The 144,179-nt window shown below is 42.9% G+C and overlaps 2 protein-coding genes across 2 annotated transcripts; both read left to right on the top strand.

Annotated features, from left to right (window-relative positions):
- Window positions 1-76,726: 76,726 nt before the first annotated feature.
- Window positions 76,727-130,424, top strand: LOC148162016 (BCL-6 corepressor-like). Its single transcript, XM_088020461.1, is given in 18 exon segments — window positions 76,727-76,772; window positions 76,775-77,952; window positions 77,954-78,350; window positions 78,353-78,529; window positions 78,532-78,754; window positions 78,756-78,896; window positions 78,898-78,968; window positions 78,971-79,497; window positions 80,512-80,698; window positions 88,141-88,380; window positions 88,860-89,087; window positions 89,718-90,016; window positions 90,339-90,596; window positions 91,928-92,094; window positions 111,222-111,367; window positions 127,563-127,640; window positions 127,842-127,998; window positions 130,133-130,424. Coding segments are annotated over 18 exon segments (4,770 nt in total). The 5' UTR covers window positions 76,727-76,768.
- Window positions 130,425-130,770: 346 nt separating this feature from the next.
- Window positions 130,771-140,962, top strand: LOC148162015 (ubiquitin-like modifier-activating enzyme 1). Its single transcript, XM_088020455.1, is given in 12 exon segments — window positions 130,771-130,818; window positions 135,517-135,581; window positions 135,806-136,001; window positions 136,715-136,789; window positions 136,904-137,093; window positions 139,173-139,261; window positions 139,468-139,560; window positions 139,683-139,874; window positions 140,372-140,473; window positions 140,582-140,682; window positions 140,834-140,850; window positions 140,853-140,962. Coding segments are annotated over 12 exon segments (1,278 nt in total).
- The last annotated feature ends 3,217 nt before the right edge of the window (window positions 140,963-144,179 follow it).

Genomic DNA, 144,179 nt, shown 5'->3' with positions numbered 1-144,179 from the left:
GAGTATTGTGGGCCAATGTGCAAAGCCCTGTCACCTTAGGTCTTCGTGCAACTGCTGCGTGACTAACTCCCTCCCACCTGACTCTGGCGTTCCCGACTTGTGCCTGCCGGTGGTGGGCATGAGGGTTTCCCGCAGACCTCTGAGAAGCCTTCACTTCATTGCTTTGGGGCTTTGCCTCTCCATCTCACCCCGCATGACCTCGTGGGATCTGTCTGCAGGTCCACAGGTGCCTTCAGATCTCCTCTTGACGTCCAGGGAGGAATGTTTCCTTTCAGGCTGTAGGCTTTGCAATGTACAGAATTCAGCCTCCCTCCCTGCCTCCGGCCGTCCTCGCTTCCTCCCTCTCTCCCCCCCTCCCTCCCTGTCCCCATGCCTCCCTCCTCCTCTGCCCTCCTCTCTCCCTCGCACGCCCTCCTCTCACTTCCTGTTCCTCTGCCTGGGCCCACCCTCTCTCCTCCTCTCCTTCTCCGCGCTGCTCTGCGTTGTTATTTGTGCAGGGTCCCCCGTTTGCGTCGACAAGTAGAGTTTGAAACTGTGACGCGCTACCGCCCAGAACCCTGCACTTCACCCCAAGGGGGCTCCTCCGGCCTCTTTCTGGTCAAATCCCCCCCTCCTGCCATGGGCGGCCCAACCCATTCGTCTTACAGACAGGAGGCCCTCCCACGATGCAACACCAACACCCTTGGCCTTACCATCACCCACTGGGCCTTCCTCCAACCTCATGCATCGTGCATCGTACACATTCCAGAATGCCTCCCTGCAGCGGACCGGCATGAGATGTGGGACTGTCATGAAGGACATGGTGAGTACCGGAGAAAGGGCAGGGTGTGCTGCCAGTACTCACTTTGCCATTTCCTCCCTGGGTGGCACTCCACTCAGTGAGAGACAGACCAAGGAAGAACTTGCAGCAGAGCTGGGGCAGCCAAGACAGCCACAGCTCCTCAGCAAGGCGGATTAAAGCAGGCTCTGTGGACCATTATGCTGGAGCTCGGACATCCCTGGCAGTTAGGGTGAGGCGGGAAGGCAGACACAGGGAAAGGGAGCGCAGAAGTCAGACAAGGAGGGAGAAAGCAAAGATGAAGGGCCCAGCAGAGGAAAGTATGATAGGAGCGAGAACTACCAGTGGCTTTAACGAAAGAACACACCCAGAGTTACTCTTTAGACTACGTGGGCGGTTCATTAGCATGCCACCGAGTCGCAATCGCGGACCTCACCGGGGCTGTGCCAGTGGTTGTGTAAGCACGGAGGTGGCCTCGGACCTTGGCTCCTTGTTAATTTCAGGCCAAATATCTGTGTGTGCTTCCTCTCTTTGTAGGAGAGGCGGGTCGTTGGGGCGGGGAGGTCCCTGCGGTCGGGATCCTGCTGGGCGGCCTCCTGACTCCCTCCCGCACCGGTCAGGGAAAGGAGGGAGAGCCATATGGACAGCCATGTGGCAGTGGTTGGAGCAGCAGCGGATGACTTCAGGGCTTCGCCCCGGCGTGACTAAGAAGGGGCCGGATGAGGTTTCCGGGCGGCGGGCAGTCACCCTATTGAGCCGCTGGGTTTGAATTCCCCGGTGCCAGTAGCGTGTTCCCAGGGGAACTGATGAGAAGGTGAACACGAGGTTTGTGATAGCAGGGACCTCCCGGGAATGGCCTGGGAGGTGTCAGTGAAGAAAATGGGCAGGGACCCGTCACCGACGCCAAACCTGAGCAGATGCACTTGCGCACCGGCTCGCACGGGGGCGAGGGGCGGGGCCAGGTGCTGCCACGCCCACCGCCGTGCATCTGGTGGGTTCCCTGGGCCGGTGAGCGTCCTGGGCGTGAGGCCGGGGTTCCTTCCCGCCAAGGCCATATGCGCCCCCCCGCCCCGCCACCCAGACGCCACCGGTCCCCAAGGCTTTGTGCGCATGCGTCCCCCAGGCCCGAGGCCTCTGCTAGGTACGGGCCTCCAGCCGTGGGCGCCAGAGCTCCACCTGCCGGCCGCTTGTGGGAGCCGCGTGCTCGCCCCTCCAGCTCCTTCCCTCCCTGGCTGCGGTGGTTCGGTCCATGGCCCCATGGGGAGCGAGGCGGGGTCCAAGGATGCCGGGGCTGCCCCGGAATCCCTGGACCAGCTTAGTCCGCTGCCGCTGAGGGGGTCGTGGGGAGGAGGGGGCCCGTGGGGAGGCAGGCGCCTGGAGTGAGGCGGGGGTGCCAGAGGCCCTGGGTGCGGGGGGCATGGCGGCAGAGGCTGTGCAGGAGGCTGAGAACCTGCAGCGCGGAGGCTAGGCCGGCCCGGGGGAGGATTTGGTGTTCGTGGGGAGGATATCATGGCGGCGGTGGAGGTCGTGGCGGTGGAAGACGAGGAGGTGGCACAAGCAGAGCAGGACTAGAAGCTGCAGGAGCTGCGGCAGGAAGGGCCAGGGCTGGGTCCCGATCCAGCCGGGGGCCCCACTGGCCGCGCTGGAGGTTGTTCAGTTAGCGCTCAGCTCTGTGGATGCCCAAGCTACCAGGGCCTACTTGCGGCCCAAGCGCAGGATGAATCAGAAGCAGAGTTCTCACCTGGCTCGCCGGAGGGCCATCATATCCAGTGCATCCCAGGCCGTATCCTTCCTCCGGCTGGTGGGGCTTGGCTGCTGTGGAGGATCACCGCGAGGAGGGCAGCAGCAGAGCCACGGCCACGGCCATGAGCGCTGGGGGGAAGGGCTCTCCGCCCCCTTGCCGGGTGGGAGTGGGCCCACGATCCCTACAATGCACAGCAGAGGAAGGCGGGGCGCGGCGGGGGTGAGAACGCTGGGGCTGCGACCTGTCCAGACCCTGTCTGTGCAGAAGCTGCGGGCGGAAGCTTTGGGGCTGCAGCACACTCCCAACAGCCTTGCGGGGTTCAGGGAACAGGGGTCAACACGCTTCGACAAGTAGTGTAGCACAAAGCCCGCTTGGCTCAGAGCAGATATTGGAAGGAAACGTTTGCTGGGTACATGGGGCACACGGAGAGGCTGCCCTCCCCCGTTCCCTGTCCTTCAGAGCCTGCGTGGTTTTCCAAATTTCCAAAGTTCAGGGCAGACCCACAATGTCGTCCGCTCTCGGGTTGCCAAGCCAGTCAGCGGGCCGCCTCGCTTCGGCAGACCGCGGGAACCCAGACACGGCGCTGCCGGGGTGCCGCAAACTCTATCTCCACAGGCCCCACACAGCCTGGCCGAGGCCCCAGGCCCAGGCGCCTACCCGCAACTTTCCTCCCTGCCTGTCTCTCCCCCTCTGTGTCCTCGCCGGCCCTCTCCCCCTGTCCTCTCTGCCCTCCCTCTGTGTCCCTTCCTCCCGGTGTGGGGTCTCTCTGTCCCTCTCTCTCTTTTGCTTTCCCCCTGCCTCCAGCTACCGCTTTCCCTCCCTCACTCGCTGACTCTGCCAGGACCACCCTTTGGGCCTTGGGTGCGCAGCCGTGCTCCAGGTGACCCGAGCGGCCCCCTCCTGGGCACAGGAGGCCCCTCAAAGTCACGGGGCTTCAGGCAAACACACAAGCAATCCCGGCCGTGACAGTGGGACGGAGCACATCCAGCCGTCCAAAGCAGTGACTGCCTGCAGGCCACACGCACAGGCCAGGGGGACGTGGGAACAGAGCGCTGTCAGGCCCTCGGCCTTGCCCTGTCGGGGGCAGGCAGCCTCAGAGGTGCTGGAAGCCAAGGAACTCCCCGGGGTGGAGCAGGTGGGAAGAAACGGCAGGAGCTGACGAGGTTGGGAGGGCGGCAGTGCTTGGCATTTCCGCACTTTTGCAACTTCGGTCGCTTGCTCTCAGCCGGGAAGGTCCGGGTGGCTCCTGCCTCTCTTTCCGTAGCACGTACCGGCGAGGCTCCTTGACCCAAGGCAGATCCTGAAACACCCCAAGATATCAGCCGTGACGGGTGACCAGGACAGACACGTGCTCAGCTACATGACCAATTTGGAGGTCAGTCCTGGGAGACAGAGGCTGGGGGAGGCCCGGTGGGCGTGGGGTTTGAGCAGGAGGGGGCCGAGCAAAGTGGTTCAGTGCCGCAGCCAGGCAAACAGCTCGGGGCACCTAGAAGACACGTTCCCCCTTCCCCTCCTCTTTCTTCGGCGGGGCAGGTGGAGGTACTGGGCCATCCCAAATACCGCTTCACGTTGATGTTTTCCTTTGGGTGCAACCCCTACTTCCAGAACAAAGTGATCGTTAAGGTGTATCGGCTTAGCATTGCCGGTGGGAGTGGGCTTGAGCTTCAAAGATGCTGGGGGTGGGCAGGGGGGCACTTGGGAGCGGGAGGGGAGGTGCACGGGGTCCCCAGCATGGGGCCCGACCAGGCCCAGGAGGGAGAGGGGCTGGGAAGTTGAGAGGGAGAGAAGGCGAGAGGGCGTGAGTCCTAGGCCGTGGAGAGCCTCTCCTAACATGTGTGTGTTTGTGTGTCTGTGGGTGTTTCCCAATGCACATGAACGTGTGTGCGCATGCGAGCAGAAATCTGCCTGGCTGTGCGTGTTATTCCATGGGTGCATTGCGTGTGTGTGTGTTTTCAGGTGCACCTGCGTGAGTGACTTTCTGTGGGGTATGTATGTAGGGACATGTGCCAGAGAACTTCCATGTGAGTGTTGAGAGTATGTGTGCTTGCATGCACAAGGGTGTCTGTTCTGTGTCTGTGTGTTTGCCGGCCTTTGCGTTACTGTGTGTGTGTGCGTGCGCGCACGCACCCACATGTGCATTCTGTAACCACCTGTCCATGCCTCTGTGTTGGAGATTGTTTGCGTGGTCGGTGTGTGTGTGTTGCCTTAGCATGTCTGTGTGTATTTGGGTGGTCATGTTAGCACACCTGTGTGCCGAAAAAACGTGTGGGTGTGTGTGCGCTGCATGTATGTGTGTTGGCATGAGCTCGTGTGGCGTGTGTGTATCTGTGGGTGTGGGACCAGCGGTGTATGCCTGTGTACTGAATACCATGTGTGTTCCTTGAGTGTTTGCGTGCTGTACGGGCTGTGTGTTTGTGTGTGTGTGTGAGTGTGTACCAGTGTGTGTGTGAATGTGTGTGTGTGTTGCTCCGGGGCCAATTGTGTATTCTTCTCTACTGGAGACCGTTTGTGTATGCTGTGTCTTTGGAATTACATGTGCAAAAGTGTGTGTTGGGAAGCACACCACACATGCCTGTGAGCCGGAGACGTTGTGTGGGTGCGTGTAAGTGGGTGTGTGCAGCCACATACATGCCTGAGGGGCACAGATTGTGTGTTTGTTGTCGTGTGTGCACGTGTGTGTGAGAGAGCGCGGTGCCTGTCTGCATGGGTTTGTGTCTGTGTGCGTGTGTACAGCCATCTTCATTCCACTGTGTCGAGCCTGGTTGTGTGGGTCTGTGTCGTGGGCATGTGTTTGCATGAGCTCGTGTGTGTGCTCATGTCTCTGTGTTTTGAGGGACGTGTGAATGTGAGTGTGCGGCCACTGGCATATGCGTGTGTGTCAAGACTGTATGCGTGTGTGTCATGTGTCCAAATGTTTGCATGTGCTTAAGTGTGTATACGTGCATGTGTAGGCCCCAGTCAGAAAAGGAGAGGGACTGCGGGATTTCCAGCTCTGCCGATTATGGAGAAAGGGGCAAGAGGCCGAGGGTAGCCATGTCCCTCTGGACACAGAGGCCTCGTGTGCATTCCATGGTTCTTCAGGAATCTGTCTACCCTCTCGATGCACAGACACACAGGAGCCAAGGCAAGGAGGGAGGGGTTGGAGTTGTCAGGCGGGTGTGAGGCACACCACCCATCTGTGCTGATTGCACAGATGGTTTCAGGTTTGGGAAATAGCTAGGGGTTTCAGTCTCCTTCCCGGGCCGCACACCTCTTGTTGTGTGGTCCCTCTCACCTTCCCGCCCTGGCAAGGGCAATGCCAGATATCTGTCATTGCACAAATGTCACCCGGGAGTGGGAGTGGACATGGACAGCATCCACATGAAGGGCGAACAGATAAAAGCCATTGTCCAAAGACCATGGTTGCGCATATGAAATCCACTCTGGTGGGAACGTGTGGAGACCCAGTCAGGCAATATACCTGTAGATATGTGCACGCTTCTCCTGCCTGAGACAGGGGGAGGAGGCTGTGTAAGAAGCCCCTTCTTGTCGGTGATGCCTGGAGACAGGCTTCCATTGGCACCAGACCAAAGGCCCCAAGCCTACTTTGCAGGCTCGAAACCACACTTGGGCATCTCTCACCACATTTGTGGGCGAGCTCTGTGGTTGTGATGGCCCGGCTTGATGTTCCGCTCACAGTCTCAGCCGGCTGGCCCAGAGCAGGGAAGGCTAGGGAGGATGCATTCTCCTCTGCAGACCAGATGAGCTGGGAACCCCTTCCCAGGGCATTCATGCAGTTGGCAGAATGCAACACAAGACAGTCCGTCTCTGGTGGTGCAGGCATTCGTGCTGCCTGTCGCCTGGGTGCCGTCCTCAGCTACTTGCCACCTGGCCTTCCAAAGAGTGGGCACTGAGGTCACTGATCCGGCGGACAGCATCCACCTGGTGGAGAGCATCCACCTTCTGCCCTCTCCACAGGGTTGGCACAGACTTCCTCTTCATAGAGGGGCATCTGGGTCCCCTTTGCGGTATGCTCTTGGCTCCAGGAAAGGCATGCATCCCTCTGTCCTCCATGCTAAACACACTGTGTGTCTGTGTGAGTGTGTGAGCGTGTGTTTGTGTGGGCACCCAGCCTGGCACCTTTTCGAGGGTCACCGGCCTGGCTGCCGGTCCCAGAGGGGGAGATGGCTTTGATTTCCTGGGAAAGGAGCTGCTCCGAGACACATCTGCATCTTCCTTCCTGAAGCCTTTAGGTTCCAGAGGCCGTGTGGCCAGAGGGGTCAGAGAAAGAGCGCCAGAAGCCAAAGTTAGAGAGGAGGACGGAGAAGAGAGCGTGAGGAAAGGACAGGCAGACCGGTGGACAGAGCGATCTTCGTCGCTCATCTCCTGACCGGCAAAGGGCATGCACTGTAGCTGCACATTTCCCCTGAGCAGGCAGATGGTTTTGGGGCCTGTGTTTCCTGGAATTACACTATGAATACTCCAGGCCCTGGGCTGACCATTTTCACACACATTGGACCAGGCAGTGCCTGGTGTTTCTGCACTTTTGCACTTCCGGGTAGCCTGCTCTCACCCGGGAAGGTCCGGTTGCATGACAGCGTGTGCAATTACCAGCCTGGCTTCCGGTAAGAAAAGAGGGAGAGGGCTTTGAACACACACAAGCACGTGCCCATGCAAACACACACACATGCACCCCGCACAAACTATCTGGCTCACAGGCATGTGCGGTGAGATTCCCAACACACACACACACTTTTGCACTTGTATTCCCACACCCACAATATACACAACCGTTCTCCAGGACAGAAGAATACAAAATTGACCCCCCCACACACACACACGGCACATACTGCACAGAAACAGTCAAGGAACACAAGGGTCCTCACTACACAGGCAGATGGCTACACACATGCAGACCCAAACCCATGCAGACAGGCACCACTAGCTCTCTCTCTCACACAGGTGTGTCCGTGCACCCACACCCACACACACACACAATCTGCGGCCCACAGGCAGGTATGTTGACTGCACACGTCTTCTCCCACGCACACCTGTGCATGCACACACACTCAGATCACATAACACACAAACTCACGCGTCCTGCACACAGGCATGCGCACTAGCCTGTGCAAACACACACAGCGGCGCTCGCAAACACACGCACAACACTCACACAAGCTCTACGGCACAGCCATACACGCTTGCGTCGGCACTAACACACACAACCCCCTCCAACCAAGAATTCACGCAGACACACGCCCAACAAATGCACACGGTCTTAGGCCCAATGCATACACAACTGGCCCTCACCCACACACAGGCACACACACCTGTCCTCAGGATACTCACAGGGAATGGAAACTCATGGTCTGCATCACACAGGAATGCAAACTGAGCCCCATGAACACACACGCACGTGCTCACGCAAAATGAGCCCCATGAACACACACATGCACGTGCTCACGCAAACATACACACACATACACCACACAATCTTTCTGGCTCACAGGCATGTGCTGTGGGATTCTCAACACACACACTTTTGCACGTGTAATCCCACACCCACAACATACCAAACAATTCTGCAGTACAGAAGAATACATAATTGGCTCGAAAACACACACACGCACAAAACACACACACATACAGCACCTACTGCACAGAAACACTCAAGGAACACACACGGACCTCACTACAAAGGCATTCACCGCTGATCCAGCAGCGAGAGACACGCACACACACACGAGCTCATGGAAACACACATACATGGAATGCACACAGAGCCACACTTGTTTTCGGCACACAGGTGTGCACACATGACCACCCAAATACACACACACATGCTACTGCAACACACACACCCCAAGCACACAAACTGTCTCCAACAGAGAGGCATAAGCAGGAGGCTACAGGCATGTGCACACAGCCCCCCCCACACACAATCACCGAAAGGCCTGCAAGCACATAGAAACACAACAGACATCCTTGCACATTTAAGCACACATACACTCAACCCTGACACGGAAGCTCTCTGACACACATCTATACATACATAGCCCCACAGAATGTCACACACCCAGGTGCACCTGAAAACACACACACACGCCATACACCCATGGACTAGCATACACAGCGAGGCAGATTTATGTTCTCAAGCACACACACAATCACGTGCCCTGGGAAACACACACACCACGCAACACACACATACACTCTCACCGCACACAGGCCCTCACACTTGGCCACATAACACAGACCACCATGCACAGGCAAAGACACACTCAGGAAACAAAACCCAACACATGATCTCCAGTGCACAGGCATGCACACTTGACAGAAACACACACTGATGTGCACAAGAAACACACACAAACACACACACACACAACCCTGGGAAGCACAGACTGTCACCGGCACACAGACATGCACACATGGCCACACAGAGACACACATATGCACGCAGGGAAACACGCACACACATGAAATAGAAATACACACGGTGCCAACACACAAGTATGTGCACTTGGCCGCACACGCACACACAAACACACCCATCCGTGTGCAAACACACAGGGAACACCCACCAACTCACAAGGTCTGTAGCACACAAGAATGCACACTTAGCCACATACCCCAAAACATATTGGGCATATAAACACGCAACACATAAACACGCAGGGTCCCCACACAGTGGCACACACATGGCCTCACAAACACACAGAGCTGTGCACCTACAAACACACACACCCGATACACACCCCAAGACACATGGTCTCCAATCCACAGGCACGCACTCTTGCCACACTCACACATGCACATGAAAACGCACACACACCGCACAAAAAACATGATCCCCAGCACAGAGGCCTGCTCAGGTGGCTGCATGTGGAAGCACAAACACATAAATTCACGCACGCATGCACAGACACAGCCAAACGCAGACCTCCCTCACATACAGCCCACTCACAAAGCTGCAGTGCCTTCCACCACTCACACCTGCCTTCCCTCACATGTCCTTGGAACTGTCCCCTGTGGGTGGATGTTGCGGCGTGGGACGGCGAGGGTCCACCGGGGCTGTGAGGGATGGCCTCCTTCTTCGTTCTCCTGGGACACATAGGTTTTGTGGTGCTCCTGACTGGACGCATGCATGGGGGCAATCACAGCAGTGCGGGGCCCTCTTCCAGGAGCAACGTACTGGGGCAAGCTCCATAAGTGGTGTCAACGCACCAGGACTGGGAGCCACCAGGCAACAAAGGCCCCACTCCCCAGGACCCGTCCCCTCCTGTGTGCCCTGCCCTGAAGAATAAGGCACCCATGAACAGAGGTCTGCCTTTTCTGCCCTCCTCTTGAGCCTGCCTCGGCTGTCCTCATGCCATGCCCTGCCCTGCCCTGCCCCCATGCTGAACATCATCGCCACACAGGCAATCCCACACACCAGAGGTTGGAGGGCCCCGCAGGCAGACTGCCTCCTCACCATGTCCTGGCTCCAAGGACAAACCCACACACAGAGGAAAAGCCCTTCTTAACTTGTTTATGTCTCCTTTCCCGTCCCTTCAGATAAGTGGTGGATATTCTACAGAGCTGCCAATGCTGATCCTCTCCCCCATTTTTGTCCTGTGCAGGCAAAGCACCACGTAGACTCGCCCACAAATCTCTCACAGCGGTGAACGCCTCCTCGACTTCTTGTGGTTGGTCAGGCTCTGATGCTGTCCAGGGTCCACATCCTACAGCTGCCGTACCCCGGGTGCCCACACTCACACACACTCACACACACACGCATACCCAACACTTTAGGGATTCGTGAAAATGCATAATGCCAAGGATAGCCAAGGTGGGTTAAGGGCATCCCCTGTCTTCGTGGGATACTGTTCCTCCTCACCTAGAGACTCAGGAGCCTCCGGCTCATGGCCCAGTGCCATTCCCAATATGGCCGTGTGGCTGTGGGAGGCCCCGGGGTGGTCGGAAACACAGAGGGAAGTGGGGGTTTCTTGGCACAGGAGCGGGATGGGACAAGAGAGCCCAGCGGTTTTGTAACCAGCACTGGCTCTTGCGGCGGCAGCTCCTGCTGCTTCTTGTCCTGCTCGGTTTGCGCCACCTCCTCCTCTTCCGCCGCCATGACCTCCACCACCGCCATGATATCCTCCACCACGATGACCAACTCCTCCCCCGGGCCGGACTCGCCTCTGCGCTGCCGGGCCTCACCCTACTGCACAGCCTGTGCCTCCATCCCCCGTAACCTAGGGTCTTTGGCACCCCGCCTAGACTCAGGCGCCTGCATCCCCATTGACCCCCACCTCTTCACGACCCTCTGCGCAGACTAAAGTCATCCAGGATCCAGGGGCAGCCCGGAGTTCCCCGGACCCCGCCTCACTCTCCATTTGGACATGGAGCAGAGCCTCGGCACCGAGCCGCGGCCTCGGCCTAGGGAATGAGGTGGAGGTGTGAGCACGCGGCTTCCACAAGCATCTGGCAGGTGCAGATTTAGTGCCCAGGCCTAGAGGCAGGCAGCTATCAGATGCCGCGCGGCTACTGGATTCTGGCACACACTGGTTTGGTGCCAGGTGGCTTCTGGGTCATGGGGGTGTCAGCTCCCGGGATGTGGCCTTTGCTGGATGGAACCCCGTGGTCAAGCTCAGGATGCTGACAGGACCCTGAGACCACCCAGTGGCAGGGCGGTGATCGAGGCCGTAGCCTGCCCAACCCCTCGCCCCAGCGGGAGCCAGACTGCCAGCCAGGGATCCCGACCGTGTGCCCCCTCTGGGGTGGCCTTGGCCTCCCAGCCACATTGAACACCCCTCGCACATCCACCCCACGTCGCAACCCCAACCCCACACACGTTGCCGGCTCGATCTGTTCCCGCGGCCCGATTGGGCACGCCGTTTGCAGGGTATTTGCCCCGCCAATGAGAAGCTGTCCCTCAACCTTTCCGAATAGATTCCTGTAAGACTCAGGACACTGTGTGCACCAAGTGGAAGCCTGGTCGAGTGTGCGTGGAAATGTTCAGTCCAGGCCCTGAAGTATGAATAGTGTGATTCCAGGAGACAGAGGCCCCGAAGCCGTCTGCCTGCTCAGGGGAAATGTGCGGCTACAGTTTGTCCCAGTGCATGCCCTTTGCTGGTCAGAAGCAGGGAGACGAAGAGTGCTCTGGCCATCGGTCTGCCTGTCCTTTCCTCACGCTCTCCTCTCCGTCCTCCTCTCTGACTTTGGCTTCCAGCGCTCTTTCTCTGACCCCTCTGGCCACACGGCTGCTGGAACCTAAAGGCTTCCAGAAGAAAGATGCAGATGCATCACTGAGCAGCTCCTTTCCCAGGAATTAAAAGCCCTCTCCCTCTTTGGGACTGGCAGCCAGGCCAGTGAGCCTCGAAAAGGTGCCAAGCTGGGTGCCCACACAAACCCACGCTCACACAGTCACACAGACACGCAGTGTGTTTGGCATGGAGGATAGAGGATCACCTCCCTTTCCCGGAGCCTAGAGCACATGCAATGTGGACCAAGATGCCCCACCCTGAAGAGGAAGACTGGGTGAATCCTGTGGAGAGGGCAGCAGGTGGATGCTGTCCGTCGGCTCGGTGACCTCAGTGCCCACTCTTTGGAAGGCCAGGCGGCAAGGAGCTGAGGACGGCACCCAGGCGACAGGCAGCACGAACGCCTTCACCAGCAGGATGGAGCGTCTTGTGTTGCATGCTGCCAAAGGCACGAATGCCCAAGAAGTGGTTCCTGGCTCATCTGACCTGGAGAGGAGAATGCATCCACTCTCAACTCCCCCACTCTGGGCCAGCCAGTTGAGACCATGAGTGGAACATCAATCTGGGCTATCAAGTCCCCAAAGCCGGCCCACAAATGTGGTGAGAGAATCCCCAAGTGTGGTTTCGAGTCAGCAAAGTAGGCTTGGTGCCGTTGGTCTGGCGCCAATGTCAGCCACTTTATCCAGGCATCACCAACAAACAGGTGATGTCTGCATGGGTTTGTGTCTGTGTGCTTGCATGTGGCTGGCCATCGTCTTTTCCTTGTGTCTAGCCTGGACGTCTGGGTGGGTGTCGTGTGTGTGTATGCCTAAGCTCGTGTGTTGTTGCGTGTCTCTGTGTGTTTCCAGTCACTGAGTGTTTCCGTCTCAGTCGGGGGAAGTGTGCACATATTACCTGGGATAGTTCCCGGCTGGGTCTCCACGCGTTTTCCCCAGAGTGGATTTCATATTCGCCCTGATGGTCTTGGACCATGTTTACCATCTTTTCGCCCTTCCTGTGGATGCTGTCCATGTCCACTCCCACGCCCGTGTGACATTCATGCAATGACAGACCTCTGGCTTTGTCCTTGCTGGGGATGGGAGCTGAGAGGGGCCACACGACAAGAGGAGTGTGGCCCTGGATGTAGCCTGAAAGCCGTAGCTCTTTCCCACATCTGGGACAATCTGTGTAAGCAGCACAGATGGGTCGTGCGCCTCACACCCCCCTGCCAACTCCCACCTGTCCCTCCTTGCCTTGGCCCCTGTGCGTCTGTGCTGCGACAGGGGAAACAGACCCCTGAAGATCCATGGAATTCATTCGAGACTTGTGTGTCCAGAGGGACGTGGCTGCACTTGGGCACTTGCCCCATTCTCTATAATCGGCAGAGCTGGAAATCACACTGTTCTCTCCTTTGCTACTCGGGGACTACACACACACTAATAGACACATGTGTGCACATGCAAACGCTTAGGCCCACGACACACGCATATGTTCTCCACACAGGGTCATGTGCCGGTGGCCACACCCTCTCCCAATAACACGTGAATGGAAACACATGGAGACACGAAACACACAGACAAGCTCATCCATACACACACCCACGACACACACCCACACACCCGGGCTCGACACACAGGAAAGTTGGCCACATGCACGCACGCAGACCCAAACACATGCAGACAGGCACCGCTCGCTCTCTAACTCACTCAGGTGTGTGCACACACATACACACGCACAATCTGCGGCCAACAGATATGCATGTCGGCTGCACACGTCCCCTCCCATGCACATCTGTGCATGCACACACACAGATCACATAACAAACAAACACATGCGTCCTGCACACAGGCATGTGCACTTGGCCATGCAAACACACACAGCTGAGCTCGCAAACACACCCATAACACTCACACAAGGTCTATGGCACAGCCACACACGCTTGCCCTGGCACTAACACAAACACCCCCCTCCACCCAAGAACTCACGCAGACACATGCGCAAAAAATACACACGGTCTTAGGCACACAGGCATACACAACTGTCCCTCACCCACACACACGCAAACTACCTGCCCTCTGGATACCCACAGGGAACAGAAAGACATGGTCTGCATCACACAGGAGCGCAAACTGAGCCACACGAACACACACACACATGTGCTCACGCAAACACGAACACACGCAGCCCACACAAACTCCCTGGCTTACAGGCATGTGTGGTGAGATTCCCAACACACACACACACTTTTGCATGTGTAATCCCACACCCGCGACATACAAAAACCTTCCCCAGTACAGAAGAATACATGAATGGCCCCCAAAACATACACACACACACACACACACACACACACACACACAACACACACATACTGCACAGGAACACTCAAGGAACTCACATGGACCTCACTACACAGGTATTCACCACGGGTCCTGCACTGACCGACATGCACATGCACACAAGCTCATGCAAAAACACATACATGCAATGCACACAGAGCCACACTTGTTTTCGGCACACAGGTGTGCACACATCACCACCCAAATACACACACACATGCTAATGCAACAAACACACACACCAAGCACGCACACTGCCTCCTAGAGAGAGGCATAAGCAGGTGGCTACAGAAGTGCACACACAGCCCCCTAACACACACAAAAAAAACACTGAAAGCCCTGCAAGCACACAAACACACAACAGACCCCCTTGTGCATGTATACACACATACACTCAAACCCGACACGGAATTTCTCTGACACATGTCCATACATACGTAGCCCCACATAAGTCACACACCCAGGTGTGCCTGAAAACACACACACAACATAGACCCATGGCCTAGCACACACAGCCAGGCAGATTTTTGTTCCCAGTGCACGCACATTCACGTGCACTGGGAAACACCCACACCGCGCAACAAACAGTGTCACCGCACACAGGCTCTCACACTTGGCTGCAAAACACAGACCACCGTGCATGGGCAAAGACACACTCAGGAAACACACACCCAACACATAGGATCTCCAGTGCACAGGCATGCACACTTGACAGGAACACACACCGACGTGCACAAGAAACACACACAAACACACACACAACACTTAGAAGCACACACTGTCAACAACAGACAGGCAGGCACACATGGCGACACACAGACACACAAATGCACACAGGCAAACATGCACACACATGAAATAGAAACACACACGGTGCCCTCACACAGGTATGTGTACTTGGCCGCACACGTGTGCACACACACAAACACACCCATCCATGTGCAAACACACACTCAGGGAAATCCCGCCAACTCACATGGTCTGTGGCACACAAGCATGCACACTTGGCCACACACGCCAACACATACATGGGCATGCAACCACGCAACACATAAACACCCAGGGTCCCCCACAATGGCACACACATGTAGCCTCACAAACACACACACCCGTGCACATCAAAAACATCCTCCCATTACACACAAGACACATGGTCTCAGGTCCACAGGCATGCACTCTTTCCACACTCACACGTGCACATGCAAACTCACACACACCACACAAACATGATCCCTGGCAGAGAGGCATGCTCAGGTGGCCGCGCGCACAAGCACACACACACACACACACGAACACACGTGCACACTAACACAGCCAAATGCAGAACTCCCTCACACAAAGTCCACTCCAAAGTGCCACAATGACTTCCACCTCTCACACCTGCCTTCCCTCACACGTCATTCGAACTGTCCCCAGTGGGCGGGTTTTGTGGCACAGGATGACGAGAGTCCGCAGGGACCATTTGGGATGGCCTCCTCCTTCGTCCACCTGGGATACGTGGGTTTTGCGGTACTCTTGACCGGACGCATGCATGAGACCACATCACAGTAGCGTGGGGCCCGCTTCCAGGAGCAAGGGTAATGGGCCAAGCTCCCTAAGTGGTGTCAACGCGCCTGAACCAGGAGCCACCTGACCACGAGGGCCCCACTCACCAGGACCCTACCACACCTGTGTGCCCTACGCTGAAGAATAAGGCACCAATGAACAGAGGTCTGCCTTTTCCGCCCACCTCCTAGAGCCTGCCTTGGGTGTCCTCATGCCATGCCCTACCCTGCCCTGCCCTCATGCTGAACATCACTGCCACACAGGCAATCCCACATGTCGGAGGTTGGAGGGTCCCACCAGGCAGACTGCCTCCTCGCCATGTCCTGGCTCCAAGGACAAACCCAAGCACAGTCACAAAGCCCTTCTTAACTTGTTTATGTCTCCTTTCCCGTCACTTCAAATATGTGCTGGATACTCCCAGAGCTGTCAGTGGTGATCCTTTCCCCCATTTCTGTCTTCTGCAGGCAAACACCAACATAGACTCGTCCACTCATCTCTCACTGTGGTGAACTCCTCCTCAACTTCTTGTGGTTGGTCAGACTCTGATGCTCTGCGGTTTCCATGTCCACACACCTGCCGTGCCCCAGACGCACACACACACACGCACACACACACACACACAAACAAACATGTTAGGAATTTGTGAAATTGCTTAATGCAAAGGACAGCTGAGGTGGGATGAGTGTGTCCTCTGTTGTCGGGGGATCCCTCTTCCTCAACAACCAGAGACTCAGGAGCCTCCAGCCCACGGCCCAGTACCGTTCCAAAGAATGGCCATGTGGCTGTGGGGAGACACGGGGTGGTCGGGATCACGTAGGGAAGTGGCCGATTCTCGGCACAGAGGCGGATTGGACAAGGGAGCCCGGCTGTCGCGGTTACCAGCACTGGCTCTTCCAGCGGCAGCTCCTGCAGCTTCTCGTACTGCTCGGTTCACGCCACCTCCTCATCTTCTGCCACCAAGACCTACACCACCACCATGATATCCTCCACCACGACGACCAACTCCTCCCCCAGAGTGGACTCGCTGCTGCGCTGCCGGGCCTCACCCTCCTGCACAGATTTGCCGCCATCCCCCCTAAAATAGGGCCTTTGGCTCGCGCGTCTCGCCTCAGGTGCCTGCCTCCCCATCGGCCCCCACCTCCTCACGACCCTCTCCGTGGACTAAAGTGGTCCAGGATTCTGGGGTGGCCCAGGGTTCCCCAGACCATGCCTCGCTCTCTATTTGGACGGGGACCCGAGCCTCGGCACCGAGCCGCGGTCTCTGCAGAGGGAATGAGCTGGAGGTGTGAGCACGCGGGTTCCGCAAGCAGCCGGCAGGTGGAAATTTGGCGCCCAGGCCTTGAGGCGGGCTCCTATCAGAGGCCGCCTGCCTGCGGGATGCATGTACACAATGGTTTGTCGCCAGGTCGCTTCTGGGTGACGGGGGCATGGGCTCCCGGGACGTGGCCTTGGCTGGATGGAACCCCATGGCCAAGCTCAGGATGCTGAGCGGACCCCGGGACCAATCAGTGGCAAGGAGGTGGTTGTGGCCATAACCGGCCCCACCCCTTGCCCAAGCGGGAGCCAGCCAGCCAGCCAGGGAGCCCGACCGTGCACCCCCTCTAGGTGGCCTCGGCCTTCCAGCCACACCGAACACCTCTCACACACCCACTCCCATGCCGCAACCCCACCCCCAACCACAACGCCGGCGCGAACTGTTCCCATGGCCCCGGTGGTTGCACCGTCTGCCTGGTATTTGTACCGCCAATGGGAAGCTGTCCCTCGCCCTTCTAGAATAGACTCCTGTAAGACTCAGGACACTGTGTGTACCACCGGGAAGGCTGGCTGGGTGTGCGTGGAAATGTTCAGCCCAGGCCCTGGAGTATGAATAGTGTGATTCCGGGAGACAGAGGCCCCGAAGCCGTCTTCCTCCTAGGGGAAAATGTGCGGCTACAGTTTGTCCCAGTGTGTGCCATTTTGGTGGTGAGGTGCTGAGTGACAAAGAGTGCTCGGGTCATTGGTCTTCCTGTCCTTTCCTCATGCTCTCCTCATCCTCCTACTCTAACCACAGGGAACAGAAACACACAGTCTGCTTCACACAGAAATGCACACTGCTCCGCACCAACACACACACACGCACTTGCTCACACAAATACTCACCCATGCACTCCACACAAAGTCACTGGCTCACTGGCATATGCGCTCACATTCCCAACGCACACACACACTTTTGCACGTATAGTCCAACACCCACAACATACACAAACCTTCTCCAGTACAGAAGAATACACAATTGGCCCCGGAAACACACACACACACACAAACACACACACACAAACACGGCCCCTACTGCACACAGACACTCAAGGAACACACACGGTTGTCAGTACACAGTCATACACCGCTGGACCCGCACCCACAGACACGCACACACACACAAGCTAATGCCAACACATATACATGCAATGCACACACACACGTGTTTTTGGACACAAGTTTGCACAAATAATCACCCAAATACACACGCACGTGCTAAGACAACAGACACCCACCAAGCATGCACACAGTCTACAAAATTGAGATATGAGCAGGTGGCGACAGATGTGTGCACACATCGCCCCCACTACACCCACACACACAATCACACAAAGGCCTGCAAACACAGACACACAACAGACACCCTTGCGCATGCAAGCACACCTACACTCAACACTCACACGAAAGTTATCTGGCACACGTCCATACATATGTAGCCCCGCAGAAAGTCACACACTGAGGTGCACTTGAAAACACACACACATGACATACACCCATGGACTAGCACACACAGCCATGCAGATTTCTGCTCACATGCACACACAGGTTCACGTGCACTGGGAAACACACACATCATGCAACATACACACGGTCCCCACACACAGGCGTGCACACTTGGCTGCAAAAACACAGACCACCATGCACAGGCAAAGACACACTCAGGAAATACAAACCCAACACAAATGATCTCCAGTGCACAAGCATGCACACTTTACATGGACAGACACTGACGAGCACAAGAAACACAAACACAAACACATACTCACACAACACTCGGAAGCACACACTGTCACCTGCACACAGGCACGCACACATGGCCACACACACACACACACACACACACACACACACACACACACGTAAAGACGCACACACATGAAATAGAAACACACATGGTGCCCACACACAGGTATGTGCAGTTGGCCGTGCACGCGCACACACACACACAAGCCCATCCATGTGCAAGCGCACACTCAGGTAACTCCTGCCAACTCACATGTGGCACCCAATCATGCACATTTGGCCACACACACCAACACATACGTGGGCATGCAAACACGCAACACATAAACACCCAGGGTCCCCACACAGTTGCACACACACGTGGCCTCGCAAACACAACACCCGTGCTCCTACAAACACACCCTCCCGATACACACATGGTCTTCGGTCCACAGGTGTGCACACTTGCCACACACACACGTGCACATGCAAACTCACACAAACCGCACAAATACACACGATCCCCTGGACAGAGGCATGCTCAGGTGGCCACACGTGGAAGCACACACACACGCACGCACACACACACACAGCTGAACACAGACCTCCTTCACACAGCCCGCTCAAAAAGCCGCAGTGCCATCCACCACTCACACGTGCCTACCCTCACACATCCATGGATCTCTCCCCTGTGGGCGGGTTTTGTGGCGTGGGATGTCTTGGGTCTGCAGGGACTGTGAGGGACGGCCTCCTCCTTAGTTATGCATGGACACATGGGTTTCACGATGCTCTTGACCAGGCGCATGCATGAGACCGCATCGCAGCAGTGCAGGGAATGCTTCCAGGAGCAAGGGTACAGGGCCAAGCTCCCTAAGCGGTGTCAATGCGACGGGACCAGGAGCCACAAAGCCATGAGGGTCCCACTTGCCAGGACGCTTCCCCACCTGTGTGCCCTGCCCTGAAGAATAAGGCACCCATGAACAGAGCTCTGCATTTTCCCGTGCTTCTCCTAGACTCAGACTAGGATGTCATCGCCATGCCCTGCCCTGGCCTGCGCCCAAGCTGAACATCACCGCCACTAATACAGTCCCACACTTCGCGAGTGGAGGGCCCATCAGGCAGACTGCCTCCTCGCCATGTCCTGGCTCTAAGGACAAAGCCACACACAGACGCAAAGCGCTTCTTAACTTATTCATGTCTCTCTCCCCATCCTTTCAGATACATGCTGGAACTCTCCAGAGCTGGAGAAAGGTGATCCTTTCCCCCATTTCTGTCCTGTGAAGGCAAAGCACCACGTAGCCTCGTCCGCACAGCTCTCACAGTGGTGAAAGCCTCCTTGACTACTTGTGGTTGGTCAGACTCTGATGCTCTGCACTGTCCTCGTCCGCACAGCTGCCATGCCTCTGGACCACACAACACACACACACCAACACACACACGTGGGTGGTCTGCATTCGGCTGTGTGCGTGTGCATGCGTGCATGTGTGTACGTGCACATGCGGCCACCCGAGCGTGCCTCTATACTGGGGATTGTGTGTGTTTGTGCAGTGTGTGTGAGTTTGCATGTGCACATGTGTGTGTGGCAAGAGTGCATGCCTGTGGACTGGAGACCATGTGTCTTTTGTGTGTATCGGGAGGGTGTGTTGGCAGGTGCACTGGTGTGTGTTTGTGAGGCCACGTGTGTCTGCCTCTGTGTCGGGGCCCTGGGTGTTTATGTGTTGCGTGTTTGCATGCTCACATATGTGTTGGTGTGTGTGGCCAAGTGTGCATGCTTGTGTGCCACAGACCTTGTGAGTTGGCGGGTGTTCCCTGAGTGTGTGTTTGCACATGGATGGGCATGTGTGTGTGCGCGCGTGTGCGGCCAATTGCACATAGCTGTGTCTGGGCACAGTGTTTGTTTATATTTAATGTGTGTGTGTGTTTGCATGTGTGCGTATGTGTGCATGTGTTTGGCCATGTTAGCGTACCTGTGTGCCGGTGATAGTGTGTGTTTCCCAGGGTTGTGTGAGTGTGTTTGTGTACGTTTCTTGTGTACGTTAGTGTGTGTTCCTGTTAAGGCCATGCCTGGGCACTGGAGATCATATGCGTTTGGTTTGTGTTTCCTGAGTGGTTCTTTGCCTGCGCACAGTGGACTGTGTTTATGGCCAAGTTGAATGCCTGTGTACGGGGACCGTGCGTGTGTTGCGTGGTCTGTAGGTTTCCCAGGGCATATGAATGTGTGCAGGCATGCTAGCAGAAATCTGCCTGGCTGTGTGTGCTAGTCCATATGGGTATGGAGTGTGTGTATTTTCAGGCGCACTGGGGTGTGAGACTTTCTACGGGACTTTGTATGTATGGACGTGTGCCAGGGACCTTCCATGTGAGAGTTGAGTGTGTGTGTGCTTGCATGCACAAGGGTGTCTGTTGTGTGTCTGTTTGCAGGCCTTTGGCTGATTGTGTGTGTGTGCGTGAGCACTTCTGTAGCCACCTGTTCATGCATCTGTGTTGGAGATTGTGTGTGTCGTTTGTGTGTGTGTGTGTGTGTTGCATTAGCATGTGTGTATTTGGGTGGTCATGTGTGCAGACCTGTGCACCGAAAACACGCGTGGCTGTGTGTGCGTTGCATATATGTGTGTTGGCATGAGTCATGGGTGTGTGCGTGTGTGTCTGTGGGTGCAGGACCAGTGGTGAATGTCTGTGTACTGAAGACCGTGTGCGTTCCTTGAGTATCTGTGTGTTGTTCGAGCCGTGTGTGTGTGTGTGTGTGTGTGTGTGTGTGTGTGTGTGTGTGTGTTTCTGGGGCCAATTGTATATTCTTCTGTACTGGAGAAGGTTTGTGTATGTTGTGTGTGTGGGATTGCATGTGCAAAAGTGTGTGTGTGTGTTGGGTAGCTCTGCACACATGCCTGTGAGCCAGAGACTTTGTGTGGGCTGCATGTGTGCATGTTTGCATTAGCACGTGCATGTCTGTGTGTTGGTGTGGCTCATTGTGCGTTCCTGTGTGATGCAGACCGTGTGTTTCTGTTCCCTAGGGGTATCCTGAGGCCAGGTGTGTGTGTGTGTGTGTGTGTGTGTGTCTGGGTGAGGGCCAGTTGTTTATGCATGTGTGCCTAAGACCGTGTGTATTTGTTGTGCCTGTGTCTGCGGGAGTTCTTGGGAGGAGGGGGTTGTGTGTGTTCGTGCCCAGCCAAGTGTGTATGGCTGTGCCAGAGACCTTGTGTGAGTGTTGTGCATGTGTTCGCGAGTGCAGCTGTGTGTGTTTGCATGGGCAAGTGCGCATGCATTTGTGCAGGACGTGCGTGTTTGTGTTATGTGATCTGAGTCTGTGTGCATGCACTGGTGTCCGTGTAAGTGGGTGTGTGCAGCCACATGCATGCCTGTGGGCCTCAGATTGTGTTTGTGTGTGTGTGCACATGCTTGTGTGTGAGAGAGAGAGAGCGGAGCCTGTCAGCATAGGTTTGTGTCTGCGTGCATGCGTGCGGCCATCTTCTTTCCCATGTGCTGAGCCCAGGTGTGTGGGTGTGTGTCATGTGTGTGTGTTTGCATGAGACCGTGTGTGTGTTGTGTGTCTCTGTGTGTTTCCAGCCATGTGTGTGAGTTTGTGTGTCCACCAGCTCATGCCTGTGTAGAACATATGTGTGTGTGTTGCGTGTCTAAGCATTTGCATGTGCACACGTGTGTAGGAGGGTGTGTGTAGGCCCCAGGCAGCAAAGGAGAGGGACTGCGGAATTTCCAGCTCAGCTGAAGATGGAGAAAGGGGCAAGAGGCCGAGGGCAGCCACGTCCCTCCGGATACACAGGCCTCGTGTGTATTCTGTGGTTATTCAGGGGTCTGTCTCCCCTCTCGATGCACAGATGCACAGAGGCGAAGGCACGGAGGATGCAGTGAGATTTGGCAGGCGGGTGTGAGGCACACCACCCATCTATGCTGCTTGCACAGATGGTCCCAGGTGTGGGAAATAGTTAGGGGTTTCAGTCTCCTTCCCGGGCTGCACACCTCTTGTCGTTGACCCTTCTCACCTTCCCTCCCCGGCAAGGACAATGCCAGTGTCTGTCGTTGTACAAATGTCACTCGGGAGTGCCAGTGGACTTGGACAGCATCCACATGAAGGGCGAACAGATGGAAACCACGGTCCAAGACCGTGGGGCGCATATGAAATCCACTCTGGGGGAAACGCGTGGAGACCTGGGAGGGGACTAAGCCTGGATATATGTGCATGCTTCCCCCGACTGAGACAGAAGGAGGGGGGCGTGCAAGGAGCCCCTGCTTGTCGGTGATGCCTGGATAGACTGGCTTTCCTTGGCGCCAGACCAACAGCCCCAAGCCTACTTTGCTGGCTTGAAACCACTCTTGGGCATTCTCTCACCACATTTGTGGGCCAGCTCTGGGGATGTGATGGCCCGGCTTGATGTTCCTCTCACAGTCTCACCTGACTGGCCCTAAGCAGGGAAGTCGATAGTGGATGCATTCTCCTCTGCAGGCCAGATGACCCGGGAACCTCTTCCTGGAGCATTTGTGCTGTTGGCAGAATATAACACAAGACATTCCGTCTCTGGTGGTGAAGGCGTTCGTGCTGCCTGTCACCTGGGTGCCGTGTTCAGCTCCTTGCTGCCTAGCCTTCCAAAGAGTGAGCACCGAGGTCACCGAGCCAGTGGATTGTAATCACCTGCCGCCCACTCCACAGTGTTTGCCCAGACTTCCTCTTCAGGGAGGGGCATCTGGGTACCATTTGCTGTATACCTCCAGGAAAAGCATATGTTTTCTGTCATCCATTTTGACTTAGTTGATTTATTTGTTCAAAAAAATGATTTTTCTTTGCAATGTCCCATCTTTACAGCTAACTGTATTTATGATTTCTTCATTTACTGCGACTCCTTTATTTTTTTAATTTTAATTTCAATTGCAGTTAATTTAATATATCATGCCATATTACTTGTCTGTGTCTATAATCATTTTTCAGTTTCAAACAAGTACTTTGTCTCTATATAGCTGCTTTATGCTTAATTCCTATTATATTTTTATTCCAAGCCACCATCTCATGTTGTTAAGACATTTTTAATTACCAGGATTCTATTTCTTGCTTGTGGTTTGCTTTTTTCCCCTTTGTTAACTGGTTAGTTACATGAGGAAAATCCAAAGGAAAACTCCTGCTTTCATGTTTATTTTTATATAATTAAGGGTTTTATGTACATTGTGTATTAATTTTTTATGTTTTACTAACTACTTCAAGCTTTATAATTGTCTTTATTCTCTTTAACAACTGAAATAGAATAAGTTTAGGCATATATGTTTTTGAAAGAACACATGAGCGCTCTGAAGTTTTATGAGGTGTGATTATGTATTTGTCAATTTTTCAATGTGATTTATTGTTTTATATTATCTTATTAACTATTATCACAAGTCATGGTGGAGGTTTTAAATTTTTGAAATTTTAATTGTTAAAATCTTTTTTTTTTTTTTACAATGTTAAAAGACTGTCATTTTAATGGATAGAATTGATGCTTTTCTAAGGAATAACTTCAGAGAAGTTAGGGTCTTAATTCAACTGTTTTGTTTTAATTGGAAGTTCTGATCTCTTATTTTTTTATCACAGTGTGACCAGATTGGTACTGGTCATTATAACCACTGGTTTACAATAGACTCTGCATTACAGGAATCATTAATGATGAAAGTGGTAGTGTTGTCTGTTTACGAAGACTAGATGACTTCTGGCTTTTCAACCCAAGGCATGAGTGCCTGGTTTAGGGGATGACCTGTTTTGGCTGATGTGGAAAATATCCAGGAATAGTGTGGGCTGACAATGGTAGCAAGTGCCTTTAGACTGGTAAAGTCTATCTGTCTCCAGGTGCCATTTCCAGACACTGGTCTGCACATAACAGCACTGCCAGGAGCCACAGGTTCCTGTGAAAGCAATGGTAGAATTTTGATTAAAGTCACTGTCTTAAATTCTTACTTATTATTAGATTTTGTTAGTTGGAAAAGAGAAAAAGTATTCAGAAAATAAAGAGGTCTCAAATAGCTAGCAGCCAATCAATATAATTACCAAATAGATTCTTCTCATACTAAACTACTGATAATGCCATTGACGTTAGTCCATAAAGATGGCATTTATAAAGGCAAATTAAGGTTTCAGATATGATGAAATTTAGGAGCCATGGATTAGAATATACAGAATTATATGAAATTCCTAATTTCTATGGACACCACCAAAACAGCTTTTCAGTGTGGATAGTTAAGAATAACAAGTGTCAGATAAACCAGAGATTAATAGCATACTTTTTGGAGGAAGTTTGTTCTGTAAGTAATTTTGTTTTTTCCCACTGAACAAAAAACCAATTTCTTATATTTATAACTTACTGATTGCATGGTCTACATTTTTATATGTACAAAAATTTATAGTTTTATGAATTAGAATTAAAAAAAGAAAAGGAAGTGTTTACCACATTCGTATCAGAGCCTTTCTACTGAGTAATGAAGCAGATAATAGAACTGCCAATGTCAGGGTAGAGGTGGGCACAGCCTGAAGCTCCCATCACCTGCATCTGTAACATTTCTGGATTCTCATCAGTTTCTCCTAGAAAAACAGGTATAAAATAAGAAGTCCAAGCGATATAGCCTGCATTGTAACACTAACTAATGAGATGCTATCATGATCACTTTAAATTATCTCTTAAGTTTTAATGCCAAAAAAATTCATTTATTTTATCACCATCTTCCTGCACATATTTATTCATTCTAATAATTTTTCCTCACTTTTTAAATGCCATTCCAAATAATTTACAATTTGATTTTCATTTGTAAAATATATTTCAAGTCATATCTAACTTCATTTTCTTAAGTATAAGTAAAAACAATGACCTATGTTTTTCATTATTATAAAGTTAGCACATTTAGGAAGCAGTCCATGTCTACTTTATTTACTAAATTTGACTGTACACAGAAAGATCTACCTTGTATCCTTTTGCACATTTGAAATCTTATGTAGTCATTATCAAAACTATCATTTTATAAAACCAAAACAAATCCCAGAGAATATCTCTGATTTTGATCAAAAATTTAAAATTAATATGGAGACAATATTGGTTAGAATTCTTACCTGAATTTTAACATCCAACAAATGGATCCCCCATCTCACATATTTTAGAACCACTGTCCTAATAAGCAAATTAACTACTGACCTGGTTTGAGAACTCTTGGCCCAGAAAGCCAGCATTCTGAGCTTTTGAGTTTCTTCAGATGTCCCAGTGGTCCTAGGAGCTGAATGGGAGTCTGGACCTCTTGAAGGAGCAGCAGTGCTAGATCATTTCTTGCTTCCCCACTCACCAACCAAAATCTCTCATGCAGTAGAATGTTAGACATCTTAACAACTCTCAGAGGTGCTCCAAGGTGCTTCAGGCCTAGTGTCTTCAGGATTCCTAAGTGTGTAGTTAGAGACTAACTAGAATATATTCACTAGGATATATGAGCCCTTAACAGCCATCAGTATTAGGCTTTCAAATGTATTCCGTTAGCTATGATGTATAAAGTGCCTACTTTACCTGTAGGGAAATCAGAACCCTATGAAAATACAAAATTCATACACAGTGGAATTAGAGAGGTATTAACTAAAGGAAATATCAATCAAACACACTGAGACAAATTTCTTGCTTTGCCTGATGCAAAGATTCTATAGAGATAAGAGATAATGTTCAGACATAATATGAAGTGAATTAATCCAAAGAAGACTTCAACAAACTAATTTGAAAATACTGTGCACAGTGTATTATATGTTGCAGGATGCAAACTTACATATTCCTGACACAGTGGGCAGCAGTGAGAACCCAAGAGCTGCTAACAAGGGAACCACTGCAAAATTGACAGCCATAGCTGATGATCATGGCTTGCCAAGGCATGGCATATCATAGAGAAATTCAATCTGCTAAAGCTGAGAATAAAAGTAAATTCAGTAGAATCATCATCTGTAGCCCATCTTTAAAGATCTTCATCCTTCCTAGCCCTTCTAAACTTATCACTATTACTAAAATTGACTTGCAAACACACAGTCTGTATTGTTACATATATGCTATTTCCCTCAAAGGAATGATTGCCTTATTGTTATGTTTCCAGATCCATCATTTCTTTATGGCCCAGTTCAATTACCTTTCATTTGTCAAACTATTGGGAACTATTATAGGTCTCTTCCCAAGGTGAATTCCTTTTCAGCTGTTAGCTTGCTTAGTTAGGAGTCATTAACATAGCAAGCAATAAAAAAAGAAGCAAAATTTTATTTGACAATTTATTGGAGAAATAAATTTAAAAATTTAAGTGGAACAGAAGGAACTGAGCTTTTTTTTAAGAGTTTATTTTATTTATTTATTTGAGAGAGAGAGAGAAACAGCATGAGAGGGGAGAAGGTCAGAGGGAGAAGCAGACTCCCTGCTGAGCCGGGAGCCCGATGTGGGACTCGATCCCAGGACTCCAGGACTGTGACCTGAGCCGAAGGCAGTTGCCCAACCAACTGAGCCACCCAGGTGCCCAGGAACTGAGCTTAATTACTTTACAAAATTCAGTGACACTTAGGAGGGGATGATGGTGGTACAGCAGGAAGACCCTATAGTCACCCCATGCAATGAACACAACTATATAACTATCAAATTATCTGAAATGCAACATAATTTGATCTGAAGCCTGAGAGAACAAGTTATACAGCTAAAGAGACAGAAGCAGCCATATCAAAGAAGGCAGGAAGTGTGGAGATGTTGTTTGGGAGAGAAATGGCTCATGTCCACTGCAGTGGTAGGGAGCAATATATAGAAGAAGGGTGACAGACAGACTAGCACACATAGCAGTGCACAAGGATAACACACCCCATAGGAATTAGCTTGGAAAGTGAAAGGGGCTGAATTTCATAGTTTTAAAGGTCAGTAGGCTTGGCTCTGGGAGAGCCCAGAGGCATTGAGGCTGCTCCTAGAGAAAAGACAGGTAAACAGCCTGGGAACATGCAGTGTGGAAACGGCAATCTGAAGAGCACCTGGGTCACACAGCAGAGAGGCTTCAGTTCAGAGAATGCCCCAGAGGCAGTGTTCATAGACAGACCTTCTCCAGGAAAAAAGGATCTAGAAGGTACCATTTACGTCCCCTGCCCCTCAGAATAAACACAGGGCCACCTGTGGTAACCAGTGCAGCATGGTTGCTTGCTACACAACTTTTTTTACACCAAGTTCCAACCCTTTGTGCTATGGCAAGGCTGCCCTTCTCAGTCAAATTTGCCTCAGTCTCAGTGTGGTGGATTTTTCACCATGGTGGGCTTCCCCATAAGCCTAGTACAAATTCCTGCCTACGTCACATCTCCCAACCTGAGAGTTTTGTGAAGCCTTGGGTCCAGAGGTAGTGGTAACACATCTCATTTCACAAGCAGTCCAGAGCATACCTAGTTAAAACCAACCACATTCGGGCCAGAGACTAAACACTGCCCAGAGCAGGTGAAGAGAGCCACGGTAAAAGACTGGCTGAAATGATAAAGTGGCCAGAATGAAACAAAAGAACGAAGGCAGAACACACTGGAAGCATGCCTGGAAGTGGCAGCATTTGGGGACCAGTAACACGATACAGCAGGTCACTACAGGACCTCTTCTTCCTAAGGCCACTAGTGTCTGAAGAAGAATTGTAGCTAACCTCCTTAACACAGAGAAATAGGCATGGAGACTTAGACAAAATAAAAAGATGGAGAAATCTGTCTTAAATGAAAGAACAAGATAAGGCCAAGGCCAGATGTCTAAGCAAAACTGATATAAGTGGCATGCATGATAGAGGATTCAAAATAATGGTATTAAGGATACTCACTGGATTGAGAAAAGACTGGAAGGCATCAGTGAGACTACTAACACAAAAAATAACATAGGAGATAAAGGGCTTAATAAATGAAATGAAAAACATTCATGATGGCATGAAGAATAGAAGAAATACAGGAACAAATTAGTGATCTAGAAGACAGAATAATGGAAAGTAATCAAGCTGAACAAAAGAGAGAAGAGAGAAGTACACAAAATGAGAATAAACTCAGTGACTCCATCAAATGTAATAACATTCATTTTATAGGAGCCAAGAAGTAGAGAGAAAAGGGGGCACAGAATTTATTTAAAGAGAGAGTAATTGAAATGCCCCTAATCTGGAGAAGGAAGCATATCCAGATCCAAGAAGCACAGAAACCCCTCCACAAAATCAACAAAAGTAGATCCACCCCATGATATACTGTAACTAAACTAGCAAAATACAGTGACAAGACAAAATTTTGAAAACAGCAAAACAAGACAGTGACATACAAGGAAAAATGCATAAGGTTAAGAGTAGATTTTCAGCAGGAAGGAGTGGCATGATATTTTCAAAGTGCTAAATGCAGAAAATCTGCAGCCAAGAATACTCTATCTAGCAAGACTATCCTTCAGAACAGAAGGAAAGATAGAGTTTTCCAGGCAAAAGTCAACTAAAGGAGTTGGTGACCAGTAAACCAGTTCTGCAAGAAATATTAAAAGGGGACTCTTCGAGTGGAAACAGGAGACCAAAAGTTACAGTATGAAGGTAGGAAACATATGAGGAGTAAAAATTAACACTTCTATAAAATGTCATGCAAGGAACTCAGAAAATAAAAGGATTTAAAATATGACAGCATATGGGGACTGGGTGGCTCATTTGGTTAAGCCCCTTGATTTTGGCCTGGTTTATGATCTCAGGGTTTTGAGTTTGAGCCCAAGTCCAGCTCCATGTTGGGCATAGAGTCTGTTTAAGATTCTCTCTCTCCCTTTGCCCCGTCCCTCCCCTCCCCTCTTGCTCATGCTTTCACAAAATTAAACAAATAGATAAATAAATAGATAGATAAATAACAGCAGATATTAAAATGAGAGGAGGAAAGGAGGAAAGAATGGTTTCAAGCTTAAATGACCATAAACTTAATATAGACTGCTATATGTAGAAGATATTATATACAAACCTAATGGTAACTACAAATCAAAGACACTGATAAATATGGAAAGAATAAAGAAAAAATAACCAGATATATCACGAAAGAAAATCAGCAAACCATTAAAGGAAGACAACTACTTATCAAAGAAAATCTTTATAAACAACGACAAAACAAATACATTGATATGTATTTATCAGTAATTATGTTGAATGTAAATGGACTGAATATTCCAATCAGAAGACAAAGAGTGACACAATGGATGAGTCCATCCATGGGGAAGACCCATCTGTATGCTGTCTATAATAGACTCATTTGAGACCTAAAGACACCTGCAGATTAAAATGAGGGGATGGAAAAACATTTATCATGCAAAAGGCTATAAAAAGAAAGCTGGAGTGGCAATACTTTTATTGTACAAACTAGACTTTAGATTTTTAAAAAAATTTTTTATTTGACAGAGAGAGAGAGAGCACAAGCAGGGAGAGTGGCAGACAGAGGCAGAGGGAGAAGAAGGCTCCCCATGGAGCAGGGGGAGCCCAATGTGGGACTCCATCCCAGGACCCCGGATACCAGGATCATGACCGGAGCCGAAGGCAGTCACCCAGCCAACTGAGCCACCCAGGCACCCCAAAATAAACTTTAAAACAAAGACTATTAAAAGAGACAAAGAAGGGCACTATATAATCATAAAGGGGACAATCCAACAAGGAGATCTAAAACTTGTAAATATTTATACACCCAACATGGGAGCACCCAAATACATAAAGCAGTTAATAACATTAAGGAACTCATTGGTAATAATACAATAATAGTAGGGGACTTTAACACCACACTTACATCAATGGACAGATCATCCAAACAGAAAATCAACAAGGAAACAGGGCTTTAAATGACATAATGGACCAGATAAACTTAACAAACATAATCATGACATTCCAACCTACAAGAGCAAAGGACACATTTTTTCAAGTGCACATGGGTCATTCCCCAGACTAGATCACATGTAAGGCCACAAAACAGGCCTCAAGAAATTCAAGATGGAAGTCATACCATGCATCTTTTCTGACCACAATGCTATAAAATGAGAAGTCAACCACAAGAAAAAAAATCTGGAAAGACCACAAATACGTGGAAGTTAAACTAAATATAAATAATGAATGAGTGAACCAGAAAATCAGAGAAGGAATAAAAAAGTACATGGAAACAAATGAAAATGAAAACACAACAGTCCAAAACTGTTGAGTTTCATCAAAAGCGGTCCTAAGACGGAAGTACACAGCAATACATGCCTAGTTCAACAAGCAAGAAAAGTCTCAAATAACCTCACCTTACACCTAAACGAGCTAGCGAAAGAACAATAAACAAAGCCTAAAACCAGGAGAAGGAAGGAAATTATAAACATGAAAGCAGAAATAAATGATATAGATACAGAAACTAAAAACAACAATGATAGAATGGATCAATGAAACCAAGAGCTGGTTCTCTGAGAAATACTAATAAAATTGATAAGCCTCCAGGCAGATTTATCAAGAAGAAAGGAGGGACTAAAATAAATAAAATTACAAATGAGAGAGAAATAACAACCAACACCACAAAAATACAAACAGATATACAAATAATTATTAAAAATATGAGAAACTATATGCCAACAAACTGGACAACCTGGGAGAAATTGGTAAATTCCTAGAAACAGGAAGAAACAGAAAATTTGAAAAGATTGATTACCAACATATAAATTGAATCGTAATAATAATGATAAAAAAAACCTCCCAACAAACAAAAGTCCAGGACGAGATGGCTCCCCAGATAAATTCTACCAAGCATTCAGAGTTAATACCTATTCTTCTCAAACTATTCCAAAAAACAGAAAAGGAAGGATCACTTCCAAATCCATTCTATGAGGAGAGAATTACTCTAAAATCAAAACCAGAGAAATACTCCACTAAAAAACACAATAGGCCAATATCTGATGAACACGGATGGAAAAATTCCTGATAACATACTAGCAAATCAAATAGAACAATACATTAAATAAGTCATTCACCCACTCAAATGGGATTTATTCCTGAGTTGTGGGTGGTTCAATTATCACAAATCAATGTGATATACCATCAATAAAAGGATAAAACCATATGATTATTTCAAGAGACACAGAAAAACATTTGAGAAAATACAATATCCATTGATGATAAAAATCCTCAACAAGGTAGATTTAGAAGGAACATACTGCAACATAAGAAAGGCCATATATGAAAACCCCAGGTAACATCAACCACAATGGCAAAAAACAGAGCTCTTTCCCTATTTAGGAAAAAAAAAAAGGACGTCCACTCTCACTACTGTTATTAATCATAGTATTAGAAGTCCTAGCCTCGGCAATCAGAGAAGCACTAGAATAAAAGGCATCCAGTCAGAAAGAAAGAAGCAAAACTTTCACTACCTGCAGATGACGTGACACTACATACAGAAAACTGACAAGACTCCAACAAAAATTCAGGTAGAGCTGATAAAGTCAAGTCGCAGGATACAAAATCAATGTGCAGAAATCTCTTACATTTCCATACACCAATTAATGAGCAGCAAAAAGAGAAATTAAGAAAGCAATCCCATTTACAATTTTACCAAAAACAATAAGATATCTAGGAATAAATCTAACCAGAGGGTTGAAAGACCTGTACTCTGAACTGTAAAACACGGATGGAAGAATTTGTAGAGCACACAAAAAATGATGAACATCCCACAGTCATGCACTAGAAGAAAACTTACTGTGAAAATGTCTCTAACCCACAGCAATCTACAAATTTAATGTAATCCTATCAAAACACCACCAGGGCTTTTCACAGAGCTAGAACAATCCAAAAATTTGTTTGGAACCACAGAAGAACTTTGTTTTTAAATCATTTTACATATATATTTTTATTATTATGTTCAGTTAGTGAACATATACAGAAGAACTTTAATTGTCAAAGCAATGTTGAAAAAGAAAAGCTAAGCTGGAAGCAGTACATCTAGTCTTCAAGTTATATTACAAAGCTCTAGTGATCAAAAGAGTATGGTACTGGTATGGAATATACAGATACATAACACACAAAAATAGATCAATGTAACAGAATAGAAAATCCAGAAATAAAACACACAATTTTATGGTCAACTAATCTTTGAGAAAGCATAAAAGAATATCCAATAGGAAAAAGACAGTCTCTTCAACAAATGGTGTTGGGAAAACTGGACAGCCACATGCAGAAGAATGAAACTGGACCACTTTCTTAGAGCGTACCTGAAAATAAACTCAAAATGGATTAAATGTGAAAGCTGAAACCATTAAAATCCTAGAAGAGAGCACAGATAATAACTTCTCTTGACATCAGCCACAGCAACTTCTTACTAGACACATCTCCTGAGGCAAAGGAAACAAAAGCAAAATTTAACTATTGGGACTTCATCAGGATAAAAAGCTTCTGTACAAAAAACGAAACAATCAACAAAACTAAAAGGCAGCCTACAGAATGGGGAAAGATATTTGTAAACAATATATCTGATAAAAGGCTAGTATCGAAAATATAAAAAGCATTTGTTAAACTCAACACCCAAAAGCCAAAAACCCAGTTAAGAAATGGTCAGAAGATATGAACAGATATTTCTGCAAAGAAGACATCCAAATGGCCAACAGACACATGAAAAGATGCTCAACATCACTCATCAGCAAGGAACTACAAATCAAAACCACCATGAGATATCACCCCACACTAGTCAGAATGGATAAAATTAAAAAAAAGAAGAAGAAACAACAGATGTTGACAAGGATGCAGAGAGGATCCCTCCTGCACTGTTGGTGGGAATGAAAACTGGTGCAGCCACTCTGGAGAACAGTATGGAGGTTCCTCAAGACATTAAAAGTAAAACTGCCCTATGACCCAGCAATTGCAGTACCAGGTATTTACCCTCAGAATAAAAAATACTGATTCAGAGGGGTACATGCTCCCTGATGTTTATAGTAGCAATGTCCACAATAGCCAAGATATGGAAGCAGCCCATCGACAGATGAATGGATAAAGAAATGTGGTACATATATACAATGGAATATTACTCAGTCATCAGAAAGGAATGAAATCTTGCCATTTGCAATGACAAGGATGGAACTAGAAGGTATTATTCTAAGCAAAATATGTCATTCAGAGAAAGACAAATACTATATAATTCACTCACATTTGAAATTAAAAAAAAAAAACTAAAAACAAAAGAAATGAGCAAAGGGGAAAAAAAAAAAGAGGCAAACCAAGAAACAGACTGTTAATTCTAGAGAACAAACTGATGGTTACCAAGGGGAACTAGGCGGAAGATGGGTGAAACATGTGATGGGAATGAAGCAATACACTTATTGTGATGAACACATGGTGTTGTATGGAAGTGCAGAATCACTATATTGTACACCTGAAAGTAATATTACCATGTATGCTAACTGGAATTTAAATAACAAGTTTAAAAAATTAAACCTTAGTGTGATGTGCAGTTGTTACTTTAAATATGATTTTCAGGTTTGCCACTTAGGAAAGTGAAGTTTAGAGTTTGTCATAAAAGTTTTGAGTTGAAGTAGTACATATATATATAAATTGAAATATGGTAGAGATAAGAAGATAAGAAGTTCTTTGCTCAGATATTTCAAAGTCCTTATCACTTTGACAATTAAAACAGTGTAATTCCCTGGATAGTCTAGATTGTCTTCACCTATTCTCTTCCCTTACTCTTTTTATACATCTTATCTCTACCATTGTTTCAATTTATATATGTATTAACTACTATTACTTCAACTCAAAACTTTTGTGACAAACTCTAAACTTCACTTTCCTAAGTGCAAACCTGAAAATCATAAAGTAACAACTGCACATCACACTAAGGTTTAATTTTTTAAAGTTGTTATTTATATTCCAGTTAGCATACATGATAATATTACTTTCAGGTGTACGATATAGCGATTCTACACTTCCATACAACACCATGTGCTCATCACAAATGCTTTAGAGGGTATAAAACCTAGTTTGTCTGATATAAGGATTGCCACCCCAGCTTTCTTTTGGTGTCCATTAGCATGGTAAATGGTTTTCCACCCCCTCACTTTCAATGTGGGGGTGTCTTTGGGTCTAAAATGAGTCTCTTGCAGACAGCATATTGATGGGTCTTGTTTTTTAATCCAATCTGATACCCTGTGTCTTTTGATTGGCGCATTTAGCCCATTTACATTCAGGGTAACTGTTGAAAGGTATGAATTTAGTGCCATTGTATTGCCTGTAAGGTGACTGTTACTGTATGTTGTCTGTGTTCCTTTCTGATCTTTGCTGCTTTTAGGCTCTCTCTTTGCTTAGAGGACCCCTCTCAATATTTCTTGGAGCGCTGGTTTCATGTTTGCAAATTCCTTTAGTTTTTGTTTGTTCTGGAAGCTTTTTATCTCTCCTTCTATTTTCAATGACAGCCTAGCTGGATATAGTATTCTTGGCTGCATATTTTTCTCTTTTAGTGCTCTGAAGATATCTTGCCAGTCCTTCCTGGCCTGCCAGGTCTCTGTGGATAGGTCTGTTGCCAATCTAATATTTTTACCATTGTAGGTTACATATGTCTTCTCCCGAGCTGCTTTCAGGATTTTTCTTTGTCTCTGAGACTCGTAAGTTTTACTATTAGATGTCGGGGTGTTGACCTATTATTATTGATTTTGAGAGGGGTTCTCTGTGCCTCCTGGATTTTGATGCCTGTCTCCTTCCTCACATTAGGGAAGTTCTCTGCTATTATTTGCTCCAATATACCTTCTGCCCCTCTCTCTCTTTCTTCTTCTTCTGGGATCCCAAATATTCTAATGTTGTTTCGTCTTATCGTATCACTTATCTCTCGAATTCTGCCCTCGTGATCCTGTAGTTGTTTCTCCCTCTTTTTCTCAGCCTCTTTATTTTCCATCATTTGGTCTTCTATATCGCTGATTCTCTCTTCTGCTTCATTTATCCTAGCAGTTAGTGCCCCCATTTTTGATTGCACCTCATCAATAGCCTTTTTGATTTCGACTTGGTTAGATGTTAGTTCTTTTCTTTCTCCAGAAAGGGTTTCTCTAATAACTTCCACGCTTTTTTCAAGCCCAGCTAGTATCTTTAAAGTTATGATTCTGAACTCTAGGTCCGACATCGTACTAATGTCCGTATTGAGTAGGTCCCTGGCTGACGGTACTACCTCTTGTTCTTTTTGCTGAGGTGATATTTTTCGTCTTGTCATTTTGTCCAGAGGAGAATAGATGAATGAGAGAACAAAATGCTAACAGGTTTACAACATCCCCAGCAAATATACTGTATACAAATCAGAAAAGGCCTGAAACCAGGGGAAAAGAAAGGGAAAGAAAGAAAAAAGAAAGAGAAAAAAAGAAAAAAAGATAAAAAAGATAAAAACAAAAACAGAACGATACAAAAAAAGCAGAATATGATCAAATATGATCACGCTAGTGCATAGATCAGTGCCACACACTAGTTTTTGGGCATATTTTGATCTGTTAGAAAAAAGTGCCTCCTAAAATTTTAAAGGAAGAAAGACATATATGTACAAAAGAAGGGTTGATACAATGAATGGATAGAAGATAACTGTAAAGATGAAAATTATAAAAGAATTTATAAAAGGACTTGATAAGATAAGAAGTTGTTTGAAAAAAGAAAGAAGATTAAAGAAAAAAGAAAAAAGGGAGAGAATGTGATCAGGCAGGAGACTAAAACAGAGCCATACACTAGTGATTTAGGGTATATTTTCATCTGTTAGAAGAAACCATATCTCAAAATTTTAAAGAGAGAACAACTTATATATGTATATGCCAAAAATAAGGCTAACTACTATGAAGGGATAAAATATGACTCTAAAAATGAAAAATAAAAAGAATTTTTTTAAAGAGATTGATAAGATGTTGGTTGAAAAAGGGAAAAAGAGAAAAGAAACAGTTATCCAAAATTAACTTTGATGAACTAATGAATCATGGTAAAAAAATAAGCCATGAATTCTATGTGCAGTATTCCCCTAGTGCTGCAGTTCTCCCGTTCTCCTTGATCTGTAAGCTTGGTCTTGGCTTGCTTGCTGTTCGTGCTGATCTTCTGGGGGAGGGGCTTGTTGCTGTGGTTTCCAAATGTCTTTGCCGGAGGCTGAATTGCCCCGCCCTTGTCGGTCCAGGCTAAGCAAGCTGCTGGGGTTTGATCTCAGGAGCTTTTGTTCCCTGCAAGCTCTCCGTACAGCCTTGGAGGACCAGGGCAAAAAATGGTGGCCTCCCAATCTCCACCCAGAGGAGCTGAGAACTCGGGGCCCTGCTCCTCAGTGCGCCCACAGAGAAAAGCAGTCACTCCCTTGTCCCCGGTCTCCCGCCGCTCTCCGTGCTCACCCGGCCTGTGACCGAGCGTTGCTATCTCTGGCACCCGACCTCGTGTGGAGTCTCCAAACCCAGCAGATCCCTGCGGTGCGTTCCCGCGCCGCTCCTCCCCGGGAAGGAAGGGGAGTCTCCCCAGATCTGCCGCTTGTTGGGTCCCTGCTGGAGGAGCAGTGGCCCGACTGGGCTGCGGATCACAGTTTATGGCCACCTCGAGCTGAGAGCCCGCGCCTCGGCTCCGTCGCTGCAGCCGGCTTCCCCGCTCCGATACCTGGGAGCTCTGGTGCACTCAGGCTCCCCCGGTCTTCCTGTGACCCCAAGGTTCCTGAGACCACACTGTCCCGGGAGGATTCTACCCACTGCTTAGCCACTGCAACAACGTCCCTCAGCGGAGCCGACTTCTAACAGTTCCGATTTTGTGCTCCGCGGCTCTATCACTTGCCAGAAGCGGCCGGCGGAGGCCCCTCCCCCACTGTCCATCCTCCCGAATATCGCCTCAGATTCACTTCTCCGCACGTCCTACCTTCCAGTAAGTGGTCGCTTCTCTGTTCAGATAGTTGTTGCTACTCTCCTCTTTGATCTCCTGTTGAGTTCGTAGGTGTTCAGAATGGTTTGATCCCTATTCAGCTGAATTCCTGAGACCAGACGAAATCTAGGTCTCCTACTCCTCCACCATCTTACTCCGCCCCCACTAACTCTAATTTTTTTTAAAAAGGTAAATATTTGCTAACTAGAGCTGGTTTTGGTCTTGATCGGATTTATGGACTCGTCCAGCCTGCACTATCTTGTCCTTAGGCAAAAAGAGACTTTCCAAAGAGGAGATACATGGGACACCTTGGACATTGACGTTCTAACTGGCAGCCTGCTGTGCACTTAAACAGGGACAACGCTTGCCAGTCCTACCCTTGCCTCAGTTTCATGAACTGGACTTCTGTGTTCAGTCTTGGGTTTGTGCGCTCTGGGAAGATGAGAATTTGCCTTTTCTACTTCCACTTCTCACCCACCAATCCCCTCTCTTGCTTCACCCCTAGAGACATTGCTTATACGCTGGAGAGGTTTTCTATTACTGTGAATTCAACTGCGAACCAAGGCTGTACAGATCTGCACCACCTTCCATGAGTAAAGTTACAAGGTGAACAGCGTAAGCCAAAAACTCCCATCAAAGAACAATAAAACACCTAAGAAAATCTCCAGCAATCTCCAAGGCCAGGAATAGAAGTCAGGACAGACCCTGCAACCACGTGAGATGCATACCCAGAAATGCCTGTGAACCCTGAGAAATTAAGGCAGATGTCCCTTATCCTACCCTTACCTACCCCTCCTTCCCCCACCATGTGCCCCAAAGGGTGTTACCCTTTTCCCTTCCCCAACTGTTTAAGAACAATTCTTACATTAACGAAATGTCGGAGGAAGTCAGGCATTGAGTTCTTTGGAACGGCTACATTGGGTGTTTTCCTGCCACTCTAAACAGAAAAATGCGAAGGGACTCCTCAGGTAAAAAGCAGAGGTGCGGATGGGCACGGATTTGCGCTAGCCCAGCTCTGGCTAGTCCCAAAGGCGAACTGAGGCAAGAGAACAGAGCTGGTGGGGAGAGACGGCTGCCTCTGGGATTTCGTATCTTTGGCTGAGTGGAGTGCTAGGTGCGTTTTGGTAACTGTGTTCCTATATAGACCTTCTGGAATAACAAGAGGAGTCCGGGGACGTGGTGGAGAAAGCCCCCCGTAGCCCCCATTCTCACTGCTCAGGTGCTGTGCGCACCCCCTCTGTCGTCACCAGAGTTGGTTTCCTACAGTCAGTTTTGCCTGAGTGGAGGAGGCGAGAGCGAGGGTAAGGGGAGGGTTGCCGCCAAGTGGCCCTAGATTCAGATCCACTAAAGTGAAATGGGTACTATCAGGAATCATGACTGCCAGTGAAAGAGCCAAATATTCCCTGCGTTATCAATCACCCGTTCCGAAACCCCACTGCCAAGGTGCGGAGGGATATGCGAAGGCTTCGAGAGTTCAAACCTGGCACTGGAGGCGGCGGAGGCGGTGGCGGTGAGAGGGAAGGCGACAGTCTTCTGAGCTCTGCATCGGCGAGAGATAGGTGTAGACAGCTGGGAAGAATAGGCTAATGTAGCGCAGAGAACAAGCGAAGGAAGACGCGGTGAGATCTTGGTGGGGAGGCGCCAACTGACAGAATCCGGTTCTTAGAAGCGGGAAGGTCAGGCCGAGTTGCATTCCCTGTTAAACGCATGCTGAGCTCCACTCCTTCCGGGACCATGAGCCAGGGCCCAGACCGCAACCGGGAGCGCGAAGCAAAGAGGAAGATTCTGAGGCCTTCCAACCCTTCGCAGGGTCGTCTGGGGCTGTGTCATTATCCCAAACGGGAGGAGCAGCCCCTGACCCACTTGGCCCAGAGCCCACCCCTTTTAAGGGTCAAACAGGAGAGCGCCTGTCTGACAACAAATGGGCAGAGGAGGTAACGGGGCGCGGGGCCCCCAGCGGTGGCTAACTGGCTCTCCTCACGCTTTCTCAGATGGCTCCTCCGCTCCATAGTGTCCCTCTTTCCATTCTCCAAAGCTGTCCTCAGTCACGCAGCTGTCCTCTCCCTCCACTTTTCGCCACTTGTGAGTTCTCGGGAGAAAAAAAAAATCTTGATCTCAAGCTCTGTCTCTACTCCCTATTTGAGGATTACAAGTCAGCCCCAGAACGCCTTTATACCCCGAGGTCTGCGGTAACCGGTCGTGTTGCAGGCTGCATGCAGTTGGGCTGCAGGCCCTAGGGCTCCAGGCCAGGTTTATCGTCCGACTGTGTCATCACCCTGCGAAGGTTTTGCCTTCGTGTTTACATTTAGTTGCATTGCTCACTTTCGTTTTTATTTCATGGCTATAAGTAATCAAAAATGTAGTCAATTTAGCAGCGCCGCGTAGGTACCCGGGAGGCAGGTATGTGAAAGAGCACCTAAGACTTTGCCTGGGACTGGGTTGCGCAAAACGTTTGTTTGTTTGTTTGTTTGTTTGTTTTTGTTTGTTTTGAGGAAAGGGAGGGGAGATGGATCCTGGAAAGATCTGCTCAATTCACTCTGGAACAGTATAGGCAGGGAGGGGACACTGTATTTCAACATGCCTGGTATCTGCACTGGAGGAGAGGGAAGCGTAAAAAACACGTTGCCTTCTCCAGTGTGCCTCTCCGCGGACAGATAGTTCCCTCCCAAGTCAAGCTACCGCGCATGCGTGCGTAAGATTCCCTGGCTAGCGTGCAGAGCCTAGTGGTGCTACACCTGCCGACGCCGGCGCACTAGTGGCGCAGTAGTGCAGGCAAGACCCGGTCTTTCTCCGCTTCCTTGGAATCGTGGCTCTTGTGGACTTAAAACAAACAAACAAAACCCAACTACCAGGCAACAACAGAATAAGAGGTTTGGATTCTGTTGATCTGCTCTTGCGTTACATGTATCGGTAAGTACATTTTCTTTTAAGGTTGTTTCCACCCTCTGGGTTTTTTGCTTTGAGTTTTTATGTAAAGGCTCCCAGAGTTGAAGGTAGAATACAGGTGTACAGGGCGTAAGGCAGAGGAGGGGCATCGGTGGATGATGTTACCTGGGTCCTTATTGATCTATAGGGTGCGCCGCTTGACACTGGCCTTCTCTGGTGGACTTCGCGGTTTAACTTGCTAGAGTGGTTACTTTCCCGGTTTCTGGAGAGTAAGCAACCGCCTCTAGGTTATAGACTGGGACTAGTTAAGGCATAATTCACTATTAATGAGCTTTTCCTAGAAAACGTCAGGATCTCAGATACAAGTCTGCGCGCCGCTCCAGAAGAGTGAAGCTTGGGGGAAAAGATCAGGTCTTAGAAGGAAAGAATGAGCGTATTTTTAAAAGGGGTATATTTAAATACGACAGGGAGTGTATTTCAAAACAAGTCTTAAAAAGAAACCAGCGCACTCAAATATTTTTGGAGAGTAGTAACACCAACTTTTTCCGCCTAAAGCTGAGTACCGTTTTTCAGCTAGGTTCCCCTTACTCCGCCATTTCTTTTTTAATTTTTAAAATTTTATTTCCACTGTAGTGATCGTACAGTGTTATATTAGTTTCAGGTGTACAATATAGTGATTCAACAATTCTGTACCTCACTTAGTGCTCATCATGGTAAGTGTACTCTTTTTGTTTTTTTGATGTAATGTTCCTAATGATTCATTGTTTACGTGTAGCACCCTGTGCTCCATGTAGTATGTGCCCTCCTTAATACCCATCACCGGGCTAACCCATCCCTTCACCCCCCTCCCTTCTAAAATCCTCAGTTTGATTCCCAGAGTCCTCTTTTTGAGGGAAAGGAGTAGGGGAGGACTAGTGGTATTTAGTTCCTGGAGAAGTTTGTTAGCATGTGGGCAAAAAATAAGGACACCCCCAATCCAGGTGTTGGGTAGGTGACCAGTGCAGACATAGTTGGGTATTTGACATTTCGTCGCCTGACACTTTTGTGAGTCTGAAAACTCACATTTCAGGTATTACATTAATGTTGGTGACAGAATTGCCTATATAGAGGGCATTTAAATGGGCTCTTTTTAAAGTTATTAAATACAGACTCCCAAACTTGGCAGTTGTTCTGTATCCTTCTCTTTCTGCCCTGCATCTGTTACCTTGTCTGGGCTTTATAGTGTTATTTCTGTTTATTTAGACACTTATTTCAGTGTTTGGAAGCAGACAGGAAGTAGCAATGATTAATATGCAGCCCAGGTTCATTCTAAGCCTGGACTGCACTGTGTGGATATACCACACCAGGTGCTTGTATTGCCTGGAATGAGGAGGTGGTCCTAAGGGTTTTCTTCTGGGGCTCCGTGGGCTACAGTGTCGTCATTGGAAGCTGTCAATAGGAGGTATCCAGAAGTTAGTGTTTTACCCATCATTTAGTTCCAACAGCTCATTCGTGATTCTCTCTAAACTTTTTAAAGGGCTGGCCAGACCTCTGCCTCTGGAGGCTCCGGCTGGAAATAGAACTGCTGGGAAGTGCAGGGATTGACAGCAAGGGGAGGACACCTGGCTGATGGAACTTCACTGCCCTCATTGTACAATGGCCCTGCAAAGTGGGAGCACTCAGCTCTTCATTCCTGTTCTTGGTTGCCTAGATAGATGTCTTTAACTTGCTCTGGCTCTCATCACATCCTGCTCCTACATGAGTTACTGACTACAATTTCTTGTTTTGGAATATTTCCCTAAAATTTTCTAAGTGTGATGCCTGTGCTCCTTGCCCACCTAGGAATTAAACAAGGTAAAAAAAAAATTACATATACATAGGAGCACCTACAGAACTCAAAACTGTGACTAGGCTGACTGTAATAGGAGGAACCAAGAAGAACCAACACTCAGGTTCCATCACAGTCCCTTTTTGCTACTGGTGAAAGATGTTGGCCCGGGGACCTATGCAAGTTCTCTGGGGCTTTTTTAGTATTTTTGGTATATCCGTGATAGATCTGTCTAGACACAAATGAAGGCACCTTCCTTGCTGAAGAAGAGAGAGGGGAGACGGTTTGGTAGGTGTGGGAAGAGTACTGAAGAGGTCACTGACAATGGGTAAAGAAATTGCACAAAAGCTAGCTCATGAGGGCTCCTGGAGCAAAGTGGAGGGAAGGCTGCTGGGTTTCTCTACGTTTAACCTGATAAAAGTGGGAATTGTGTAATGGAAAAGATGGAGAACAGAGCCTAGTGGAAATTCCTGATGCAGAATATCCCCCATGGGGAAGAGGCCATCGGCCTGTACCTAGTATTTTCCTTTGTTTTTTGTTCACGTCCAGGTGCATCAGCCTTGATTCTCTGACAAAACAAAAACCAGGTGCTAATGGGTCTAATTTGACCAAGTCAGTCTTGGTGGGGGAACCGTAAACATTTTTGATGGGCATGCTCCCTTAGAAACTGACGTTGGCAGAAGCTTAAGGAAATCTCAGTATTCCCGGAAAGGATTCTTGCTGGTGTTCCACTACAGATGTACCTGCAGAACTCAGATGTTCACAGAGATCTAGAAATAACTGGCCAATTCAAATGTAAACTTGGATATGTTGATACAGAGACATAAAATATAACTTTATTCTGAGAGAAAATATGGGGTTTTGTCGAATTTGGGGCAGAATTTTTATTGAATTCGGGCAGAAATTTTCTAAGATGTTTCTAGAGACAAAAGGACATTTAAATATGTCAAATATTGTTAAAATTGATAAATAATCTGTCTTGAGATACACAGCTGAATGATAAGAACTCTTCAATGCCTGGGAAAGACTGACACCAGCACAAGCAGGGGAGAATAAATAGTACAAGCACATTCACACACTCAATCACAATGAAATAATGCATATTTTACCACAAGGAAACTGACAGCAAAGTGACCTGCGTAAGTGTGGATGGCCCTCAATGGTTAGGAATAGTTCCTTTTTTTTTTAATGCATCTTTTTCTTTAAAAAGAAAGTTAAGTTTTCTTTAAATTATTTAAGTTAACATATAGTGTATTAATAGTTTCAGGGGTAGAATTCAATGATTCATCAGTTGCATATAACATCCAGTACTCATTCCATGACATGCCCTCCTTAATGCCCATCACCCAGTTACCCTATGCACCACACATCTGCCCTCCAGCCACCCTCAGTTTGTTTCCTAGAGTTAAAGAGTCTCTCATGGTTTGTCTCCCTCTCTGATTTCATCTTATTTTATTTTTCCTTCCCTTCACCTATAATCCTGTTTGTTTCTTAAATTCCACATATGAGTGAAATCATATGGTAATACTATTGGATTAGTTCTTGCTGTTTTCCTTTCTCTGCATCTGGTGATAGAGTATGTATTAAATATAATGGAAGGTTTCCAAGAGATTTTGAGTTTTTGACCTTGAGTGAATGGATGATAGTGGAAAAAGAGGTCTCCCTCCCTCCCTTCCTTCCTTTCTTTTAAGAGAGAGACCTGTGTGTGTGTGTGTGTGTGTGTGTGTGTGCGCAAGTTGGGGGGTTAGTGCAGAGGGAGAAGGAGAGAGAGAATCTTAAGCAGATTCCATGCCCAGCATGGAGCAGCACATGGGGCATGGGGCTCAATCCCATGACCCTAAGATCATGACCTGAACAGAAGTCAGGAGCCCCGTGCTTAACCAACTGAGCCACCCATGCATCCCAAAAAGAAATTTCTACTTAGTGGTCATAGGGACTGGAAATTTCTTGTGTTAGTTTTTGCTCAGATGGTACAGGGTCTAGTACATAAGGAAGGATGGAACGGAAAGAAATGAGGCTTATGGAAGGAATAAAGGGAAGTTACACTTTCATTTTCAATGCTTTAATTTTTTTCCAGAGGAAGTCATGAGTGGATGGCATGTATATATGTTAGATTAGCAGATCTAGATAACAATAGACGGTCATTTTAATCTCCACATTAGCTTTGGTTTGCCCATAGTGTCTGTTTGACACTGTGAGCCCTTCTAAGGACAGCAGCTTCACCTATATGGAGGCTATGTAGAGTGGGGTAGGGGTAAGGCTAGTTAAGACTGGTTAAGTGGCATGCAGTGGTACCTGAAGCCTAACATGTCCAAGACTGTCCTAAGGAGGGCCCATCAGCCCTGACATTGCTACTCTGGCAGTTTCCTGGAGGCTTTGGAACTTGGGGGCTCAGCAAGGCCAGATGGGGTGTGGGAAATATAGGAGTCCATTTGGTTCCCTTATCTCATCCTTCTCCTGCCCCTGGTCCACACACATCCTCTACTAGCCTAGGTGAGAGGAGCTCAGAACACTCTTTGTTAGGGTCACACCCCAGCCCTGGGGGCTCAGAGGGACCAGAGAGGGATGCTGTCAGCCAGAAAGTAATTTCTGCTTGCATGAGGCCCAGTAGTCCCCTCAAACAGTTTAGGTCTGGTAGGGAGACAAACAGAGGGGAGGCCAGCCACTGTTGCCCCAGTTTCTTTGCCAATGTTTATGGCCTATGGGATTACTTGTGTTTGCAAGGCCAGCTATTTTGCCATTGCCCGGGTGAGGCCAGACTGAGAAGCAGTCTCTTAGGGGCTAAGTGGTCCATTCACACATGTCTTTTGCTGGTTATTCTCATATTTGATTTTTTTTCATTGATTAAAGAGTCCATTTGTGGGTGCCTGGGTGGCTCAGATGGTTAAGCGTCTGCCTTCGGCTCAGGTCATGATCCCAGGGTCCTGGGATCGAGTCCCTCATCGGGCTCCCTGCTCCTTGGGAGTCTGCTTCTCCCTCTGCCTCTCTCTCTCTCTCTGTCTCTCATGAATAAATAAATAAAAAGTTTTTTAAAAAAAATAAAGAGTCCATTTGAGGGTATCAGAAATGAGAACATACTTTGCTGTTTAGAGACATGTCTCCCCCAGCCAAAAGCCTTTTAGGGCACCTACCCACACCTCCTGGTCAGACAAATAGGGGAGTCTGGTGAGAGAACAAGGTCCTCATAGCATAAAATAGAATTGTGAGGTAAAAGACAGTTGGTGAACAATGATCACTGACCTAGTGATAGGTGAGGATTTAGATGAATTGTCATTGATTAACATGCATAAAAGAGGCATGCTAAAATTAAAGACCATAACCTAAGTTAAGACTATTCAGATGCAAGCCAGAGGAGTTGCACTAGTGGATGAGTCAGGTCAGGATGCCAGGAACACGGCAGGTGAGAGCTTTAAGAGCTTGAGGAGGTCACAACTTTGGGTGTAATTTTTGCCTTTGCGATAATAGTAATTATGGGGTGTGGGATGTTTATAAGCTCCCTAGTCGGTTAGCACCATTTCTGGCAGCCCCAACTCCCCCAGCACAAATTCTATTCTACAAAGCACACAGAGGACACTAAAAACTTACCTCTTAAGTGTTACAATTTTAAAAAGGAGTCTCTCTCTCAAAAAAAAAAAAAAAAAAAAAAAGAGAGTCACTCTAAGATGTAAGAAAGTGGTCCAGTGTCATTCTTCTGCATGTGCCTGTTTAGTTTTCCCAACACCATTTGTTGAAAACACTGCCTTTTTTCCATTAGAATTCTTTCCTGCTTTGTTGAAGATTAGTTTACCATAGAGTTGAAGGTCCATTTCTGGGGTCTCTATTCTGTTCCATTGATCTATATTTCTGTTTTTGTGACAGTAGCATAGTGTCTTGATGAACTACAGCTTTATAATATAGCTTGAAGTCAGGCATTGTGATGCTTCAGCGTTGGTTTTATTTTTCAAGAACCTTTGGCCATTTGGAATCTTTTCTGGTTCCATATAAATTTTTTTTAACTTTTTAAATTTTATAATGTTATGTTAGACACCATACAGTACATCATTAGTTTTTGATGTGGTGATCCAGGATCCATTGTTTTCATAGAACACCCAGTGCTCCATGCAGTACGTGCCCTCCTTAATACCCAGCACCTGGCTAACAAAACCCCCCTTCCCCTCTAAAACCCTGTTTGTTTCTCACAGTCCATAGTCACTCTTGGTTCATCTCTCCCTCCGATTTCCACCCCTGTTTCATTTTTCCCTACCTTCTCCTAATGTCCTCCGTGCTATGCCTTATGTTCCACAAATAAGTGAAACCATATGATAATTGACTTTCTCTGCTTGACTTATTTCACTTAGCGTAATCTCCTCCAGTCCCACCCATGTTGATGTAAAAGTAGGGTATTCATCATTTCTGATGGCTGAGTAATATTCCATTGTATATATGGACCACATCTTTTTGATCCATTGATCCATTCATCTGTTGAAGGGCATCTCAGCTCTTTCCACAGTTTGGCTATTGTGGACATTGCTGCTATGAACATTGGGGTACATATGGCCCTTCTTTTCACTACATCTGTGTCTTTGGGGTAAATACCCAGGAGTGCAATTGCTGGGTCATAGGGTAGCTCTATTTTTAATTTTTTGAGGCACCTCCACACTGTTTTCCAAAGTGGCTGTACGAACTTCCATTCCCACCAACAGTGTAAGAGGGTTCCCCTTTCTTCACAACCTCTCCAACATTTGTTGTTTCTTTCCCTGTCCATTTTTCCCATTCTAACTGGTGTAAGGTGGTATCTCAATGTGGTTTTGATTTGAATTTCCCTGATGGCTAATGATGATGAACATTTTCTCATGTGTTTGTTAGCCATTTGTATGTCTTCTTCAGAGAAGAGTTTTTTCATGTCTTCTGCCCATTTTTTGACTTACTTGTTTTTTGGGTGTTGAGTCTGAGGAGTTCTTTTTAGATCTTGGATACCAGCCCTTTATCTGTAATGCCATTTGCAAATATCTTCTCCCATTTGGTGGGTTGCCTCCTTGTTTTGTTGACTGTTTCCTTTGCTGTGCAGAAGCTTTTTATCTTGATGCAGTCCCAAAAGTTCATTTTTGCTTTTGTTTCACTAGGTTTTGGAGATGTATCTTGAAAGAAGTTGCTGTGGCCGATGTCAAAGAGGTTACTGCCTATGTTCTCCTCTAGGATTTCGATGGATTCCTGTCTCACATTGAGGTCTTTCATCCATTTTGGGTTTATCTTTGTGTATGGTGGTAGAGAATGGTTGAGTTTCATTGTTCTGCATGTGGCTGTCCAATTCTCCCAACACCATTTATTGAAGCGACTGTCTTTTATCCATTGCATATTTTCCCCTGCTTTGTCGAAGATTATTTGACCATAGAGTGAGGGTCCATATCTGGGCTCTCTATTCTGTTCCACTGGTCTATATGTCTGTTTGTTGCCAGTACCATGCTGTCTTGGTGATCACAACTTTGTAATATAGCTTGAAATCGGGCACTGTGATGTCCCCAGCTTTGTTTTTCTTTTTCAACATTTCCTTGGCGATTTGGGGTTTTTTCTGATGCCATACAAATTTTAGGATTGTTTGTTTCAGCACTTTGAAAAATGTCATTGGAATTTTGATTGTGATGGCATTGAAGGTATAGATTGCTCTGGGTAGCAAAGACATTTTAACAAGTTTGTTCTTTCGATCCATGAGCATGGAATATTTTCCCATCTTTTTGTGTCTTCTTCAATTTCTTTCATGAGTGTTCTGTAGTTCTTTTACCTCTTTGGTTAGGTTTATTCCGAGGTATCTTATGCTTTTTGGTGCTATTGTAAATGGAATTGTTTCTCTATTTCTCTTTCTGTGGTTGCGTTGTTAGCGTATAAGAAAGCAATTGATTTCTGTGCATTGATTTTGTATCCTGCCACATTACTGAATTGCTGTATGAGTTCTAGTAATTTGGGAGTAGAGTCTTTTGGGTTTTCCACATAAAGTATCATGTCGTCTGCGAAAAGAGAGAGTTTGACTTCTTTGCCAACTTGAATACCTTTCGTTTCTTTTTTGTTGTCTGGTTGCAGTTGCTAGGACTTCTAGTACTATGTAGAACAATAGTGGCGAGAGTGGGCATCCTTGATGTGTTCCTGATCTTAAGGGAAAGGCTCTCAGCTTTTCCCCACTGAGGAGGATATTCGCTGTGGGTTTTTCATAGTTGGATTTTATGAACTTGAGGAATGTTTCCTCTATTCCTATACTCTGAAGGGATTTAGTCAGGAAAGGATTCTGTTTTGTCAGTTGCTTTTTCTGCATCAGTTGAGAGGACCATATGGTTCTTCTCTCTCCTCTTTTTAATGTGTTCTATCACAAAATTGATTTTCAAGTGTTGAACCACCCTTGCATCCCGGGGATAAATCCCACTTGGTCGTGGTGGATGATCCTTTTAATGTATTGTTGGATCCTATGAGCCTGGATTTTGCTGAGGATTTTGGAATCCATATTCATTCAGGGATTTCAGTCTGAAATTCTCCTTTTTGATGGGGGCTTTGCCTGGTTTGGGGATCAAGGTAATGCTGGCTTCATAGAATGAGTTTGGAAGTTTTCCTTCTGTGTCTATTTTTTGTGTTTTTTTTTTGTTTTGTTTTGTTTTTAAAGATTTTATTTATTTATTTGACAGAGACAGAGATAGCGAGAGCAGGAACACAAGCAGCAGGAGTGGGAGAGGGAGTACGGGCTTCCTGCCGAGGAGGGAGCCTGATGTGGGACTCGATCCCAGGACCCTGGGATCATGACCTGAGCTGAAGGCAGACGCTTAATGACTGAGCCACCCAGGCGCCCCTGTTTCTATTTTTTTGAAACAGCTTCAGTAGAATAGGTATTACCTCTTCTTTGAATGTTTGGTAGAATTCCCCAGGGAATCCGTCAGGCCCTGGACTCTTGTTTTTTGGGAGGTTTTTGATCACGGCTTCAATCTTGTTACTGGTTATTGGCCTATTCAGGTTGTCAATTTCTTCCTGTTTCAGTCTTGGCAGCTTATAGGTTTCCAGGAAGGCCTCCATTTCATCCAGATTGCTCAGTTTATTGGCATATAGTTGTTGATAACAATTTCTAATAATTGTTTCTATTTCCTTGGTGTTAATCGTGATCTCTCCCCTTTCATTCATATTTTTATTAATTTGGGTCCTTTCTCTGTTCTTTTGGATAAGTCTGGCCATTGGTTTATCGATCTTATTAATTCTTTCAAAGAACCAGCTTCTAGTTTCGATGACCTGATCTACTGTTTTTTGGTTTCTAATTCATTGATCTCTGCTCTAATCTTAATTATTTCTCTTCTAATGCATGGCTTAGGATTCCTTTGTTGCTATTTCTCTAGTTCTTTAAGGTGTAGAGTTAGTTGGTGAATTCGGCATTTTTCTAGTTTTGAGTGAGGCTTGGGTGGCTATGTATTTCCCCCTGAGGACCGCCTTTGCAGTATCCCATAGGTTTTGGACTGATGTGTTTTCATTCTCATTGATTTCCTTGAATTGTTTCAGTTTCTTTGATTTCCTGGTTGACCCAAACATTCTTGAGCAGAGTGGTCTTTAGCTTCCAAGTGTTTGAATTTCTGACAAATTTTTTCTTGTCTTGAGCTCCAGTTTTAAAGCACTGTGGTCTGAAAATGTGCAGGGAATAATCTGTCATTTGGTATCGGTTGAGACCTGATTTGTGACCCAGTTTGTGATCTAGTCTGGAGAAAGTTCCATGTGCACTCGAGAAGAATGAGTATTCTGTTGTTTTAGGGTGGAATGTTCTGTAAATATCTATGAGGCCCATCTGGTGCGGTGTGTCATTCAAAGTTCTTGTTTCTTTGTTGATTTTCTGCTTAGATGATCTGTCTGTTGCTGAGAGTGGAGTATTGAGGTCTCCTGCAGTTAACATATTGTTATTGGTATGACTCTTTATTTTGGTTAACAGTTGGCTTATGTAGATGGCTGCTCCCATGCTGGGGACATAGATATTTACAATTGTTTGATCTTCTTGTTGGATATACCCTTTAAGAATGATGAAGTGTCCTTTTGTATCTCTAACTATGTACTTTAGTTTAAAATCTAATTTGTCTGATATTAAGAATTGCTACTCCAGTTTTCTTTTGAGGTCAGCTGGCACGGAAGATGGATCTTCATCCCTTTGCTTTCAGTCTGCCTGTATCTTTAGGTTCCAAATGAGTCTCTTGTAGACAGCATATGGATGGGTCCTGTCTTTTAATCCACTCTGCAACCCTGTGCCGTTTTATGGGAGCATTTAGGCCATTCACGTTGAGAGTGCTTATTGAAAGATATGAATTAATTGTCATCATGTTGCCTGTGAAGTCGTTGTTCTGATAGATTGTCCCTTTAAATTTCTCTTGTATATCACTCTTGGGGTCTTTCTCCTTTCATAGAACCCCCCCCTTAATATTTCTTGCAGGGCCGGCTTAGTGGTCACATATTCTTTCAGTTTCTGCCAGTCTTGGAAGCTCTGCATCTCTCCATCCATTCTACATGACAGCCTTGCCTCCAGATAAAGTATTCTTGGCTGCAACTTCTTCTCGTTTAGGTCCCTGAATATGTCTTGCCAGGTCTTTCTGGCTTGCCAGGTCTCTGTGGATAGGTCTGACGTTATTCTGATGTTCCTCCCGCTGTACGTAAGGAATCTCGATCCCCTAACTGCCCTTAAGATGGTTTCCTTGGTTCTACGATTTGCAAGTTTTACTATTAAATGCTGGTGTGTTGGCCTGTTTTCCTTGATCTTGGGAGGGGTTCTCTCTGCCTCTACGACACAAATGTTTGTTTCATTCCCCAGATGAGGGAAGTTCTCAGGATGATTTCCTCAAATATATCTTCTAGTCCTCTCTCTCTCTCCACTCCCTCTGGGATTCCAATTATTCTGACATTGGAACACTGCATGGTGTCACTTATTTCTCTGATTCTATTTTCATGGATTCTGAGTTGTTTTTCCCTGGCCTCCTCTTTTCCCTTTTTATCTATTAAATTGTCTTCCAGGTCACCGATTCATTCTTCTGCCTCACTTACCCTAGCTGTTAAGATTATCTAGATTAGACTGGATCTCACTGATAGCATTTTTAAATTCTGCCAATTCAGCTTTCATTTCTACCCTTAGAGACTCTATGTTGCCATTAATTGATTTCTCCATTCTAGCTATTGTCTTCACAGTTGCTAGCCTGAATTCCATCACCAACATCTTGTTTATATCTGAACCCATTTGTAAATCTGCGGCATAAGTCATAATCTCTGAGTTTTTCCTATCTTGGGCATTCCTCCTCCTAGTCATTCTGTTGATGGGTGTTTGAGGGAATGTATAGAGTCCAAATTATTGACCAGAACCCATGCAAGATGCACCTTTTTTCTAGGGACCTAGAGTTGCTGGCCTCTTTTTCTCCCAGCCTGTTTTCTGGGGGAGGGACCGGCCACACTGGTCCTCAGGCAACCCTGTTTGGGCAGAGATGCCCTGTCCCCCTCTGGTGGGGGATGGGCTCAGTGGGGACTAGTTTTGGGGGCTTTTGTTCTCTGGCAGTTTTCCCTGGCGGCTTTCTGCGTCTCTTCCAAGAGTCAGAGCAGAAGACACTGTTTCCAACCCTCTGCCTCAGAGCAGAGAGATCGAAGTCTGTTCTTCAGTGGGCTTTCCAGGCCACACTATTTCCGTTTCTGTCTGTGCTGCTATAAACTGCGATGTCCTGAGTTGTGCGCCCCTCTATGGCGCCCCCAGTCCTGCCTCCAGGTCTGGGCACATCTCTGCCCTTTGTGCTTGTAAAACCGCCAGCTGCTCCCAGTTGGCATGGGCGACCCAGCTGCTCTGGGTTTCCATTCTGGGGGGCTGCCCTAAAGTCCTTTCCCTCCTGCTACCAGTCTGCAAGTCTGTGCCCATCCCCAGTGCATGAGGCTGTCGCTCATTGGCAGTGTAGGATCCCCACAACCAGGCTCCCTCCCGCTGCCATTTTTCCTCTGATATCTGCCTGTGGATTCATGGCTCCCCACTTCGTACCTCAAAACCAACCATCTCTGATATTTTGTTTGTAGAGATCCAGATCTTCTTACATCTCAGGCTGATTCCGTGGGTGCTCAGAGTGGCTTGGTAGATATCCAGCTCAATTCCAGGGACCAGTCGGAATAGGGTCCCCTACTCCTCTGCCATTTTTTCTCCCTTCCTCCCTGGTTCCATATAAATTTTAGGATTATTTGTCCCAGCTTTGTGAAAAAGGCTGGCATTATTTTGACAGGAATTGCACTGAATGTGTAGACTATTTGGAGTACAGTAGACATTTTAACAATTTTTGTTCTTCCAACCCAAGAGAATGGAATGGTTTTCAATTTCTTTGTGTTTCTCTTAGTATCTTTCATAAGTGTTTTCAGAGTAGAGATATTTTACCTCTTTGGTTAGGTTTATTCCTAGGTATCTTCCGGTTTTTGGTGCAGTTGCAAATGGAATTGACTACTTGATTTTTGTTTTTGATGCTTCATTATTAGTGTATAGAAATGCAACAGATTTCTGTATGTTGATTTTCTATCCATGACTTTACTGAATTCCTGAATGAGTTCTAGCAGTTTTTTGGTGCAGTCTTTTGGGTTTTCTATTTAGAGTAGTATGTTATCTGCACATAGTGAAAGTTTGACTTCTTCCCTGCCAATTTGGTTTTTTGGTTTTCTTTGTCGTTGTTTTCTGATTGCTGAGGCTAGGACTTCCAGCACTATGTTGAACAACAGTGGTGAAAGTGGATATTCCTGGCTTGTTCCTGACCTTAGAGGAAAAGCTGTCCTATAGTTCCTATCCTTTCTTTTATTAATGTAGTGTATCATGTTGACTGATTTGTAAATATTGAACCACCTTGCATCCAGAAATAAATCCAACTTGATCCTGGAGAATGATTTTTTAATGCACTGTTGGACTTCGTTCACTAGTATTTTATTGATGACTTTTGTATCTATGTTTAGCAGGGATATTGGCCTGTAGTTCTCTTTTTTGGTGGAGTCTTTTTCTGGTTTTGGATTCAGGGTAGTGCTGGCTTCATAAAATGAATTTGAAAGTTTTCCTTCCATTTCTATTTTTTGGGATAGTTTGAGAAGAATAGGTATTGGCTCTTCTCTAAATGTTTGGTAGAATTCACCTGTGAAGACAGCTAGCCATAGATTTTTGTGTTTTTTTGGAGATTTTTGATTAGTGATCCAGTGTTTTGTTTTGTTTTGTTTTGTTTTGATTATTGACCTGCTCAAGTTTTCTATTTCTTCCTGTTTCAGTTTTGGTAATTTATATGTTTCTAGGAATTTCCATTTCTTCCAGATTGCCCAATTTGTTGGCATATAATTTTTCATAGTATTTTCTTAAAATTGTTTGTATATCCATGTCGTTGGCTGTTATTTGTCCAGTATCACTGCGATTTTATTTATCTCTTTTTTTTTCTTTTTGATAAGTCTGGGTAAAGGTTTATAAATTTTATTATTTTTTTCAAAGAACAAGCTTCTGATTTCATTGATTTTTTTTTTTTTTTTTTTTTTTTTTTTTTTTAGTGTCTACCTCATATATTTCTGCTCTAATCTTTATTATTTCTTTTTTTCTGCTGGGCTTAGGCTTTATTTGCTGTTCTTTCTCCAGCTTCTTTAGGTGTAGGGTTAGGTTGTTTCACTATATACTTCTCTCTTAGGACTGCCCTTTGCTGCATCCCAAAGGTTTGGACCATTGTGTTTTCATTTTCATTTGCTTCCATGTATCTTTTGATTTCTCCTTTGATTTCCTGGTTGACCCATTCATTCTTTAGTAGGATGCTCTTTAACTAACCCCACATACTTGAGGTCTTTCCAAATTTTCTTATGGTTGACTTCAAGTTTCATAGCATTGTGGCCAGAAAATATGCATGGAATGATGTCAGTCTTTTCATATGTGAGGGCTGATTTGTGATCTATTCTGGAGAATATCCCATGTGCACTTGAAAAAATTGTGTATTCTGCTGCTTTAGGATGAAATGTTCTGTATATGTTATGAAGTCAGTCTGGTCCAGGGTGTCATTCAAAGCCCTTGTTTCCTTGTTGATCTTCTGCTTAGATAGTCTGTCCATTGCTGTGAGTGGGGTGTTAAAGTCTCCTGCTACTATTATCATCAGTGAGTTCCTTTATGTTTATGTTTGTTATTAATTGTTTTATATATTTGGGTGCTCCCATGTTAGGGGCATAAATATTTACCATTGTTAGGTTTTCTTGTTGGATTGTCCCCTTTATTATGATATAGTGTTCTTCTTCATTTCTTGATACAGTCTTTGGTTTAAATTCTGCTTTATGTGATACAAGTATTATTACTCCAGCTTTCTTTTGAGGTCCATTTGCATGGTAAATATTTCTCCATCCCCCACTTTCAATCTACAGGTGTCTTTAGGTCCATCTCTATGGGTCTTTTTTGGGGGGGGTCCATTCTGACACCCTGTGTCTTTTGATTGGAGTGTTTTCTCCATTTACATTCAAAGTAATTATTGATATTTAGTGTCATTTTATTACTTGTTTTGTCATTGTTTCTGGAGGTTTTCTCTGTTCCTTTCCTGTCTTTGTCACTTTTGGTCAGTCCTTTCCACTCAGAGACCCCTTTAATATTTTTTGCAGGGCTGGTTTGGTGGACAAGAACACCTTAGTTTTTGTTTGGGAAACTGTTTATCCTTCGTTCTGTGCTGAATAACAGACTTGCTGGGTAGAATATTCTTGGTTGCAAATCTTTCACATTTAGCACATTGAATATATCATGCTACTCTCTTCTGGCCTGCCAAATTTCTGTGGACAGATGTGTTGGTAGCCTTATGTGGGTCTTCCCTTGTCAGTTAGGGACTTTTTTTGTTTTATTGCTCTTTGGACTTTCTCCTTATAACTGTATTTTGCAAATGTAATTACAGTTGTCTCGGTGTTGGCCTGCTTTTGTTTATTTTGATGGAAGTTCTCTATGCCTCTTGGCTCTGGATATCTGTTTCCTTCTGCAGATTTGGGACATTTTCAGCTGTGATTTCGCCAAATAAATTTTCTGCCCACTTGTCTCTTCTTCTCTGGGGACTCCTATGATACGGATATTATTACAATTGATGGAGTCACTGAGTTCCTTAAGTCTGTTCTCCTGTTCCATATCTTCTTTCTCTCTTTTGTTCAGCTTCGTTAATTCCCATAACATTGTCATTTATATAATTTGTTCATTCCTCAGTTTCAGTTCAGTCTCAGTTATTGCATATTTTATTACTGATTGGGTTTTTTTTTAACACTTTTATCTCTGTGGGTAGGGACTCCCTTATGTATCCCATGCTTTTCTGAAGTCCAGTGAGTATCCTTATGATTGTTGCTTTATTTTTTTTAATTATTTTCTTAAATTTTATTTTAATATGTTAGGCACCATAGAATACATCATTAGTTTTTAAAAAATCTTTTATTAAAAAGAAACAAAACAAAACAGATGTGGTATGGAGGGAGAGGAGGCAGAGCACAGAAGATTTGCAGGGCAGTGAAAATACCCTGCGTGATACTATAATGGTGGATGCATGTCATTAAGTCATCTGTCCAAACCCATAGCATGTACAGCACCAGGAGTGAGCCCCAGTGTAAACTATGGACATTGGGTGACGATGATGTGTCCACATAGGTTTCTCAGTTGTAAAAAATATACCAATCTGGTGTGGGATGTCGATGGTGGGCAAGACTGTGCACAATCGAGAGGTATATGGGAGATCTCTGAAACTTCCACTCGATTTTGCTGTGAACCTAAAACTGCTCTAAAAAAATAAAGTCTTTTAAAAAATAAAAATTAAATTGATTTTCTAATTATTAAATTTGTCGACTTTTAAAAGGAATTTTAATCATCAAGCAGAACACATGAGGTTAATAACGCAGTCACCAGTCGGATTGATCTGGCTTTAATATCCAGCACCACCATTTAATAACTGTGTGACGTTGGACAAGGTATATAATCTTTCTGGGTTTTTCTCACAGATAATACAAGGATGATAATATCATCTCCTCAGATGGTTGTGAGGATTAAAAAAATAATCCATTTAAAGATCTTAGCACAGGGGCTGCCTGACTGGGTCAGTCCCTATGGCATTCTTTTTTTTTTATTTTATTATGTTAATCACCATACGTTGCATCATTAGTTTTTGATGTAGTGTTCCATGATTCATTGTTTGCGTGTAACACCAGTGCTCCTATCAATACATGCCCTCTTAAATACCCATCACCAGGCTAACCCATCGCCCCAATCCCCTACCCTCTAGAACCCTCAGTTTGTTTTCAGAGTCCATAGTCTCACTCCGATTTCCACCCATTCTTCCCTTCCTGCTGTCTTCTTCTCCTATTTATTTATTTATTTATTAATTATTTTTAACATATAATGTCTTATTTGTTTCAGAGGTACGGGTCTGTGATTCAACAGTCTTACATAATTCACAGTGCTCACCATAGCATATACCCTCCCCAATGATTGTCACCCAGCCACCCCATCCCTCCCACCTCCCACCACTCTAGCAACCCTCAGTTTGATTCCTGAGATTAAGAATTCCTCATGATATAAGGTCATATGATACATGTCTTTGCTGATTGACTTATTTCGCTCAGTGTAATACCTTCCAGTTCCATTCGTGTTGTTGCAAATGTCAAGATTACATTCCTTTTGAGGGCTGCGTAATATTCCATTGTATATATACCACTTATATTTATCCATTCACCTGTCGACGGACATTTTGGCTCTTTCCACAGTTTGGCTATTGTGGACATTGCTGCTATAAACATCGGGGTGCATGTACCCCTTCAGATCACTACATTTGTATCTCTGGGGTAAATACCAGTAGTACAATTGCTGGGTCGTATGGTAGCTCTATTGTCAACTTTTTGAGCAACCTCCATACTGTTTTCCAGAGTGGCTGCACCAGCTTGCATTCCCAACAACAGTGTGGGAGAGTTTCCCTTTCTCTGCGTCCCGCCAACATCTGTCATTTCCTGACTTGTTAATTTTAGCCATTCTGACTGGTGTGAGGTGGTATCTCCTTGAGGTTTTGATTTGGATTTCCCTGATGCCAAGCAATGTTGAGCACTTTTTCATGTGTCTGTTGGCCATTTGGATGTCTTCTTTGGAGAAAATGTTCACGTCTTCTGCTCATTTCTTGATTGGATTATTTGTTCTTTGGGTGTTGACTTTGATAAGTTCTTTTATAGATTTTGGATACCAGCCCTTTATCCAATATGTTTTTTTTTTTTCCATTCTGTCAGTTGTTTTTTTGGTTTTGTTGACTTTCTTTTGCTGTGCAAAAACTTTTTATCTTGATGAAGTCCCAATAGTTCATTTCTGCCCTTGCTACCCTCGTCTTTAGTGATGTTTCTAGGAAGAAGTTGCTGTGGCTGAGGTCGAAGAGGTTGCTGTCTGTGTTCTCCTTTAGGATTTTGATGGACTCCTGTCTCACATTGACGTCTTTCAACCCTCTTGAGTCTATTTTTGTGTGTGTTGTAAGGAAATGGTCCAATTTCATTCTTCTTCATGTGGCTGTCCACTTTTCCCAAAACCATTTGTTGAAGAGACTGTCTTTCCATTGGACATTCTTTCCTGCTTTGTCAAAGATGAGCTGACCATAGAGTTGAGGGTCCATTTCTGGGCTCTCGATTCTGTTCCATTGATCTCTGTGTCTGTTTTTGTGCCAGCACCATACTGTCTTGAAGATGACAGCTTTGAAATAGAGCTGGAAGTCCGGAATTGTGATGCCACCAGCTTTGCTTTTCTTTTTCAACATTCCTCTGGCTATTCGGGGTCTTTTCTGGTTCCATACAAATTTTCGGATTATTTGTTCCATTTCTTTGAAAAAAGTGGATGGTATTTTGATGGGGATTGCATTGAATGTGTAGATTGCTCTAGGTAGCATTGACATCTTTACAATATTTGTTCTTTCAATCCATGAGCATGGAACGTTTTTCCATTTCTTTGTGTCTTCCTCAATTTCTTTCATGAGTATTTTATAGTTTTCTGAGTACAGATTCTTTGCCTCTTTGGTTAGATTTATTCCTAGGTCTTATGGTTTAGGGTGTAATTGTAAATGGGGCTGATTCCTTAATTTCTCTTTCTTCTGTCTTATTGTTCGTGTATAGGAATGCCCCTGATTTCTGTGCATGGATTTTATATCCTTCCACTTTACTGAATTCCTGTATGAGTTCTAGCAGTTTTGGGGTGGAGTCTTTGGGTTTTCCACATAAAGTATCACATCATCTGCAAAGAGAGTTTGACTTCTTCTTTGCCGATTCGGATGCCTTTGATTTCTTTTTGTTGTCTGATTGCTGTGGCTAGGACTTCTAGTACTATGTTGAATAGCAGTGGTGTTAGTGGACATCCCTGTCGTGTTCCTGACTTTAGGGGGAAAGCTCTCAGCTTTTCCCCATTGAGAATGTTGTTCACTGTGCATATTCATCGATGGTTTTATGATATTGAGGTATGTGCCCTCTATCCCTATACTCTGAATAGTTTTGATCAAGAAAGGATGTTGTACTTTGTCAAATGCTTTTCTTTCTTCTATTAATGTATTGTATCACATTGATTGTTTTGTGGATGTTGAACCAACCTTGCAGCCCAGGGATAAATCCCACTTGGTCGTGGTGCATAATCCTTTTAATGTACTGTTGCATCCTATTAACTAGGATTTTGGTAAGAATTTTTGCATCCACGTTCATCAAGGATATTGGTCTGTAATTCTCCTTTTTGACGGGGTCTCTGTCTGGTTTTGAGATCAAGATAATGGTCGCCTCATAAAACGAGTTTGGAAGTTTTTCTTCCATTTCTATTTTTTGGAATAGTTTCAGAAAAATAGGTATTAATGCTTCTTTAAATGTTTGGTAGAATTACCCTGGGAAGCCATCTGGCCCTGGGCTCTTGTTTGTTGGGAGATTTTTGACAACTGCTTCAATTTCCTTAGTGGTTCTAGGTCTGTTCAGTTTTTCTATTTCTTCCTGGTTCAGTTTTGGTAGTGGATACATCTCTAAGAATGCATCCATTTCTTCCAGGTGATCGACTTTGCTGGCACATAGTTGCTCATAATATGTTCTTGTAATTGTTTGTATTTCTTTGGTGTTTCTTGTGATCTCTCCTCTTTCATTCATGATTTTATTTATTTGGGTCCTTTCTCTTTTCTTTTTGATAAGTCTGGCCAGGGGTTTGTCAATCTTATTAATTCTTTCAAAGAACCAGCTCCTAGTTTTGTTGATCTGTTCTACTGTTCTTTTGGTTTCTATTTCATTGATTTCTGCTCTGATTTGTATCATTTCTCTTCTCCTGCTGGGTTTAGGCTTTATTTGCTGTTCTTTCTCCAGCTCCTTTTGGTGTAGGGTTAGGTTGTGTATTTGAGACCTTTCTTGTTTCTTGAGAAATGCTTGTATTGCTATATACTTTCCTCCTAGGACTGCCTTTGCTGTATCCCAAAGATTTGGAACAGTTGTGTTTTCATTTTCATTTGTTTCCATGAACTTTTTTAGTTCTTCTTTAATTTCCTGGTTGATCCATTCATTCTTTAGGAGGATGCTCTTTAGCCTCCATGAATTTGAGGTCTTTTTTTGAAGATTTTATTTACTTATTTGAGAGAGAGAGAATGAGACATAGAGAGCATGAAAGGAAAGAGGGTCAGAGGGAGAAGCAGACTCCCTGCTGAGCAGGGAGCCCAAAGTGGGACTTGATCCCGGGACTCCAGTATCATGACCTGAGCCGAAGGCAGTCGCTTAACCAACTGAGCCACGCAGGCACCCCTAAATTTGAGGTCTTTCCAATTTTCCTCTTGTGATTGCGTTCTAGTTTCAAAGCATTGTGGTCTCAAAATATGCAGGGAATGATCCCAATCTTTTAGTACCGGTTGAGACCTGATCTGTGACCTAGGATTGATCTGTTCTGGAGAATATTCCATGGGCACTAGAGAAGAATGTGTTTTCTGTTGCTTTGGGATGCAATTCTCTGAATACATCTGTGAGGTCCATTTGGTCCAATGAGTCATTTAAAGTCTTTATTTCCTTGTCGATCTTTTGCTTAGATGATCTGTCCATTTCTTAGATAACACTGTCCAATAGTGTTAAAGTCCCCTATTATTATTGTATTATTGTCAAAGTGTTTCTTTCATTTTGTTATTATTTGGCCATATAGTTGGCTGCTCCCCTGTTAGTGGCATAGATATTTATAAGTGTTAGATCTTCTTGTTGGATAGACCGTTTAAGTATGATACAGTGTCCTTTGTCATCTCTTATTATAGTCTTTGGTTTAAAATCTTATTTGTCTGATATAAGAATTGCCACCCCAGCTTTCTTTTCATGTCAGTTAGCATGGTAAATTGTTTTACCCCCCCCCCCACTTTCAATCTGGAGGATTTTTGGATCAAAAATGAGTCTCTTGCAGGCAGCATATCGATGGATGTTGTTGTTGTTGTTGTTGTTTATCCAGTCTGATACTCTGTGTCTTTTGATTGGGGCATTTAGCTCATTTACATTCAGGTGACTATTGAAAGATATGAATTTAGTGCCATTGTATACCTGTAAGGTGACTGTTACTATATATTGTCTGTATTCCTTTCTGTTCTATTACTTTTAGCGTCTCTTTGTTTAGAGGACCCCTTTCAATATTTCTTGTAGGGCTGGTTTGGTGCTTGCATATTCTTTTAGTTTGTGCCCGTCCTGGAAGCTTTTTACCTGTCCTTCTATTTTCAATGACATATTAGCTGGATATAGTGTTCTTGGCTGCATATTTTTCTTCTTTAGTGCTATGAATATATCATGCCAGGCCTTGATGCCTGTTTCCTTCCCCAAATTAGGGAAGTTCTCTCTTATAATTTGCTCCAAAATACCTTCTGCCCCCCTCTCTCTTTCTTCTTCTTGGATCCCAATTATTCTAACATTGTTTCGTCTTATGGTATCACTTATCTCTCGAATTCTGCCCTCATCATCCAGTAGTTGTTTTTCTCTTTTTCTCAGCTTCTTTATTTTCCATCATTTGGTCTTCTATATCACTACTTCTCTCTCCTGCCTCATTTATCCTAGCAGGTAGAGCCTCTATTTTTGATTGCATCTCATTAATAGCCTTTTTGATTTTGACTCAGTTAGATTTTAGTTCTTTTATTTCTCCAGAAAAGTCTTCTCTAATATCTTCCATGATTTTTTCAAGCCCAGCGAGTATCTTTAAAATTGTCACTCTGAACTCTAGTTCCAACATCTTACTAATGTCAGTATGGATTAAGTCCCTGGCATCGGTACTGCCTCTTGTTCTGTTTTTTTTGAGGTGATTTTTTCTGTCTTGTCATTTTGTCCAGAGGAGAATAGATGAATGAGAAAACAAAATGCTTACAGGATAACAACAATCCCAGAAGAAATGTACACTAAACAAATCAGAACAGACCTGAAACCGGGGGGATAGATAGGGAAAAAAAGAAAGAAAAGAAAAATATATTAAAAAAATATGATCAGGCTGGTGAATAGATCAGTGCCACACACTAGATTTTGGGTGTGTTTGGTCTGTTAGAAGAAACTGCCTCCCAAAATTTTAAAGAAAGAAAAGCTTATATATGTACAAAAATAAGGTAAATACTTTGAAGGGATGGGATATGATTGTAAAGATGAAAATTTTAAAACATTTTGTAAAAGGAATTGATAAGAAACTGGTTGAAAAAAGAAAGAAGAGAAATTAAAAAAAAGAGAGAATGTGATCAGGCAGGAGACTAGAACAATGCCATACGCTAGAGATTTAGGGTGTATTTTGGCCTGTTAGAAGAAACGTATCCCAAAATTTTAAAGAGAGAACAACAGCAAAACAAGGTTAACTACTATGAAGGGATAGAATATGACTCTAAAAATGAAAAAATAAAAAAGATTTTTAAAAAAGGGATTGGTAAGATGTTGGTTGGAAAAAGAAAAAGAAAAATTCAAAAACAAAGTCAGAAAAAGAAAAAGAAAATTATAAAAATTAACTTTGAAAGAGTAAAGAAGCAGGGGGGAAAAGCCATGAATTCTATGTGCAGTATTCCCCTAGCGCTGGCTTTCTGCCATTCTCATTGATCGGTAAACTTGGTCTTGGCTGGCTGTTCTTGCTGATCTTCTGGGGGAGGGGCCTGTTGCCGTGGTTCCCAAATGTTTTTGCCGAAGGCGGAATTGCCCCGCCCTTGCCAGGGTCCGGGCTAAGTAATCTGCTCCGGGTTTGCTCTCTGTAGCTCTTGTTCCCTGCAAGCTTTCTGTACAGCTTTGGAGCACAAGAGTGAAAATGGTGGCCTCCCAGTCTCCACCCCAGAGGAGCTGAGATCATCTCCTCGGTGCACCCCCAGAGAAAAGCAGTCAGTCACTCTTGTCTCCCCAGTCTTCAGCACACTCCTTGCTCACCCGGCCTGTGACCGAGCATTTCTATCTCTGGCACACGACCCCCTTTGGACTCTCCAAACCGAGCAGATCCCTGCGGTGCACTTGCACACCGCTCCTTCTGGGGGAGGAAGGGGAGTCTCCCTGGATCTGCCACTTGCTGGGTCCCTGCTGGAAGAGCAGTGGCCTGACTGTGCGGCGGATCACGGATTATGGCAACCCTGAGCTGAGAGCCCACTCCTCGACTCAGTTTCTGCAGCCAGCTTCCCCGCTCAGATAACTGGAAGCTGTGCCGCACTCAAGCACCTCCGGTCTTTCTGTGGCCCCGAGGGTCCTGAGACCGCACTGTCCCAGCGAGAGTTCTACCGCCCCCCCACCCTCCGCTTAGCCACTGGAGTGACTTCCCTTAGCAGAGCAGATTCCTAAATGTTCCGAGTTTGTGCTCTGCTGCTCTATCACTTGCCAGAAGCAGCGTCGGAGGTCCCCTTCCCTGCCATCTATCCTCCCAAATATCTCCTCGGATTCACTTCTCCGCACATCCTGCCTTCCAGAAAGCAGTCGCTTTTCTGCTCAGAGAGTTGCTGCTATTCTTTTCTTCAACCTCTTGTTGAGTTCGTAGGTGTTCAGAATGGTTTGATCCCTATCTAGCTGAATTCTTGGGAGGAGACGAAATTTAGGTCTCCCACTCCTCCGCCATCTTGCTCCTCCACCTCACATCATTAGTTTTTGATGAAGTGATCCATGATTCATTGTTTTCCTATAACACCCAGTGCTCCATGCAGTGCGTGCCCTCCTTATTACGCATCACTGGGCTAACCCATCCCCTCACGCTCCTTCCCTCTAAAACGCTCAGTTTGTTTCTCAGAGTCCATAGTCTCTCATTGTTTTTCTCTCCCTCCGATTTCCCCCTCTTCATTTTTCCTTTCCTTCTCCTACTGTCCTCCATGCTATTACTTATGTTCCACAAATAAGTGAAACCATGTGATAATTTTCTCTGCTTGACTTATTTCACTTAGCATAATCTCCTCCAGTCCCATCCATGTTGATGTAAAAGTTGTTATTCATCCTTTCTCATGGCTGAGTAATATTCCATTGTATATATGGACCACATCTTCTTGATCCATTCATTCATCTGTTGAAGGGCATCTCAGCTCTTTCCACAGTTTGGCTATTGCGGACATGGCTTCTATGAACATTGGGGTGCAGGTGCCCCTACTTTTCACTACATCTGTGTCTTTGGGGTGAATACCCAGTACGGCAATTGCTGGATCATAGGGTAGCTCTGTTTTTAATTTTTTGAGGCACCTCCATTGTTTTCCAAAGTGGCTGTACCAATTTGCATTCCCACCAACAGTTTAAGAGGGTTCCCCTTTCTCCACAGCCTATCCAACATTTGTTGTTTTTTTCCTTGTCGATTTTTAGGGGGCGGTGTAAGGTGCTATCTCAATGTGGTTTTGATTTGAATTTCCCTGATGGTAGTGATTTTGAACATTTTTTCATGTTTCTGTTAACCATTTGTATGTCTTCTTCAGAGAAGTGTTTGTTCATGTCTTCTGCTCACTTTTTGACTTGATTATTTGTTTTTTGGGTGTTGAGTTTGAGAAGATCATGGATACCAGCCCTTTATCTGTAGTGTCATTTGCAAATATCCTCTCCCATTCTGTGAGTTACCTCTTTGTTTTGTTGACTGTTTCCTTTGCTGTGCAGAAGCTTTTTATCTTGATAAAGTCCCAAAAGTTCATTTTTGCTTTAGTTTCACTACCTTTGGAGATACATCTTGAAAGAAGTTGCTGTGGCCGATGTCGAAGAAGTTACTGCCTATGTTCTCCTCTAGGATTTTGATGGATTCCTGTCTCACATTGAGGTCTTTCATCCATTTTGGGTTTATCTTTGTGTATGGTGGTAGAGAATGGTTGAGTTTCGTTGTTCTGCATGTGGCTGTCCAATTTTCCCAGCACCATTTTTTGAAGAGACTGTCTTTTTCCCATTGCATAATTTTTCCTGCTTTGTCGAAGATTATTTGACCATAGAGCTGAGGGTCCATATCGGGGCTTTCTATTCTGTTCCACTGGTCTATATTTATGTGAAATCAGAAAAGACCCCGATCTCCCAGGATATGTTGAAAAAGAGAAACAAAGCTGGGGGCCTCATGTTGCCTGATTTCAATGTGTATTACAAAGCAGGGATCACCAAGATAGCATGGTACTGGCACAAAAACAGACATATAGACCAGTAATTGTTCCTTTAAATTCTACACTTAGCAGGTTATGTATATTTGCTTTACTGACATATCTCATAGTGATCTTATCTTGTTCTATCATTTGGGATGAATTCCTCAGTCTTGACATTTTTGTCTAAGTCTGTGCCTTTTCTGTCTTAAATGTGCTGTTGTGTTTCCTTCTTTTGAGAACAATGGCTTTATGAAGAAGACATCAAATAGTGTCCACTTCAGGGAGCGTCCCTGCTGTGTGCTGCATGCACTCTGCTGTTGTGTTTTGGCTGCTCTGTTCTTCAGACCACTTGTCTGCAGAGGCTCTCCTCACCTTCTGTGGGCAGTGTTTGGTCGCTGGACTGAATGTGGTGAGTTTTAACTAGGTGTGCCTTGGTCTGCTTGTGAAATGAGACCTCATACAACATCCACCAGAACTCAGGCCCTGCAGAAGTCTCTGGTTGGGAGACATGGTGTGGGCAGAGGTTTGTGCTGGTCTTCCTGGGAAGGGGCCCACTTCACTGGGACTGAGGCAAAGTGGGCTGACTTGACTAACTAGATCAGAGCCATCAGAGTGCTTGGTGTGTGTTTATGCTGAGGGCTAGGTGAGGGAAATGGTGCACGCCAGCTCCTCTGCCCCCTGAGAAGTGTCTCTGTGGATGCTGCCTCTCAGAGAAGTGCTTCTAGATTCCACCACCACTTTGTGTCCCAGATGTTTTTCAGATCGCTGGTTCCGCAATGTCCACTTTGGGTTGTTTGCTTGTTTTCTGTCTGGGAACATCACATGGTGCCCCTGGGCTCTATCCCAGTCAAGCCTGGTGACCTTTCACTCTCTAGGTTTTAGGAACATAAATGGGCAGGGGCTTGTGCCGGTCTTCTGTGGGAGGGGTCTACTGCACTGGGACTGAGGGAATCTTAACAGAGAGCAGCAGTCCCATCAGGGAAGTGGGGTTTGGTGTAAGCAGATTACACAGACTGTGCAGGCACTGTGCTGCCTCTTACTGGTGGCTATGCGTTTATTCTATGTGCCAGCCAGCTGTTTTGTCCTGAGAGACGTGATTCCGTGAACACTGTTACCAGTGATGCACTCCAAAAAGAGCATATAGGCTCTGGTGTGTGTGCTACAGGCATTCTTCAGATTCCTGGTTCTACACTGTATGTCCCAGGGTTGTTTGCCTTCCTTTTCTAGGAATAGTGCAGCACCTCAGGGCTCTATTATTTGTTTGTTTGTTTTTGTTTGTTTTATTTTATTTTTTTTATTTATTTGATGGAGAGAGGGAACACAAGCAGGGTGAGAGGGAAAGAGAAAAGCAGACTTCCCGCAGAGCAGGGAGCACCATAAGGGACTCAATCCCAGGGCCCTGGGATCATGACCTGAGCTGAAGCCAAATGCTTAACGACTTAGCCACCCAGGTCCCAGTCGGGATTCTATTTTAAATCTGCAGGCTTTGAGCTCCACTCATTGAAAAAACCATGGAAACCAGCGTTTCTCATTTTTCTAGCCACTGGCTTCGGCAAAGTGTTCTCCTTGTGCATTCCCCTGCGTACTCTTCTCTCTCTCACCCTTCTCTGTGACCATGGCTTCCTTCCCTCCACGGCACCTGAAGTCTGTCTCTGCCATAAACCATGTCTCTGCACTTCCGACTTTCCTTAATGTGGCTTCTTCTCTCCCTTTCGTTGGGGAGTTTGTTCTCTCAGTCTTCAGGTTGACTTCTGAGGAATTTAAGATGATTTTATAGTTATCTTGTTATGTTTAAGGGATCAGAGGAGCTTGGAGTCCTCTTTCTATGCCACTATGTTAGCTACGCACTAAATAAAAATTAAAAAAAATAAAAAGGAGGATATGCTTAAGCAAGATGAGAAGAGACACTAAGCCTCAAATGAGGGGTGCCTGGGAGGCTCAGTCCGTTAAGCATCTGCCTTTGGCTCAGGTCATGATCCTGGAGTCCTGGGATGGAGCCCCACATCGGGCTCCCTGCTGTGCAGGGAGCCTGCTTCTCCCTCTCCATCTGCCCCTCCCCTTCCCCCTGCTTGTGGTTTCTCTGTCTCTGTCAAATAAATAAATAAAATCTTAAAAATAAATAAACCTCAAATGAGCATTTAAAATTTTATATGGAGATAAAACAGCCATCATTATGATCCTACTATTAAAAAGCATTTGTGTTTATTCTTCACTCATCAGCACACTGGAATATGATGTGGTTAGGGCTGTTGGGCATAGAAGATAAGGGTGAGATTTAGCCTTGCCAGCCTTGCCAGCCTCCCTCTCAAAAGAGGGGAAATGAGTGCCTTTTGCCCACTTCTGGCATGGCAACAACTCAAAACCCATCAGGTTGACTCTTTAAGACTTCTGTGTTCGGTAATGACTTCACATCCCCAGGCAACATCAGTTAGATTTAAGTGATCTGATAATCTCATTTAGTGATTGGTGATTATCAGCCAGTACTTGTAACCTACAACCTGTGAATTATTCACATGACAGCCCTGGAAATGCATTTGGCCCCAGATCCCCTCACATATGTGACTAGTCTCACAAGAAGAATCAGTATATTCATGCCTGTGAATCCCTGAGGTCTGGCAAATGCGCTTTAAAATCTGCGCCTAAAAGACTGGGAAAAGGAAATGGAGGGAGAGCAGAGTAATATTGCCTGTTCATAGATTGTTTGCATGTTGTTTTAAGTGTCTTGGGTCCCCTAGAAGTCCAGCTAGAAAAGTTAACATTTCTGCTGCACTGTTACATTTGGGCAGGTGTATTACTTCATTCCTGCACATCTGTACATTGATGTCAAAAATGATTTTCCTTCCTAGAGCCTGCATTATATGTGAATTGCCTAGAAAGACATCTCCATTCTCTTGTTTGCATTTTCTTAACATCCTGAAATTAAAAAAACAAAGTCAGACTAGATGTTAAAAGCTGCCATTAAAGAAGAGGGCATATATTTAGCAGCTCCCAGTATGGGACCTTCACAGTTCAGTAAACAGTAAAAGGATCTACATGTGTGGGATGAAAGAAGACAGCTGAATGAATGTGCCTGTCTGGTTTAGGCATGAGGAGAGACCCCTCTTTCTTCCCCTAATTGAGGCCTGCCTCATCTTCACACATCCAGAGTGGACCCAAAAAGAATGGGGAAGAAGGATCTCCACGTAGGTGCCAGTTCTTGGTTAATTGTTTGAACATGAAACTGAGTTCAGGGAATCATTGTGGGCCTTGAAGCCCCTCAAGACCTTTCAGTGGAGTCTCTTCTTAATTTGCTATTTCATGCTTATCAATGAAAGTCAATTCCAGTAGTGGGATAATATATGTATTCTTTTGTAATTGACTTTTTTTTCTTTTACAAAGCATGCTGTTTTCAAGGTGGCATCTATGCTGTACCATCACTATGTAATATAGTTCTGTTATATTCCACAGATATGCTATAGTTTATTTATTCTTTCCAATATGGGCATCTGGATTGTTTTGTACTTTGCCTGTTTGAATTATGCTGCTAATAAACATTTGTGTACAGTATTTGTTTGAACACCTGGTTTTTGTACTTTTGCAGATATGCTAAAAGGAGTTGAGTTTTAGGATATTTAACATCTTGATGAATTTTCTGCCTGGTTTCCACAGTGCCTACATCATTTACATTCTCACCAGCAATAGGAGGCTTCCAGTTTCTGTACATCCTCTACTTGATGTCTTTTTGTTTTTTGTTATGATAAAGTATATGTAACAAGATTTATCACTTTAACTATTTTTTAGGTGTACAATTCTATGTCATTTGTATACATTTATATCCATCTGCAACCATTACCACTATCCATCTCTAGAACTTTCTATCTTTCCCTTCAGAAACTGTGTACCACTTACATACTGACTGCCATCCCACCATGATACCACCATTGTAGTTTCTGTAAATTTGATGGCTTTAGGTACCTCATATAGGTGGATTTAGAGTATTTGTCCTGTTCTGACTGGCTTATTTCACTTGTATAGTGATTCCAAGGTTCACCACTGTTGTAGCATATGTGACAATTTTCTTCCCTTTAAATATTTCATTGAATGTACATACCATATTTTGTTTATCCATTCATCTGTTAATGGACATTTGGGTTGTTTGCACCTTTGGCTATTGTGAGTAATGTTGCTATGAATGTTGGTGTATAAAATCTGAGTTAGTGCTTTCATTTTTTATTTACCCAGAAGTAGAATTGCTGGCTCAGATTATAATTTTGTTTAATGCTTTGAGGAACTGCCATACTGCTTTACACAGTGGCTGCACATTACATGCCCATCAGCCTTGGACAACTATTCCAGTATTCCCACATCATTGCTATACTTTTTTTTTTCTTTTTTAAGACCATAGCCATGGCAACAGATATGAAATGGTATCCCATTATGGTTTTGATTTCCAGTTTCCTAGTGATTAGTGATGGTGAGCACATCTCCATGTGCTTCTTAGCTGTTCCTGTATCCTCTTAGGAAAAATATTTATTCAAATGCTGTGCACATTTTTTGTCATGTTGTTTTGTTACTGAGTTTCTGCAGTTCTTTATGTATTTGGAATATCTGTCCCTTATCAGGTATCTGAATTTCGTATATTTTCTGTTGTTCTGTAGGTTGCCTTTTTATTTTCTTCATAGTATCTTTCTAAAATACAAATTATGATAAAAGTCATAACATAAAACCGTCAGAGCTACTTTAAGTATACAGTTGAATAATATTAACAGTATTCATTTTATAGCCACCGATGACTAGAATGCTTTGCATGGTACTAAATTAAAAATCTAGACCCAAGAACAATTCGTCATTTTATCCTCTCTATAGACCCTTGACAACCATTATTCTGCTTTCTGTTCTAAAAGTTTTAATACTGAGGCCCAATGGAATATTTTGCTTATTTTGTGACTGAATTATCTCTTTCAGCACAGTATTATGAAGCTTCATCCATGTTGAAGCACGTGACAGGTATCTTTGTAATATGTTTTCAGTTCACAAAGTATGACACCTCCAAATTTGTTTTTCTTTTCCAAGAGTTTGGGCTGTTGGGGTCCCTTGAGAATTCGTATACTTCTATGATTTTTTTTCTATTTTTGCAAAAAATGTCATTGGGATTTTCAGAGACACTACATTAAATCTGTAGATCAATGGCTATTGCTGACATCTAACAACATTAAATCTTTTAATTCATAAACATGCATATCTTTAGTTTCTTTCATCAGCGTCTTCTGGTTTGGAGTTCACAACTCATTTGTCTCCTGCGTTACTTGTTATTTGTTTTTATGTTCTTGTAATAGGGTGGTTTTGTTAATTTCATTTTTAGATTGTTTTCTGTTAGTGTGCAGAAAAATGCAACATTTTTGTGTTTTGTGTTTTGGTTTTGTGTCCTCAACTTTCCTAAATTCTTTTATTAGTTCTAGCAGTATGTTTCTGTGTGTATCTTTAAGATTTTCTATATATAAAATAATGTCATCTGGCAATAGAGATAATTTTATTTCATTTCCAACAGGATTCCTTCTATATTTTCTTCTTCTTGCTTATTTTGTCTACTTTAACTTACAGTACTGTGTTGAGTAGAAGTGGAGGGAGCAGATTTCCTTGTCTTGTTCCTCTTTTCTTCATGTGGAAAATCTTCCACTCTTTCAGTGTTGAATATGATTTACCTGTGGATTTTCCTTATTTGTCTTTTATTATGTTATTACTAATTTTTTACTTCTATTTGCATAGAATATCTTGTTCCATCCTTTACATCGAGTCTGTATGTTCCTTTAGGTTTCTGCCGAATCTCTTGTACGAAGCATATACATGGATCTTTTGTATCTATTTAGTCGCCCTTTGTCTTTCCTTGAAGCACTTTAGACCATTACATGAAGTTAGTTCTTGATACCCATGTATTTATCACCATTTGTTAATTATTTTGGGGCCATTTTTGTATTGTAGTTTCTTTCTCTTTTTGTCTTCTTTTGTTCTATTTCCCACTGACTTTCTTCACTGTTATGCTTGGAATATTTTCTGTTTATTTTTGTGTACACTTTGCTTTGTGATTATTTTAATATTTATGTATCATATTCTAAGGATGTTACAGCATGCATTAAGTTGATGGTTTCTTACGTTTGAACACATTCTGAAAACACTGCACTTTTTATTTGGTTTGTGGTTTATGATTTCATATTTTGTATCCTTTTATTTTTCAAGTCCCTTAGTTATTTTTTAAAATACAATTGATTTTTAGTACTTTTATATTTTAACCATCAGAAATACTAGTTTTATGAATTAGTGATATACCACCTTTTCAATGGGTTTGATTTTACTTGTGAGATTTCTTCTTTCCTATTTTTCTTGTTTCTAGTCATGGCCTTTTCTGCTTAAAGGACTTCTTTTAACATTTTGTTTAAGTTTGGTTTTCTGCTGATAAATTTCTTTAACTTTTTTTTCCTCTGGAAAATTCTGCATCTCCTTCCATTCTGAATGATGGTTTTGCTGGATACAGTATTCTTGGCTGCAGGTTTTTCCCGTTCAACATATTAAATATATCATGCCACTGCCTTCTAGCCTGCCAAGTGTCTGCTGAAAAATCGGCTGATGGCCTTTTGGGGTTTCCTTTGTGCATAACTGTTTTCTTTTCTCTTGCTATTCTCAAAATTCTCTCTTTATCTGTAACCTTTGACATTTTAATCATAATGTGTCCTGGTGTGTCTGTGTTTTCTGGAATGATGTCTGTTTCCTTCCCCAAGTTAGGGAATTTTGCAAGTATTACTTTTTCACATGGTTTTCTGCCCCTTTCTTTCTTGCATCTTTTTCTGGGACTCCTATAGTGCATGTTCGTACACTCATGTTGTCCCAGAGGTCCCTAATGTATCATCATTTCTTAAAAATTCTTTTTTCTTGGGGCACCTGGGTGGCTCAGTTGCTAAGCGTCTGCCTTCAGCTCAGGTCATGATCTCAGGGTTCTGGGATGGAGCCCCACATCCGTCTCCCTGCTCCATGGGAAGTCTGCTTTCTCCCTCTCCCACTCCCCTGCTTGTGTTCCCTCTCTGCTATCTCTCTGTGTCAAATAAATAAAATCTTTAAAAAAGGGCGCCTGGGTGGCTCAGTTGGTTAAGCGACTGCCTTTGGCTCAGGTCATGATCCTGGAGTCCCGGGATCCAGTCTCACATTGGTCTCCCTGCTCAGCGGGGAGTCTGCTTCTCCCTCTGACCCTCTTCCCTCTCGTGCTATCTCTCATTCTCTCTCTCTCTCAAATAAATAAATAAAATCTTTAAAAAAATCTTTAAAAAAATTTTTTTCTCTTTAATCTGGGTGTGCTTTTCCATTACTCTTATCTTCAGCTTGCTGATATGTTCTTCTGCATCTGCTGATGTAGTGTTGTTTTCCTTTGGCACATTTTTTTTTTTATTTTGGTTATTGTATTATTGAACTCTTATTGGTTCTTTTTAGTATTTTCTATCTCTTTGCTGTAGTTCTCCTGAAATCATCCACTCTTCTCTTGAGGCTTATGAGTGTTTTTACGATCATTACTTTCAACTTTTATCATGTTGGTTGCTTATTCCTTTTTTTTTAAATTTTATTATGTTATGTTAGTCACCATACACAAACAGGGTTTTAGAGGGGAGGGGGGAGGGGGGACTGGTTAGCCCGGTGATGGGTGTTAAGGAGAGCACGTACTGCATGGAGCACTGCATGTTATATGAAAACAATGGCACATGGTTGCTTATTTCTATTTCATTTAGTTATTTTTATGAAGTTTCTTGTTCTTTCATTTGGGACATATTTGCCTTCTCACTTTATTTGATTTTGTGTTTGTTTTTATGAAGTAGCCTTGGGTAGGATTGTCCCCTGTGTAGACGTGCGTGTTCCTGGTGGCTTTAGCGGGCAGATTGGAATTATAGCAGGGCAAGGGCTAAAGGTCCTGGGGCAGTCCACACCAGGGCTGCTCTGATGGGTTATCTGGAGCTAAAATGGGCATAGGCTGGGGGTTCCAGGGTGCCCCATTTGGGGAGAACCCTGGTAGGACAGCTGAAGCTCAAAGAAGGCAAGTAGGGGGGTCACAGAGCATTCTATGCAAGGGGTATGCCCTGACAGGATGGCTAGAGCAGGTGCAGCCTGACAGGTTGAAGGGCAGTCAATTAGGGTGCTTTGGCACATCATCCGGAGCTGAGCAGGTTTAGGCCTAGGATGTCTTGGGGTGTTTCACATCTATGTCACCTTGGCAAGACAAATGGAGGTATGATGGATGCTGTCCAGGAGTGTCTTAATATGCACTTTTCTGTGGGTACCTTAGGGAGCCACCTTAGTGGGACAGCTGGACTTCTGATAGTCACTGGTAGGAGGATATCCTTGAGGGATTCCTGCTGTTGTTGTGAGCTAAGAGGTTGGGCACTCAGAGAAGGTGTAGGACTACTGAGGAGCTTGGATCCTGCTCCCAACTCTCTGTGAAGGTGGAGGGGTAATGAAAGAATGGGGTCAGTCCCTCTGAGTCCAGAGAGCATTCTAACAGCAACCAGACATTTGGCAGGTGCTCAGGAACTGGTTCTTTAAAATTGTATTTGCCTTTTTAATCAGTGATTTTTTTTTTTCTGTGCCCCAGGGAGGATGAATCTGCTCCTGGGCACTCACTACTGTCTCTTTTCACTGCAGGTTACAGCTTTAAGGATGTGACTCCATGTTATTGCCTGACATTCTATATGTGGTCTCTCTCTATCCTTTGTTGTACAGAAGCTGTTCAGTCAGCTCTCAGTCTTTTTCAGTAAAAATTGCTCTTTTTGTAGGTATAGATTCAGTGTATTGATGAGGTGAGTTCAGGTCTTTGTACATTGCATCTTGGATCCTCCATCTATTTGTAGTTTTTCTTTGTGTAGTGCACTTGTTTCATGTGCTTGTCTGCGAAAATTGACCTAAAAGAATGAATCTGGAAGTCTTTTCTTCTCTTAAATTTTTTGGTACAGTTTCAGGTAACGTGGTGTTAATTCTTTTGAAATTGTTTGGTAGAATTACTAGTAAAGCCACAGAATCCTCTTCTCTTTATTGGGAGGTTTTTGACTCTTGATTGAACTTCCTCACTGTTTATAAGTTTATTGAATGTTTCTGTGTTCTCATGGTTCAATTCTGGTGGATTCTATATATTTTCTTATCATTCTTTTTTTTTTTAAGTTTCCGTGCAACATCTGTACTATTTCTTTTAGTCGATTTCAGTTATTGGAATCTATTCTGTTTTTTCTTAGTTAACCTAAGGATTTATCAATTTTGATGATACTTAAAAAAAAGCAAGTTGTAGTTTCATTGATTTTCTTTACATTGTTTTTCTATTCTCAACATCATTGATGTCTACTTATCTCTATCATTTAACTCATTTTGCTAGCTTTTGATTTAGTTCTTATTTTTCTGGAAACATAAAATTAAGTTGCTGATTTGTGATTTCTTGTTTTTCAATTTAAGCAGTTATAGCCACAAACTTATTTGTTAGCACTATTTTCTCTGCATTTCATAAATTTTATAATGTTGTGTTTTCATTGTTATTTGTTGTTGAGTTTTTTTCAAATTTCCCTTCTGATTTCTTTTTATGTGTGGTGTTTAATTCCACATACTTGTGAATTTTTTCAGTTTTCCTTCTGATGTTGATTTTTCGTTTCATTCCACTATAATCCTGAAAGACGATTAGTACTACTTCCTTCTTTTTATTTTGTATCTTTTTAAAGATTTTATTTTTATTTGAGAGACAGAGAGAGTATGCACCAGTGACGGGGAGAGGCAGAAGACAAAAGGAAAAACAGGCTCCCTGCTGAGCATGGAGCTGACAGGAGACTAGATCCCAGGACCCGGGGACCATGACCTGAGCTGAAGGCAGACACTTAAGAAACTTCCTTTGTGGACTAACATATAGTCTGTCCTGGAGAAAGTTGCAAATTCTTCTGTTGGGCATGGTGTTCTATACATGTCTGGTAGCCCCAATTTATCTATAGTTTTGATCAGGTTGTTTGTCTTCCCTTTTTGTCTTCTGTCTGGTTATCCTATCCGTTACTGAAAGTGGAATATGCAAGACTCCTACTATAATCGCATTTTCGTCTATTTCTCCCTCAGTCTTGTTAATGTTTGCTTGAAGTATTTGATAGTTCTGGTCTTTGATGCATACATATTTATAATTATTACTTCTTCCTGGTGAACTGGTACTTTCATTATCATATGATGTATTTTTTTTTCTTTTTTGACAAATTTTGACTTAAACATACTAGTATAGCCAACCCTGCTCTTTTCTGGTTATTATTTGTATGCAATATCTTTTCCCATCCTTCCACTTCCAACCTATGACAGTGTATAGTTAGATCCTCTGTTGTATGTAGTCCAGATATGTCATTTGAGTGGAGATCTTAATCTGTTTACATTTAAAGTAATTCTTGATAGTGAAGCACTTATTACTGCCATTTCGTTGTTTTCTGTATGTCTTGAGTATTTTGGTTAAAACATTTCCTCTCTTATTCTCTTCCTTTGTGTTTTATTGGCTTTTTATAGTGACATGCTTTGATTCTTCTCAGTTCCTTTGTGTATATTCTCTAGGGATATTTTCTTTGTGGTTACCATGGAGATATAAAAACATCTTTAAGTTATAACAGTCTACTTTAAACTGATAGCTTTAATCACGTAAAAAATTGTACTTATGCCCATGTTTGCCTTCCCTATATAAATGTCAAAAATTACCATTAAAATAGGTTTTTTATTCTTTCATCATATTAGAAATGGCACTTAAGACTTAAAAATGGATATAAGGACCTAAATTATAATAATGCAGGTGCTCTATTAGGTATATATTTATGTTTACCTGGGATCCTTATAATTCATATAGTTTTGTGTTGTTTTGTGTTATAATGTGTTGCCACTTCATTGTTTCAATAACAATATGCATCTTATTTCACATGGACTACCTCTAGCATTTCAGTAGGGGAGGTTCTTATGATAAGGATCTCCATTAGCATTTTTACATCTGGGAGAAATTTCAATTTGTCTTTCAGTTTTGAATGATAGTTTTGCCACAGACAGTATTCTTGGTTAACATTTATTTTTTTCTCATACTTCTATCATCCACTGCCTTCTTACCTGCAAGATTTCTGCTAAGAAATCTGTTAATAATTGTATATAATTTTTGTTGTATGTGGTGGTAAGTCCCTTTTCCCTCACTGCTTCCTAGATTCTTTGTCAGTGCTCCTAGCTAGATAAGTTTCTGCCCTTCAAGTAGATCGCAGGGTTTACCTTTTCAGTAAAATATTAATCACAGAACTGTCTTCAGATAACAGGGAGAGAAAATCAAAAGATACCACCCCAGTTTGACCCATATACTCTTTATTGATATAGAAAGGAGACAATTAAAGTTCAGTTGTCCCATGGAAAATTGTTTTGTTATATTACATATTGCCTTCCAACATCTAGGAAACGCCTGCAAGCCAGTCCTAACAGGCCTAAGGAGGGGGGAATGTGAGTTCTGTGCTCCTTGAGGGTATTTCAAAGAATATTGGAGATGGTGTCTTCTCAATTGAAAGAAGTGATTTTTGCTGAGAAGTTGAAATTCATAGAATATAATAGATGAGTTAATATATGGTCTTTAAGTGAAAAGATCCAAGATTTCTGTGTGCTTTAAAATATTGATTGAACAGAGGTATGAAGGATGGAGGTACCAAAGCAGCACATGGTCCTAAGAAAGGGATTGTTTAAGGGGAAAAAACAAGGTTTGTGAATACTTTATTTGTAGTTTATCTTTTTTTAAAGATTTTATTTATTTATTTGACAGAGAGAGAGACAAGCGAGAGAGGGAACACAAGCAGGCGGGGGCGGGGGGAGGGAGAAGCAGGCCTCCCGCTGAGCAGGGAGCCTGACGCGAGGCTCGATCCCAGGACCCTGGGATCATGACCTGAGCCGAAGGCAGACGCTTAACAACTGAGCCACACAGGCGCCCCTTGTAGTTTATCTTTAATGTTTTTTGCTCTAATGTTAGGCTGCTGTCATATTAAACCAATTTGCAGATTCTCTCCAGCTTGGGTCCTGCTGCTTTGAAGATATATGTAAGTAATAAACATGTTCTTCTTTTGAAAAGGTAGATGTGACTATAGCCCATTGGATTGGTGGCCTGACAGCACTGCACATGGACACAATGGCCTGATCCAGAAAGGCCTCTGTGTCCCTGAAAACATCATCTGTTCTAGCTTGTGTGGACTGAGCTCAGAGAAGGGTCAAGAGGGTGCCATGAGCACTCCAGGTGGTCTTGGATTTTCTCCTGAGAGATGTCCAGAGATACAGTTTAAGCCAGATACACCTGAGACAGTCACTGTTTCTGGAAAACCCCCACATGACTTCAGTGCTATTTCCAAAACGCCACCTAGAATGCAAAAAATTTCTATGCCCACAGCAGAAACAGTGAGCTTGGATAGCCCTCTCCATGAAGAACAGAGCGCTCTCAACATCAGTGATGCTGGTCATCTGCAGTTGCCCTGGGTCCGTGCTTACATGGTGAGTGCCACACCATCCATCTACCCTTTCCACAACTCAGCAAATAAGTAGTCACTGAATGTGTACTGCACCTTGCTACCTCGGCAGTCCTACAGCTTGCCCAGGCCACTACATTCTCCTGTCTGCACAAATGAGGAGCATTTTCTCTACCTGCCACCACCTGAATACATCAGTCCCCACATGCCATCATCCCTGGCTTCACCTGTAAGGCGCTCAGTGCCTTTGGCCACCCCAGATATCCCACCTTCGGTCCACTGTACAGATAAAAGCCTGCCCTGGAAGATGGGTATCAGTCCTGGGAACCCAGTCAATTCCCATTCCTATCCTCACATCCGGAATAGTGAGCAGCCTGGGTTAACCTCTGCCAAGATGGTAACCAGTGGCCTGCTAGGCAACGCATCTCTACTGTTATCCTCCTTGCCTCAGCCTTCATCCCGAATCCACGTTCCCTCCCAGGCTGCAGACACCTACTGTGAACTCCACAAACAGTACACCAGTCTCTCTACCTCTCCCTCAGCTACCTTATCAAAGCCAGATATGATACTTACCTGCAAGTTCCCTACACCTAGTCTTTCCAGCAAGTATCCTGAAGATCCTAAAAGTGCTCAGCCAGTTCTTGGGTATACCCAGAAATCAGCCGGTGAAGACAGAAAAGATGGCAGTTCACCTCCTCCGTTAAAGAAGCAAATGGTTGCAAAAGTCAGCATTAATAAGCCACTAGACTTGTCTGCTGAAGTGGTTGATGTAGATGCTTCCAAAGCTGACCATTTGAAAAAGATGGCTCCCATGATCCTTGTTCAGACCAGAGCAGGAAGTGGCTTTAGCATTGTCCGGAAGTGAGATTCTAAAAGAAACATCATCTCCTCCAGGAAATGGCTGTGCTCTCTGTAAACCTAAAATCATTAGCACAGTTCCCTTATCCTGGGTGGTGCCTGGGCAGAATCCTCATGAAGACAAGAAAAGTAAGGATATACTACTGAAAAACCAGGCCTCTGGCTGGGCAATACCACAGCAGCAGACTTCTTTATGTCCCCATGTGGGTGTCGCAGATGCCATAGTAACTAACACTTTGGGGTCAGCATTTCCTATAGGCCACCCAGCCTCTGTGTTGCCAGCCCCAGATGCCAGTGCAGATTGCTGCAAGGCCACTAGGAGCTCCACAGAAAGAATGCCGTCCATTATTTGACATGTGGGCCAATGCTCAACTGTGCCTGCAAAAAGCACAATGGTGACCCAAGCTACAGAGGGATTGAGAATGGCTTCCTGTCAAGTTCAGTATCTCTGTCTCCAAATGAGGCTCTCAGGTCTCCACCAGTTCCCTATCCCAGCAGTTACTGCCCTTGCCCAGTGCCTGTGGGCACTCCTGTAAGTACCCTCTCCTTACATAGCAACGCACCGGCTACCCTCACTCAATTGTGATGCCCGATGGTAGCCTGTTTCTTAGGCACCTTGCCCCAAAGCCTACACTGCCCCATGGGCTTTGCACTGGCCGGCCAGAGTTTGTGACCTACCAACATGCACTGAGGGGGTTGGGTATGGTGCATCCTATGTCCATACTTCACATTCCCAGAGAGATCACTAAGGAGGAGGGAAATCAGTGAAGTGGTCCTGGTCTCATGAGACAAGGACCCAACACTGCAGAACCAGTTTTCCAAGATGTTGGAAGGTAGCAATAGCAGGTTATGTCCAGAAGTCCCTGCTAACAGGAACCTAAAGCCAAGCCCCAGGTGGAATCAAGGAAAAATTGCTGTGAAGAGCAACAAACGTGTCTGTAGATCATCTCTGGGAAGAGCAAGGTGCTAAAACCTACTCAGATATGTCCAAATTGGGCTTCACAATGAGAGTGTTGGCCAGAACCCTGAATTCACCAAGTCCTGTACTGACACAGCCCTGCAGCCACACCATGATTTCATCACCCTGAGAGAGGAGTTGGAGTGCTTCAGTGATTTCCATGAAGCTTATACTGTCAGAGAGGCCCCAGGCCAGTCAGTCTTCAACTTAATCAGTGAGAATGTTCCAGCAGCAACCAAGAAGGAGAACCTGGGGATGCCAGTATCAACTCCATTCCTGGATCCAGCTCTGGGGAATGGGGGTCCTACTGTGACTTTTGGTAAAACCCAGAAGGATCCCAGTGCATTCTGTGTAAGTAGTGCTGCTCCAAGTGTGGATGTTGTCCTCACTCCTAAGAAAGACGGAGTTGATAAGGCAGAAGCCAGCGATGTCAAAGTTCTGAAAGGAAAGTCATCGAAGCTGGCAAAGAGAATTGCAAATTCTGCTGGTTATGTGGGTGACCAGTTCAAGTGTGTCACCACTGAATTGTATGCAGATTCCAGCCGGTTTAGCCATGAGCAGTGGGCCTTGCAGGTGGGCACCTCTACCCAGATTTCAGTCAATTTCCCCATCTTTTTTTTTTTTTTTTTAATGTGTAAAGATGACTCGGGGAGTATGGTAGGACAGGACATCAGACAGGGTTAATGAAGTTTATGGTAATGTATATGTGTAAAATGTGTCCACTAAGGAAACATAAGTGGTAGCACTTAGGAGGTTCATGTGTTAAGATACATTAAGTTGTTCTGTAGTTATTAAGAAGACTCCACTCAAATGCTGCTAACAGAAGTTTTAAATATTGCAAAGGGTATGTAAACACTGCATGATGTTTACATATCAATTTGATTTCTTTGCTTTTACTGTGCATTAAAAAATGTCAGAAAAGCATTGAGAGTGCCTTACACGATACTTGGTGGAGGTGTGTTTCAGCAACGTGTGTGGGATTCGTACAACTTTCCTGCACACACACACTCCTTAAATGGGATGTAAATTGTACTTGACTTTGTAGCAAATTATAGTTCGTTCATTAGATTTCTCAAAGATTTTTATTTTTACTTAAAAGATAAAGTCAAATTGCTTTTGTAATGTCATAAGGAAAGTTGGCTCATAATATTAAAAATGGATGTTTACATGAATGTAAGTATTATGAAGCTATTATTTTGTCTATCTGCCACTAAGTATGGGATCAAATTTCTTCTTTCAGATTGCAATTAGTAAAATATTATGTAAACCTTTAGAGTTAAATTTCATTTTTAAAAATAAAAAGTTTATACTCTGTTTATCTTTGTTAATTTTTTCCTGCTTTTTATTTAAATTTTTATCTCACTTTTTCAAAAGTGAATGTCTCTTTGCAATAGTATATACATGTATACATATACACATTTATATAGCATACTAGCCAAATATACCTAAGACATTATGAAAAGAATATAGTGCAAGAAACTTATTTCATAAATTGTGGTTGGTTTGTAGCAAATTTCTCTTAAGATGAGGCAAGTAGGTTTTAAGGAAAAGTGTTTTTATTTAAATACATCTCCATTCTCTGTCTAGCATGCAATGATGCACTTCTCAGAGTTGGAGATGAAAGAAATGAAAGGTAACCTCCCAATGACCAAAGATGGTGAGGTGTGCACATTTAGCTCCACTGACTGGGAAAAGCTGAAAAGAAATGAGGACAAAAAGCCAGCATTAATAGTCCCGGAGGAGGCCATTGCTGGCCAGAAGAACACTGAGACATGTAAGTAAACTCAAGAAGTTTGTGTGTCATGCCACATCTGTGAGAATAGGGTGACTCAATTCTCAGAGATGAGAGAAATTAAGACCATTATATAGTATTAGTTTTAAATTGAGAGTATTATTATAACCTGTTGTCCAGTTAGTAGCTGCTGGACTGTTTTTTCCATTCATGGAATTAAGGCCTCATTGTCCTTTTGAATGGTGTGGCATGCATAATGAAACAATTTTCTAGGACACATTTTCTTTTTTTTTAATTTAAATTCTAATTAGTTAACATACAATACAATGTTGGTTTCAGGAGTAGAATTCAGTGGCTCATCACTTGCCTACAACACCCAGTGCTCATCACAACAAATACCCTCCTTAATACCCATCACCTCCATATAGTTGTGGTCCTTCCCAATGTTCTCTTGTGGTTGACATCAAGTTTCATAGCATCGTGGCCTGGAAATATGCATGCCAGCATCTTGATCTTTCTGCCCCGGTTGAGTGCAGATTCGTGACCCGGGATGTGATCCCTTCAGGAGACTCTTCCGTGGGCACTGGAAGCTAAGGTGTAATTCTGCTGCCTTAGACAGAAATGCCCTGAATAGGTGTGTAAAGGCCACCTGGTCCAGTGTGTCATTTCAGCCCTTGTTTCCTTGTTCCTCTTCTACTTAGATGATCTGTCCTTTGCTGTGAGTGGGATGTTCATGTCCCCTACTAGGATGATTTCCTTGTTATCAGTGAGTGGCTTTAAGGTGGTGATTAATTGCCTGTGCTACGTGGCTGCTCCTCTCATCATAGGGGCATATATATGTACCGCTGTTAGACCTTCTTGTTGGGTAGGCCCTATTTGTAAGTTATAGTGTCCGTCTTCATGTCTTCTCATGGTCTTGGGCTGAACATCTCGTTTGTCTAAGAGAACTATGGCTACTCTAGCTTTCTTTCGATGTCTGTTGGCATGACAAATGCTTCTCCACCCCGTCTCTGTCCATGAGGAGGTGTCTTGGGGCCAGACATGAGTCTTTTGTACAACAGCTATCCATGGGTCTTGTTGCATTGCGGTTTTGTGTGACTTGGTGTGGTGTGTTGTGCATTTTCTAGGTTCTGCTGCTGCGAGTCTCTCGACTGGTACATTCAGTCCATTTACATTTAGAGTAGTGATGGCAAGATATGAATTCAGTGCCCTTGTGTGAGCTGTAAGGTCATTGTGTCTGTAGATTGTGACTGTTCCTTTCTGGGCTTTGTGACTTTTGGTGTCTCTTTGTGCTCAACTGGTCTGCTTTACTATTTCTTGCAGGGCTGGTTTAGGGTTCCCAAATTCCTTGTGTATTTGTTGGTCATGGCAGTTATTGATCTCTCCTTCTCTTCTGAATGACAGCCTTGCTGGATCAAGGATCCTTGGCTGCATATGTTTCCCATTTAGAACAAAATGCCAGTCCTTTCCTGGCCCACCCGGTGTCTGTGCACAGGTCTGCTGCAAGCCTTCTGTGTCTACCCTTGTTAGTTCAGGACCTTTCTCCCAAGCTGCTTTCAGACTGTTCTCATTCTCCCTGTCATTTGCAAGTGTCAGTCTGATAGGTCATGGGGTTGCCCTATTTTTGTGGATCTTGAGGGGAGTTCTCTGTGCCTCTTGGACTCAAATGCCTGTGGTTTTCCCTGGATTAGGGAAATTCTCAGATATCACTTCTCCCACTGACTCTTCTGCCCTCTTTCCATGCTTTTTCTTCTGGATTTCCTGCAATAGGAATAGAAGTTTGCTTAATATGAAGTCCCTAAGATGACTTTCGTGATCAAATAGTGTTCTTGTGCTCTTCTTTTCAGGTTTATTTTTCCCCATATTTTCTCTGCTAGAGCACTGATTGTCTCTTCTGCTTCAGCCATGCTCAGTTTGATGCTCTCCACTTGGTCCTGCCTCTCGGTCCTAGCATGTTCCACTCTGGCCAGACTAGAGTAGAGTACTTTTCTCTCTAGAGTGACGGGTTTTCTAGAGCCAGTCTTTTTCTTTTCTCTTCTTTTCTTTTTTCATTTGCAAGCCCAGCTAGTATGCTTTTGACCATGGTTTCAAATTCTACTTCAGACGTCTGACTGATACCCATATTGATTCAATCCCTGGCTGTGAAGACGAGTTCCTTGCTTTCTTCTGGGGCGAATTTCTCCGTTGGGTCCTACTGTCCTGAAGACAAGAGGAGAAAGGAAAAGAATGAAAAAAAACATAAACAGGGAAACAACAAAAGTACCAGATACCCCCAGGACCACAACAAAAACAACAACAACAAAAGTAGATCCTGGATGTGTTTTGGTCCGCTTGGGCAAAGAATCTAGATTGCAAAATTAAAGAGAAGGAAAATAAATACAACCAGATGAGTCAAATCTGAAACCTATATACGTGTGTGTGTGTGTGTGTGTGTGTGTGTGTGTGTATTATAATGGAAAGTATCCATGAAAATGAAAATTGAAAGAGAATACACAAAAAGAGTTGAAAAAATTTAAAAAAATACTGAAAAGGAACAAATCTAAGAAAGTGATATGTATAAAGTAGAGATAAAAATGTACCAGAAATGAAGAGAAGGAATTGAAAGAACAAGAGAGTAACTGAAAAAACAATCACAAACCAATGAAAGACCTAAAGTAGAAAGGATGCTAGATACTCTTCTTCCCCTAGAGCTGAAGCCTCGCAGTTCTCTCTGCTCAGGAAACTTGGTGGGAGCAGCTGTGTGTGGTGGTCTCCTGGGGAGGGGGCCTGTTGTGCTGACTGCCCACAGGACTTGCCCTAGGGGAAAGGCTTGTCCAGGGCATGGGGAAGCAAGGCCTACTTGTGAGAGTTCCCGGACTCCAGTAGGTGGCGCTGCTTTCCTCCCTAAAGTGTTTCAGCAATGATGGGTGGGATGAAAATGGCACTGCCTCCTTCTGGGTATTTACTCCAAAGATACAATGTAGTGATCTGAAGGGGTACGTGCACCCCGATGTTTATAGCAGCAGGGTCCACCATAGCCAAACTGTGGAAAGAGCCAAGATGTCCATTGACAGATGAATGAATAAAGAAGATGTGGAATATATATACAATTGAATATTATGCAGCCGTCAAAAGGAATGAAATCTTCCCATTTGCAATGACATGGATGGAACTGGAGAGTGTTATGCTGAGTGAAATAAGTCAATCAGAGAAAGACATGTATCATGTGACCTCACTGATATGAGGAATTCTTAATCTCAGGAAACTAACAGGGTTGCTGGAGTGGTGGGGGGTGGGAGGGATGGGGTGGCTGGGTGATAGACATTGGGGAGGGTATGTGCTATGGTGAGCGCTGTGAATTGTGCAAGACTGTTGAATCGCAGCTCTGTGCTTCTGAAACAAATAATACATTATACGTTAAAAAAAAGAAGAGAAGAAGAAGAAGGGGAAGGAGAAGGAGAAGAAGATAGCAGGAGAGGAAGAATGAAGGGGGGGAAATCGGAGGAGGAGACGAACCATGAGAGATGATGGACTCTGAAAAACAAACTGAGGGTTCTAGAGGGGAGGGGTGGGGGGATGGGTTACCCAGTTATGGGTATTAAAGAGGGCATGTATTGAATGGAGCACTGGGTGTTATACGCAAACAATGGATCATGGAACACTACATCAAAAATAATGATGTAATGTATTGTGATTAACATAACGTAATAAAAAAAAGGCAGCTCAATAAATAATTATTGGTGCATCTATAAAAAAAAAGAAAAAAAAAAAAAAAAGAAAATGGCACTGCCTCCCCTCTCTAGTCCCAGGGCTGAAAATTCCCGGCTCCCCACTCTTGAGGGAGCCTTCTCGGAAGGGCAATCAATCGCACTTGTGTCCCCTGTTTTCTGTCAGAATTCTGTATTCACATGCTTATTTAGTTATTGATTGATTTTCTTATGTATGTATGTATGTATGTACTTACGTACTTATGGTGTCATGTATTTAAGTACTTATTTATTTGTCATTTACTTTGTTTTTTCTCAGGCCCGGGACTGAGTTTCCAAAGTCCAACTTTTAGGGACTCCCGTGGGCAGACCGCCACTTTTCCTCCCTCTTCATGCCTACCTTTGGCTGGACCCAACCCACAAAGGTGGTCACAGGAAAGAGCAGCACTTCCCACTTTATGGCAACACAGATCACAGAGCCAGCACCTAGCCTCACCATCCCCAGCAGGTTTCCACACACCCATGCCTGGGAACAGTGCAGGATCTAGGCCCCACGTATTCTTCTGGCATCACTGGGGATCCCCAGACCATGCTGTCACACCTGGGATTCTGCTCCAGTGGGCAACCTCAGCACCTATAAGGCGGGCACCACGGCAGACTTCTAGAAGTCCCCAGTTTGTGCTCTGCAGCTTCTAATCCTTTGCCAGTAGACTCCTGCAACAGCCTCCTTCCTCACTGCCCTATCTTCAGCTCTGTCCCTGGACACTCAAGTCTGCACATCTCCTACCATCCAAAACATGGTCAGCTTTCTACTTGTAGGGTGGCACTATTCCTTTGACCTCACATTGATTTCTCGGGCTTCACAATGTTTTGATAACTCACTAATTGTATTCACGGGAGGACACAAATGTGCTGTCTCCCTACACCTCCACCAGCTGAACTCCTCCTCAGAAACATTGTTTTCAAAGGAGCACTGACCCTGAAGTTAGTAATACTTGTAATAGTTTAATGCTTTATAGAAGCCTAGTCTTTTTGGAAGAGGCTTGTTTAAAAAAAGTAAGTTAACTTGAAAATACAATGGTCAGGATTTTCATTTACCTTGTGATTTTACAGGCACCTAATTTTTCACTTTACAAGTTGACAAATGATTTGGGAGTCTCCTCAAACTTGGGAAATTCATTAATAGGAACCATCACAGGGGAAGGACCAGGAGGTGTTGGTCCCTTCCTTCTTGAACATGTAACTGTAGTTTCCTTTGTCTTACTCTTTGGTAGCAGCACACTAGGGTGTGCTGTCACAGGGCCTGGGCTTTGGAGATTGAAGCGATTGGAAGAAGCCTGAGTCAAAATCAACAAAGATTTCCCATGCCTCTTCTGTAGAGGATCATACTTTTAACATGATTAACCTTTGTTGAGATACTATCATTACCTGCAGCAGAGGAAATTGGTAACCCTCAAAGATGTCAATATTCTACTGTTTTTTGTTTTGTTTTGCTTTAGAGCTAAGTAGGCATGCTGGAACAGAAGTTAGTTTGCTACCATGGTGACATGTAAATATTGCTATGGTGATGCTTTTGTGAGGGGTAGTGGTGTGATAAAACTATGATAAATTTGGGATGTGTATGCTATGAGAGAGCGGGTATGAAACAATGAACACAGCCACAGTCATGCATGCTTGGATGACATGACAAAAGTTACCTGACCTCCTGCTTCTGGAAGGGCAAAAAGTAGCAACAAGGTTGTCAGACTCTGATGGTTTGGAGTCCTGCATATCTTTCTTCTCCTTTGTCAACAAGGGTAATCCTGTGGGTAGTTTTGAATTGACCTTATTTGAGAAAGTCTAAATTGAGATCTCCAGTAGTGTGGCACGGAGCCCTCTGCCCTGTACCTGTTAGCCTGCGTGTCTTAGGTAGTTGGGGGTGGTGTTCATGGTGATAAGGCTGAAGGTGATGATATTTAATGTTTTGGGAGGATGACACTTAGTGAATCAGGATACTTGACATGAGAGACGGTACTAAAAACTTCTCAATTATTATTCATTTTTTTCTTATAATGGCTTGGGGGCAATTTGAGGGATGCTGTGGATGGACCTAGCTTTGGAAAAGATTGTCTTGCAAAATGGGAGGAATACAGCTACACTTAAGTATGGGAGAGTAATTTTAGTATGTCTCAACTTCAGCAATAGAGGGTTCCTGATAATAATTGAGGTTAAGGAGCCATAGTCATCACAATGAAGGGTCCCTGGGTACAAGACAGGAGGGGATCAGCTGCAAGATCATGCACAGGAATGTCATCCCTACTGAGCAGCAGTGCTGAGCACCTGTATAGCATGCTTGCTTTCCTGGTGGGTGAAGAGGTGCCTTCCCCATCCAGGGAGCTTTACCAGGTGGGAAGCCTGGAGGATATAGAGGGGAAGTTTATTTTGTCCAGATGCTGTTCAGCAAGGAGCAGAGGGATGAAGTCCCCCACTGAGTCAATTCTGCCAATGTGTATGAAATAAGTCAGCATGGTTCTTCCAGGTAATTTTGAATAGGCAGGAGATGGTGAGTATTGTGGCAAAAATTCAGGTGTATTACAAATAAATTAATCTCTGTGTTAGGAAGATGCTGTGAGGGTGAAAACTTCAGTGGAAAACCTCCCTGAGAAAGGTGCCTTTTTCGAAAGTGTCAACAGTGTCAGAGATATGGGTGGATACATTAGACCTGGAGTTAAATTGTAAAATGTGGATGTGGGATTTAAAATACTAGGGTTTGATAGATTCTTATTCTTAAGACACGTGTCAAGGAACATACAGTGAGGTTCTTTGTTGCTTAAACAACAATTCTGTTGTGGATTTGAAAGACATTGTGATATCACATAGCTAATTCTGCCTTCAACCACCTGGTTTGAGTCAGGTGTGAAAAGAGACACTGACAATGAAGGGAATGGAGCCTTGTCTTTATAGTGAACTTAGATACTTGCATATAAATAAAGGCATAAAAGAGTAATGTTAGATGGGAAAATAGTGTTGCTGTGGATGTTCATGATGTTACTGAAGTGCTCGGGTCTCAAAGCCCTCCTTGTGGTTTGGAAATGGGACCACCTCTTCAATAATGTGAGAAGAGAGGACAGAGAAGGATTTGTACTAATCAGATTGAGTTGTGTAAAGTTGCCTTTGAACTTCTGCATATGCTAAGAAATCTTTCCTTTGGCTTTATTAATAAGCTTTTCTTCCCAGTGTCCTTGGCCTACCCAGGTTTCCTGCCTTCTTCTGCTTGTCTTGCATGTGTCAGTAGCAGTCTGGGCAGTAGGCTTAGAGCTCCATAGCCCTTTAGGAGAGACCATTGCCTGCTTTCTTTTAGCACTGTTTTTCTGCCCGTGTTTATTCATCATCTGTCCTGCCAACCCAAATAAATATTGGCGTTTCCATTTGTATATATAACATTTGGGACATATCTCTTTATTACATTAGGTTTCCATTTATTGAAAGAGATGGTATTCATGCCTCATGTCTCTTCTTATGTCCTTTCTTGGTTCTCTCATGCCTCCAACTATAAAAATGATAAAATTACACATCTGTACAGTATAGGAGGTAGGGCATATATGTTCCAACCAGTTCCAGTCTTGATTTCTCCTTTAACTGCTAAGTTGTCTTCACCTGGTTCTCCTTTGGGGATTTTTATTTTTGAGGATTTTGTACTTCTAATATAAGATTTGCAGTCTTTAAAGAGAAGTGTAATTTGATAGCAGATTATGTTGTCTATGGCAGTCCTGCCTTCTCATGATGATCTTTGGGCCCTCATTGTCTCTTTTCCCCCAGGTGAAGACAGTGCTGCAAAGAAATACCATCTCTTTAAAGCACTAGAAGAGAAAGATATTCCTGTTAAGAAGTACTTTGTGGACGGGTGGCCCATGAACAAACCACCTTCTATGGATATGTTGTATAGCCCCACTCTCAGATTGGGCAGAAAACACAAAGTATCACATGACAGAAAGCACACTGAGACAACTGTGGAAGAGGAACCTCTGCAGAAAGTGAAACAAAGACAGATCTCCAAAGGTAAGGTTTGGCTTTGACTGTGTGCTCAGTGGTCTCTGCATGTATACAAAGTGGATGGTCATGTCTTGCTGTCCAGTCTACACATGTGCAGGGAATCCAGAAGAAGTCCTATTGCAGACTAGTGGGAATCTCCATTCCTATTTTGGGGAAACCACTCACATATCTCCTTCGCCCAAAGCCAGATGCAGGAGCTGAAGCTCAAACATGGGCAAAGACTAATAGGTCCTCTCTCAAGAGTTGATGACATACTCAGGCAGAAGTAGTAACCACAGTCTCTCCTCTCCCTCCTCCATTAAGGGTGGGTAAGACAATTTGACCTGCAAAGGGGGAAGGTTTTTTTTTTTATTAATTTGTAGTTATTTCTTCGTTAGATGACGTAGAGGGAAAATGGAGGGAAAGAGGAGACAATTCCTCTTAGCACCTAGAACACCCACACTATACTGAGCTGACTAGACTGAAAGTGTGCATTGAATTAACAGGTCTCCATCCTAAGAAGCACCTTATAAAATGGTGGAAGCAACGGGTTTCAGCGTCAGAGAGAAACCCTGGCCAGAATGGCAAGAAGAAAATGGCTCAGGAAGTTCAACCTGAGGTCACTGCCCAGAGAAATAACAGCTCCAAAGACAAATCTTCCAGGAAAGGAGCAGAGGCCAAAACCAATAGAAACTTGTCAGATGTGCCTTTCAAATCCAGTGATAATGAACAGGGTATGAAAGTTGCCTGCCCCACACCTGGACGGTGCATCACCTGCCTTCTGTGGGAGTGGACCCATGAGGACTTGAGTAAAGTTGACTGGCTAGGATGTGGCAGGGAGGGAGTTATTTCCTGGTGTCCTTTCAGCCTCCACATTTTCTTCCACAATGTATAGTGCAGAGCACAGTTGAGAGGGAAGGAGCTTCTGTTCCTGTGATGCTACCCATCCGGGCCATCTGGCTAGGAAGGGAAAGCTGATCCTGGGAACTTGCCAACACTCTCATTCCAGCCTCAGACTGATTCTCACTGCTAGGTCTGAGCACCCAGGCTGGTTATCCTTGTGAAAGTCCTGTATGCAGGCCCAGTGGATTTGGGTGGGTAAGCAGGAAGGGTTAGCATTTGCTCCCTTTCCCCTGCTGTTTGAAAAAAGTTTCCACTTGGAATTTTATGAGTTAATGTAATTGTTGTTTGAATGTCAGATAGTTAAAACACATATGCTTTGAAACATAATTGGTACATCTTTAAAAATTTAAAGCCACTCCAGTGATCAGCACTAATGATGAGGGTTTTTTTTTTTTTTCTGTGCTGCCTGCAATTTTAATACCTGCTCCTTCTTACCCTTCCCTTTCTCTTGCACACCTTAGCTTTTCCTTTATTCTCTACTTCTGTGCCCATGAAGAGCCTTTCACCTACCAGTACAAGTACCAAATCAGCATCAATGATGCAGTCCAAAAAGCAAAAAATTAAAGAAACTCAGAAGACGCATGTGCTGTACACAGATGAAAAGAATAGCCAAGCTGCCTCCGTGCTGCAGAAATATACCAAGAACAGTGAGAAACCATCTGGGAAGAGGGTATGCAAAACCAAGCATTTGATCTCCCACGAATCAAGGCAGGGCTTGTCACTGCCAGGGAACTGCTTTGTGAAGAATGCTGATAGCAAGGTACCCCCTGACTCATCCCTCCCTACTAGTCCATCTGCTGACTACTTCTCAAAATAACTTTCCTTTTCCTGGGCTTCTCCCCCAAAGTTACTTTCCTGTTCTAGGAAAGCATGTCTCCTGTTTGTTGGTGAAGTGTCAAACTAGTAAAAATGAAACCTCTTCTGAAAACTCCACTTAACTAACCCCCACCTCCCATACCTGCTGCCTTCCCGCAAATAAAACGAAAAACTGATTTCTACTGTGATTTTTGACTTGGGTAGTGGGGAAAAAGGCAGGTCTGGAAGACAGCCTTAAATGTGTATACTCCTTGATTTTGCAATAGGTGACCACTGGAGGAGTCAAAAAGCAGGAAAAGTGCAGTTCTAACTATTATCTGTCACCAGCCAACCAGGATCAGAAATCCTTCCATTGTTTGCAACAATTATTGCCAGCTTCTGAGTCCTTACAAAGGCTGCCACAGTCAAGTTTGCGTGCAGACACTGTCCACTCACCGCCGATGCTGCCAGAAGGACGACGACTTTTGGTCAATAAGAATGCTGGTGAGACCCTCCTGCAGAGGGCTGCCCAACTTGGCTATCAGGTTGGTATCCTTGTGGGTGTCTGGATTTACAAACTGCTGATGCTGCTCCTTAAAATTGGTGAGGAGGCACACTAACTGAGGCTGGCGCAAGGAAGGGCAAGGAACTCACAGTGCAGTCCCTCCAGATCGGGGACTGGGCTGGGTGTTGCAGCTTTGCTCCAAAGTCACTGCCATATCCCCACCCAACATAGCTGTGTCAGTCATAGCTTATAGTGTCCCAGTACTTGATTATGTTCTTGTTCTAAGCCTAATGGATGTATTATAACTTATTTCATCCTTGAGACATATTTGTGCTGTCATGCATTCACGTGACCAAACTAGCCACAGAGGTGTTCAGTAATACTTGCACATGTAGTAGTCTAGCAATTTGGTTCCAGACCAAACTCTGCACCTCTCTGTTTGCATCCTCACCCTGATCTTCTACAACACTGACTCACATTGGAGTTGCCCTTTCTACGGTTTACAACATCTCTAAGCTACATTACCCTCCTGCCCTCTGCAGCTTCCTTCCCTACCACACTTCTCAGATGAAATTATGATGTAATAGTCCACAGGACAAAGTCATTTTTTGATGCTGGCATCCGCCCTGTGGCAGTTGAATGGTCAGTACAAAATGGGACTCAGCAGCCTGAGTGTGGAGCTGTAGATGATTGTCAGGGTGACAGAACCCCTACTTGCTGTCAGTCAAGGAAGGACTGACAGAATTTGCCTAGAACCCCACCTCCCTGGCCAGCTCTGTCCCTTTGTCCATTGTGCTGCAAGCTCTTCCTGATGTCATTGCCTTGAAGCAGAGCCCATCCCCGATGCATTACTGCATGGGAAGGAAGTTGGAATTCACCTAGTACCCTGTGACATAGTCTCTTGAAACAGTAGCACTTTTTTAGTTTGGAGATAGTTTTGGTTGTTGCTTTAGTGTTTGTTTCTGTTTGTTTTTTGGAGATTTCTGGATGATCTGGAGAGAATTCTCTGGAAGGGTTTTGTAGTTAGCTCTGTTTCTTGCAGATAAAATCCAGTGACATCATTTGGGTTCTCATGAGTTAAAAGGAGCAGTACCTACAGACAGGATAGATGTTGCATGTGGTATTGAGTAGTTCTGACATGCCAGCCATTCTCTTATCAGTAGCTGTGGTTCAGAAAATCAATGTGCTTCTAGCAAACACATGCTCATCCTCCCCACCAACACGTATACACTACCTGCCCAAGCTGCAGGTGGAGGTTCACAGGCCTGAAGATAGATGTCTTTGAAACTGGATACTACCAAGCTTTGGAGAAGTCATCATTATGAGATTCATTGTGCAGTCTCATAGCATTCCTCCTTCTTCTTTGCATAGGAATTGGTGTTGTACTGCCTGGAAAACAAGATATGTGATGTGAATCATCAAGATAATGCTGGCTACTCTGCTCTGCATGAAGCTTCTGCAGGAGGATGGCTCTGCATTGTTCAACACCTTCTTAAATATGGTGCTGATGTCAACTCTAGTGCCCAGGATGGAACCAGGTTAGTGGACCTTAGTGTCTTGCACAGTAGCAGATATCTTTTCTCCAGGAGTAGCCCAGTCTTGTGTGAGGCAGCTGTGAATATGTTTTGGAGCAGCTTATCAGTCAACTTGTAGACACCAGGATGGGCAAAAGGTTCCTATGATCCAGATATTAGAAATCTGTTCTTCCATTGCTGCTTCTCTTTATGAAGGTTCACAGAGAGAAGTGGGCAGCCATTGCTATAATAGGACCCTTTTCCTCTGGCTGAAGTGCTTTGTAATAGATTTAAACAGCCCCCTTCACTCTCTTTTGGGAACCAACCATTTAAAGACTAGGACATTCAAAAGTAACCATATATACAAGTGGATTTAGAATGTCACTGTACATACCAGGGAAAAGGCACAGACTAGAATAGTCCTGAAAGGACTTTATTATATTTCATGTTCATCCCTGGCAGTAGACATGCTACACTAAAAAAAAAAAAAAAAAAATGTCTGCCTTCGACTCAGGTCATGATCCCAAGGTCCTGGGATCGAGCCCCACGTTGGACTCCCAGCTCAGCAGGAAGCCTGCTTCTCTCTCTCCCTCTGACACCCCCCCCCCCCCGCTTGTGTTCCCTCTCTCATCCTCTCTCCCTCAAGTAAATAAAATCTTAAAAAAAGAGAAAAAAAAAGCAGAAAGAATCCTGTCTCCTAGACAATGATTGTAAAACAACTTAGCAGTGCTCTAAGAGTTAAAAGAAAATATGGACAGAGAAAACAATGTATAAACAAAATTGAAATATCAATAAAGACATAGGACACATAAAAAGAATTGTAGACCTAAAAAGTGCAGTAACTGAAATGAAAGCTGAGCAAAGTCATTCAAAGCTTGACTTCAGCAGGCAGAAGAATCAGCAAACTTGAAAATAGGACAATTGAATTATCGAATTTAAAGAACACAAAGGAAATAAAAGAGTTAAAAGAACTTAATTCACTTATTGAATATAATCAACTGAATTAACATATACCCCATAAGAGTTCCAGAGAGAAAAGAGAAGGGATAAGGGAGGCAAATTATTTGCAGAAATAAATGCTCAGAACTTCTGCAAATTTGTTGGAAGACATGCAGACAAAGTAAGAAGTTCAGTGAGCTCCAAACAGGATAATCTCAGAGACTCACACTAAGACATTGCAATGAAAGTGTTGAAAGCCAAAGACAAAAAAAGAAATGGGGAGCAGCAGAGAAGTGGCCCTGCTCATACCCTACTCTCCAATAAGTAGATATATTCAGAGTGCTACAGGAAAAACTGTAAACCAAGAATCCTATACCTATGAAAACCTACCTTCAAAAATTGGGACATTCTGAAATAAAGAAAAGCTCAGGAATTTTGTTATCTGTAAAATTACACTGCAAAAAAAATGCTAAGCAGCAGTCCTTAAAGTCCAGTTTAGTCCATCTAAACACACTAGATGGTAACTAGATGGTAAACACACTAGATAGGAATTCCTATAAAGAAATAAAAATTTGTTAAAGGTAAATACGTGGACAATTTTAACCTAGTTTTATTGTAACTTTGGTTTGTAGCTCTTTTGTTTTGTAAATGATTTAACAAAGTAATTTAGAGAAAACCAATTATTACTCTCTGTTTTGGAGAACAATTTGTGTGAAGATAGAAGTCTATGACATCTATGACACCGAGTTGTGTAAGAGCAGAGTTTTTTATGTTAATGACAGAGTAATAAAGGACTTTAATAATACCCTCCTCTTTATAATGCACCCGCAGAGAGTAAGTAAGCAAATAGAAGACGGCAATGACACAATATACCAATTAGATCTAATATATACACAGCACTCTACCCAAAAACAGTGGAATACACTTGTTTCCTTTGCAAGTGCACACAGGACATTCTCCACATTGTACCATATATTAGGCCACAAATGAAATTTCATTAGATTTAAGAACATAGAAGTCATATAAAGCATCTTCACTGACCACAGTGGGATGAAGTTAGAAGAAAACGAAAACAAAACGCAAAATTAGAAAATTTGTGGAAATTAAACAATATAGACTAAACAACATGGATCAAAGAAGAAATCAGAAGGGAAATTAGAAAAATACTTGAATATAAATGCAAACCAAAAAACAATACATCAACACGTACATGACACAACTTATGCTAAGGAGAAAACTTGTATTTATAAATGCTAAAGGCTCACATAAAATGATCTCAAATCAACACCTAACCTGACAACTTAAGGAATTTGGAAAGATTAACAAAGTAAACCCATGGGTTGCAGAAGGAAGGAAATACAAAAGATTAGAGTACAGAAAAAATAGGGAGTAGAAAAACAAATGACAAAATCAACAAAACCCAATACTTAGTTCTTTGAAAGATTAACAAAATTGACAAACCTTTAACTATATTGACTAAGAAACATACAAGTCTTAAATTACTGAAATACAAAATGAAATGGAGTCATTGCTATCCATTTTACAAAACAGAGCACTCAACTAATATCAGAAATAAAGAGGCATTACAAATAATGCCACAAAAATAGTGATTATAGGGCAGTGCTATTAAAATTATATTCATAGTGTTTATAAAAGGATAATTCTTGTTGATTTGAGATCTTTTGATTTTTTTAAATGTATTGACCACCATTACTTACCACTTACTATGCTCTCTGAGTCCTACTAGTTTCACAGTTATATTTTCATTTTCATTTGTATCAAGCTATTTTTCCCTATTTTCCCTTGTGTTTGCTTCTTTGATACATTTGTTGTTTAAAATTTGGTTTCAATTTCCATGTACTTGTGAATTTTCCATTTTTCCTTCTACTCTTGATTTTAGTTTAATTCCATTATTGGGGAAGATATGTGATGTGATTTCAATTTACTTAATAAAAGTTTTTCTTATAGCATGTGTTAGCCCACCTAATGATGGAGATGATAATATGTAAAAACAGTGTCCATATACATGTACGTGTAAGTAAATACAAAAGAAACTACAGGCAGAGGGTCTTAATAAAATGTGATAATTTCAAGAACAATGATAACTTCATTTGATTCTTTGCTACATTTTCTTCAGTTATTATACTAACAGCAGCCCCTGTTTTTGTTGAAGACTAACATTTATTTATGTTTACCAAGTTTTTTTTTTTAATTTGAGTGTAATTGACATAGTTGTTAACGTTACTTTCGGGTGTACAACATGGTGACTGGACAAATTTAAACATTATGCTATGCTCACTACAAGTGTAACTACCATCTGTCCCATTACATCCCTATTACAACTGTGCCTTTTACTCTTGAGACTTATTCATTCCATAATTGGAACTCTGTTATCTCCCACTCCCCTTCACCCATTTTGCCCATCTTCCCACTCCCCTCTGACAACCATCAGTTTGTTCTCTGTGCTAATAGGTCTAGTTCTGCTTTTTGTTTGTTTATTCATGTTTTCTTTTGTTTATACCTTTGTTTTATTTTAGATTCCACATACGGTATTTGTCTTTCTCTGACTGACTTATTCATTTAGCAAAATACTCTGTAGGTCCATCCCTGTGCTTGCAAATGGCACAATCCCATTCTCTTTTATGGCTCAGTAATATTCCAGTGTGTGTCTGTGTGTTCACTCACATTATGGACGGATACTTCAGTTGCTCCCATATCTTGCGTATTGTAATAAAATGCTGCAGTAAATGTAGGGGTGCATATATTTTTTTTCAAATTAGTTTTCATTTTCTTTTGGTAAATACATCATGATGCAATTTCTGGATCATATGGTAATTCTATTTTTAACTTTTGGAGGAACCTCCATGCTATTCTCCAGAATGGCTGCACCAGTTTGCTTTTCTACCAACAGTGCAAGAGGGTTCCCCTTTCTCTGCTTCCTCACCAAAACCTATTATATCCTGTGTTGTTATTTTGGACCGTCCTGACAGGTGTGAGGTGGTACCTCATTGTGGTTTTCATCTGTATTTTCCTGATGAAGAGTGATGTTGGGCATCTTTTCATGGGTGTGTTGGCCAACTGGATGTCTTCTTTCAAACAATGTGTATTCAAGTCCTCTACCCATTTTTTAACTGGGTTATTTGTTTGTTTTGGTGTGGAGTTATATGTGTTTTTTTTGTATATTTTGGATGTTAATCCCTTATTGGATATATCATTTGCAAATATCTTCTCCATCCAGTAGGTTGCTTTTTTGTTTTATTGGTTATTTCCTTTGCTGTGCATAAGCTTATTTTTAGCCTATTTAGCTTTTTATTTTTTTCCTTGCCTCTGGGGATGTGTTCATTTTTTATTTTGTTTTCCTTGTCTCTAGTAAGAAGTTGCTACAGCCAAGGTCAAAGATTACTGCCTGCATTCTCCACTAGGATTTTGATGGATTCCTGTCTCACATTTAGATCTTTTATCCATTTTTTGTCTGTTTTTGTGTATGCTGTAAGAAAGTGATCCCGTTTCATTCCTCAGCATGTGGCTATTCAATTTCCCCAGGACCATTTGTTGAAGAGACTGTCTTTTTTTCTCCATTGGGTATTCTTTCTTGCTTTGTTGAAATTAGTTGACCATAGAGAGTTGAGGGTCCATTTCTGGGTTCTCTAGTCTGTTCCACTGATCTATATGTCTGTTTTTATGTCAGCAACATATGGGTGGATTTGTTTTTTTAAAGATTTTATTTATTTATTTGAGAGAGAGTGCACACCAGTGAGGAGAAGGGGCAAAGGGAGAGGGAGAAGCGGAGTCCCCGCTGAGCAAGGAGCTGAATGTGAGACTCAGTCCAAGGACCCTGGGATCATGACCCGTGCCAAAGATAGAATTTTTTTTTTTCAAAGATAGAATTTTAACTGACTGAGCCACCCAAGCACCCCAGTAAAATACTGTTTTGATCATTGAATGAATGCGGAAGTTTTCCTTCCATTTCTGTTTTATGGAATGCCTTTGGAAGAATAGGTATGAACTCTTTTTTAAATGTTTGGTAGAATTCAGCTGTGAAGCCATCAGTTCCTGGCTTTGTTTGTTGTGAGTTTTTTGATTACTGACTCCTTCTTTGTTGGTTATTGGTGGGTTCAAGTTTTCTATTTCTTCTGTTTCAGTTTTGGTAGTTTGTAAGATTCTAGGAATTTATCTACTTCTTCCAGGTGGTCAAAGTTGTTGGCATATAGTTTCATAGTGTTCTCTTTTTTTTTTTTTTTTTTTTTTTTGGTATCTCTGTGGTGTTGGCTGTTACTTCTCTCTCATTTGTGATTTTATTTATTTGGGTACTTTCTCTTTTCTTTTTTTAAGTCTGGCTAGAGCCTTATTGGCTTTATTCATTTTATCCAAAGAATCAGCTCCTAGTATTATTGATCTGGTCTGTTGTTTTCTTATGTTTCTATATCATTTATTTTTGCTCTCATTTTTATTATTTCTGTCATCCTGGATTTAGATTTTGCTTGTTCTTTTTCTAGCTCCTTTAGGTAGAGGGTTAGGTTGCTTATTTGAGATTTTTCTTGCTTCTTGAGGGAGGCTGGTATTTCAATATACTTCCCTCTTAGTACCACCTTTACTATCCCAAAGGTTTTGGGTTTCTCACTTTCATTTGTTTTCCTTGTATTTGTCAATTTCTTCTTTGATTTCCTGCTTAACCCATTCATTCTTCAGTAGTGTGTTCTTTAACCTCCATGTATTTGTGATCTTCCTAATTTTTTTTTTCCTTCTGGTTGACTTCAAGTTTCACAGAGTTGTGCTCTGAAAATATGCACGGTGTGATCTCAGTCTTCCTTTTACCTGTTGAGGCCTGGTTTGTGACCCAGTATGTGAACTATTCTGAAGAATATCCCATGTGTACTTGAAAAGAATGTGTATTCTGCTGCTTTAGGATAGAACATTTTGAAAATACCTGCTAAAACCATCCAGTCCAGCGGGTCATTCAAGGCATTGTTTCCTTGAGGATGTAATACCCGTTGGTGTAAATGGAGTGTTAAACTCCCCTGCTGTTATTGTTTTATTATCAGTTAGTTCCTTTATGTTTGTTATTAACTGCTTTATTTATTTGGTTGATCATATGTTGGGTGCATAAATATTTATAATTGTTGAATCCTCTTGTTGGATTGCCCTTTTTATTATTATGAAGTGTCTTTGTCTCTTTTGTTATAGTTTTTGTTTTAAAGTTTATGTTGAGTGATTTAACTGTTGCTACTCCATCTTTCTTTTGATGTACTCTAGCATGGTAGATGTTTCTCCATCCCCTCCCTTTCAATCTACAGGTGTCTTTAGGTCTGAAATGAGTCTCTTGTTTGCAGTACCTGAGATGGGTCCTGTTTTTTTATCCATTCTGATACCCTGTGTCTTTTGATTGGAGCATTTAGTTCAGTTACACTTATTGATAGATATGTGTTTAGTGTCATTTTATTACTTGTTTTGTCATTGTGTCCGCAGATTTTCTCTGTTCCTTTCGTGTCTTTGTCACTTTTGGTCAGTCCTTTCCACTCAAAGAGTCCTGTTTAATATTTTTTGCAGTGGTGGTTCAGTGTTCACAAATTCTTTTCATTTTTGTTTGTCTACGAAACTCTTTATGTCTCCTCCTATTCTGAATGACAGCCTTGCTGGATAGAATATTCTTGGCTGCAGATTTTTTCCATTCCGTACTTTGAATATCTCATGCCACTGTCACCCAGTCAGCCAAGTTTCTGTGGACAGATCTGCTGCTAGCCTTATAGGTCTCCCCTTCTCAGTTAGGGAATTCTTTTGTCTTACAGCTTTTAGGAATTTTTCCTTATTACTATATTTTGCAGATATAATTACAATCATCTTGATGTTGGCCTGCTTTTGTTGATTTTGATGGGAGTTCTCTCTGCCACCTGGATCTGGATGTCTGTTTCCTTCCCTGCATTATCTACATGTGTAGCTATGATTTCCCCAAATAAATTTCCCGCCCACTTTTCTCTTCTTCTCTGGGGACTCCTATGATATGGATGTCATCACATTTGATGGAGTCATTGAGTTCCCTAAGTCTGTTCTCTTCTTGCATAATTCTTCCTTCTCTCTTTTATTCAGTTCGTTATTTTACATCATTTTGTCTTTGAGGTCACTGATTTTTTCCTTTGTTTCTTCAGCATGCTGTTCATTGCATCAACTCTGTTTCCAATCTCATTTGTTGCATTTTTTTAAAATTTCTGATTGCTTGTTTTTTTTAACTCTGCTATCTGTGTGGCAGGGGTCCTCCTGACATCTTCTTTTCCTTTCTCAAGTCCAGCGAGTATCCTTATGATTGTTGCTTTAAATTCTCCATCAGGCATATTACTGTTTCACATACATCTCTGCCTGTAGCCTTACCTTATTCTTTCATGTGGGATGAATTCCTCAGTCTTGGCATTTTGTCTAAGTCTCTGCCTTCATCTCTGTGTTAGAAAAGCCTGTTATGTTTCCTGCTCCTGAAAGTAGTGTCCTTTATAGAAGAGGTCATGTATTGTCCAGGGTCCGTCACTTCAGGGAGCGTCCCTGCTGTGTGCTGCATGCAGTCTGCTCTTGTGTCTTGGCTGTTTCAGACCAGTGTACTGCAGAGGCTCTCCTTGCCTTCAGTGGGCAGTGTTTGCTCCCTGGCGTGAATGTGGTGAGTTTTAACTGTGTGTGCTCTGATCTGTTTGTGAAAATGAGATCTGACACCACCTCCATCAGAACTGAAGCCCTGGAGAACTGTGTGGTTGGGAGACACAATGTGGGCAGGGGTTTCTGCTGGTCTTTGGGGGAGAGACCCACCATGCTGGGTCTGAGTCAAGCTTGACTGAGAGGGAGGGCGGTACTGACAGAGAACCTGGTGTGGGGCTTGGTGTAAGCAGGTTAGGCAGCCAGCGTGGGTGCTGTGCTGCTCCCCACAGGTGGCTCCATGTTTATGGTGGGTGGGGAAGGGAGTTGGCGCCTGCCAGTTCCTTTCTTCCTGGAGAGTCATCTCTGTGCACACTACCTCGCAGGGTTGCTCTCTTACAGAAGTGAATAATCTCCCCACTGTGTGCCCCTATGTGTCCTCAAGTGGCTGTTTCCATGCTGTCTGTGCCCAGGTTGTTTGCCTGCCTTCTCTTGAAGAGCAGCATGACACCTTCGGGGCTCTATTCCAGTCAGGCCTGCTGACTTTGAAAACTCCAGGCCTTTAAACCCTGCTGGTTGCAAGAACTCAAGAAGTTCAGCCCCTGTTGTTCTCCCAGCCACTGGCTTCGGTGAAGTGTTCTCCTTGTGCATTCCCCTGTGTGATCTTCTCTCTCTCACCCTTCTCTGTGACCATGGCTTCCTTCCCTCCATAGCACCTGCAGTCTGTTTCTGCTGTAAACCATGTCTCTGCACTTCCTACTTTCCTTAATGTGGCTTCCTCTCTCCCTTTCGTTGTGGAGTTTGTTCTCTCAGTCTTCAGGTTGACTTCTGGGTTTTTAGGATGATTTTATAGTTACCTGGTTTTGTTCATGGGACCAGGTGAGCTTAGAGTCCTCCTCCTCTGCTGCCATCTTCCTCTCTGCCACATGGAAGATGTTTGATTACTGAATAAATCTTATTTTTTATTGGTCTGTTTGTATTTTCTGTTTTCCTCTGAATCAGTCTTGGTAGTTGTATGTTTCCAGAATTTTTTCATTTGTTCTGGGTTATCTGATTTGCTTGTATATAATTGAGTACAGTAGTCTCTTATGATCCTATTTCTGGGTATCAGTTGTAATGTTTCCTCTTTCATTTCTAAATTTTTTTTTAGTTGAGTGTTCTTTCTTTTTCTTAATCTAACTAAAATTTTGTGTATTCAAAATTGAAATCTTTTATTTGCTGATTTTTTTTCTCTCTTTTTAAAATTAAATTAAATTAGCCAGTCTTTTTAGTTGGGTTTTCCTAGTCTCCATGCCTTTTCTTTTTTCCTCTGATCTTTGTTGTTTCCCTCTTTCTGGTAATTTTATGTTAGTTCTTCCTCTTAGTCTAGATCCTTGAGGTGTAATGTTAGAATATCTGTATCAGTTAGTTTTACTCATTTATGCATTTATTTATCCCTATAAAGTTCCCTTTTAGAAAGGTTTTTGCATCATGAGCCTTAGACTTTGGTGTGTTTTTCATGTTCATTTGTGTGCTAGTTATTTGTTTTCCTTCTGATTTCTTCCTGAACCATTAGTTATTCACGAGTATATTACTAAACTCCTTATATTTATAGGCGTTCCAGTTTTCCTTTTGTTCTTTTTTTTTTAATTTTTTTTGTTATGTTAATCACCATACATTACATCATTAGTTTTTCATGTAGTGTTGCATGATTCATTGTTTGTGTATAACACCCAGTGCTCCATGCAGAACGTGCCCTCTTTAATACCCATCACCAGGCTAACCCATCCCCCCACGCCCTCCCCTCTAGAATCCTCAGTTTGTTTTCCAGAATCCATCGACTCTCATGGTTCGTCTCCCCCTCTGATTTCCCCACCTTCATTCTTCCCCTCCTGCTATCTTCTTCTTTGTTTTTTTTTCTTAACATATATTGCATTCTTTGTTTCAGAGGTACAGATATGTGATTCAACAGGCTTGCACAATTCACAGCACTTACCATACCACATACCCTCCCCAATGTCTATCACCCAGGAACCCCATCCCTACCACACCACCCCCACTCCAGCAACCGTCAGTTTGTTTCCTGAGGTTAAGAATTCCTCATATCGGTGAGGTCATATGATACATGTCTTTCTCTGGCTTATTTCATTCAGCATAACACCCTCCAGTTCCATCCATGTTGTTGCAAATGGCAAGATCTCATTCCTTTTGATGGCTGCATAATATTCCATTGTGTATATATATATTTCTTTATCCATTCATCTGTCTGTGGACATTTTGGCTCTTTCCACAGTTTGAATAGTGTGGACATTGCTGCTATAAACATCGGGGTGCACGTACCCCTTCGGATCCCTACATTTGTGTCTTTGTGGTAAATGCCCAGAAGTGCAGTTGCTGGATCGTAAGGTAGATCTATTTTCAATTTTTGAGGAACCTCCACACTGTTTTCCAGAGTGGTTGCATCAGCTTGGATTCCCACCAACAGTGTAGGAGGGTTCCCCTTTCTCCGCATCCTCGCCAACATCTGTCGTTCCCTGACTTGTTAATTTTAGCCATTCTGACTGGTGAGAGGTGGTATCTCATTGAGGTTTCGATTTGGATTTCCCCGATGCCGAGCGATGTTGAGCACTTTTTCATGTGTCTGTTGGCCATTTGGATGTCCTCTTTGGAAAAATGTCTGTTCATATCTTCTGCCCATTTCTTGATTGGATTATTTGTTCTTTGGGTGTTGAGTTTGATAAGTTCTTTATAGATTTTGGATACTAGCCCTGTATCCGATACGTCATTTGCAAATATCTTCTCCCATTCTGTCAGTTCTCTTTTGGTTTTGTTGACTGTTTCTTCTACTGTGCAAAAGCTTTTTATCTTGATGAAATCCCAATAGTTCATTTTTGCCCTTACTTCCCTTGCCTTTGGTGATGTTTCTAGGAAGAGGTTGCTGCGGCTGAGATCGAAGAGGTTGCTGCCTGTGTTCTCCTTTAGGATTTTGATGGACTCCTGTCTCACATTTAGGTCTTTGAACCATTTGGAGTCTATTTTTGTATGTGCTATAAGGAAATGGTCCAGTTTCATTCTTCTGCATGTGGCTGTCCAGTGCTCCCACCATTAGTTGAAGAGACTGTCATTTTTCCATTGGATATTCTTTCCTGCTTTGTCAAAGATTAGTTGACCATAGAGTTGAGGGTCTCTATTCTGTTCCATTGATCTATGTGTCTGTTTTTGTGCCAGCGCCATACTGTCTTGATGATGACAGCTTTGTAATAGAGCTGGAAGTCCGGAATTATGATGCCGCCAGCTTTGCTTTTTTTTTTCAACATCCCTCTGGATATTTGGGGTCTTTTCTGGTTCCATACAAATTTTAGGATTATTTTTTCCATTTCTTTGAAAAAAGTGGATGGTATTTTGATGGGGATTGCATTGAATGTGTAGATTGCTCTAGGTAGCATTGACGTCTTCACAATATTTTTTCTTCCAATCCATGAGCATGGAACGTTTTTCTACTTCTTTGTGTCTTCCTCAATTTCTTTCATGAGAATTTTATAGTTTTCTGAGTACAGATCCTTTGCCTCTTTGGTTAGCCTTATTCCTATGTATCTTATGGTTTTGGGTGCAATTGAAAATGGGATCGACTCCTTAATTTCTCTCTCTTCTGTCTTGTTGTTGGTGTAGAGGAATGCCCCGATTTCTGTGCATTGATTTTATATCCTGCCAATTTACTGAATTCCTGTATGAGTTCTAGCAGTTTTGGGGCGGAGTCTTTGGGTTTTCCACATAAAGTATCATATCATCTGCACCCAGTGAGCGTTTGACTTCCTCTTTGCCGATTTGGATGCCTTTGATTTCTTTTTGTTGTCTGATTGCTGTGCCTAGGACATCTAATACTATGTTGAATAGCAGTGGTGAGAGTGGACATCCCTGCCGCGTTCCTGACCTTAGGGGGAAAGCTCTCAGCCTTTCCCCATTGAGAATGATATTCGCTGTAGGTTTTTCATAGATGGCTTTTATGATATTGCGGTATGTACCCTCTATCCCTACACTCAGAAGAGTTTTGATCAAGAAAGGATGCTGTATTTGTCAAATGCTTTTTCTGCATCTATTGAGAGGATCATAGGATTCTTGTTCTTTCTTTTGTTAATGTATTGTATCACGTTGATTAATTTGCGGATGTTGTACCAGCCTTGCAGCCCAGGGATAAATCCCACTTGGTCGTGGTGAATAATCCTTTCAATGTACTGTTGGATCCTATTGGCTAGTATTTTGGTGAGAATTTTTGTATCCATGTTCATCAAGGATGTTGGTCTGTAATTCTCCTTTTGGATGGGGTCTTTGTCTGGTTTGGGGATCAAGGTAATGGTGGCCTCATAAAATGAGTTTGGAAGTTTTCCTTCCATTTCTATTTTTTGGAACAGTTTCAGGAGAATAGGTATTAATGCTTCTTTACATGTTTGGTAGAATTCCTCTGGGAAACCATCTGGCCCTGGGCTTTTGTTTGTTGGGAGTTTTTTGATGACTCCTTCAATTTCCTTAGTGATTATAGGTCTGTTCAGGTTTTCCATTTCATCCCGGTTCAATTTTGGTAGTGGATACATCTCTTCCAGGTTCTCTAATTTGCTGGCAGATAGTTGCTCATAAATATGTTCTTGTAATTGTTTGTATTTCTTTGGTGTTGGTTGTTTTCTCTCCTCTTTCATTCATGATTTTGTTGCTTTGAGTCATTTCTCTTTTCTTTTTGATAAGTCTGGCCAGGGGTTTATCAATCTTGTTAATTCTTTCAAAGAACCATCTCCTAGTTTCATTGATCTCTTCTACTGTACCTGCAGAATGTTCCACGTGCACTTGAGATGATCATATTCTCCTGCTTTGGGATGGAATTTTCAATATGTGTCTATTTCTTACATATGTTAGGTCTCTTTTGTCTAAACATCATTCAAGTCCAGCATTTCCTTGGTGATTTTCTGTCTGAATGCCTTGGCATTGCTGAATGTGGACTCTTGAAGTCCCTTGCTTGTCTTTCAGATCTGTAAGTATTTGCCTAACATTTATTTAGTTCCTCCAATGTTGGGTGCATATGTATTTACCATGGTTATGTCTTCTTGATAAGTTAACCTCCTTATCATTATATAATGACCTTATTTGTCACATCATAGTTCTTGGCTTAAAGAGTCTGTTTTGTCTGATATAAGCATAACTGTACCTAGTCTCTTTTGGTTTCCATTTGCATGGAATGTGTTTCTCAGCTCTTTCACGTTGAGCCTGTGTTGTGCTTAAAACCGGAGTCTTTACTAGCAGCATGTACCTAATGCATCCAGTCACTCTGTACCTTTGGATGATTCAATACAAATACATTTATTATTGATATATAATGACTTTATATTGGTTTGTGGTGTTTTGTAGCTTCCTGTTCTTTTGCTGTTCTCTTGGGGAGTGGGTGGTGTTGTGGTTTTTTTGTTTTGTTTTGTTTTGTTTTGTTTTTAACTTGGTGATTTTCTGTGGTGGTGTGTTTTGATCCCTGGTGTGTTACGATCTCTTTTATGAATCTATAAGATTTTGCTTTGCAGTTACCATGAGACTTTCATAAAACATCTTATAGCTGTAACAGTCTTCTTTACACTGACAACAACATAATATGTATATATGTGATCTATGACATACAAAAACTATGCCCTTTTATTGTCCCCATCCTGCATTTAGTGTTGCAGTTTGCCTTTTTTTATATTGTGTATTTGTTAACAAATTATACTAGCTTTAGTTATTTTTGATAGCTTTGACCTTTTTTTACTATATTTAAGTAAGTAACGTACCTCATATACAGTATTAGAGTTTCTCAATTTGACTATATATTTGCCTTCACCATTGTGTTACATATTTTTATGTTTCATTACTAGTTAGTGTCCTTTCATTACTAGTTAGTGTCAAGATTTCAGCTTGAAGAACCCCTTTCCATTTCTTGTAAGAAAGGTCTAGTGATGATGAGTTCTCCTAGTTCTATATGGGAAAGTATTTTTCCTTTATTTCTAAAAGATAATTTTGCTAGATAGCATGTTTATGGTTGGCAATATTTTTTCTTTTAGCACTTTGAGTGTACCATCCCACTTTCCCCTGGCTTATAAGGTTTGTACTGAGAAATCTGCTGATAATCAGAGTTTTGTGTATGTTACAGTCTCCTTTTCCTTGCTGCCTTTAGGATCTCTCTTTGTCTTTGATTTTTGAGAGTTCTATTACAAAGTGTCTTGGAAAAGATCATTTGAACTGTAGAAATGGGGTATATACACATGAAGTATATCTTCATGAATTTGGATTTCAGATCTCTCCCTAGGTTGGGAAAGTTCTCAACCACTATTTCTTTAAATAAACTTTCTGCTGCTTCTCCCTCTCTTCTTTTCTTTCCAGATTTCTAGGGATTTGGATCTTGTGGTTTTTCAGTGGTGTCTCATAGATCTAGTAGGCTTCCTTTACTCCATTTATTTATCTCTTCATACGGGTTATTTCAGAGTTCCTCTACTATTTTACTGATTCTTTCTTCTATTTGGTATACTCTGATATTGATGCTTTCTATTGCATTCTCTATTTAATTCACTGAGTTCCCATCTCCAGAATTCGTATGCTTCTTTTTTATGATTTCTATCTCTGTTAATGTCACATTTGCATTATGTAATTTTTTGTTTTGATGTCAATGAATTGCCTTGCTGTGGTGTTTTTGTAGCCCATCCATTCAGTTAAGTAACTTATTTGAATTCCTTGATTGGCTGTACTAATTTGCATTCTCACCAGCAGTGGTTCCTTTTTCTCTATAGCCTCAACAACACTTTGTTCTTGTGTTGTTGACTTTAGCCATTCCGACAGGTGGAATGTGATATCTCATGGTAGTGTTGATTTATTTGCATTTCCCGGATGATGAGAGATGTTGAGCATGTTTTCATGTGTCTGTTGGCCACTGAGATGTCTTCTTTTGAAAAATGTCTATTCAGATCCTCTGCCCTTCTTTCAATCAAGTTATTAGTCTTCTTGATGTTAAATTATGTAAGTTCTTTGTATATTTTGGGTATTAACCCCTTCTTGGGTATATCATCTGCAAATATCTTTTTTTTCCATTCAGTAGGCTGACTTTCTGTTTTGTTTATGGTTTCCTTCTATGTGCAAAATATTTTTTGCTTTGGTGTAGTTTCCAAAAGTTTGATTTTGCTTCTGTTTTCCTTGCTCAGGAAGTTGGGAGTTTTTATCATGAATGGATGCTTGAGATGTATCATCTGATTTTCATCCTTTTTTTTCCTTCTGTGGTGTATCACATTTATGGCTGATTAATTTGCAAATATTAAATCATCCTTGCATCCCCTAAATAAGTCCCACTGATTGTGTTGAATGATCCCACTGGATCCCCATAATATTTATATTACTTTGATGGTGTCCTGTAAATCCCTTAGGTTCTGTTCACTTTTCTATTTCTGTTGCTTCTTTGACTCAAGAATGCGAATAACTTGTCTTTGTGTTCATTGATTCTTTCTTCTGCATGACCAAGTTTGATGCCAAAACTTTCTAGTGAAGTTGTCTGTTGTTATTATATTTTTCATGTCCATTTTTCTGCTTAGTTCCTATTTCATAGTTTCTCTTTGTTGCTATGTTCTCATTTTGCATATGCATCATTCCTGACTTCATTCCGTTATCTGCCTTCCCTTTTAGCTGATAATTTTTTTTTAGGGTCATTTCCTGGAGATTATTTTATTCTTTAGAGTGAGCCATGTTTTCTTGTTTGTGTGTATGTGTTCTTCATGATCTCTTATTGGCACTACAGCACTTGGAAAACAGCCATCTCTCCCAGTCTTTTCAGACTGGCTTCGTACAAGGAAAGACCCTCACTGCTCAGCTCAAGGAGAGCATCTGGGGCCCTATCCGACTTTTCTGAGAGTAAGTGTTTTCTTGAGCTGTACATGTAGTTTCCCAGCAGAAGGTGCCTCTGTTCACAAGACCCAATAATCTTTTGCTCTGCCCTATCTGTGGTATTAGTAGGCTCTCTGGTCTTTATCAAGTGGTGCTCACTTGCTATCAGTTCCAAAGTATGGGCTCTGATATGAATTGTGTCTGTCTGAAAGTCATAAATTAATTATTAGTATGACAAGAATGAGAGAAATTATTTGCAAGTTATGTATCTAAAAAGGAATTAACATGAAGAATATATAGGACACTCCTAGAACTCAATAACCAAAACACAACCCAATTTTAATGTGTGCAAAGCAGTTAGACACTTCTGCAAAATGATATGCAATTGGCCAACAAGTACATGAAAAGGTGCTCAAAGTCACTAATTATTTGGGAAATGCAAATTGAAACTATAGTATCACCCCATGACCCTGGTATTAAAAGTAACACAGAAAATACCAAGTGTGGACAACAGTATGAAGAAATTAGAACCTTGTGTACTACTGGTGTAAATGTGGAATGGAGTAGCTATTATGGAAAACAGTAGGGTAGTTCCTCAAAAAAATTAAAAATAGAATTACCATATAATTCTGTAGTCCTACTTCTGTATGTGTGTGAATCCAAAACAATATTAAGGAGATATTTACATCCCCATGTTCATTTAAGCATTGTTCACAATGGCCAAGAAGTGGAAAAAAAATACCTAAGTGTCTGTTAATGGATCAAAGGATAAACAAAGTATGGTATATACCTGTGAATGGAATATTACTCATTCTTTAATAGGAAAGAATTTCCTATTTTTTAATTATTATTAATTATTTTTAAGACCATGCATTTGGGGTTCTTCATTCTCATTTTGCTTTTCCTGTCATTCCAAACCAATATTCTAAATTGTTATGGCTATAGCCTTTAACTCTTTAGCTTAATAAAAAGAGAACTCTATTGATAGTGAGCCTTGTAGGATTAATTCTGGTTTCTAAGTTGGTGTGTGTTTGTGTGTTTTCACAGAACAATTGGGTATGCTTCAATGTTAGGCTGTACCTAGTTCCTGATTTTCTTTCTTTTCCCCTCTTTCTTTTTTTTTATTATATTAAATTAGCCAACATAGAGTACATCATTAGTTTTTGATGTAGTGTTCAGCGATTCATTAGTTCCATGAAACACCCACTGCTCATCACCACACCTGCCCTCCTTAATGCCCATCACCCTGTTACCCCAACTCCCCACGCCCCTCCCTTCTGTAAGTTTGTTTCCGAGAGTCCAGAGTCTTTCATGGTTTGTCTCCCTCTCTGATTTCTTCCCAGTTTTCCATCCCTTTCCCTAATGTCCTCTGTGCTATTCCTTATGTTCTACATTTAAGTGAAAGCATCTGATAATTGTCTTTCTCTGCTTGACTTATTTCACTTAGCATAATTCCGTCCAGTTCCACCCATGTCCATGTAAATGGTGGATATTCGTCCTTTCTGATTATTCCATTGTGTATGTGTGCCACATCTTATGTATCCATTTGTCAGTTGAAGGGCATCTCGGCTCTTTCCAGTTTGGCTGTTGTGGACATTGCTGCTATGAACATTGGGGTGCATGTGCCCCTTCTTTTCACTACATCTGTATCTTTGTGGGATAAGTACCTAATAGTGCAATTGTTGGGTCGTAGAGTAGCTCTATTTTTAATGTCTTGAGGAACCTCCATACTGTTTTCCAGAGTGGCTGTACCAAATTGCATTCCCACCAACAGTGTAAGAGGGTTCCCCTTTTTCCACATCTTTGCCAACACTTGTTTCCTGTCTTAGTAATTTTTGCCATTCTAACTGGTACAGGTGGTATCTCATTGTGGTTTTGATTTGAATTTCCCTGATGGCTAATGATAATGAACATTTTTTCATGTGTCTGTTAGCCATTTGTATGTCTTCTTTGGAGAGGTGTCTGTTCATGTCTTCTGCCCATTTTTTGACTTGATTATTTGTTTTTTGGGTGTTGAGTTTGAGAAGTTCTTTCTAGATCTTGGATACCATCCCTTTATCTGTAATGCCACTTGTAAATACCTTCTCCCATTTGGTGGATTGCCTCTTAGTTTTGTTGAGTGTTTCCTTTGTTCTGTAGAAACTTTTTATCTTGATGAAGTTACTATTGTTATTGTTGCTTTCAAAAACCTTGGTCCTTTTCCCTCTATTTTTTAGTCTTTGAATTTTTTTTCTTTTCTTTTTTTTAATTTTATTTTATTATGTTATGTAAATCACTATACAGTACATCATTAGTTTTTGATGTGGTGATCCATGATTCATTGTTTGTGTATAACACCCAGTTCTCCATGCAGTACGTGCCCTCCTTGATACCCATCACTGGGCTAACCCATCCCCCCACCCACCTCCCCTCTAAAACCCTCAGTTTGTTTCTCAGAGTCCATAGTCTCTCATGGTTCATCTCTCCTTCCGATTCCCCCCTCTTCATTTTTCCCTTCCTTCTCCTAATGTCCTCCATGTTCTTCCTCATGTTCCACAGATAAGTAAAACCACATGATAATTGTCTTTCTTTGTGTAACTTATTTCACTTAGCATAATCTCCTCCAGTTTCGTCCATGTTGATGCAAATGTTGGGTATTCATCCTTTCTGATGGCTCAGTAATATTCCATTGTATATATGGACCACATTTTCTTTATCCATTCATCTGTTGAAGGGCATCTCAGTTTCTTCCACAGTTTGGCTATTGTAGACATTGCTGTTATGAACATTCGGGTGCATGTGGCCCTTCTTTTAACTACATCTGTAGTAAATACCCAGTAGTACATAGGGTAGCTCTATTTTTAATTATTTGAGGCACCTCCACACTGTTTTGCAAAGTGGCTTACCAACTTGCATTCCCACCAACAGTGAAAGAGTGTTCCCTGTTCCTCCACATCCTTGCCAACACCTGTTGTTACTTGTGGGTTGTTGTTAATTTTAGCTATTCTGACAGGTGTGAGGTGGTATGTCACTGGAGTTTTGATTACATCCCCCTGATGATGAGTGATGTTGAGCATCTTTGCATGTGTTGTTGGCCAATTGCATGTCTTCCGTGGACAAATGTCTATTCATGTCTTCTGCCCATTTTTTAACTGGATTATTTGTTTCTGAGGTGTTGAGTTCGGTAAGTTCATTATGTATTTTGGATACTAGCCCTTTATCAGATATGTCATTTACAGATATCTTCTGCACACTTTCCTTCAGTGTGCAGTTTTTATTTTGATGAAGTCCCAGTAGTTTATTTTTTGCTTTCCACCCCCACCAATAATGGAGTAGGCACTTGTAAAAGCTGTGTAGCAGTTGTTTCTTCTATTGCTTTCATTTGCATGAGGATGGGATCTCCCCTCACCACCCCTGCCCCGTGAGTTACCTTTATACAGTCTGTCACTGCTCGATGTCCTTGAATGTTTTCACTTCTGTCTTGAGTTAGGGTCTTGGATTAAAATAGATTTGCATTTGAGAATTAGTTCTGAAATAATCCCTTCAAAAGCTCTACAAAGGACATATAGAAATAACAGTAATTTATCATGTGATCTTGGGCCAGTCATCATGCCTGTTTCCCTATCTGTAGAATGGCTGGGCAGTACATATATTTTTTGGACATATTGCATGTAGGAAGCTTATCCCACCCTATTTTGCCTATTGTTAAAGAAACAACTTCAGAAACATGTGTACATGCTTTAATCCCCCTGCACATCTCTTCCTAGGCCACTCCATGATGCAGTTGAGAATGATCACTTGGAAATTGTCCGCTTGCTCCTCTCCTATGGTGCCGACCCCACTTTGGCTACATACTCAGGTAGAACCATCATGAAAATGACTCACAGCAAACTTATGGAAAGGTTTCTGGCAGGTAGGTCACTTCAGGAAACAGGAATGACAAAGTTTAAGAAATGTTCTTTATTAAAACTCAAATGGTAACTAATTTGGATTTTACAAGGCATGAATTAAAAAGCTTTAGATTTTAGGACAGTAGTAATGTTGCCTTTTGTTTGGTATAATATAGTATTCTAGTTAAGTTAATTATTTTGGTGACTAGCCATTGATTCTGCATTTAGTTTGATCTACTTGTACTAATGCTTAAGAAGATTTCCTAAATATTTACATGTTCTACATGTGCACTTTTCACTTAGGTATTTTTACATTTCAAGTCTGAGTGAAAACTAAGACTCAGACATCCCGTTTATGAAATTATTTGGGTGATTCCATGGGTTTTAGCAGATAAACCATCACTTAAGCCACAGTCATTATAGGATTCCTAAAACACAACACAAGGTTTTCATGAATGCCAGGAATGAATGTATAATTAAATTATTTATCATTCACTTAGTGCCAAAGAATGTCACTGACTCAGATGGAAATAAATTTGTCTTAAGTTGGCCTCATGTGGTGGAAAAAAACATCTTAGTGTCAAAGAAGGGAGAGATAAATGTAATGCTCCTTTATTTTTGCATCTGGAGGTGAAGTAATTCTTAGCTTGCAATCTAGCCTTTATGGTGTGCTAGGGTATTAGAAGTGGTCTATACCTAGGGAATATGAGTGACTAGGTACATAGATTTTTTCAGATACAACAAAAAATAGTTTGTGGGAGAATTGTATCATGTGCAGCAAGGGAATTCTGTGAGGTACGGAGGAAATGACAGGCTATCCTACTCTGAATTCATTGGAGAATGCCCCCAACTCTGTTAGAATTTTGATCTATCAGCAAGTTTTATAATATTATTTTTAAATGTTATTTTAATTGTGGTAACAAACATACAACTTTAAATTTTCTATCTTACACATTTTTAAAATTTTCTTAAAAAGATTTTATTTATTTATTTGAGATAGAGAGCAGAGAAAGCATGAGCAGAGGAGGGGAGGGGCAGAGGGAGAGAGAAAGAAGCAGGCTCCCCAATGAGCAGGGAGCCCAATGCCAATGCCAAGCTTGATCCCAGGATCCTGGGATCATGACCTGAGCCAAAGGCAGATGCTTAACTGACTGAGCCACCCAGGCGCCCCTATCTAACACATTTTTAAGTGTACAACTCAGTAGTGTTAAGTATATCCATACTGTGTAATAGATTTCTAGAACATCTTCATCTTGCAAGACAGACCCATTAAACACTAATTTCACTTCCCCTTCCCCCAGACTCTGGTAAGCAATAATCTTTTTATTTTTTGTGTGTCTGATTTTAACTACTTTAGATACCTCATATGAGTGGGATCCTAAACAATTTTGCCCTTTTGTGATTGGCTTTCAGTAAGCATAGAGTTTTCAAGATTCATCTGTGTTATAACCTATCAGAATCTCTTTTTATAATACTGAATGACATTGCATTCTATGTATATAGCACAATTGTTTATCCATTCATCTGAGGATGGGATTTGAGCTGTTTCTACCTCTTGGATACTGTGAATAATCTTGTAACGGATATGGGTAGGTAAATAACTGAGATTCTGATTTCTTTTTATTTTATTTTATTTTATTATGTTAACACCATACATTACATCATTAGTTTTTAATGTAGTGTTCCATGATTCATTGTTTGTGTATAACACACAGTGCTCCATGCAGAACATGCCCTCCTTAATACCCATCACCAGGCTGACCCATCCCTCCTCCCCCCTCCCCTCTAGAACCCTCAGTTTGTTTCTCAGAGTCCATAGTCCTCATGGTTCATCTCCACCTCTGATTTCCCCCCTTCATTGTTCCCTTCCTTCTCCTAATGTCCTCCATGCTCTTCCTTATATTCCACAAATAAGTGAAACCATATGCTAATTGACTTTCTCTGCTTGACTTATTTCACTTAGCATCATCTCCTGCAGTCCCATCCATGTAGATGTAAAAGTTGGGTATTCATCCTTTCTGATGGCTGAGTCGTATTCCATTGTATATATGGACCACATCTTCTTGATCCATTCATCTGTTGAAGGGCATCTCAGGTCTTTCTACAGTTTGGCTATTGCGGAGATTGCTGCTATGAACACTGGGGTGCATATGGCCCTTCTTTTCACTACATCTCTGTCTTTGGGGTAAATACCCAGGAGTGCAATTGCTGGGTCAGAGGGTAGCTCTATTTTTAAATTTTTGAGGAACCTCCACACTGTTTTCCAAAGTGGCTGTACCAACTTGCAATCCCACCAACAGTGTAACAGCGTTCCCCTTTCTCCACAGCCTCTCCAACATTTGTTGTTTCTTTCCCTGAAAATAGTCTAAAACTAACCACTTTACTATAGGAGTAAAAAAAAAAAAAAATCAAAGAATTGAAAATATAGCTACAAGAATTTGTTACTGGATACACAATATAAAAAGATGTAAATTGTGACATCAAAAACATAAAAGGGAGGAGTAAAAGTATAGAGTTCTTACTTGTGATTACAGTTATCAATGCAAAACACAGTTCTATCTCTAAGATCTGGCAAGTAAGCCTCAAGGAGGCCAAAACAAAACCCTACAATAGATAAACAGAAGACAAAGAGAATCAAAGCATACCACTACAGAAAATCATCATTTCACAAACAACAACCAAAAGGAAGATAGCAATAGATCTCTACATTCTCAAGATAGTGATTAACAAGGGCAATCAAAGTGTGGGTATGTTGTGGAAAACCGGTCTCTGAGCTTTGAAGCCAAAATATAACACAGAGACCGAGTTTGGGATAAAGAAGAACAATCTTTGCTTTGCCAGGCAAACAGAGTCTGCAGCAGCCTCTGGTCTTCAGGAACCTGCAAGCCTTCCTGGAGGAAGGGGCTGGAGCATTTTATAGGGAAATACAGGATCTGGCTGGTTTTGACAGGAATGGGGTGTGCTGCCAGGTTCCTTCATCAGGTCTTTAGGGTGCTACCAGATTCCTGGAACAGAGGGCTAAGAAGAGAGGAGAAGAAGAGAGGAAAATGATTTTTTTTTTTAAATTGAGCTTCGTGGGAAGAGTTAAGATGGCAGAAGAGTAGGGAGATCCTAGGCTTGCCTTGTCCCTGGAACACAGCTAGATTAAATCACTTTGAACACCCAAGAAATCAAGCCAATGATTGAGAGAGTAAAAATGCACAACTAGAACTGCAAGGAGGGGGAGGGGGGCATATCATGGAATTTAGGAACTGCAGAGAGTTCATTTGGAAGAGAGAAGAACTGCAGGTGCTGTGATGGAGGTGGAAGCTCTGATTGTGGCGAGAGGAGTGAGAGAGGGGAGAGAGAGAGTGCACTCTGAGAATTACACAAGAAAAATTCTTCCCCAAAACCATTTACTGGGAAAAGGAGAGGGGAGGACTATTGCAAGATTTTATAAACAGAAGAGCACACAGTCTCATGTTTTGGAGGTCCCCACTGTTGCCAGGATCACAACTGGCAGACTTAGTGGTGCTCCAGTGGGGAAGGAAGATGGAGACCCAGGAGGGGGCAGTGTGGTCTGAGGATCCCCTGGGGCATGGAGAGAGAGAATTTCCCCGCTGGAGTGCATCTGGGGGAAGGGACATGACCCCTCCTGCGGCACATGACCCACTGGGTGCCATTGAGCTGCCCCATTTGGGATGATAGGAAGGGTACTAGGTGAAGGCAATGAGTCTTGGTACGAGCTTTCTGTTGCAGCAAGACCCTCCCCCAGGGGATTGGCATGGGTCCATCCGCCGTCACGGGGATCTCTACAATTTGGAGTTTTGAAACCCAGCCTTACACCTGAGATAAAACACAGGAGTACTGCGCCACTGAGCAGGCAGACAGCTTGGACACACACATGGTGAAGGCAGGGATCTGACAGAAGTTGAGGACCCTGGAGAGGTGATTGTGTGCTCTTCTGTGAGGGCTTCCTGAAGGGTGGTGAGCACAAGCGAGCAGGGCGTCACCATTTCCTCCCTGCCCAACAGCACTGAATGCCATCAGAGAGCAAAAGAGCACCACCCAATAGAGGCACCAGCCACTAACACCAAGCCCTGCCGCATTGTGCCCTGCAGGTGCATCTCCACAAGGGCAAGTCCACCTGAGAATCAGAGCAGCAGGCCCCTCCCCCAGAAGACCAGGACAAACCCCACCCCTGCACCAAGTGTACTGATCAGAGTGCTGCAACACTTCAGCTCTCTGAGAAACAGGATGTGTCTTCCTTTTTATTTTTTTTATTTTTTTAAAGATTTTATTTATTTGACAGAGAAAGACACAGTGAGAGAGGGAACACAGGCAGGGGGAGTGGGAGAGGGAGAAGCAGGCTTCCCACGGAGCAGGGAGCCGGATGCGGGGCTCGAACACAGAACCCTGGGATCATGACCCCGAACAGAAGGCAGACGCTTATCGACTGAGCCACCCAGGCACCCCGTCCTTTTTATTTTTATTTAATCATTATGTTTATTATTTTTAAGGTAATTTAATTACTTATTTTATTTTATTACTTATTTTATTACTTATTTTATTTTAATTATTATTTTTTTTCAAAAATACACAACTAATGAATCAAACACTACAAAAACTTATGATGTACTATATGCTGGCTAACTGAACATAATAAAAAAAATTGATTCTAGCTTCTTTTAACAAGCAGACCAAAACACACCTAGGACCTAGCTTCCTTTTCTTTCTTTCTTTTTCCCTCCTTCCCTCCTTCCTTCCTTCCTTTCCTTCCTTCCTTCCTTTTTTTTTTTCCTGGACAAAAAGACAAGATGGAGGAATTTGAGAAGAGGAAGAATTAACAGCCAGGGATTTTATCAATACAGATCTAAGTAAGATGTCTGAACTAGAATTTAAACAATTATAAGAATACTAGCTGTGCTCGAGAAAACCATAGAAGACACTAGAGAATCCCTTAGCAGACATAAAGGAGCTAAAGCTAGTCAGGCTGAAATAAAAAATGCTGTAACAGAGATGCAAAAACTGAATGATGCCATAAGAATGAGGATCAATGAATTAGAGGAACAAATCGGTGACATAGAAACTAAAATTATGGAAAACAATGAAGCTGAAATGAGGCAGGAAACAAAGGTAATGTTTCATGAAGGTAGACGTAAGGAACTCAGTGACTTCTTAAAACATAGTAACATTCATATCACAGGAGTCCCAGAAGAAGAAGAGAGGGAAAAGGGGCAGAAGGTTTATTTGTTCAGATTATAGCTGAAAATTTCCCCAATCTGGGGATGGACGGAGATATCGAAAGCCACGAAGCCCAAGAACTCCCATGAAATTCAACAAAGACTGGCCTTTGTCTCACCAAGACAAATCATAGTCAAAATCACAAAATACACAGACAAGGAAAGAATCCTGAAAGCAGCAAGGGAAAAACAGTCCCTAACCTACAAGGGAAGACAGATAAAGAGTTATGGCAGATCTGTCCACAGAAGCTTGGCAGGTCAGAAGAGAGTGGTAGTATATATTCAATGTGCTGAATGGAAAAAAATATGCAGAGAAGAATGCTTTATCCAGAAAGGCTGTCATTCAGAATAGAAAGATATTTTCCCAGTGCAAGCTGGTGCAACCACTCTGGAAAACAGTATGGAGTTTCCTCAAACAGTTGAAATTAGAGCTACCATTCGATCCAGCAATTGCACTACTGGGTATTTACCCCAAAGATACAAAGATACAAATGTAGGGACCCAAAGGGGTACGTGCACCCCAATGTTTGTAGCAGCAATGTCCACAATAGCCAAACTGTGGAAAGAGCCAAGATGTCCATCGACAGATGAATGGATAAAGAAGATGTGGTATATATACACAATGGAATATTACTCAGCCATCAAAAGGAATGAGATCTTGCCATTTGCAATGACGTGGATGGAACTGGAGGGTGTTATGTTTAGTGAAATAAGTCAATCAGAGAAAGACATGTATCATATTACCTCACTGATATGAGGAATTCTTAATCTCAGGAACAAACTGAGTGTTACTGGAGTGGTTGGGGGTGGGAGGGATGGGGTGGCTGGGTGATAGACATTGGGGAGGGTATGTGCTACGGTGAGCGCTGTGAATTGTGCAAGACTGTTGAATCACAGATCTGTACTTCTGAAACAAATAACGCAACATATTTTAAGAAAAAAGAAAAGATAGCAGGAGAGGAAGAATGAAGGGGAGTAAGTCAGAGGGGGAGACAAACCAGGAGAGATGATGGACTCTGAAAAACAAACTGAGGGTTCTAGAGGGGAGGAGGGTAGGGGGATGGGTTAGCCTGGTGATGGGTAATAAAGAGGGCACGTTCTGCATGGAGCACTGGGTGTTATGAACAAACAATGAATCATGGAACACTACACCAAAACAAATGATGTAATATATGGTGATTAACATAACAATAAAAAATTTAAAAAAAAGAAAGATATTTTCCCAGACAAACAAAAACTAAAGGAAATGGTGGCCACAAAACCCACCCTGTAAGAAATATTAAAAGGGGACTCTTTGAGTGGGGGGACAAAAACTCCCAAAACAACAAAGACTAGAAAGGAGCAGAGAACATGACCAGACACACCACCTCTACAGGTAATACAATGGCACTAAATTCATATGTATTAATAATCACCCTGAACGTAAATGGGCTAAAAGCTCCAGTCAAAAGACATAGGGTATCAGAATGGATACAAACAAACAAACAAAAAACAAGATCCATCTCTCTGCTACCTATGAGAGACCCATTTTAGACCTAAAGACACCTGAAGATTGAAAGGGAGGGGATATAGAAGCATTTTTTTATGCTAAAGGACACCAAAAGAAAACCGCAATAGCTATACTTACGTCAGAGAACCTAGATTTTATTTTTTTAAGATTTCACTTCTTTATTTGAGAGAAAGAGCAAGCACGAGCAAGGGGAGAGGCAAAGGGAAAGAGAAAGGGAGAAGCAGACTCTCTGCTGAGCAGGGAGCCCAATGCAGAACCTGATACCCAGGCCCCTGGGTTCATGACCTGAGCTGAGCGCAGTCACCTAACCAACTGAGCCAGCCAGGTGCTCCCCGACAAACTAGATTTTAAACCAAAGACTGTAAGAAGAGATGAAGAAGGGCACAGTAACATCATTAATGGATCCATTCATCAAGAAGATCTAATAATTGTAAATCCTTATGCCCCCAACTTGGGAGCAGCCAAATGTATAAAACAATTAACAACAAACAAAGGAACTCATTGATAATAGTACAATGACAGTAGGGGACTTAAACAGCCTCCTCACAGCAATGGACAAATTACCTAAACAGAAGATGAACAAGGAAACAAGGGCTTTGGATGACACGCTGGACAAAATGGACTTAGATGTATGCAGAGCGTTTCATCCTAAAGCAGCAGAATACACATTCTTTTCGAGTGCACATGGAACATTCTCGAGAATGGAACATACGCTGGGTCACGAATCAGGCCTCAACAAGTACAAAACATCTGAGATCATACCATGCCATATTTTCTGACCCCACTCTATGAAACGTGTAATCAACTGCAGGACAAAATTTGGAAAGACCACAAATACATGGAAGTTAAGAACATCTTTCTAAAGAATGAATGGGTTAACCAGGAAATTAGGAAAGAAATAATAAAGTACATGGAAGAAAATGAAAATGAATACACAACAGTCCAAAACCTTTGGGATGGAGTGAAGGCAGTCCTAAGAGGGAAGTATATAGCAATACAGGGCTTCCTCAAGAAACAAGAAAAGTCTCAGTTACAAAATCTGACCTCACAGCTAAAGGAAAAACAAATAAAGCCTAAATCCAGCAGGAGAAGGGAAATAATAAAGATTATGCAGAAATAAATGATAGAGAAACAAACAAAAACAAACAAAAAATCAGTAGAAGAGATCAACAAAACTAAGAGATGGTTCTTTGAAAGAACTAATAAAATTGTTAAACTCCTAGCCAGACATATCAAAAAGAAAAGAGAGAGAGCCCATATACATAAAATCACAAAGGAAAGAGGAGCGATCACAACCAACACTACAGAGATATAAACAATTATAAGAACATATTATGAAAAATTATACACCAACAATCTAGGCAATGTGGAAGAAATTGACAAGTTCCAAGAAACATACCAACTACTGAAACTGAAATAGGAAGAAATAGACAGTTTGAACACACCCATAGCCAGCAAAGACATTGAGTCGGTAATCAAAAATCTCAACAAAGTAGGTATAGATGGAACATCCCTCAACATCACAAAGGCCATATGCAAAGACCCACAGCCAATATCATCTTCAATGGGGAAAAACTGAGAACTTTTCCTCTATTGTTAGGAACAAGCCAGGGATGTCCACTCTCATCACTGTTATTTAGCCTAGTACTGGAAGCCCAGGCCTCAGCAATCAGATAACAAAAAGAAATAAAAGCACCCAAGGTGCGCCTGGGTAACTGAGTCGGTTAAGCATCTGCCTTTGATGAAGGTCGTGATCCCAGGGTCATGGGATCAGCCCCCCAGCCCTTGAGTTGGGCTCCCAGCAGGGAGCCTGCTTCTCCCTCTCGCACTCCACCCCCACTCCCCTGGTGTGCTCCCTCTCTAATAAATAAATAAATTCCTTAAATAATAAATAAATAAGTGTTCTCTCTAATAAATGAATAAATTCCTTAAAATAAAAATAAATAAATAAATAGTTAAATCTTTAAAATATAAATAAATAATAAATAAATAATAAAAGGCATCCAATTGGCAAAGAAGTCAAACTTTCAGTCTCTGCATGCAACATGATACTTTATGTAGATAACTCAAAAGACTCCACCAAAAAATTGCTGGAACTAATATATGAATTCAGCAAATTCACAGGATATAAAGTCAATGTACAGAAATCTTCCTGCATTAGGCAGCAGAAAGAGAAATCAAGGAATTGATGCTATTTACAAATTGCACCCTGATGGCTGATGGAGGAACATGGATGGGCTAGATTGGTGATGGGTATTAAGGAGGGTATATGATGTAATGAGCTCTGGGTGTTACATGTAAGTGATAAGTCACAAAATCGCACTCCTGAAACCCATATTACACAATAGGATAACTAACTAGAATTTAAATAAAAATTTGGAGGAAAAAAATTTACTTACTAGTTATAAATCTGTTTACATAGTTTATATTTCTTTCTATTGTTCAGTCTTGTTAATTTGTGCCTTTCTAGGGATTTGATCGTTTTTTCCAGCTTTCAATTTGTTGGCAAATAACTGTTCACAGTAGTGTCTTACAACCTCTGTGTGTGCATGTGGTATCAACCTCATGGGAGAATTTCCTATCTGTTTTGCTGGAATCCTTTCTTGATTTTACATTGGTCTGGGTGTTACAGCTTCTCCGCTGGTCTCTGAATTTCTCTCAAAAGTCTTCCAGTCTGTATACTGTTCTTCCCTTGGTGTTTCTATGGAATCTCAAGTAGACACTCTTTTGAGGGATATTTTTGCTGGACATAGAGTTTTGAGTTGACAGCTAACCCCGTTCTGTTATATAGCAAGGATGCCATTTCAATGACTTTTCATATCTATAAGTTCTATTGGGAAGTCTTGTGTAATGGTTCTCTTGTGTGCTTGTACGTGCTGTTTACTAAGTATTCCAAATTTTTTCTCTTTGTTTTTGGCTTTGAAAAGTTAGATGCATATTGTGTTTTATTTTTGGATTTTTCCTGCTTCAAATTTGTGGAAGTTCTTGAATCTGAAATTCTCTCAGTAAATTGAGGATATAGTCAACCCTCATTTTTATCATTTTTTTTTCTGGAATACGGTGCTATTCATACTCTGCAGGGACTGCAGCTACATGTATGTTATGAATATTTTGCTATTAAAAAACAAAAACAAAAACACCACAAAACGTTGGGGGCGGGGGTCTCTCCTCTCCAGAATCCGTTCTTATGTTTAGCAGTTACTGACTCTGAGCTCTGTCATTTGGTTTTCAAGCCAGTAAGATATGAGTTGCTAGCCATGGTAACAACTGGGGGCCTGATCTTTGCCGAAATATTGTAAAAAATGAATGCTGCCATTCTTTTTCTGAACTGCAAGTACCGCTCCATTTTGTGATGGTTTCATTTCGTTTCCAGAGGCTTTAGGTGGTAGTTTTCCGTACTTTATCCTTGGGACTGTTGGCTGATGGGTGTTCATCCTCCGTTAAATGGATTCCCAGCTTCTCTTGCAAAATACGGTGTTCTTTTCTTGCAGCCCATTTCCAAGATGACTGCAGCTTGCTACTGCTAAGGCAGTGTTGAGGAGCTATTTATGTTTCCTGGCCACTGTCAGGAAGAATAAGTGGAAGGTTCTGTGTTTGGCTCAGTGCTTGTGAGAGATACAAGGTGACTAGGATAGCATCAGTTCAGGCCACAGTGTTATGGAGGCTGACTTAGGGGACCATAAGGCACCTGAAGTGGTTACAGCTTTGCATGGTCAGCAGTGACAAGTAAAGGACTGGAAACGTGGTCAAAATCACTGCTCTGTCCTGGTGAGATTTGGTGAAGCAGAAGCCCTCGTTTGTTGTTTTGTGTTGTCAAGTCTCAAGGGAGAGAGGACTGGGATTTAATACCCAGGACCCAAGGAATTGGGCAGAGGATATGGTATGGTATTTGATACGGAGCTTCCATGGGCTCAGGGCAGAGGGTGTGGCATTAGGTTAGACACCTGCTGGAGAGTTTGCAGCCTTGGTGAGTGAAAGGGTGCCTATGAAGGGACTATTTCCCGGGGACGTGGCAGCCCTTGGAACCACCTAGGAAGTAAGTGAAGTTTTGTGACTTCAGGTGGAAGAGCTGAGATTGTTCGACAGAACTTCATTCCTAAGTATGAAGTGGGATTTATTGTGTAATGGGGAGTAGTATTGAGTGGGAGAGGATGACCATTTTTGCTGAGTATTTCCGGTCTTTTAGCATGGCTTTCAGATGGGATTTGTTTTTTAGGAACTTTGTTATTCCTGCAGTATAAGGTGGACAGTCCCCGTCTTCAGTGTGGAAAGTAGACTCTGGAGAAAGGGCCTTTCTGCAGGAGCAAGCACAATGAACAATGGAGCCTTTTGGGAAGGAGGAGTCCAAAGTAGCTTGAGCCTGGGACCAGAATTTGGCCCCAAGTATTCCTAACACTTGTCCTCAGGGCATGGCTTTGCAAGTGCTCAGCAGCATCTTTTAGACTTGGTTACTTTCTTTTCCTTACGTATGCTGAAGTGGTCATCATTTTACACTCCTTTGAATTATGTTGATTTTTTAATATCAGGTCTTTCTTGGACTTTGGGATTTAATCCAATTTGGTTATTTTTAATGTATTGTCGTTTATTTTTTTATATTTTATTTATTTGAAAGAGAGAATGAGAGAGAGAGAGAGCACACTCCCTGCTGAGCAGGGAGCCTGGTGCCGGGACTTGATCCAGGGACTCCAGGATCATGACCTGAGCCGAAGGCAGTCGCTTAACCAACTGAGCCACCTAGGCGCCCTGTAAAGTTTATTTTGTAATGTGTTGCTTGGGAGTTGTGCATGCAGATTCATATTAGGGACACTAGCCATTAATTCCCTTTGGTATCAGGGATGCAATGGCTCCATGGAATGAGGGGACTGGATGATCCTGTCATTTCTGTTATGTCATATTTTAGTCATATTTGTCTTAAAATTTTGGCAGCACCTACTTGCCTTTAAGGCACTTGTAACTAAGGGACAGATGGCATTATTGTCACCAATTCTAAGTACTTTAGAGAAAGTCAGTACATGACAGTTTTGTCCTCTCTAAAATATGTATTTTCTTGTTTCTTTGTACTAGTTAGAACTTTCATTCTATGTAGAATAATAATAACAAGGTTCTTTGCATCTGTTCCTGACTCTAATGGAACTCTTAAAGTTTAATCTCTAACTATATTATTTTTGCATGTTTTTAGGAGGACCCACTTGCAAGTAAGGCAGTTTACTTCTGTTCTTAGTTTATTAACAGACTTTTTAAAGCTATGTATTTATTTTGCTTTTAATTTTGTAAATTTAATTGTATTGAATTCTATACAATAAATTTTATGCAATTTATTGAGGTAACCATGAATTTTTATCCTTTGATTTACTTGTTGAGCAGCCTTTTAAAAAGTTTTTATTACTACTTTGAAACAGAAAAAAGCTTGAGGAGAACAACAAAGGGCAATTAACAAACACTCTATATGCCTAAAAAATAAGTCTGAAATGTTTTCCCATATTTACCTTAAGCTTTTGTAAAATATAAACCTTAAGGTGTCATTGTAGGGAAAGGTCAAAGTTCATTCATGCAGCTTGATTTCTATTTATGTAGTCTCATCCTATCTTGGTCTTCCTTTTTTAAAAAAAATATTTATTTATTTATTTATTTATTTATTTATTTATTTATGAGAGAGACAGAGAGAGAGAGAGAGAGCTTGAGCACGAGCATGGGGGAGGGGCACAGGGAGAAGAAGACAAGCAGACTCCCCACTGACTGGGGAGCCTGACTCAGTGCTTGATCCCAGGACCCTGAGATTATGACCTGAGCCAAAATCAAGTCAGATACTTAAATGACTGAGCAACTCAGGCACCCCTGTACAAAAACATTCAATGTATAATGAAAAAGATAGGACAAGTGTTTTCATAATGTGGATTATGCCCTAATATTTTATCTTTTTAAGATTTGGAATTTAATTATCAGGTGGGTTACTGTTCTTGTCTTTGTATTCATACTGCCCTGTGGCCATACCTCATATTTCAACTTGTTTTCCATTTCAACATTTTTCTAAAATCAGGCTTATTGAGACATAATTGACGTGCGATAAAATTGCTCTGAAAATTTCTTCAAACTCCATGACTTATTTTTTCTTAAGATTTTATTTATCTATTTGACAGAGAGAGAGAGAGAGCACAAGCAGGAGGAGCAGCAGGAATAGGGAGAGGGAGAAGCAGGCTCCCCGCTGAGCAGAGAGTCTGATGTAGGGATGTAGGGCTCGATGTCAGGGCCCTGGGATCACCACCTGAGCCCAAGGCAGATGCTCCACTGACTGAGGCACCCATGCACCCCAAAACTCTATGAGGTTTTTTTCTTTCTTTTTTTTAACTTTTATTTTACTATGTTATGTTAGTCACCATACAATACATCATTATTTTTAATGTAGTGATCCACAATTCATTGTTTTCCTATAACACCCAGTGCTCCATGCATTATGTGCCCTCCTTAATACCCATCACTGGGCTAACCCATCCCCTCACCCTCCTCCCCTCTAAAACCCTCAGTTTGTTTCTCAGAGTCCATGGTCTCTCATGGTTCATCTCTTCCTCCGATTTCCCCCCTTCATTTTTCCTTCCTTCTCCTAATGTCCTCCATGCTATTCCTTATGGTTCACAAATAAGTGAAACCATATGCCAATTGACTTTCTCTGCTTGACTTATTTCACTTAGTATAGTCTCCTCCAGTCCCATCCATGTTGATGTAAAAGTAGGGTATTCGTCCTTTCTGATGGCTGAGTAATATTCCATTGTATAGATGGACCGCATCTTGATCCATTCATCCATTGAAGGGCATCTCGGCTCTTTCCACAGTTTGGCTATTGTGGACATTGTTACGATGAACATTGGGGTGCAAATGGCCCTTCCTTTCACTACATCTGTGTCTTTGGGATAAATACCCAGTAGAGCAATTGCTGGGTCATAGGGTAGCACTATTTTAAATTATTTGAGGCACCTACACAGTGTTATCCAGAGTGGCTGTGCCAGCTTGCAGTCCACAACCTCTCCAACATTTGTTGTTTCGTGCCTTGTCAATTTTTACCATTCTAACTGGTATAAGGTGGCAGCTCAGTGTGGTTTTGATTTGAATTTCACTGATGGCTAGAGATGATGAAAATTTTTTCATGTGTCTGTTAGTCATTTGTATCTCTTATTTGGAGAAGTGTCTGTTCATGTATTCTGCCCACTTTTTGACTTGATTATTCATTTTTTCGGGTTGAGTTTGAGAAGTTCTTTCTAGATCTTAGATACCAGCCCTTTCTCTGTATTTGTATTTATAGATTGTCTCTTTAAAATTCTCTTGTATATCACTCTTGGGGTTTTTCTGCTTTTATAGAACCCCCCTTAATATTTCTTGTGGGGCCCACTTAGTGGTCACATATTCTTTTAATTTCTGCCAGTCTTGGAAGCTCTGCATCTCTCCATCCATTCTACATGACAGCCTTGCCGGATAAAGTATTCTTGGCTGCATGTTCTTCTCGTTTAGTACCCTGACTATGTCTTGCCAGCCCTTTCTGGCTTGCCAGGTCTCTGCGGATAGGTCTGAAGTTATTCTGATGTTCCTCCCTCTGTGCATAAGCAATCTCGATCCCCTAACTGCCCTTAAGATGGAGTTTCCTTGGTTCTAAGATTTTCGAGTTTTACTATTACTATTACATGCTGGGGTTTTCCTTGATCTTGGGAGGGGTCCTCTCTGCCTCTAGGACACGACTGTTTGTTTCATTCCCCAGATGAGGGAAGTTCTCAGCTATGATTTGCTCAAATGTATCTTCTAGTTCTCTCTCTCCCTCCACTCCCTCCGGGATTCCAATAATTCTGACATTGGAACTCTTCGTGGTGTCAGTTATTTCTCTGATTCTGTTTTCATGCATTCTTAGTCGTATTTTCCTGGCCTCCTCTTCTTCCTTTTTATCTATTAATTGGTCTTCTAGGTCACTAATTCATTCTTCTGCCTCACTTACCCTAGCTGTTAGATTATCTAGATTGGATAGGATCTCACTGATAGCATTTTTAAATTCTACCAATTCCGCTTTCATTTCTGCCCTTAGAGACTCTATGTTTCCATTAATTGATTTCTCCGTTCTAGCTATTGTCTTCACAGTTGCTGGCCTGAATTCCATCACTGACATCTTGTTTATATCTGAATCCATTTGTAAATCTGTGGCATAAGTCATTGTCTCTGAGTCTTTCCTATTTTGGGGGCTCCTCCTCCTAGTCACTCTGTTGATGGCTGGTTGAGGGAATGTATAGAGTCCAACTTAGTGACCACAACCTGAGCAAGATGCACCATTTAGGGTTGCTGACCTCTTGTTCTCCCAGCCTCTCTTCTGGTGGGTGGACCTGTCCTGCTGTTACTCAGGCAACTCTGGGTAGAGTTGCCCTGCCCCCTGTGGCGGGGGATGGGCTCAGTGAAAACTGGTTTTGGGGGGCTTTTGTTCTCTGGTGGCTTTCCCTGGTGGCTTTGCCCGTCTCTTCCGAGAGTCAGAGCAGACGAGATCTTTTCCAGCCCTCTACCTCAGAGCAGAGAGACCGCAGTCTGTTCTTCCGTGGGCTCTCCAGGCCATACTATCTCCATTTCTGTCTGTGCTTGTATAACCTTCAGTGTCCTGGGTTGTGAGACCCTCAGCAGTGCTCCCAGTCCTGCCTCCAGGTCAGGCAGGTCTTTGTCCTTTGTGTTCTAAAACCACCAGCGGCCCCCACTTCACAGGCGTGGTCCCGCTGCTCCAAGTTTCAGTCGGCGGAGCTGCCCTTTAGTCCTTTCCCTGCCGATACTGGTCTGGGAGTCTGCACCCCGTCTCCAGCATGGGAGGGTATTGCCTACCCGCAGTGTAGGATACGGTCGCCTGGCTCCTCCCTTTTCCGTTGAACCTCCGATATCTGCCCATGGAATCACGGCTCCCCGCTTTGTACCTCAAAACCAAACGCTCGCGATATTCTGTTTGTAAAGATCCAGATCTATCTTCGTACATCTCAGGCTGATTTCGTGGGTGTTCAGAGTGGTCTGATAGATATTCAACTCAATTCCGGGGACCAGTTGGAATAGGGTCTCCTACTCCTCTGCCATCTTTCCCCTCTGTCTCAGGTTCTTCTATTTTTGCAAACAAAACAATGTCATTGGGGTTTTACAAGAGATTGCATTCAATGTGTAGGTTGCTTTGGTTATGGAAATTTTAAATATTAATTTTTTTAATCCATGCACAAAGCATATAGATATCTTTCCATTTATCTGCATTTTCTTAGATTTCTTTTAGCATAGTTTTATAGTTGTTAGTATACAAGTGTTTTGCCCCCTTGGTTAAGTTTATTCCTGAGTACTTATGCTTTTTGGTGCATTGTGCTATCATTTTATTTTCTTTTAGGATTGTTAGTGTATGGAAAAGCAATCAATTTCTGTATTTTGACTATGTGTCCTGCAACTTTGCTGAAATTGTTTAAGTTTTTAAAAATCTTATTATTTTTGTTTCCTCTCCAGATTATTTAAATGACCTTCAGGGTCACAATGGTGATGAGTTTATTGCTCCTTGGGAGTTCTATGGAAGTTCTGTGTGTGGTAAGCAATATGGTTTTCTCAGTTTACTGGGAAATGAATGTATAACATAACATTTCTCCCCGGTGTTGATGAAGTGTAAGTGAGTAGTGGGTGCTGTAAGCAGAGATCATTAGGAAATGTTGTCTTTTTCTTTAGAATCATTTAATTAATGAGACCTAAAATCTTAAGGGAGCCTACTGACTCTTTTTTTCTTTCCATTAGAACCAGATAATAAAGCTGGGCATAATGTTTTGGCAAACCCTCCAGGACCTGAGGACCAGTATGATGAAGATAAGGCTAACAGTGATGTGTTTGAATTTGAATTTTCAGACAGCCCTCTCTTACCATGTTATAACATCCAAGTGTCTGTTTATCAGGGGTAAGCATTTATATCATATGATTAAAAAGCATTGAGTCCTGGGGTAGCTGGACCTGAAAATCCTTTTAAGCAGGGGGGTGTGGGTGAGTACCTTCTAAGTGTCCATGAACCACATTTGATCTTTTCCAGAAAAGATTAGTTATACATCGTGGGGATCAGATACATAGAATAATATAAACTGTCAGAGCACAAAACATTAAAGTTGTCATTCACTGGACTCCACAGAAGAGTTGGTCCGTTGGATACTTCAGTACTACATTCTAGAAGCTTCCCAATATGCCCTTGTAGGTGCCCTCTCAGGCACATGAAGTGTACTGTACTATGTTGTTAGTCTCCCCTTTCATGTATGATAGGAAAATCATTATTCATGTTCCTGGAATCTTTGTATATAAGTTTTGCTTAAATCCAGTATTGCCCACATTGTGGAGCCAGCAGGCTCTGGTGACCAGTCTCTTGGTATGTATGTATTAACAGACCTGTGCTCTGCTGAGTGTTAACAAAAGAGATTAGTAAATATTAACATTCTCAATTTTTCAAATTATAAGTGTGTATGACATTATAAATCATAAGTTTTATTAATGATGGGAATCGTATATGTATATATATATTTATACATATGTATGCATATCTAGATATGTATGCATGCATATATATGCATATATTATGTATGCATATATGTATACATATGTGCACATGTGTATATATATGCAAGTGTATATATGTGCATATACATATGTATATATGTATGCATGTATATGTATACATGTGTGTGCAAGTGTATATATGTATGCATGTGTATATATGTGTGTGCATACATATGTATGCAAGTGTAAATATGTATGCATGCATGTGTATGTATGCATGTATGTATACATATGTATGCATGTGTATATATATGCATTCATATGTATGCCAGTGTTATACGTATAGATGGATGCATGTGTATATGTGCATATATTCATGCATACATATGTACTCAATGTGTGTATATGGATATAGGTACGCGTGTGCATATGGATATAGGTATGCATGTCTATGTATGTTTACAGGTATACGCATGTATATCTGTGCATATGTATGCAGACGTATATATGTGTGTGTGTATATATATATATATATAAATGTGTGCATGTGTGTGTATATATATATAGAGAGAGAGATGTATGTATGTTACAGAGTATATATAAGTAATGTGACAGTTTGCTTCTCAAAAACATCAATCCCAAAAGACATGAGTGATGGGGTGGAGATATGTGAAGGGAAAGAAACAATTGATAGCCTTCTATACTTACAATGCCCTATTGTCAGTGGGGTGGGGAGAAGAGATCTAAAGGTGTTTATAATCAATCCTCTTTGGTTGGGATAGACTTCCCTTGGTAACTACAGTGGGACACATTGATAGTTACTAACTCGAATATGGTCAGAGCTGAGTAGGACTTTGCCTGTTTTTATCAACAGTGAGAACAGTGAAGTGGCATTGTGATGAGTCTTGTTCTGATGTTCCTCCTTCTTTGTAAAAATTAGTTGGTCTTCTCTAGATGTTCTCTTAAAACCAGTCCAGGGGCGCCTGGGTGGCTCAGTTGGTTAAGCGACGGCCTTCGGCTCAGGTCATGATCCTGGAGTCCCAGGATCAAGACCCACTTCGGGCTCCCTGCTCAGCAGGGAGTCTGCTTCTCCTGCATCGGACTCCCTGCTCAGCGGGGAGTCTGCTTCTCCCTCTGACCTTCCCCCCTCTCATGTACTCTCTCTCTCTCATTCTCTCTCTCAAATAAATAAATAAAAATCTTTAAAAAAATAAAACGGATGAGTCCGGAATTACTCCCACTACAGGAAGAACAATATTGGTCTGCTTCTCCCTCTGACCTTCCCCCCTCTCATGTACTCTCTCTCTCTCTCATTCTCTCTCTCAAATAAATAAATAAAAATCTTAAAAAAAAAAAAAAAACAGATGAGTCCGGAATTACTCCCACTACAGGAAGAACAATATTGGTCTATGAGTGGTAATGGGAAGGAATGGTAGGGGCAGGGGTAGAAGTGGAAGAACAGGCTCTTGTTACATTTGGGTGCTAATTAATTATTGGAAGCAACTTTCATTTTGCCAGAAATTTGAACCACTTTCCTTTGTATTTTGTAGGGCACGAAACTGGTTTTTGCTTTCAGATGTACTTAAGAAATTGAAAATGTCATCCTGCATATTTCGCTGCAATTTTCCAAACTTAGAAATCATCACAATTACAGAGGCAGAGTTTTACAGGCAGGTTTCAGCAAGTTTCTTATACTCTTGCTCCAAAGACCTGGAAGCTTTCAATCCTGAAAGCAAGGAACTACTAGTTTTGGTTGAAATCACAAACGAACTTCAGACCCTGCTCGGCTCCTCCATAGAGTGGTTAAATCCTAGTGACATGGTGTTGGAGAAGGACCACTGATGAACAGTCTAGTCCCACTGTGTACAATGTGTTGTTGGGTCAATGTTATACATATTTGTCAAAATACAACTATTTTTTTTTTCTAAAGGGACATGATTACTTATGAAAATATCTCTGCTTTATCTAAGACTCCAGTTGGAAGACTTAGACGGATGTTTTTCTTTTTAAATTAGTTTTTATGAAATTGCTGATGTGTTTTACTTTTAAATGTACAGAGCAGCTCTGTAATAAGTTTGTTTTCACCTGGAATGTTTTCTTTTCTTTCTCTTTTTTATTTTTTTAAAGAGAGAGAGTTAATTAGGTAAGAGAGGCTTGTGTGTGACTTTTTTTTTCATACAAATACCTGATGACAGAGCTGTTAACTGTCATAAGTGAGGTCATCAACTTTGAGAAGGTATTTGGGAGAACAAATTTGGTAAAGGCACTTGAGATTGGAACGTTTTATTTGCAGAATATACGCTATTGGCCGCATGAATGCTGTTGGATTCAATTTAAAACCACACCCACACATAGCATTTAATTGTATGAACTTTATCTCATATCATAAAAGCTACAAAATTAGTTTTCATGCTTCAACTGGATTGTTTTTGTATTTTGTTGTCTTAATAAAGGAGATTTTTAGCTATTTTTCTGTCCATTGCCTGAAAATTATCTGGAATTGGTGCTTAAAAATATGCAGAAACTGAACTTTTTTTGAATTTGTTTTTCAACGTGTATTCTAACTTTTACAAGTAAATTCTGCCTTTTTAACAGTTTTACAAAAATGTTCTGAAGAGGCAATAAAACCATTGAATAAATGAGAAATTGAAGTATCTTGTGTTCTGTGTTTCTAAAATATGTTTTTTACTGCTATTTAAGAAATTGGTGTTCACATTCTTATCTTTATATCAACTTACCATCCTAACCATTTTCAAAAGTACAGTTTGTTAAATATACAATCATAATGGTATTAAATACAATCATAATGTTGTGCTAACATCACCATCATCCATCTCAAGAATTCTTTTCATCTTGCAAAACTGAAACTGTGAAACAATAACTGCCCATTCCTCCCTGCCGTATTCCCTGGTACATTATTCTCTGTGTAATTTTGACTATTCTCAGTACCCCATAAAAGAGGAATTATATAGTATTTGCCTTTTTTGTGACTACTTTATTTCACTTAGGCTTAATATCCTGAAGGTTTGCCATGTTGTAGAATTCCCTTCCTTTTTAAGGATGGGAATTTTTTAAGGCTGAATGGCATTCTATAGTACGTATAATACCATGTTTTGCTTGCCCTTTCTTTCATCTGTTGGGGGAACTCGGGTTTCTTCCACTTTAGCTATCATGAATAATGCCACTATGAACATGGATGTAAAGTAACTCTTCAAGACCCTTTCAATTCTGTTAGGGGCATACCCAGAAGTAGAATTACTGGTTTATAACATAATGATAGTTTTAGTTATTTTTAGGGACCAACATTCTGCTTTCCATTAGGAGCTAGACAGTTTTACATTACAGACAACAGTGAACAAAGGTTCCATTATCCACATCCTCACCAACACATGTTTTGCGAATTATTTTAACTTTGTGAGTCCAGTTTGTCTTTTGTTGTCTGTGCTTTTGGTGTCATATCCAAGAAATTATTGCTAAATTCAATGTCATGAAGCTTTTGCCCTATATTTTCATTTAAGAGTTTTGTAATTTTAGTTCTTGCGTGTATTCTGAGTATATGGTGTTTTGTTAGGCCCTGACTTTATTCTTTTGCATGTAGACGTCCGGTTTTCCCAGCACATTTGTTGAAAACACTGTCATTTCCCCCACGTGATTGGTCTTGGCACCCTGTCGAAATTCATTTGACCATATATGTAGGGACTTATACTGGGTATTATTTTGTCCCATTGGTCTCTATACCTTTCTTCATGCAATAGCAGTTTTGATTACTGTAGCTTTGTAGTAAGATTTAAAATCAGGAAATGTTATCCTCCAGGTCTGTTCTTTTTCAAAGTTATGTTGGAGGTTCAGGGTCCCATGAGATTGCACATGAATTTAGGATGGATCTCTATTTCTGGAAAATAAAAAGGTCATTGGGAATTTGGCAGTGATTGTACTGAGTCTGTAGATAGCTTTGGGTGCCAGGGACATCTTAACATTAACTCTACTAACCCATTAACATGGAATGCCTGTCCATTTACTTGTGTCTTTAATGTCTTTAACATTTCATTGTTTTCATTATACAGATCTTTCACTTCCTTGGTTAACTTAATTCCTAACTACTTATTCTTCCTCATTCTGTTTTATACTTTGAATTTTTTCTTAATTTTCTTTTTGGTTATGGTTACTGTGTAGAAATGCAACTGATCTCTTTTTTATTTAGGTATGATTTACATACACTAATAGTTTCAGGTGTTGAATTTAGTGATTCATCACTTACATACAATACCCAGTGCTCATCACAAGTGCCCTCCTTAATGCCCATCACCCACCTCACACATCCCCCACACACTCCCCTCTGGTAACTATCAGTTTGTTCTCTAGAGTTAAGAATCCCTTATTAATTTGTCATCTCTCTCCTTTGTTTCCTTTGGATGTTCCTATTTCTTAAACTCCAGATATGAGTGAAAGCATATGGTATTTGTGTTTCTCTGCCTGACTTGTTTCACTTAATATGATACTCTCCAGCTCCATCCACATCATTGTAAATGGCAAGATTTCATTCTTTTATGGTTGAGTAATATTCCATCATATATATTATATTATGTATATATCTGTACATATGACCAAAAGATATATATGTATATCTTTTGTATCCATTCATCAGTCGGTGGATATTTGGCCTCTATCCATAACTCGGCTATTGTTGACAATGCAGCTATAAAGATTGGGGTGCATATATATCTTCAATTCAGTATTTTTGTATAATTTGGGTCAATACCTAATAATGCAATTGCTGGATCCTAGGGGTATTTCTATTTTTAACATTTGAGGACCATCCATACTGTTTCCCATGGTGGCTGCACCAGTTCTCATTCGCACCAACAGTGCAGGAGGGTTCCCCTTCCTCCACATCTTCACCAACACCTGTTGTTTCTTGTATTGTTAATTTTAGCCATTCTGACCGGTGTGAGGTGATGGCTCACTGGAGTTTTGATCTGTATTTTCCTGATGGGATGAGTAATGTTGAACATCTTTTCATGTGTCTGATGTCCATCTGGATGTTGTATTTGGAGAAATGTCGGTTCATGTCTTCTGACCATTTTTTTAAACTGGATTATTTGTTTTCTGGGTGTGGAGTCCTATAAGTTCTTTATATATTTTCCATACTAACCCTTTATCGTGTATGCCATTTGCAAATAACTTCTCCCACTCCATAGGTTGGCTTTTAGTTTTATTTATTGTTTCCTTCTCTGTACAGAAGCTTCTTATCTATATGAAATCCCAATAATTCATTTTTTAAGATTTTACTTATTTATTAGAGAGACAGACATAGGAGAGAGCACAAGCAGGGGGAGCAGCAGAAGGAGAGAGAAAAGCAGGCCCTCTGCTGAGCAGGAGCCTGATGTGGGGCTCAATCTCAGGACCCTGAGATCATGACCTGAGCCAAAGGCAGATGCTTAATGACTGAGCCACCCAGGTGCCCCCAATAATTCATTTTTGCTATTGTTTCCCTTGCCTCTGGCAACGTGTCCACTAAGAAATTATGACTGAGGTTGAGTAAGTTAGTACTTGTGTTCTCCAGGATTTTCATGGGTTCCTGTCTCACATTTAGGTCATTCATCCATTTTGAATTTATTTTTGTGTATGGTGTAAGAGAGGGTTCCAGTTCCAATCTTCTGTGTGTTGCTGTCCAGTTTTCCCAACACCATTTGTTGAAGAGACTGTCTTTTTTCCCATGGGATGTTTTTCCTGCTTTGTTGAGGATTTGTTAACCATAGAGTTGTCATATAGGGTCTATTTCTGGGTTTTCTATTGATCTATGTGTCTGTTTCTGTGCCAGTATTCATTATAGCTTTGTAATATAACTTGATTTCTGGAATTGTGATGCCTCCAGGTTTGCTATCCTTTTTCAAGTTTCCTTTGGCCATTTGGGGTCTTTTTTGGTTCCATACAGATGTTAGGATTGTTTGTTCCAGCTCTGTGAAAAATGCTGGTGGTATACTTGGATAGGGATTGCATTAAATGTATAGAATGCTTTGGGTAGTATAGACATTTAACAATGTTTGTTCTTCCAGTCCATTAGCAGGGAATATCTTTCCATTTTGTTTTGTGTGTGTGTCCTCTTCAATTTATTTCATTGGTGTTTCATAGTTTTCAGACTACAGGTCGTTTACACTTTTGTTAGGTTTATTCCTAGGTATCTTACAGTTTTTGGTGCAATTGCAAGTGAGATTGCATCCTTGATTTCTCTTTCTGCTGCTTCTTTATTGGTGCATAGAAATGCAACAGATTTCTGTACATTGATCTTTTTTTATCCTGTGATTTTACTGAGTTTGTGTATTAATTCTAGCAATATTTTTGGTGGGGTCTTTCAGGTTTTCTATATAGAGTATCATGTCATCTCCAAAGAGTGAAACTTTGACTTCTTTCCTTGCTGATTTGGATGCCTTTTATTTTGCTGAGGTTAGGATGTCCACTATGTGTTGAACAACAGTGGTGCAAGTGGACATCCTGTCATGTTCCTGTCCTTTGAAGAAAAGCTCTCAGTTTTTCCCCATTGAGGGTGATATTAGCTGAGGGTTTTCATATATGGCCTTTATGATGTTGAGGTACGTTCCCTCTACCCCTACTTTCTTGAGGGTTTCCATCATGAATGGATGTCGTATTTTGTGAAATGCTTTCACTGCATCTACTGAGAGGATCATACGGTTCTTATCCTTTTTTTTTTATTATTAATGTGGTGTATCACAATCAACTTCTAAATACTGAACCACCCTTTGCAGTGCAGGGATAAATCCCACTTGATCATGTTGAGTGATTCTTTAATGTACTATTGGATTTGATTTGCTTGTATTTTATTGAGAACTTCTGCATCCCTGTTCATCAGGAATATTGACCTGAAACTGTCACTTTTGTCTCTCAGCCCCATGTAATCTCTTTGCTTTGTCTGCAGTGGGCTTGGGATGAGTTTGAAGGTCTCTTCAAGCAGCCAGCAGAAAATGTCAACCAGTATCTCACGTGAGTAATCCTGTCCAAATGCTCTCTCACTTGTCCCCTTCATACATGCCAACCAAGCATATTGTAACCACCGTATGGTTCAGCACCAGCCACATGTTCTGAATAAATTAGTGAATGTTTGGGCGTCATGCCATTGGAGAATGGGAATCAGCTCTCCATGCAGTTAGGCCCATTCCTGGCGCCTCTGTGCAAGATTAGCCCATTGTCGCTCTGATTCCTGTTAGAGACTCCAAGTTTGTGGAACGGACGCTGCGCCTGGTAGGCACCCAACCCCTGCAGATGCTGGAGGCTGTGCAGCATAGCCTGGTACTACAGCGCCCACAGACCTGGGCTGACTGTGTGACTTGGGCTTACCACCACTGGCACACTCAGTACTCCAACAACATTTGCCAGCTTTTGTGCAACTTTCCACCTGACCAGGTATTACATACTTGCTGAGTTCATTTGGCAGAATGTATTTTCTGGAAACAGGGAGTGTGCTGAGGGCTCTTGATGCAGCTAATTCAGCTATGGCAGGCACACCAAGACCATTTTACGAGATCTCATGAAATGATTGAGCCAGTGCTTCGGGGGCAGCATGGGTGGCTTAGTCAGTTAAGTGTTTACCTGTGGCTCATTTCATGATCCCAGGGTCCTGGGGTTGAGTCCCGCATCAGGCTCCCTGATCTGTGGGAAGCCTGCTTCTCCCCCTTACCCCCACAGTGCCATTCCCATTGCTTGTGTGCTCTCTCACACTCAAATAAAATCTGGGGGGAAAAAAAGACTGTTTTTCCCCTCTCCCTCTGCCCTCCCCCCCAAAATAAATAAATAAATCTTTTTAAAAAGTATAAGTGGTTCACATCCCAGCTTCATTTGACCTTGGGGCAAGTCATGTATTTTCTCTCTGCATCTTAGTATCCTCCTCTGTAAATAATAATGACCTAGTTCTTGGGAGTTTTTTGAGGATGAATTTGTATTAAGTTATTTAAGTTAGTATAGTGCTGATAATTCATTAAGATATTGATAAATAGTTCTATATATATCTCAAAGTGAGTGCCCAGGGATGGTGAGTTAGGACTTCTAGGTCTTAGATGAGGGGGTCAGGATTGTCTCCTCTCAAGCCCTGCTGCCCCAAACCGTTTCTGTCCTCTTAGCTTACAAGCTCTGGAGCCCTATTCTGGTCTGGGCCCAAACGCTGTCCACACCCACTCATCCTTGATGTCAACAATGTAAGTCTCCCCCTAGGGTATCCTGGGATTGGGTGGAAAGTGGGTGGCTGGGAAGAAGGCTGAGGTTCCACAGTGAGGACTGATGTGCTTACCAGTCCATATCTTGCCCTCTAGCCCCTGCATCTGGATTATGTGATAGCTGCTGACAACCTCTTTGCCCAGACCTATGGGCTGATGGGGTCTCAGGACAGAGCTGCTGTGGCCATACTTCTACAGTCTGTGCATGTCCCTCAATTCACCCCCAAGTCTGCTGTCAAGATCCATGTCTCTGACCAGGAGCTTCAGAACACCAGTGCCTCTGTTGGTGAGGGTGCTTAATCCAGTTGACCCAGAGTGCCATTCCACTTATCTCCTGAGTTTCCACACTAGTTGTCCTACTTTCTCTGCTCTGAGTTCCCAAGCCTGACTTTTACCCATGCTGTCCTTTGGTCTTTGTTCCCTCCGGTGTAAAATAATGATCAGTGGTTGAGGTAAATTCTTTCATCTATTCCTCCTTTCTCTTCCCATTTTTCTTTTTCCCATTCTGGCTCTCAGGAGGATTAATTGTACATCTTCTTTCTATGTGTGTGTTTGCCTTTTTTGTTCTCCTTTCCTCCATTTTCTTCTTGTTCTGTTTTTCAGACTGTTGGCGAATAGTCTGCCTTGATGTCTTCTCTGGGTCATCTCCTTCCCAGTATCCTCATCCATATCCCCAACTTCCATCTGTATGTATTTTCATCCTAGTGTTGACTTCTATGTCTTTCTTCATCTCCTCTCAAGATCTTCCTCCTCATCTCACCATTTGAAACTACCTTCCAACTCCCAACTTCCATCTTCCTCTATCTCTCTCTTATCTTGTCTCATGCTCTGTAAGTTCCTCTCTATATTGTATGTTTTCAGTGTATATCTTTCCTTTTTGTTGTTGTTTTTGTTTTTGTTTCCTGTATATCTGTCCCCATCCTGCTCTTTTCCAAATATCTCATCTCTCTTGTTCCTCTCTGTATATTTCTCTGTGTGCATCTCTCTGGTTGTCAACCCTGCATGAATTTCCCTCTAGCTCATCCTCCATACATACTCTATCTCTACCATTCCTCTTCTTCCTCTTCACCTTCATATTTTGATTTTATCCTATTCACATTTCTCTCCTCTTCCTATTTTTCCCTACTGCTCCTTCTTGTATCTTCTTCCCCTCTGTTTCTGTCCTGTCTCCCTCCCCATCTCTCCATTTCCCTCTGTGTCATTCTTTAAAATCTCCTATCTCTGCATCATAATCTACATTTTTTTAAATTACAGTGGAAACACCTAAGTTTTACAGTGATAACCACTTTTTTTTTAGAAAGATTTTATGTATTTATTTGACAGACAGAGAGCGCACGCACAAGCAGGGGGAGTGGCAGACAAGGGAGAGGGAGAAGCAGGCTCCCCGCTGAGCAGGGAGCCTGATGTGGAGCTTGATCCCAGGACCCTCAGCTGAAGGCAGACGTTTAACTGATGGAGTCACCCAGGCATCCCAAGTGTTAACCCTTTTTAAGTATTCTGTTCAGTAGCATTAAATATACCAGTGCTGTTGTGAAACATCTCCAGGACTTTGTCACTTTTCAAATCTGAAATTCTGGGGGCGCCTGGGTTGCTCATTAGGTTGAGCAACTGCCTTCGGCTCAGGTCATGATCCTGGAGTCCCAGGATCGCGTTCCACATGGGGCTCCCTGCTCAGCAGGGAGTCTGCTGGAGAAGACCTCCTCTGACCTTCCTCCCTCTCATGCTCTCTCTCTACCATTCTCTCTCTCCCTCAATAAATAAATAAAAATCTTTTAAAAAAATCTGAAATTCTGTCCACACTAAAATAGCTCTCCAGTCTTCTGCCCAGGTCCTGGCAACCACCATTCTATTTTCTGTGTCTATAAAGTTGTACTCATAAATCTATATCTTATGTAAATGGAATCATGAGGTACTTGTCTTTCCATCTTTAACCATAATATCCTCTGGCTCCATCCATGTCCTTGCAGATGGCAAGATTTCATTCCTTCTGATGGCTGAGTAATATCCCACTGTGTACACACATCACTTCAACTAGTCATCTGTGAATGGACACTTGGACTGCTTCTGCCTCTTAATCTGTTCTGAATAGTGCTACTATCTACATCCTTTCTTAGTGTTAATCATCTTTGTTCCTCAACATGTCCATTTGTATCTCTCTTCATGGTCCTACCCATCTCTACCTCTTTCTTTCTTGTGTGGGGTGTTTTCTGCTCTACCTTCCCCTGCTCCCCCAACTCTTTCCCAGTGTCTCTCCTATTTAAATCCTTTATCTGTCTGAAATCTCTGCCCCATTCTCATCTCCCGCTTTCTCCTCAGACTGTGCCCTAGAATTGAAAGGGCTAACACATTCCCTCCCTTTCTGCAGATGATAGCCGCCTACAGGAGCTCAAAGCCATGCTTCCCAGCCCAGAGAAGCTTGCTGGGTTCAAGATGTACCCTATCAGCTTTGAGAAGGTGCTGGGGAGGGGTGGGACCCTCAACAGGTTAGGAGCATGGGCTGAGCCATCATAGGCTTTTGTGGGAATTACAGGCCTGGTAGATTCTTTGGCTGGTCTGTAAAGTAATTGAGATGAAATATAGTTGAATCCTTAGTAGCCAAGAAACCTTGTTTCCCTCTAACTCCCTCTTTTGTATCCGTCCTCCCCTCCCACTCACAACAGAATGATAATACCAGCTTTCATGTGGATTTCATTGTGGTTGCATCCAACCTCCAAGCAGAAAACTATAACACTCCCCCTGCAGATTGGCATAAGGTAATGAGAGCATAGAGCTAAGCTTTCACCCTTTCTCAAGGATGAGTCTCCCACGTTTGTCCTCTTCTGTAGACCCTGAACCTCTCTAATGACTACCTCTCCAGTCATCTTCTGTCTCACAGAGCAAGCTGATTGCAGGGAAGATCATCCCTGCCATTGCCACAACCACAGCAGCAATAGTTGGCCTCGTGTGTCTGGAGCTGTACAAAGTGATGCTGGGACTCTGGCTGCTTGAATCTGATAAGAACAGCTTTATGAACTTGGCCCTGCCCTTCTTCAGCTTCTCTGAACCCCTTGCCCCACCCTGTCACCAGGTGGGGACATGCTTATAGGGAAACCTTTGGTTTTGCCCATCAATGAGTGAGGCTGTGTGTTATGTGGTGGGTAGGATGTGTGTCTGTATCTATGTACAACTGTCTCATAGCAGGTGGCGCTTTGTATGTTTGTGTTCCCGTACCTTTTGTATACCATTTGTCCATTCATCATACAGTTTTTTGAATTGTGCAAAGTATGAATGTGACTGGGCATATTTAAGAATTAATGAGAAGGCCAATATAGTTAGGCGATATTAAATGGGAAGGTAAAGGAAGTGGAAGGTGAGTGAAGGAGATAACAGGATCACCATAATTATTGTGGAGACATATTGGTCAATATAAGAATATCACCTGTTTGCACACAATGATATGGGGCCACAGGAAGGCTAGGACAAAAGAAGGTTGTGATTGATATGTCTTAAAAAGTCAAGTCGAGTGGTTGGGCCAGGATCATCTGGGTTAGCCTGTATTGCACTCCCCTGTGTTTTGTCCTACAGTGCTATAACCAAGAGTGGACATTGTGGGATTGCTCTGACATACAGGGGCTACAGCCTAATAGTGAAGAGATGACTCTCAAACAGTTCCTTAACTACTTTAAGGTGAACCTTTTCTACAGTTACTCCACCTAGGGGTGGTGGTTGTGCAGGTGATCTGTACTCTCCTTTTCTGTGACACTGTTGTCTGTCCTCCTTCCCATCCTCCTCCAGACAGAGCACAAATTAGAGATTACCATGCTGCCCCAAGGTGTATCCATGCTGTACTCCTTCTTCATGCCACCTACCAAACTCAGGGAACAGTTGAATCTGCTGTGAGTTGGCCACTGGGCAGGCTGAGGAAGGCCCTGTGTGGGGTGGGAAGGCTTACTACTTAATGTTCATGGTTATCCCTGGCTTCTTTACCTCCATATATCTACACTCTCTTGCTTCCTACCTCCCTGACCCTCTTCTCTCTCTTCCCAGGATGACAGAAATTGTGAGCCCAGCCAAAAGCTGGGCCACCATGTGCGGGCACTGGTTCTTGAGCTGTGCTGCAATGATGAGACTGGCGAGGATGTTGAGTTTCCCTATGTACGATACACCATCTGCTGACTCCCCAGTTCCCAAACACTTTAGTTTCAGATCCCTTCTAGTTGTGGCAAACATATGCCTAGCCAGGCACATAGCTTTACATCCTTTTGAGAACTTTTTTGTGTGTGTGTGGTTGCTTTCTACTGTTTAGAATTGGAATGGCTAATAAAGACTTATTAATGCAAATGTGGCATGTCCTGGTTTCGGCAGTGGCCCATGCCCTGTGTCCTCTGGGAAATGATGGGCTGCCTATACCTTCGTTCAGGTAGTAATTCAAAGGGTTCAGCCACACCCCAGAAACATGGAATCAGCCCCAAATCCAAGGTCATGGGACAGAGAGGATTAAATGCAGCTGATCTCATAAATGTGAGGTTTCCTTCCTTTTCCTCCTGTCCTCCCTCCTCAAAAAAGAAATAGAGGCAATAGTAGGCTACAAGGCAGGTCTGCCTTTGCCGTATGTGTTAAATTTCACTTTCTTGATCATACCTTTGCTACCTCCAACCATGTGTCATACTGATTTTAAGACATAGTAGACATCCTGGACCCAGACTGTCGGTCTGAATACTAAGCCTTGCCAATATGTGTTATCCTCTCACATTTCTTAACTGTTTTGTGTCTCAGTTCCACATGTGGAAGAAAATGAAGGAATAGAGGATTATTATGAGGGATAAAGGCATTTAATGTCTGTAAGGTGGTTACTACTTGGCATACGGTATGTGTGTTGTACATACATATACTGTTCTTATTTGAGAATGCACTTTAGCTACTCTAAACTTCTTTTTTTCCTGTTAGAACTTGGTCCCATCCCACCTCACTTGATGCATTGAGACCATCCACAAAATGGTTCTGTAAGAGGAACTCCAGTGCTCCTGGACTGTGATGCCAGTGCCTTAAGACATATTATACCCTTACTACTAAAATTATTTTGTAGAGCACATCCACAGAACAAAAGCTCTTCCTTACTCCGCCCCACCTCCCTTTACCATAGGTCTCCTTGTTGTTTTCCTCAAAAGTCTTCAGGCCTCCTACCATTGTGGAGAGAGCTCGCTTCCAAGACTGAGGGGGTTTTATATGTTAAATCTGACAGCAGGAGTCTCACTGCTATCCCCACAAGTAATGCAGGGCACACACTTTCTCCACCAGTGCTTTTGGCATGTCTACATCTGTGTCTTCCCCATTGGAACCACTTGGGTAGTTAAGGATACCACTCACAAACCTCACTGAGCATTGTTCAGCATTCTGCCCAGAAGGATTTTCTTTCACCCCCTGTCCAGCAATGCGCCAGAGAGGGACTATGGTGTTGCAACTGTCTACTTTTAGGTGGTGCCTGCATATAGCGCAGAACCATCTGAAACCAGGCCTGAGTCTTTCTCTGTCAACTGAATATAGGAATCCCCTGAGGCCATCGGGGCAGGCTGGAAGATAGAAGGCAGTGTAGCAGGAGTGGGGATCACAGGCATTTGGGGCCACCAATTCATCTAATTTCCTTGTGCTTTTACAACTTTCTTGGGCCTGACCTCATACATACCACTTCCATTTGATGATGCCAGTGTTGCTGTGCATGGCCAACTTCATGGCCTAATGGACCAGACAACTCCCAGTTCATAATGGGCATGTGGGATTGCATCGTTAGTCCATGGTCCAGTTCCTATATGGTTTAGTCTCTGATTAGACCCAGTAGCAGACCAAAGGCTGGTTCTCAAAGGCAGAGTAAGGATGGCAGGGATTTGCTAAAAAAAAAATTCTAAGGGCCTGTGCTACAGTTCAAGGGCCACTAACACTTTAAGCACCATTGAATCTGCTAGATTGTATGTCCCAGATGGCAGAGCACTTTGCAGTGCTGTCTGGAACTGTTGCAGACTTTTCTGCTCTTCTCGGCTCTGGTAAAACTAACAAATTCTTGGGCCACCCAGCAGAGAGATCAGAGTAATAGGTCTGGGATAGACTACCCAAAAGAGCAATATGTTGCCTTTAAAATTCAAACTCAGGCATTATGAATCCTTTTTAGTTGAAAGATGACCACATGCAACTATTTATTACCTATGTTAGAAGGGATATATCAACATGCTCCATCCACATATGCTTGTGAAGGCTGAGAAATCCAAGCTCTGTAGTCCAGATCTGCAAACTAAAGACTCAAAATGGCCAACAGTTTAGTATAAAGCTGTTGCAGTTGGCGTCTGAGCCCAAAGCAGGGCAAGACCCGTGTCCCAGCTTGAACATAGGTTGAGACGATTCTTTTTTTTTTCTTTTTAATTTTTTTATTGTTATGTTAATCACCATATATTACATCATTAGTTTTTGATGCAGTGTTCCATGATTCATTGTTCATAACACCCAGTGCTCCATGCAGAACGTGCCCTCCTCAATACCCATCACCAGGCTAACACATCCCCCTACCCCCTCCCCTCTAGAACCCTCAGTTTGTTTTTCAGAGTCCATCATCTCTCATGGTTCGTCTCCCCCTCTGACATACTCCCCTTTTCTTCCTCTCCTGTTATCTTCTTCTTTTTCTTTTTTCTTAAAATATGTTGCATTATTTGTTTCAGAAGTACAGATCTGTGATTCAACAGTCTTGCACAATTCACAGCACTCACCGTAGCACATACCCCCCCAATGTCTATCACCCAGCCACCCCATCCCTCCCACCCCCAACCACTTCAGTAACACTCAGTTTGTTTCCTGAGATTAAGAATTCCTCATATCAGTGAGGTCATGTGATACATGTCTTTCTCTGATTGACTTATTTCACTCAGCATAACACCCTCCAGTTCCATCCACGTCGTTGCAAATGGCAAGATCTCATTCCTTTTGATGGCTGCATAATATTCCATTGTGTATATATACCACTTCTTCTTTATCCATTCATCTGTCGATGGGCATCTTGGCTCTTTCCACAGTTTGGCTATGGTGGACATTGCTGCTATAAACATTGGGGTACACGTACCCCTTCGGGTCCCTACATTTGTATCTTTGTGGTAAATACCCAGTAGTGCAATTGCTGGATCAAACGGTAGCTCTAATTTCAACTGTTTGAGGAACCTCCATACTGTTTTCCAGAGGGGTTGCATCAGCTTGCATTCCCACCAACAGTGTAGGAGGGTTCCCCTTTCTCCACATCCCCGTCAACATCTGTCGTTCCCTGATTTGTTAATTTTAGCCATTCTGACGGGTGTGAGGTGGTATCTCATTGAGGTTTTGATTTGGATTTCCCTGATGCCGAGCGATGTTGAGCACT

Source organism: Eumetopias jubatus, unplaced genomic scaffold (genome assembly GCF_037043125.1).
Source record: "Eumetopias jubatus isolate StellerSeaLion01/CBP00866 unplaced genomic scaffold, mEumJub1_p1.0 scaffold_27, whole genome shotgun sequence".
Classification (NCBI taxonomy): Eukaryota; Metazoa; Chordata; class Mammalia; order Carnivora; family Otariidae; genus Eumetopias; species Eumetopias jubatus.
This window is presented reverse-complemented; position numbering and strand designations above follow the sequence as displayed.